Source organism: Palaemon carinicauda, chromosome 42, assembly GCF_036898095.1.
Source record: "Palaemon carinicauda isolate YSFRI2023 chromosome 42, ASM3689809v2, whole genome shotgun sequence".
Classification (NCBI taxonomy): Eukaryota; Metazoa; Arthropoda; class Malacostraca; order Decapoda; family Palaemonidae; genus Palaemon; species Palaemon carinicauda.
In genome coordinates this window covers 38,242,677-38,367,342 of record NC_090766.1, presented here as the reverse complement: position 1 = coordinate 38,367,342, position 124,666 = coordinate 38,242,677, and the positions used below count along the sequence as shown (strand labels likewise).

Sequence of the window (124,666 nt, the reverse complement as noted above, 5' to 3'; positions counted from 1 at the left end):
CGGGGGGTCTGAAACCGCCACTTTATGCCAGTTTTCCTCAGGAACTGCTGGACTTCATCCTCTTCATAAAGTCCCTGCAGGAGGTGGCTGGCAGCCTTGAAGGTTTGATGGTTATCGGACATAATGAGCTGTGGGGCACCGTGGGTGGCGCTAAACCGTCTAAGTGCCAACACGAATTCTTCTGCTTCCAAAGAGGGACAGAAGTCAAGGTACACGGCTCTGCTGGCCATGCAAGTTACGATAAGTATATACCCTGGCCGTGTTTCCGTGTGTATAGCTGCTGTGTGGTCCACTCCGACCGCCGTGAACGGTTTCGTGAGGGTGATCCTTTCCTTTGGCAGGGGGGGTGGTGGTGGCTGTCTCGTTAGAGGCTGGAAGGCCAGCTTGCATTCAGGGCATTGCCGCACGGTTCGCTTCGCAATGGAACGTAGACCCGCCACCCAACATTTCTGTCGAAAGATACCTATTAGAGTATTCACCCCACAATGCAAATGTAATTGATGTAAATAATTTAGATACATCCTAACCAAATGCCCTTTGGCTGGCAAGAGAATTAAATGATCAGTTTCTCCTACATGGGACACTCGTCCCCTGGTGCAGATGAGATTATCTACCAAAACTAAATTCAATTGTCTAGCAAAATTAGCAACTTCACGAGGGGGTCTGACTCCGCCCTCTAAGTAGGCATAAACAGTAGGCAAATAATGTTTTTGCTCTAATTTTACAACAATACTGAACGGATGCCGTTCTATCTTAGCAAACTTTAAAACTAGTCTGGCTACTCGTAACAAGAATTGGAACCCTACTTCCCTCTTCAGGACGTCCCAAATCTCGCCTGGGGGGGTAGGACACATCTCCTCCCTCAACTCCTGCACCGCCGCTACTACGTGAGTTTGATGTAGTAAATCTTCCTCCTCGCAAGGAACAGGCCTTCCCGTGGTCCTGAGATATTCTGGACCGTTCCTCCACAGGGGGTTAGCTTGCAATTGTTGAGCCGTTGCGCCTCGGGATAGGATATCGGCAGGGTTCTGCTGACTAGGGACATGGTTCAGACTGAAACTACAAACCTGCTGAATAAAATTAATTTCCGCCACTCTGTTAGAAACAAACACATTTTTATTAGACCTGGCATCGGGCGATGCTACCCATGCCAACGTTACCTTACTGTCGGTCCACATTACTATTTCCCGTGGCTCGATCAGATCCTTGAGCGTTCTTGCTAGTCTGCTGCCTAACAACAAGGCCAGCAACTCTAGCTTAGGGATCGTCAGCTTGCTCATCCCTTTCGGAGTGATCCGGGTTTTACTTGTTACCAGACTTACCCGATTGCGTTCGTCCCTAGTATATGCTACTGCTCCATATGCCTTACTGCTGGCATCGGTGAACACATGAAGTTGTAAGCCTTTTTTTCCTATTGATCTTTGAAAGGTGATGTCGCTCACCGCTTTCAAATCATTCAACAATTCACTTGCCTCTTTAGCCCTCTCTTTTGCTAAAACATCATCCCAACCTACATTATCCTCCCATAGTTGTTGAAGGAAAAGCTTTCCCCTTACAAATAATGGGCTTATCAAACCTATCGGATCATATATGGAGACTAATAGGGAAAGTACCCTACGCTTCGTGGGCACCCATCCCTCCCCCAACTCACAGATCCTTTTGCTTTCTTTCACACACAATCTGTCCACGTCCCGGGCCCATCGCAGCCCGAGCACGTTCACACTCACAGGCTCATTCCACTGTCTCTCGCTATCGAAGGCCAAGTGATTGCTGGCCCACCCTTCTAAGGGCATACCCGCCCTTTTTAAGATGTTATGAACAGACTCATGCTCTTGCCTCATATGTTCTATATCTTCAAACGTGGCCAGATAATTATCAACATAAAAAGATTTTACTAAATCTGGGCGCCCTTCCTCTTTAAAATGACAATTTAATATTTGCTGTAGCAAAAATGGACTAGCTGTGATGCCGAACACCACGACTCTAAAGGCGAAGGTAAGCGCTCGACCAGCTGCCTTGCGCCACAGAAATCGTGTGTATTTGGCATCACGAGGATCTAACAAAACACGATGGAATGCTTTACTTATGTCGGCTAACATGGCATATCGATTCAACCTAAACCTTATAATTAAACTATATGCTACTTCTACCAAATTGGGCCCAGGCAAAAGACATTCATTCAAGGACTTGCAACCTTGTGACTTGGCAGAGGCATTGAACACGATTCTAAGGGGGGTGGTACGGCTGTCTTTCTTAACACCGAAGTGTGGCATGTAATAACCTTCCACTACGGGATTTTTCACTTCAGATATAAAACCTGCTTCGAGATACTTATCTATCACTCCCTGATATTGTTCAAGATATTCCCTATCCTTTTTGAATTTTGTCTGCAACGACTCTAACTGCGCCATAGCGTTACGATAATTGGTTTCTGGCCTAGCATCCGATCCAAATGGTAGGCTAACCTGATATCCCTCAGGTTTTCTTACAACGCTTTGCGATACCTTTCGCACGGCCTCGGCCTCGCGAACAGTGTATTGCTCAGATGGGGCGATACCAACACGGTCTAATCGCCACCACTCATCTACATCATACAGATATGGCTCGTCCGTGATTCTGCACACTCTCAACGTTCTTACTTGTTCGACCTTTTCCCCTTGGAACAGCCACTGTGGCACCTTCCCGTACGGGGACATACCATTATGCGTTAAGAAAAGATTTATCCCATCTACTTTTTCTACACCTATGACAAAATAGCTAAAATAATCAGCCCCAACTAATATGTGAACGTTCTTCATGGTATCTGATTGGTTTGCTGGATCGGCTAACGTGACTCCCTTGGTCAACAGATGCTGTCTGACTTTAACATAACCCACGTTATGTATCGGGACGTCCACGTGTTCGTGTGCCACCAATTTCATACGCACGATTCTTTTCCCCATTTCAACCCTGCAACTTACTACATCGTATTGGCCGCTTATTTCCTCGGAACCAAACGGAGCTATATTCAAGGATACTCTTCCTACCACCGGTAGGCCTAATTGACGGGCAATTTTTGCAGAGATGAAGCTCCTCTGGCTTCCTGAGTCGAGAAATAGGCGGACTCGCTTACTACCTTGCCTTTGTTGAATACCTGCCATGGCTGTTGGCAAGATAGTGCATGGGAGGTCCACATCAGACCTCTGCGCGATCTTTGCGCTCGTGCACGGCTTAGATTCTACTTTAACCTTAGACGGACGGGGGGCATTTTGGTTCTGTGCAGGCGTCGCATTTACTACGGGGCGGGACGTTGTTGATTGACTATTACTATGACTAGGGATTGATTGCGGTCTACCCGCGTCGCAAATCGCAGTGTGGTGCTTAGCATTACAGTTTCTACAGGAATTTGATACGGGACATTTATCGCTACGATGGCCTGATTTCGTGCAATTGAAACAAAGACCCCTTTTTAGTAAAATGCGACGTCTAGCAGCTACGTCTGTCACTTGGCGACATCCGTGAGGCGGGTGCCGTTCGCTACAAAATGGGCAGGAATTTTGGTGGATGGGATGGGTTTTCGGTCTTACACTACTGTCTGGTCTTTTGTCACTCTCAAGACTGTCGCCTCTCTGCAATGCATCGTCTTCTAACATTCTTACTATGAAATCTATTGCCTCAAAAAACTCGTCCAATGTATAGTCGCATTTCCTCAAATGCTCTACCACCTTGCGGTATAGTTTTCCCTCTGACAATTTTTGATTAATGAGGCTCATGACCATGCCCTGGCCTAAGTCAGTGGTACTAAGTCTTTTGATTTGCTCAATAATGATAGTTAACTCAAAACGGAACCTTTTTAATTCTACTGGGTTTAGTGACGGCACAAAGATGTTTGCTAACTTGCGGTGCAGAATCACGAGCGTTTGGTGCACGTTGCCATACTGCTTATCTAATAAATCTAATGCTACTCTATAGTTCGCGGCGGTTACACTCAGGGATTTGATAATCCTGAGCGGCTCCTTGCCCAACGTCCCCAATAAATACGTGAATTTAGACACTTCGTCTAAATCCGCTCTTCGATCCACGTGGATCGTGAATAATTCACGGTACGATGCGTACTCTTGCACTTCCCCTTCAAACGTGGGGAGAGGCAGCGGCTTCAACCTGGGGAGGGCAACATTCCCCGTTGAAGGGCCTTTCACTTTATCTATTCTATTGTACAATAGTGTGGAAGCGCGTGTCGCTTCACCTAACATATGCCTAATTCGGGCTTCGATACTAGACTCTAATTTAACTCTCTGGTTTTTGTACAGCTCTTTAAGCTGTCGGACCTCTGCCTGCAACTCCGTTACCAAATTCTGGTAAACGGACTCGGAGTAGGTCTCAATCAGTGCCCTTTGCGTTTCGCTTAGCAAATCCTCCAGTAGGCCCATCGACGCCTCGATATGCACGATCGTGGATACAGCCATCTTAATTACTTTACTTTACGTTTGGGGGGGTTGGACAAGGCAAGGAGAAAAGGATAATTTAACGTTAAGGGACTCAAAGAACTGACCCACGTGGGCGATCGCACATCGAGACGTAGAGGACCTTAATTGTTCGTCTCTCTCTCTCTCAAAAGCTCATATTTTAAATTAGTCCTGTCCGGCTCTGGGAAGCGCTTGCGATCCGGTTCGAAGGACCAAATGTCGTGATTTTCACCAGTTTATTAAATCTGCCCGATGTACTGGGCGGATCGCAAGGCCTTGAAGAGGCAACACTCGCCAAAACCCTCCAGGAGTTAACTAAAATACGGCGATAAAATTTACAGTTTTATTACAAAAATAAACTCTGATAAAGACAAACAACATTCTTGAGCATTCAAAAAACTCACTGAAAAACAAGACTGACCCTAGGTAATGTAGCATGTGCTCTTCAAGCACAAAGTCCACACCGGACTCATTAACAAACTGAAAATAGTGCCAATTCGAATTCAATACACAACGAATCACACACCAAATATCCCTATTCTTATTTAACTCAGGATTCAGATCCCCAATCACAAGGATCTCTACACTAAACTGCGATATAAAAACTAAACATCTTGCACTCAAACTTCTACTACAACCAACCTGGTAGACAAGGTAGAGAGGAGAGATAACAATTAGAGGGGACTTACTTCGGTTGGGGACGTTGGATCAAAGAGGACGAGCTATCCTCGCAACCCCCGACGTCACCTTTTTGGCGCAATTTGCCCTGAACCTAAATTTCTACATTGGATTTTTTTAACATGTTACAACAGAATGACTTTATTTTTCCTAATCTTAAATTACCAGCAATTGATTTTATTAGTCTCAGCGCCTTCCTACCAGGTGGTTTCCTTTTTTGGCTCTAAATGTTCACGTTTGGAACTACATTCATTCGCCCGCGAGTTTTTTCCTCTCCCTCCAATTTGACGTAGTCGTAGGAGGAGTCAAATGGCGGGAATTTCGATTGATCGGGTCGAAATTCCCGACATATATATATATATATATATATATATGCGTAAAAATCACAGGAAAACGTGATGCTCAGATGCAGAAGAACCAAAGGGAAAATAAAAATACGAAATATAGGCCTACGCTAGTCAGGACTTAAGCGTATATTTCTTATTTTCATTTTCCCTGTGGTTCTTTTGCATATATATATATATATATATATATATATATATATATATATATATATATATATATATATATATATATATATATATATATATATATATGTGTGTGTGTGTGTGTGTGTGTGTGTGTGTGTGTGTGTGTGAGTGTGTGTGTGTGTGTGTGTGTTATATTGGAGCCCTTGAGCTTATAACATCCTGCTTTTCTAACTAAGGCTGTAGCTTCAAAAGTAATATATATATATATATATATATATATATATATATATATATATATATATATATATATATATATATATATATATATATATATATATATATATATATATATATATATATATATATATATATATATATATATATATATATGTGTGTGTGTGTGTATATATATATATATATATATATATATATATATATATGTGTGTGTGTGTGTATATATATATATATATATATATATATATATATATATATATATATATATATATATATATATATATATATATATATATATATATATATATATATATATATATATATATATATATATATAGAACATAAACTAGTTACCAATATCTTAGCATTTTATTCATGAAGCTAACCAAGGAATACTTATGAAGAAAATTAGTATAAGTCTTCTTCACGTGAAAAATTATCTGAAGTATTTAATTAATCATGCAAGATCAGGCAAAATAAAAACAAAAACAACAAAATTAATTTTGTAACGGGAAAAAGTACACGACGTCACCTAGATTATACTATAAAATAGAGAGTTGAATTTTTCATTTTGTTTATTCATTTCACCATTAGGAAAGATATACTATAATTTTGAGAAAAATAATGACGTCAACGGAAGCAATTAACATGAGCCTACACCCGTAGGTACGTTGTTCTGGCGAGCTTACGATTTAAATAAAAGACATTCGATAAATAATATACGTATTTATAATCCAATTTGTGAAAGGTATTTTTAATGTTACATAACAAACTTAATTTGATAATAATTTTCTCATTTTTATGCATAGTTACAGTATAAAAAAATGCTTTGCTTACTTAATAAGTCAAATTCAAGAAAAAAATATTTGTAGCGAACGATTCAATTTGATAAATAATATACGTATTCATAATCCAAGTATGAAAGATTTTTTCATGTTGCATAATAAACGTAATATAATGACAGTTTTCTTATTTCTATGCATATTTACAGTACAAAAGTAAATGTTTTGCTTTATTATCAAGTTAAATTCTAGAAAATGATTTGTAGCGAACAGTCTCAAAAGTAACGACGTATGATTCTAATGTAAACAAACGAAATCCGTGAAGTGTCAAGAGGTCCGAGTCATAAATGGAACCTTGAATCTCGTTGGTAAAGTATTACCTATACTGGGGTTATATATTGCCCCGATCTCCTTTCTGTAATCTAGAATGGGTTGTGGTTTATGTTCTGATTATAACTTTCACACTGATATCCAAGCGTAAAACGTAGGGTAGCCTTTAAGGTAGGATGGTGCAGGCCTATTTTGGACCAGAATTACGTTGACCTTAACCTACTATAAGGTACTCTGCGATAATGTTAGGTATGAAAACTCATGTTTTTATTAAAATACATTATATTAAGGGACTGGGATGATATCTTAGCAAACACCCATTAACCTAGTAATAGTATGAAGAAAAGTGAAAGTATGGCTACTATATCTAGCCTACTCAGCTGTAGGCTGTTGAAAGGATGGATTACCTTAGCCTTACATATAGTGCAAATAACCCCCATATATTTTCGCTTAATAGGAATGCTAGATAGAAACAAAACCTTGCCCATTTGCACTCTAGTGTTGCATTTAACTTGGTTTTATTATAGATACGGACGGAACAAGCTTTTCTTCTCGAGAACTGGGAGTTCGTTTAGAAAAAGTCTGCTTTCTGTGAAAATGACACTTATTTTCAAGGCAAATAGATACCTAATAATATATATATATATATATATATATATATATATATATATATATATATATATATATATATATATATATATATATATATATATATATATATATATATATATATATATATATTATATATAAAACCACCCCAAAGATAATGGGGAACCCCAGTGGGAACCCGGGATTTTTAACAGGGAAAATATACTGCATAAATTATCTACATCCTATACTAATAATTCCACATGGACTCATCATTTGTCAAATTGAACATAGCCTAAAGATAGCAAAATGTAAAGATATTGGTTAGATTTTAATTATAGACCTAGTATTTAAGTACCTATGCATCACTCAGGTTTTCTGATGCTGGAAAATATTTGGATAACGTGTTATTAACCCGTATGAATAATTAGAAGGGGGGCCATATTCGGAAATGGAAAGTTTTAGGGTATAAGAGTGAAATCTAATTTAGTAGCATCGTAACTAATGTTTTCAAACTTTGTTAAAATGAATTAACTTGCAGCATCTAACCTTTGTTGTGTGCAATGAGCTTAACTAAATTAAAGTGTTATGTTTACTTTGGTAGTGGGCAGTGAGCTTAACTAAATGTAAGTGTTGCAGCTAACCATGGTAGTGGGCAGTGATATTCCCTGAGTTCATTATTTGTCAGTTATTGCAATTAAATCATGATTTTAGTTTTTATGAAATTATGTAAATACAGTACTGTACAGTATTATGTTTTATTTTTCATTTTGGCCATGCTGAAACCCAGAGTTAAAAATATGATTTTACTTAATGTTTGTGTTTAAAAAACAATACTGATGTTAATTTTTAGCAGAAATTAGTATACCAAAGTCTCATTAAACTTGACATGTATAAATTTTCTTATCTCTTAGGAGTATCTTGTGTTTACAAAGACCCCGAGTGGTGTAAGCATTTTAAAACTTGTTCTTGTCCTGGAAAGGCTGCTGTTGAAATACAGTGCCTTGGCAAATTTTTTCAATTTTTTGAATTCTTGTCAATGACATTATGTGATGTAAACTGCTTTGTTACATTTTTCCCATGGTGGGAACTTAGTCCATCATGAAAACACCCTTCTCTAGAGAAATTACAATAAAAAATTGTAGTCATTCATGGGTATCTCCCTAAATTGTTACCAGGCTTTTTGCCTCAGCAACTGTTTTTGTAAAAATATTTGAAAAGTTAATAAAGATAATTTCAATTTCACAAATACATGCATGTTTGATAAGAATTGTTTATTTGCTCTTGTTGTAAAGGATGCAGATGCATCTAAGTACTGTACTGTACCACAGTATAAAGATTTGATTACAGTATAATGTGAGTGAGAGAAAAGTCGCCACTCTCGGCTGTCTATTATTTCAGTCAAATTACCCCTGTGGGCTATTTTTGAAATACTTGACTTGCTCTCAGTATTTAAAGTGAGCAAAAGGCAATTTGTTGAAGTTGTGTTATGTATCTATGAAACTGTTGTTTTCTTTCATTCAGAAGATATTTTATTTTAGATGTCTGATTTTACAGATATAACCAAAGAGATCTGAAAGTATTGCTAAAATGAGTTCAAGAAAACCACCTCCTACAAACAAGACATCTTCTCTTTTGTCCCGTGAAGAAAATGACGTTATCGTGAAGCTACTTGGACCTCGTTGTCAGGTACAGTACATGTTTTTCTGCTATAGTTATTCTGTTTTCATAAGCTATCCACAGTTTTTTTGTGGAATGGAAACTATAGAAATTTAGATATAGTTTTCTTTTCCATTAGTTTAAAAAGTATTTTATCTTTGTTGATGTTTTCATAATTTCATTGGCTATTTTCTATACTGTAAATCATTGCATTGGGAAAATTGTTGCCTGTTACATGGCGAGGATAGAGATGAGCTTTACGTATTTTTTTTTTTATTTTACAAGAATCACTTGTAAAATTTTCTTCTTTCAAATTGAATTGCCCAGGTATTTGGTCCTATATGTATACAAACCTCTTGTCCTTAAAAATAGGGAAGGCCTTGGAGCTGGAATGGTCGTCGAAATCATTAACGATGTAGTTAAAGAAAGGGAATGAGTGTGGGCAACTAGCTCCACCCACTCTCTTGTCAGAGACTCTTCACCTTTTTGTTAATCTGTAGTGAGTATGGTGTACTGTTGTATCCTATCCAAGGTTGTTTATCTTTTCTAATACTTTTTTGTTTTAGTGGTTGTTATTGGCTTCATGTGTATAATGAAATGAAGCAGGAATGCAACATTAGGTTGGACAATGCACCTCTTTATGGCTAAACTGGCGATAAGATCTACTCCCTGTGAATCTTAGGTACATGAATTTTGTAATTGTCCCCATTTTCCTAGTGTAGATCATGGCCTCCCTTCTTTGAGGAGTAGGAATGTTACATCTTCTCCAGTTTCATTTCTGGCAAGCTCATGACAAGGCCGGGGAGACTGTTTAGCACATTGGGCTCCTCATTCAATTTGTTGTTCACTGGTTTTTGCATATACACCCTTGGTTTGATCCTGGGAAGTATGCTTTGTTTCATGAGTTTGTGGCCAAAACTAAGAACTCATTGAGACCCTCTCTATGTGAAGCAAAATCAAGAAACCATTCTTTTGTGTCCCATGAGGGCTTTGTTGTGCTAACTGAAGAGGACTCGACATCTCAGGCCAGAGTGTCATCTTCTCTTTCTTAACATTGGCAGAATCAAGAAAGGTATCAAAGAACAGTCTCTTTCTGACTTCATGAGACAATTTAGAGCATACACTTTAAGCTTTGAGGGGGTCAAGGCACCAGGTCAAAATAGATCTTACAAAGTTAGGGTTATTGATTTTACTTAGACTCCAAAGAACCTGCAGTCTGACAGGTGATGAAGGAGATTAGAAGTGCCAAACAACCTTCACATATTTTTTTTTGCTTTTTTTTTCAGGGAAATATACCTGCAAGTCCTTCAACATTTTTGTTCTTGGCCCTGCGGGTGGTGGCTGTTGTAGTTGTGTAGCCAGCCCAGATTTCATATGGGACAGGAAACATCTTGTTTATGGTAATGTGTTCGATATAAATCTTGAGGAAAGGTAGAAAGACTGGCTCTTCGACATTTCTTCTCTTCCCCTTACTTGAGGATGAAGCATTTGTACTGTTTCATGTGGGATCTGACATTGATGCTGTTAAGCTGCATTTCTGAGCACTATTCTCATTATACAGGATCTATAAGAAGTAGCTGTCCCCATTTCTTTGAGAGGAAGGATGGTGTAATGAATTCCAATCCATTGGCCATCATGTTACAGGTATTTCATTCCAGGCTACATCTCCCTTTCAGGGAAGAAAGATTTCTTCATTGATCAAATACTTGCTAGGCCCTACCAGCTTACTCATCCCTATAATAGATTGAAAGGAAGTTGCTGGATTCATCTCCCTTGTTCCTGTATGGGACTCTGGCAATTTAAAGAAAGAGAAAGAACCAACCTGTTTGGTTCCATGGAGATTTTTACCCGCCAATAAGCGAGACTTTATTAAAAAACACAGTTTTCAATATTAAACTTACCCGATAATCATGTAGCTGTCAACTCTGTTGCCCGACAGAATTCTACGGAAGGGATACGCCAGCGATCGCTATACAAGAGGGGGGTGTACTCACAAGCGCCACCTGTGGCCAGGTACTGCAGTACTTCTTGTTGACACCACTTCAATTTTTCCTCTGTCGTGCTTCCGGCAAGACGTTCATGGATACGCTTATAATTTTGGAGTCTTGTTCACGGTTTTTGGTGAAGTATTGCTCTAAGATTTCAGCTTTCGCTATTCAGGAAGTTTTATTATTAGCTTAGCTAACTTTTGGAATTAATTTGATTAATTATGGTGACGAAGAGAGTATGAACTCTCTTTCACCTTTTAATGGCCGACCCTTCCCGTAGACGGAAGTGTTGGTGTCTAAGAGAGTATAGACTCTCTTTCTTAATTTTGCTTAACAAAGTTATAGATTTATTTTATATCTCTCCGCCTTTTATAGGCCTCTTCGATTAACTTCCTTTTATTATAAACTTATTAAAATTAATTTTTATATTTGTTTATATTCGACCTTTCCTAATAGTAGGCGGTCTTTTCTTGGTACCGAAGTTAATTAACATTGAGCCCGTCATTTCGGTTTTACCTGTTAACATATTATGCTATTTTAATGTTTTTGAAAGAATTTCTTTGATAGTCTCGTACTGTTTTCAAAGTTGAACTAACGTTTTGTTTTGTCTCTGCAGTTGTTGACGTTCAGAACGTTCAACTTGCGCTCTATCGTTACGATAGAGAGAGAATTTTCACGGTGTCACGTTGCAGTAATAGTAACCGTGTCTAGCGTTTTGTTCATTCTTTCTTAACTTAATGGTTTTAATTCTAATAAAGGAACTTTTCATTTTGGGAAATATTTCAGTTTTTTCCTTTAACAATAATATGTTTTAACGATATATATGATTGGGCTCTTCTCTCAGGTTCTAAGTCAAGAGAGAGAGAGAGAGAGAGAGAGAGATAGAGACGGAGGGAGAAAGAGGAGGATAAACGTTTCGTTCAAGCGAGTAACGTTGTTATCGTTTTTGCTCTTCTCCCTAGTCTCTTTAGGGGAAGAAGGTAAACGTTTCTAGAGTTTTTTCTTGTTCTCAAGCTTTATGCGGTGAGAGATTTTAAACGTAGTTTATTTGATCTAGTGTTTAGTCTCTTTCCAGCCACTGAATTATTTATCTTTCATTAGATTTTTCTGTTACATTGTAATTCTGTTTTCGCAATTACTAACTTTTGAGAAAGGATAGAATTGCGTGTTTCAGGTACAAACCACTTAAAGTTTCGAGTTCAGTGAAATAAGTGCAAACAGAAAATCAAAAGTGATAAGTGATTAGCGCAAAGTGTGTCAGTGTTGTGCGTGAGGGTACTTCTGTGCGTGCCAGTCGTCCTCCCAGTCCGGGACCTCTTGCAAGCTCCCAAGCCCAGGGGAGAAGCAATGTCGAAGGGCAAAAGGGTTCGGCAGGCCTTGATCGGCGCACAGAAGTATCCTCGGTGGTTGCGGGCGTGTCTTACAGAGACCGTCACTCCCACCCGCAGACGATTGAGCCCTTATTTTGCTCGTCTGCAGAAGAAATTTAGGGGAGAAAACGCTGGTCTCAGGTCTCAAGACCTCTTAAACGTAAAGTCCAGACCTATGCCAGACGTACGAAGTTAGAGTTCAACAACCCGGATGCAGTCATTGGGTTAGCTCTGACTCTCCTCAGTCATCAGGTGACTGCACACCTCCTAAGAGAGGTAAGGCGATGCCTAAACAGACCTCATCTTCTATTAAGGCTTTGCCTCAACAGACCTTATCGTCTGTTGATCCCAAGACGACTTTGCTGCAGTCCATGCAGTCGCAGCTTGCGGTCTTAATGCGTGAGTTTCAGGCTGAGAAGGTTACACCTCCTCCTGCGAACGCTCCGCCTCTCCGCAGTCCAGTCTGCCAGGCGTACGAAGTTGAGGTTCCTCAGGCTACCTTACCGCGTTCTGAGTTGCCAGTCCAGTCTGCCAGGCGTACGAAGTTGAGGTTCCTCAGGCTACCTTACCGCGTTCTGAGTTGCCAGTTACCAGCGTTGTGCAGCAACCTTAACCTTCTTTAAGGCAACCTCAGCAATGGGAGCAGGAGTCTTATGCCTTACTTCCTCCGCTTCCGCTTGCGGTTCCACCAGCGAGGCAACAATCTCTTGAGGTACGACAACCTCTTCCATCAATGAGGCAGCCACCTCAGCACTCGCTGCAGCGACCTAAACCCTCCTCAAGGCAAGAGTCTCAACTCCTTAGGCTAGCACCTCAGGAACCTCAACTCGTGAGACAAGAACTGCGTTCTGCGCAGCCGCTACCTCAACTCTCGCAGCTCACACCTCAGGAACCTTAACTCGTTCCTCAGGAACCTTAACTCGTTCCTCAGGAACCTGCTACTGCGCATCCGCAACCCTTTCAGCAAGCGCAACTCTTGAGGCAGCAACCTCATGCTATGAGTCAGCCACCTCAACGCATGCATCTGCCTTTTTTTTCCTCAACTTGAGCTTCTTCCCATTCAACTTGGGAATAACAAATGACAATAATAACACCTCATTACTTTCATAACTTGCATTTGTAATCATATACATGTATGCCTACACAAACATTATGATAATGGAGGTTATTTGTATTACTTATATAAAAATATATATGTATTCCTTGCAATATATTTTTAACAAATCGCAAAATATGGCAAAAATATCTTCTAAACAAATGAATCATGAGTTATGAATGTAAGGTAATATTATGTTGATATTAAACCCCATGCAAGCATGCATGAAGTATGCAGTGTTGCCAACAGGGCGAGTTTCCCTTTCCTGAGGTGAAGTAGATTATAGTACATTTAGTGTAGCTTAATTCTACGATTATCATGCCGGCTATCAAATTCATCAACAAAACAGTCTTAATCAATTCCCTCGGCACGTGCACTTTCAATGGACGGTAATGCGATATTACTCACTCTAGCACTGGTCATGGAATTTCTGAGAAATGTTACACGCCATGCAACACGCTCTGCTTACCTTACAGCATGCTCTACATACAGCATGCTCTGCATACAGCATGCTCTGCATACAGCATGCTCTGCATACAGCATGCTCTGCATACAACATGCTCTGCATACCTTACCGCATGCTTCTCAGTCACACATCTTTGGTTGTTGCCAACTCACTAGACTGTCAAGCAGTTTCATAACGTTGCCTTCTAGTCTGCTGCTTTTGCACCAGTGAAACCCTCACTGAGAGAACTTAGCTTTTCTCGGATATGGTCCCTGTAGATGAGAAAGTGCTTTTCTCCCTCCTTCTGATATTCCCTTGAGGACTCTGTCATTTGGAGAGGAGCCTTTAGCTGCGTAGCCTCCTATGGACTTTTATTTAAGCATAACATGCTCCCAGGGAAGGTAATGGTTCCACTTCAGTCGCTAACCCCGTCTGTTACCACACCTGCTCCCATAGACCTTGAGCTGTGTTGCAAGACATGCAGTCCAAGCTTAGTCCTTGTTAGAGGATTTTTTTGTTTACTGAGTCAGTGTGTCACTGGGAAGACGTTCAACAACCAGCAGAAGTGACTTGTTGTGACGCAGTGCGGCAATCTCAGCAACCCGATAAGGAGTTGTCTGTACGACCCAGACAGTCTAGACAGCTTCGGGTTGTCACTGTACTTCCTCGCTTCCCCATGGTTGACAGTTCACAGACTGTGCAGCAGTACCATGATCTTGTGTCCGGCTCCGTCAGACGACTGGCTTTTAAGAGCTCCCACAAGTCGTCGCTGTCTGGAGATTCTCAGATGGACTATGGATCTGACCAAGGAACTGGGCCTCCTGGTCAATTTTGAGGAGTCTCAGCTCGTCCCATCCCAGACCATTGTCTCCCTGGGTATGGATCTTCAGAGTCGAGCTTTTCGGGCTTTTCCGTCGGCCCCAAGGATCTTCCAAGCCCTAGAATGCATCCAGAGCATGCTGAGAAGGAACCGATGCTCAGTCAGGTAGTGGATGAGTCTAACAGGGACACTTTCATCGCTGGCCCTGTTCATCGTGTTAGGGAGACTCCACCTCCCCCCCTTCAGTATCATCTAGCTGCTCACTGGATAAAGGACATGACGCTAGAGACGGTCTCAGTTCCTGTTTCCGAAGAGAGGAGGTCTTCTCTCGCGTGGTGTAAGAACAGCTTTCTTCTCAAGGAAGTCTATCTTTGGCTGTTCAGAAACCCGACCGCCTTCTCCTCTCGGACGCATCAGACACGGGCTGGGGTGCGACTTTGGACGGACAGGAATGCTCGGGAACATGGAATCAGGAACAAAGGACACTTCACATCAATTGAAAGGAGTTGTTGGCGGTTCTTCTGGCCTTGATAAACTTCAAGTCCCTCCAGCTTAACAAAGTGGTGGAGGTGGACTCTGACAACACCACAGCCCTGGCTTACATCTTCAAGCAGGGAGGGACTCTTTCGTGAAGTTGTTCTAGATCGCAAGGGACCTCCTCATCTGGTCTAAAGATCGAAAGCTCACGCTGGTAACGAGGTTCATTCAGGGCGGTATGAATGTCATGGCAGATCACCTCAGCCGGAAGGGTCAGGTCATCCCCACAGAGTGGACCCTTCACAAGAATGTTTGCAGCAGACTTTGGGCCCTGTGGGGTCAGCCAACCATAGATCTGTTCGCTACCTCGATAACCTAGAGACTCCTGTTGTATTGTTCTCCGATTCCAGACCCAGCAGCAGTTCACGTGGATGCTTTTCTGCTGGATTGGTCCCATCTCGACCTGTATGCATTCCCGCCGTTCAAGATTGTCAACAGGGTACTTCAGAAGTTCTCCTCTCGCAAAGGGACACGGCTGACGTTGGTTGGCTCCGCTCTGGCCCGCGAGAGAATGGTTCTTAGAGGTACTGCAATGGCTGGTCGACATTCCCAGGACTCTTCCTCTAGGAGTGAACCTTCTACATCTAACTCACGTAAAGAAGGTACACCCAAACCTCCACGCTCTTCGTCTGACTGCCTTCAGACTTTCGAAAGACTCTCAAGAGCTAGGGGCTTTTCGAAGGAGGCAGCCAGAGCGATTGCCAAAGCAAGGAGAACATCCACTCTCAGAATCTATCAGTCTCAAGGGGAAGTCTTCCGTAGCTGGTACAAGACCAATGCAGTTTCCTCAACCAGTACCACTGTAACCCAGATTGCTGACTTCCTGTTATATCTAAGGAAAGTAAGATCCCTTTCAGCTCCTACGATCAAGGGTTACAGAAGTATGTTGGCAGCGGTTTTCCGCCACAGAGGCTTGGATCTTTCCACCAACAAAGATCTACAGGACCTCCCTAGGTCTTTTAAGACCTCAAAGGAACGTCGGTTGTCCACTCCAGGCTGGAATCTAGACGTGGTCCTAAGGTTCCTTATGTCATCAAGATTTGAACCTCTCCAATCAGCCTCTTTTTAGGACCTCACATTAAAAACTCTTTTCCTCGTGTGCTTGACAACAGCTAAAAGAGTAAGTGAGATCCACACCTTCAGCAGGATCATTGTTTTCACATCTGAAACGGCTACATGTTCCTTGCAGCTCGGTTTTTGCTAAACGAGCTTCCTTCACGTCCTTGGCCTAAGTCGTTCGAGATCCCAAGCCTGTCCAACTTGGTGGGGAATGAACTGGAGAGAGTACTTTGCCCAATTAGAGCTCTTAGGTACTATCTAAAAAGGTCTTAACCTTTACGAGGACAATCAGAAGCCTTATGGTGTGCTATCAAGAAGCCTTCTTTTCCAAGTTCTAAGAACTCAGTTTCTTACTATTCAGGCTTCTGATTAGAGAAGCACATTCTCATCTGAAGGAAGAAGACCTTGCTTTGCTGAAGGTAAGGACACATGAAGTGAGAGCTGTGGCTACTTCAGTGGCCTTCAAACAGAGCCATTCTCTGCAGAGTGTTATGGATGCAACCTATTGGAGAAGCAAGTCAGTGTTCGCATCATTCTATCTCAAAGATGTCCAGTCTCTTTACGAGTACTGCTACACCCTGGGACCATTCGTAGCAACGAATGCAGTAGTAGGCGAGGGCTCAGCCACTACATTCCCATAATCCCATAACCTTTTAACCTTTCTCTTGAATACTTTTTATGGGTTGTACGGTCGGCTAAGAAGCCTTCCACATCCTTGTTGATTTGGCGGGTGGTCAATTCTTTCTTGAGAAGCGCCGAGGTTAAAGGTTGTGATGAGGTCCTTTAGTATGGGTTGCAGCCCTTGATACTTCAGCACCTTAGAGTTGTTCAGCCTCCTAAGAGGAACGCTGCGCTCAGTAAGGAAGACGAACTTATTTAAGGCAGAGTAATGGCTCAAGTCGACTTCCTTACCAGGTACTTGTAATTTCATTGTTATTTTGAATAACTGATAATATGAAATACGGGATACTTAGCTTCTTGACATACATGTACACTGGTTTTCACCCACCTCCCTGGGTGTGAATCAGCTACATGATTATCGGGTAAGTTTAATATTGAAAAATGTTATTTTCATTAGTAAAATTAATTTTTGAATATACTTACCCGATAATCATGATTTAATTGACCCACCCTTCCTCCCCATAGAACCAGTGGACCGAGGAAAAATTGAAGTGGTGTCAACAAGAAGTACTGCAGTACCTGGCCACAGGTGGCGCTTGTGAGTACACCCCCTCTTGTATAGCGATCGCTGGCGTATCCCTTCCGTAGAATTCTGTCGGGCAACAGAGTTGACAGCTACATGATTATCGGGTAAGTATATTCAAAAATTTATTTTACTAATGAAAATAACATATTTAGTAGTGTATATAAGTAGGACCAGAATAAATTTTAAAGTTAATATGTATTTTTCCTAGCTATACAAACCTGATTCCTTTGGAGTTACACTTCCCACCTCAACTACCCCTCTCAGTCCTGATTTGGAAGTCGCAAGTGAAGAGTCTTGGACAGGAGAGTTGGTGGGGTTACTCGCCTGCACTCGCCACCTGTTATTAACTACATAGTTAACAATTTCAACTGTCGTTTGAGCTTTGCTGCAGACATTCCCTATTTTAAATGACTATATCGTTATAGATATGGAAAATACAAATTTCTTTAAAAATTTGTTATATTTGAGGGCTATTCCCAAAGCCCCTTCACAATGGTGGCGATTGTAGAGTAATTTGAAATTTGTCCGATTCATCAGTTACTTATATTTGCAAGTAGAGAGACTAAAAGTGCTTTTACATTACTTGATCCCTCTGATAGTGATATTAATATGATTATTATTAATTGCCAAGCTACAACCCTAGTTGAAAAAGCAAAATGTTATAAGACCAAGGGCCCCATCAGGGAAAATAGCTGTGACGAAAGGAAATGTTACCAGAGAAGTTTAAGAATAATAACAACATAGAATAAATCTTTCATATACATACATATACCAAGGCACTTCCCCCAATTTTTGGGGGGTAGCCGACATCAAACAAATGAAACAAAAAGGGGACGTCTCCTCTCTATGTTCCTCCCAGCCTGACAAGGGACTCAACCGAGTTTGGCTGGTACTGCTAGGGTGGCACAGCCCACCCTCCCACATTATCCACCACAGATGAAGCTTCATAATGCTGAATCCTCTACTGCTGCTACCTTCGCGGTCATCCAAGGTACCGGAGGAAGCAGCAGGGCCTACCGGAACTGCGTCACAATCGCTCGCCATTTATTTCTATATCTAGCACGCGCTCTTGCCTCTCTCACATCTATCCTCCTATCACCCAGAGCTTCCTTCACTCCATCCATCCACCCAAACCTTGGCCTTCCTCTTGTACTTCTCCCATCAACTCTTGCATTCATCACCTTCTTTAGCAGACAGCCATTTTCCATTCTCTCAATATGGCCAAACCACCTCAACACATTCATATCCACTCTAGCTCCTAACTCATTTCTTACACCCTCACTACTTCGTTCCTAACCCTATCTACTCGAGATACACTAGCCATACTCCTTAGACACTTCATCTCAAATGCATTCAATTTCTGTCTCTCCGTCACTTTCATTCCCCACAACTCCGATCCATACATCACAGTTAGTACAATCACTTTCTCATATAGAACTCTCTTAACATTCATGCCCAACCCTCTGTTTTTTACTACTCCCTTAACTACCCCCAACACTTTGCATCCTTCACCCTCTGACGTACATCTGCTTCCACTCCACCATTTGCTGCAACAACAGACCCCAAGTACTTAAACTGATCCACCTCCTCAAGTAACTCTCCATTCAACATGACATTCAACCTCGCACCACCTTCCCTTCTCGTACATGTCATAACCTGACTCTTACCCACATTAACTCTCAACTTCCTTCTCCCACACACCCTTCCAAATTCTGTCACTAATCGGCCAAGCTTCTCTTCCGCGTCTGCAACTAGTACAGTATCATCTGCAAACAACAACTGATTTACCTCCAATTCATGGTCATTCTCGTCTACCAGTTTCAATCCTCGTCCGAGCACTCGAGCATTTACCTCTCTCACCACTCCATCAACATACAGTTAAACAACCACGGTGACATCACACATCCCTGTCTCAGTCCCACTCTCACCGGAAACCAATCGCTCACTTCATTTCCTATCCTAACACATGCTTTACTACCTTTGTAGAAACTTTTCACTGCTTGCAACAACTTTCCACCAACTCCATATAACCTCATCACATTCCACATTGCTTCCCTATCATATATAAACTATAAAAACTTCAAAACAACAAGAGGAAGAAAAATAAGATAGAATAGTGTGCACGAGTGTACCCTCAAGCAAGAGAACTCTGTCCCAAGACAGTGGAAGACCTTGGTACAGAGGTTATGACATATATAAAGTTATATGCTGTAATATGAAGGAACATGCATTGTTGTACAGTGATACCTCTACATACGATCTTAATTCGTTCCAGAAACTGCTTCGTATGTTAAAACGATCGTATGTTGGAGCAAATATTCCCATAAGAATACACGGTGATTTGTTTAATTCGTTCCTCAGCCTAAAAACCCATAAAAACTCCTTAATAAATGGCTACACATAATTACACATAACATTAATACAATTGAATATTACAGGAATGTCTAAAAAAAGAATAATAATAAAGAAATAATAAATAAAAAAGGGGTTTTTATTAACACTTTACCTTAGTGACAGGCCAGCACAGGTGTAGGGACTGCTACGCAGGAGACGGAAGATCAGCGAGGAGGTAGGGACGGTGACTACGATAACGTACGATAACTTACACTAACTTACACTACGTGAACTTTAACTTAACTTAGCTTATTTTTTTTTTTTTTTTCAGTTCTATAATTTTATATTTTTTTTTTTACATTTTTTTTCTTTTCTTATTTTTAATTTTCATCACTCACTCGATTCGGTCTTCCTTTTCTTTGCTTCACTTTCTTTCTTTTCATCATGATCACTAGACCGTTTTGTAGATTTTTTAACCCTGGATAGGTACGCTCCTCGGACACCCCTTTAAGGGTATACTCGGACACGAACGACCCCGACGCCAAAAAAAATTCTTGAAAAAAGGGATTTTGACGAAGGAAAAATCTATTTCTGGGAAGAGGCCTGTGACGCCCGGTGAGAAAGGTCCTTCCTTATACCTTTCCTAATATAAATCTTCCAAATATACTAGAGAAAGATAAAAGCATGGAATGCAGAGGTTACAACCCTCGCGCGAACACCTTGTAGGTGTCGTGTATTAAACAAAGGCGTGTGTAAACCACTATTCACAGGTTGTCTTCCATTTAGATAATCCCTTCATCAATGGGGAGGGCCGTGACAGGCCCTAGATAACATGGTTGAACTCCCCAACGACACCTACCACGCGCGCCCTCTAGGACATCCTTCTGCAAGAACATATGGCTGGGCAAGGAAAAAAAGGGGTGGGGTCCGTATCAAATAACCGGGAAGGGTTTCACCGGGCGTCACAGGCCTCTTCCCAGAAATAGATTTTTCCTTCGTCAAAATCCCTTTTCTGGGGGGCCTGTGACGGCCGGTGAGAATGTACCAGAGAATGCCTTCCAAGCCCAATAAATTAATAACATAATAAGGAGAAAACAAACACCATGTAAGGCAATAATATAATACTGTAAGTAAACATAAATCATAAACTAGCCATAGGCATAGGGGATGTAATGCTAAAATAATATGAGGACCAGGGATCACCTGAGTGTCCCGTCGTGAAAGGAATCAACCTTACATGTCTAAGCATATCTAAACTTTACAGGAATGGTAATTACAATAACAGTTAAATCATAACAATTAAACATGGCAAAATAACTTAGGGCTAACGAACCACCCAGGAGAGTGGCGACGTGGTGTGAGAGGTGGTCAGGAGGGAGGAGAGAAGAGATGGAATAAAGAAATAATCAGAGATTAATGGGGGGAGATAAGACTCCCCGCTGCAACCGTAGGGTATTTAAGGGCCTGTAAGTTCTTTAGATAGTGGCGTTTGAAAACCATAGGAGATTTCCAACCCGTGTATTTTTTAAGGTCATCAAAGTCCATGTTCTGGAAGTAATTGATAGAGGTAGCTATTGACCGTATATCATGAGCATGGGGAAATGATTCCGGGTTAGCATGTTTAATAAAGTAGAGGATTTGTTGTCTGATACCTTGAATGGTCAAAGTACCACCTTGTTCCCTGATAAATAAGGGGCCAGACGAGCGGGTGGCAGATCTAGCTAAAAAGGTCCTGAGAGTAGTGACTGGACACAGCGAAGGATCCTGGGAAAGAGAGATGATCTTCCAAGGGGACCACCTATTTTGCGGGTCCTCATTTTTTGCTAGGAAAGCTCTGTCTGGGGTAAGCAGTACTTCGCCTGTAGGGAGGAAATCTATGTTTTCCGGGTTACGTGAGAGCGCTGCTAGTTCTGAGATTCTAGCACCTGAGGCCATAGCTGATAGAAATAACGTCTTCCTAAGCAGAGTGATATAAGAGCAGGACTCGTTGTCAGTGTCCGACGCGAGTTTGAGGACATTGTTCAGAGACCAAGAGACTTTTTGTGGCCGATCCAACGGCCGAAGCCTAGCACATGCTTTTGGAATAGATGAGAAATAGGAATCAGCTAGATTAATGTTAAACCCAACCAGGAATATCTTCTTCAAAGCTGACTTGATGGTAGTTATAGTGCTAGCTGCCAAGCCCTTGTCAAATAAGAACCTAAAGAACGAGATGGCTAAATTCGGAGTCATACGAGTGTGGTCTGAATTCTTTAAGAAACCTGCTAATTTCTTAACAGCCGAATCATATTGACGAATTGTCGAGTCCCTTTTGTCCGCTTCGATGAAGAGAACGTTTTCCGGGTCAATGTTTGCGTCTTTATGAGCTGCAAACTTCATGAAGTCCACAAAGTTAGGGTTTTGGCTATCCTTGAGGAATCTGACACAGTCTGTGTTTGAATTACTTGGGTTAGTTTGGGGAATGGAATCCGGAAGGGTCGGAGTTTCAGCTCGAGGAGGAGAGGAAACCAACTGCTCTTTGGCCAGTGAGGTGCTACTAAGGCCACTGTCCCCCGGAAGGAGCGTAGTTTGTGCAATACTTTCATTAGAAGATTCACTGGTGGAAATAGGTAAATCTTCCTCCAATGGTTCCAATCCAGGGTTAATGCGTCTATGGCATAAGCCTGAGGGTCCATGTTTGGTGTCACATAACAAGGAAGTTTGTGATTCATCTGAGTTGCGAATAGATCTACCTGAAGGCCCGGAACCAGCCTGAGTATCCACTGGAATGAAATTATGTCCAGAGACCATTCTGATTCCAGTGGTTTCATCCTGGATAGTGAGTCCGCTATCACATTCTGGACTCCCGCTAGGTGGGTTGCTGACAGGAACCAGTTCTTTTCTGCTGCCAAGGTGAAGATAGTGACCAGGATCTGATTCAGGTTGGGCGACTTGGATCCTCCTCTGTTGATGCAGTGTACTACGGCTGTGCTGTCTGACACTACTCTGATGTGGGTCGACCTCGGAGGAGAGAGCCTCTTCAGGGTCAAGAACACTGCCATGGCTTCGAGAACATTGATGTGGAAGTATTTCATGGCGGGTGACCAAGAGCCCTGAAACATCTGACGTTCGTAGTAACCCCCCCATCCACTCAGAGACGCGTCTGTATGAATTGTCACTTGTGGGGGTGGGAATTGAAGAGGAACCGATTTGGAAAGGTTCTTCGATTCGGACCATGGCTGTAATCTCATTTTCAAGACAGAGGGGATTTTCGAGACCTTGTCTCTTAAAGGTACTGTGGCTCTCTTTCTCCAAACTCGATTGATGTCTTTGAGTTTGGCTTTCAATAGGCGATCTGTTACTGAGGCGAATTGCAGAATGCCGAGGATTCTTTCTAAGGCTCTTCTGGACACCTGCCTGTGTTTTAGAAAATTCTTGACCTTGGAAGCTATTTCTCTTACCTTTTTGGGAGGTAGAACCAGCTTGTGCCGTGCAAGGTCCCACTGTATGCCTAACCATTCGAAGCGGTCTGATGGAAGTAGGCGGGATTTTTGGAGATTGACCCGAAATCCCAGGTTGGCGAGAAAACGAAGTACTTTCTTCGTAGCTCTGTTGCACTCCAGGGCTGACCGAGCCCAAATAAGCCAATCGTCCAGATAAACAACGATCTGAATCCCTTGGTTCCTGAGTTGTTCTAGCACCGTCTCTCCCAGTTTCGTGAATATCCTGGGTGCAATGTTGAGGCCGAAGGGCATGACTTTGAATGCAAAGGCTTTCCTGCCTAGACGGAAACCTAGGTAAGGAGAGAAGTTTCGAGCTATTGGTACGTGATAATAGGCGTCGGTAAGATCGATAGAGGTGGTGACGGCCCCACGGGGAAGCAGGGTACGTACCTGAGAGATGGTCAACATCCGGAACTTGTCGCAGAGGATGTAAGAATTTAGCTTTGACAAGTCCAGGACCACTCTCAATGCCGACGAGCCTTTCTTCGGAACTGTGAACAGGCGGCCTTGGAACTTCAGCGATCGAACCCGTTTGATTGCTTTTTTCTGTAGTAACTCGGTGGTGTACTCTCTCAGAATGGATGTGGGTCTCTGGAAGAAGGTCACTGGTGGAGGAGGGGAACCTCGTGACCATTTCCACCCCAAGCCTTTGGAGACTATGCTGTGAGCCCACGGACTGAAGGTCCAACGGTCTCGAAAGTGGTAAAGTCTCCCCCCTACCGGAACTATATCATTGCGAGGGAGTGAATCTAGGTTCTTTCCCTCCTCGAGAACCCCTTGTCCTAGGTCCGCCTCGTTGACGGAACTGTCCTCTAGCCCTGTAGCTACCTCTCTGGTGTCCACGAAAGGGACCTGAGGGTCCGTAGCTAGGGATGTATGCGGGTGAGGGCATCCAAACGGGGTTGGGTTGGGTACCTGGGGGAGCAGTGAGGTAGACCACCTGTTGAGGGTGTTTCGGCTGTAGAGGAGACGAAGCAGTGGGAGACTGTGAAGACGAGTGGGCAATCGACGATTGTTGGTAGTGACCTCGGCTCGTCTTGTAAGGGGCAAACCTCTGTTTCTTCCTGAAGAAGTTTTGTTTTTGCCCTTCAACCCTCTTTTTGGCAGTGAGGCCCCACCTCACTTGCAAATTTTGATTTGCTCTCGCAGCGTCTTGTAGTACCTTGTTCACCTCCTCCTGAGGAAAAAGGTTCTTACCCCAGCAGGGGGAAGCTATCAGCCTATTCGGTTCATGCCTGATCGTGGCCTCAGAAAGAACGTGCTTCCTGCAACTAACCCGAGCCGAACAAAACTCGTGTAAGTCGATTTGGAAGGACAGAGACAGGTTCTTTGTGAATACCCGGAACATGGTCTCGGTCGGGTAAAGTGAGGTTAGGGACTCCACGGAGGTAATGGAGTGGAGAGACCTAGCCAACCTATTCCGTGCCTCAAACTCAGTCTTGAGAAGAATATCTGGTAATTTAGGAAGCTTCTCGGAGAACAGATTAGAGGCACAGTCTGGGTCTAACTTCCCTACTGTGAAAGTAGCGGGGGCATCATCCCAGATAGTAACGGTACTCGGAATGAGCATGGAGGTGGGATCGGTCTCTTTAAGAGCTGGCATGGCAGAACCTTCTTTGATAGCCTGAAAAGTAAGAGCTGCCACTTTATCTGTAATAGGCAAGGTAATACCTGGAGAAGCTGTAAATATGGTGTAGGCTCCTTTGTGTGGGGTGAGCTTGGAATTAGTGCAACCCCAGTCTGATAACGTCCTGGCCCAGAAAGATTGGGCCTGCTCTTTAGGGAATATTACCGTTTCCTTCGGTACCTTGTCTAACCTAACCAAGGCATGTTCTTTCAATCGGACGAAGCCGTTGAATGGGAATTCTAGTCCCGGAGGGTAAAATTCTAAGTCCTCTAGAGGACGGGTGCCTATGCCCTCTAGAGTTATGGCACCATCAATATATGGAGCATGTAAGGCAAACCTCCAAGGGTTGTTTTTCTCGAAGGGAGGTAACTTCGATGCGTCCGGGGCTGAAGGAGGGGGCATCTGAGTTCCGGAGCGGATGAGACTTGCCACCATATCTTTGAGCTCCGTCATAGCTCCTCGGTCTGCCCTAGACTGTTGAAGATATTGTTGTATCTGCTCTTTCACAATATCCCTGACCATGGCGGCGGATAAAGGGGGCTCCCGAGCTTGATCCTCTAACGAAGCCCTGGACTTAGTAGACTTTGACTTCTTAGGAGTCACGGTTTTAGGTATAGCAATATGAACATCAGGATCCTTTGAGGGTCCCGGAACCGGTGACACTGATAATGGCAAAGCTGAAGGCTTAAAGGTACGTAGTGGCTTCACCTTGGGTCGTACAGGAATGGAGGAACCTAGAGGAGAAGCCGTAGGTTTATCAAAGCCGTGAAAGGAAGTAGAAGAGGAAGGAGTGTGGGGTGAAAGGGGGTCCACCAACTCAACACCACCTACCTGCTCATCCATGGGTTCCTCGTCCAGACCTAGGTAGGGCTCGGCCTCCGTCACTAAAACCTCTTCCTCAGTTAGAATGGTTTCTCTAATCACTTCAATTAACGGGGCCGCTGTCTCCGGTGGAACTGCTGCAGTAGTAGAGCCTGGGAATAGGCGAGAAGCCATGTCTCCATCAAGAAGATAGGGTGCGCCAGCAGGCGCATTCCTCCCAAACCCTGACACCCAAGGCTGGAGAGTAGCTCTCGCCTCCCTGAGAGATTCATCATCAGCCTGAAAGAGGAGAGGGAATTAATGATGAAGTCAAAACTGAAGTCAATATACAAAGAGCAATTAATTCTTCGCAAAGAATATTAACAGGGACACTAGAACCAACTTACCTCCTCGCTCAGGAGTAGGGCTGACAGCCCATAGCAGAGCATGCATGCCTCCGGAAACCATATCGTATAGGGGGCTTGTCCCGGTTCCCGAGAGAAGGATATGGCGCAATGGGCATGGGCCCGGCATAGATCATGGCCCATGGGATCAGTAAAGGCAGCGGAGCAGCCCCTGGCAGTGCAGCGGACTTTCTGTAAAAAGAAAGAAGACATAAGTCTGGATGTTCCTTGAGATTCTTGTCATTGACTTATGAATCAGAAACACTTAAATCTTAATTAATGTGTGAGTATAGTAGTAGCTAACACCTTAATAAAATAAGAAATTATAATAGAAAACCAGTAACCACATAGCATGAATCTCTAAACTTCATCGATATCACACTGTTAACTCCGGTTCTGGACTCCTGCTTGATCTCTGTTTTTACCGGAGGTCCGGTAGCAAAGGCCCGTCATCGTGATATCGTGACCGTCTCCGGTACGATAACATTATCCTCAATGAATGAGTTATCTCCAGTGAAGCCGGAGATACGATGAAAACGGGGGCCTTAACTGTGTAATTGTGATCAAACATGACAAAGGTTCGTGTGTAACCTGTGAATAGTGGGTTACACACGCCTTTGTTTAATACACGACACCTACAAGGTGTTCGCGCGAGGGTTGTAACCTCTGCATTCCATGCTTTTATCTTTCTCTAGTATATTTGGAAGATTTATATTAGGAAAGGTATAAGGAAGGACCTTTCTCACCGGCCGTCACAGGCCCCCCAGAAATCAGTTTTTGCAGTAACCTCCTTTTTTCTTTTGCCAAAAAAAACTTCAATGAATGCTTAAAACAACTGTAAAGATAAATACTACTCATCTGCAGAAAAACTATTTATTATAAATATTTTAAAAAATTAAGTAGAAAAAAAAAGACCTGACATAAAAATTCATAAAAAAAAAGTTTATACATATATACACAAATCCTTTTAGGAATTGATTCTTGAATGTTTAGGACACATCTTGATGTATTTTGGATGAAGTCAGACCCATGGAGGTGAAGATCTGAAATGAGAAAAAAAGGGTACCTTTTTTTTGGCCCAAAAAATTTGTCCAAATTTCATGAATTTTTTTGGGTACCCAAATGAAATAGGAAGTGGCTAATTTTTTTAGGGAATAAACATATGTTATCCTAAAATAGAAATATGTAAAAAAATCTTCATTATTTTGTAAATTACATTTATATCAGGGGCCATATCTAAAGGTAATTTTTTGAGTACTTAGAAATTTCGTAAAAAAAATACATATATTTAATATATAATATGATATTTATGCAGGTAAAAATATACCAAAATATCACAAATTCTATAGGGAACAAGAATATATATAGATAGGGCAGCTTACGCTTCGGATATGTCCACAAAATGGCCGCCAACCACACTGACTCAGACTCCCTAATCTGCCACTTGAAATGTAGGAAGGGTATGTCAATTTCAAGGTGTTATTTACTAATCTAATTATTATTGGATATGCATAAAAATTGTATGGTGGGTTGCTGGATAATTGTCGATTATTTTACGACTATAAAATTAAAATTCTGACCCCAAAAAATTTTTTTGAAGGGAAATAAAATCGAAAAAAAAAAAATGTAAAACAATATAATATTTTAGCTAAAAAAATTTGATGATATTCAATCAAAAAAAAAGTAAACAAAATTTTCCGACAAATAAACATCTAGAGGAATCATTACTCTGTGATAGTTCCTTAGTACGTAGTAATTTTGAAAGAATTGGAAAAAACGAAAAAATGGCAATCACCGGAAAATCGAACACATACCTATATATACGCCATATCTGGCTAAAAAAAAGATAGGCATGGGTAGCCAGATCATCTAGAAACACTTTCCAACACTATAAAAATACAGTATAAGTTTTGCGACACTACTTGCCAATTCCTTACGGTAACATGACTAAGCAAAAAAATGCAAAACAAATAAAAAGGGGCACTCGCGGAAAAATGGCTAACATTCTAATATACGGCATTTCAGAAAAAAAAAATTCAGCCACGTGCTAGGCAAACCATCAAGGCACATTTTCCGACAAATAAACATCTAAATGAATAATTACTCTGTGATAGTTCCTTAGTACGTAGTAATTTTGAAAGAAATGGGAAAAAACGAAAAAATGGCAATCACAGGAAAATCGAACACATACCTATACATACGCCATATCTGGCTAAAAAAAGAAGATAGGCATGGGTAGCCAGATCATCTAGAAACACTTTCCAACACTATAAAATTATAAGTTTTGCGACACCACTTGCCAATTCCTTACGGTAACATGACTAAGCAAAAAAATGCAAAACAAATAAAAAGGGGCACTCGTGGAAAAATGGCCATTCTAATATACAGCATTTCAGAAAAAAAAAATTTCAGCCACGTGCTAGGCAAACCATCAAGGCACATTTTCCGACAAATAAACATATAAATGAAATATTACTCTGTGATAGTTCCTTAGTACGTAGTAATTTTGAAAGAAATGGGAAAAAACGAAAAAATGGCAATCACAGGAAAATCGAACACATACTTATATATACGCCATATCTGGCTAAAAAAAAAATAGGCATGGGTAGCCAGATCATCTAGAAACACTTTCCAACACTAAAAATATAAGTTTTGCGACACTACTTGCCAATTCCTTACGGTAACATGACTAAGCAAAAAAATGCAAAACAAATAAAAAGGGGCACTCGCGGAAAAATGCCCAACATTCTAATATACGGCATCTCAGATAAAAAAAAAAGACATGCACGTGTTAGCCCAACCATCAAGGCACACTTTCTAACACATAAACATGAAAAAAAAATCAATAATATACGGCAATTCCTTACTACGTAGTAAATTTTTACAAATATTGAAAAAAAACAGAAATTGGCAACCGCAGTTAAATACCCAATATACCAATAACTACGTCGTATCTGACAAAAACAAAATCACGCATGGGTAGCCAGATCATTTAGACACACTTTCCAACACTAAAAAAGCAAAAGTTTTACGACACTATTTCGCAATATCTTACGGAAAAATGACTTGGCAAAAAAATGAAAAAAAATGAAAAAGAGACACTCGCGGTAAAATGCCCGACATTCTAATATACGGCATCTCAGATAAAAAAAAAGACATGCACGTGTTAGCCCAACCATCAAGGCACACTTTCTAACACATAAACATGAAAAATAAAATGAATAATATACGGCAATTCCTTACTACGTAGTAATTTTTACAAATATTGAAAAAAAACAGAAATTGGTAACCGCAGTTAAATACCCAATATACCAATAACTACGTCGTATCTGACAAAAACAAAGTCATGCATGGGTAGCCAGATCATCTAGACACACTTTCCAACACTAAACAAGCAAAAGTTTTACGACCCTATTTGGCAATATCTTACGGAAAAATGACTTGGCAAAAAAATGAAAAAGGGGCACTCGCGGTAAAATGGTCCTCGTGGTGATGAACGACATTTTAACTAAAAAAGAAATCATGCACATGGTAGCCAAACAATCCACCAAGACTTTCCACAACTGATAACCTATACAAGTTGCACCATTCTACGACAATTTCATAATACGTAATAACTTTGATAATTATGCAAACTACCTTAGAAGGGTAAACTCGGTCGCGCTCGACCCCGACGCGTCTCAGAAATCGGGGAAGGAGTACAGCTACAGCAATGCACATCTAGACACTACTAGAGCGTGTAGGGGAGACACCTCCTGCAGGTCGATCACCCACAAATTCAGTCACGGGGGTGAGTCACGTGAGAAAAACCTGTTTTTTTTTGACGCTCGGGGTCGCAAACGACCCATCGTACCTATCCAGGGTTAAAGAAACTATCGAGAGAAAGTTGCTTGGTACAGCTTTTGAGGATTTTTCTGAAATGAGTTAAGCAAACATCATCGAACTGCGCAACTATACGGCAAACCAGAAGTTTCTGTGGTTGATGCTTGTCGATGAAATCAACCAAGTGTTGATGATATGCCAACATCTGTCTTATTTCCGCCGTACTTAAGATTTGGCCTACCTCCTTGGTCTCCTCCGACTTGCTCAACTGCGCTTGGAACTCATCATGCTGCATGGCTTGCAGCTCCTTGAGTTCCTCGGTGATGAGCTCTTCATGATGCTCATCGACGAGTTCGGTGATGTCATCTTCATCCACCTCCAGACCCATGGACTTGCCAAGGGATACAATCTCTTCGATGTCTTCCTCGGCGGCAAGCACAGGTTCCTTCTCGGGGCCAAAACCTTCAAAATCTCTGGGAGCAACAGCATCAGGCCAAAGCTTCTTCCAAGCGGAATTCAGGGTCCGACGAGTTACTCCCTCCCAAGCCTGATCTATGATCTTTAAGCAGTGCACGATATTAAAGTGGCTCCTCCAAAATTCACACAAAGTTAAGTTGGTGCTTTGCGTGACATTAAAGCACTGCTTAAATAAGTGCTTGGTGTAGAGCTTCTTAAAATTAGAGATGACTTGCTGGTCCATGGGCTGGAGGATAGGGGTGGTATTCGGTGGAAGATGCAACACTTTTATAAATTTGTATTCGTCGATGATATCATCGAGTCCGGGGGGGTGAGCGGGTGCATTGTCCAAACAAAGCAAGCACTTCAAAGGCAAATTCCTCTCCTGAAGGTACTTCTTGACAGCAGGGCCGAAAACTACGTTTACCCATTCCACAAAGATATGCCTAGTAACCCAAGCCTTAGAATTAGAACGCCATAGAACATGTAGCAGGTCTTAATTAATTCTATGTGCTTTAAATGCCCTAGGGTTTTCGGAATGGTAAACTAATAAAGGCTTAATTTTGCAGTCACCGCTGGCGTTGGCACAAAGCGCAAGAGTCAACCGACCTTCATTGGCTTATGTCCAGGCATTTTCTTCTCTTCGGCGGTAATGTACGTTCGACTAGGCATCTTTTTCCAAAAAAGACCGGTTTCATCACAGTTGAACACCTGCTGTTCGACGTAGCCTTCCTCCGCCACGATGCTTTCAAACTTTTTAACCAAGTCTTTATCAGCCTTGGTGTCCGAACTCGAAGCTTCTCCATGCCGAACAACTGAATGAATCATGGTCTGTTTCCTAAATTTCTCGAACCAACCTCGAGACGCCTTGAATTCCTCTGTCATAGGATCGGCTGAACTCTCCTCCGTGTCACCCCCAGAGCCCGCCGCCTTAAAGTCACTGTAGATAGCGCTGGCCTTCTCACAAATGATCATTTCAGTGATCGTATCGCCAACAATCTCCTTGTCCTTGATCCATATTAACAAAAGGCGTTCCATCTCTTCAAGGGTAGGGCTACGACGTTTAGAAATAATCGTGATCCCCTTCGAAGGTTTCACTGCTTTATTGGCTGCCTTCTGTTTTAGGATCGTCGAGATCGTAGACATATTCCGGCCATATTGTTTAGCCAGATCGCTAACACTCACACCTCGCTCATGCTTTTCTATTATTTCTTGCTTTAATTCTAATGAAAGCATTGACTTCTTCCTTTTTTCACCACCAGTGCTACTTCCTGAACCGAAACTAAACTTTTTAGGACCCATGATTACGAAACATAGAAAACAACACGTGAAAAAGGAAGATAAAAAACACTGTTGATAACTGAGCGAATAGAGAACAACCACACGAGATGAGAGGACTGATCAAGGCGACGCTCGATTGGCGTCCCTCCGATGTGCTGCCGTCTAGCGGCGTCAACAACAAAACACGGTTGACGCTTTCGAGAAAATTCCACGCGTATGCGTATTATTTACTTCGTATGTTGGAGCAACACTTCGGGTGTCGAGACAGAAATTTGGTCGAATTTTACTTTGGATGTTGGAAAATTCGTATGTTAGGACATTCGTATGCAGAGGTTCCACTGTATTGTATAATGTGTTTAACAGCTCTTAGGTTAGTTTGAAATAACTTGAAATACTTGTGTTTTGATTATTGATTACCTTGGGTAACCTGGGGAGGGAGAAAATGCTGCTTTGTTTGACTAATATTAAGATCTTTTTTTATGTAAGATTTATGATCACATTTATTGATAAACTGTTATAAGGAATATGTACTGCACATGTTTCACTCGTACATTGTAACAGTATTTTTTTTTATTGTATATCTTGCTCTACACCTCTCTTGTCAACAGAACTGGTCTGAGCCTGTTTTTTATTGAATTGATCTGTGAATTTTTGTGACCTACTGAAACTTGTATAAAAAGTTTGCTGTCTGTTGAAATAAAGTTGCAATAGCCTTGTCTCTCAGTTATCACCTAAATGGCAATACGCATAGATAATTGTTAATACAGAATGCAATTATTCATGTAGCTTTCTGAAATCAGAAATATTAGAATTCTATTAGATATTCACAGACAGTTTCGGGATATCTTTTCTCCTCTGTTGTGATGTTTTAAAACTGTTGTAGAACTTGTGATATTCTTTAATTCACTGCTATATAAAAGCTAAGCATTTTATTACTGTACGTATTAGGTTACAGTATTTCTAGTTTACGAAATACCTTGTTGAAATACTTATATTTTCTGCTCTCATCATTATCCCTCAAATACTATACATTGTTATGCGATATTTATTGTATGTTTTTTCCACAGACGCTGAGCACTGCAGTTGTGCAAATTTTTGGAACTGAAGGCCCCCATCATAACATGTGGCGTAAACGGCACTGCGGAGCCGTCACTTTCACTAAGGACAATGTCCGGAGGTCATATTATATTCAGGTAATGTCATCTCTTAACCATTTGAGTAGAGTAATTAACCATTCTAGGTGGTATATTTTAGCAATCCATGTTTGCCAACGGTTATACAGTACTCTTATAATTTTTCTTTTCAGGTTTATGATGTTGTTACAGGAACACGAGTATTCGAGCAAGAATTGTACACTCAGTTTACGTACGCAGTTTCAAAACCTTTTTTCCATCAGTTTGAAGCAGAGGTGAATATGCTTTCTATATTTTAAAGCAGTTTTAGGTCTTTTATTTACAGTGTTTACTGAATGAAGGAGTTATTTATACCATCATTGTTTGCATATACTGTTGTAATGAAGCTGTTAAATGCAAAGACATGCAAACATGATCATCAGTTACAGCACTAATAATTTTCTTTTCCAGGAACAAATGATTGGCCTCAATTTTGCGGATGAGAGAGAAGCAAGCCTGTTCAGCCAAGCCGTCAACGAACGATTAGCTGCAAAACAACGCAAGAAAGAAGGTAATTTATGAATAGTAGATTTTTAGATATTTAACTTAGCCGGTGAATATATAATAGCTGCAACTCTGTTGCTCGACAGACAAAAAACAGTAAAAACTCGCCAGCGATCGCTATACAGGTTGCGGGTGTGCCCACCAGCACCAACTGTCGGCCAGATACCACTCTCGATGTAAACAAAGACTCAATTTCTTCTCTGTCGACGTGTCGACAAGACGTACTTTTACTCGCTGTAGAACCTGGAGTTTTCTCAACACATTTGGTGAAGTACTTCATTTTGGTTTGAGCTTTTGCAGTGCAGGTGTTTTATCTTCATCTTAAATCTTGAACTCGTTTTTGGATAGATTTAATTTTTGATGACAAAGAGAGTATGGACTTTCTTTGACTTTTAAATGGCCGACCCTTCCCTTAGACGGAAGTGTGTTTAGGCTTTAGCAATTATCTTATCACGTTATAAATTAATTGTAGATTTTCCTCTATATATTTTATATCTCACCGCCTTTATTAGGCCTCTTCGATTAACTTTCCATTTATAATAAACATAAAAATAAATTTTAATGATTTGTTTATATGCGACCTTTCCTGAGAGTAGGCGGTCCTAACTTGGAAACCGAAGTTAAACAACGTTGAGCCCTTTTCAATCGTAATAGCTTTTAAAGAGCTAATGATTTAAAACTTTTTAAATGAATATTTTTAATAAATATTTTATGAAAGATTTTCTTTGAATAGTCTTCGTACTGTTTTCAAAGATGAACTAACGTTTAGTTTATTTATGCTACGCAGTTTGCGCTCTATCGTTACGATAGAGAGAGAGAGAGTATCACGGTTTCACTTTGCAGAAAGAGTAAATCGATTCTGACGTTTTGTTCATTCTTCTATCAAAGCTTAAATGTTTTAAATTCTATTTTAAAGGAACTTTTTAATTGAAAAACCTTTCAGTTTTTTCCTTTGGTCAAATAACATGTTTTTTTGACGAAACGTAATTGGGCTCTTCTCTTAGGTGCGAAATCAAGAGAGAGAGAGAGAGAGAGAGAGATAGAGACGGAGGGAGAGAGAGGAGAGAAAACGTTCCGTTCAAGCGGGTAACGTTGTTCTCGAGTTACTCTCGTCCCTAGTCTCTGTACGGGGAGAAAGGATAAAACGTTTTTAGTTTTATTCTCGTCCCCAGGCAATATACGGTGAGAGATTGAAAACGTAGTTTTGAATGAACTAGTGTTTAGTCTCTTCCCCAGCCACTGAATTTTTTTATCTTAAAAGATGTTTACTGTGTTTTGCTGGTATTAATGTGCTGGCATTATACGACTGATTTCGCATTTACTACCTTTTGATGAGGGTAGAATTGCGTGCTTCAGGTAGAAATCAGTAAAAGTTTCGATTTCAGTGAAATAAGTGCAAACAGAAAATCGTAGTGATAAAGTGATATTGCGCAAGGTGTTACAGTGTTGCGTAACCGAGGGTTCGTCTGTTCGTGCCTGTCGTTCACCTAGTCCGGGACCTCTTGTAAGCTCCCAAGCCCAGGGGAGAAGTAATGTCGTACGATTTATGGGTTCGAGAGGCCTTGATCAGCGAACAGACGTTCCCTCTATGGTATCGGGTGTATCTTACCAAGATCTCCCCTACTATAAGGCGAGAGAGACAATTTTCTCCTCGTCATCCGAAGGCTTTTCGCATAAGAAACCTGAAACAAGGTTTCGAGGCCCTTAAGCGAAAGTCAGTCCTTTCAGGACAGGTCCAGCGTCCTGGTTGTAGCCATTAGGACAGCTCTGACCCTATGCAGTCATCGGAAAACTGCTCGCCGCCTAACAAAAGCGTAACACAGACTCCGAGAGTCTTTTTGTTGGCAAGGTTTTGCGGTCACAGACGTTACCCTCGTCTCTTACCGCAACCATTTCCGTTGATCCTAAATGGGTTGTACGGCAAGACATGCAGAATAAGCTTGCCTCCCTTATGGAAGACTATTCTGCCGATTAGTACGTTGAGCCTAGCCGTTTATCTCATCGAGATCCTGGTTTTCAGCCAACCTAACGTTCCTTTGTGCGTCCTGGTGACGTTGGCGTAGCTAAGTCACGTCAGTCAGGTTGTTTAGAACCACACTCGATGCGGTCTCATGTGGATTTTCAGCCACATTTGGACGTTAGGCCACTTGCTGATGCTCCTGTTGACGTTCAGGAAGTTCGCTAACAATCGGAGTTGACTTGTTTTGACGCTGTGCGTCAACCTCCGCATTCTAGAGTTGTTTTGACTGCTCAATCTAGGCGGTCAAAGCAGTCTCGAGTGGACGCTGTGCGTCCTCACGCACCTGTTGTTGTTGACAGTTCACAGACTGTCAAGCAGTTACATGACGTTGCGTCCTGGTCTCTCTCACCTGTTGTTGTTGACAGTTCACAGACTGTCAAGCAGTTACATGACGTTGCGTCCTGGTCCGCTACTAATGCACCAGTGCGTGTGGACTCTGCTTGTAAAGCATTGCCACCACGGTAGGTCTCTCCCTTGCTTGAGACTCAGCTATTATCGGACAAGGTTCCTTTAGATGAGGAAGTTGCTGTTCCCCCTCCTACTGATATTCCCTTGAGGACTCTGTCAGACGGAGAGGAGCCTAAAGCTGCTTAGCCCTCTATGGACTTTAATTAGATCATGCTGATTTTTAAGGATCTTTGTCCGGATCTTTTTGTAACTGCTGCTCCTCGTTCGCCTAAACGTCAGAGCTTACACTAGGCCTAGCTACTTCGAAGCCGTTGTTTTATAAGCTAGTGCTCTCTCGCTCTCCTAGAGAGCTTTACGTTTGCTAGGCGACTGGTTTATCACCAGGAGGAGTTTGGGGGATACCGCCTTTGCTTTCCCTTCTTTTAAACTGGCTTATAGAGCGAGAGTCTGATATGACACGAGAGAAGTTCTCGGCTTGGGAGTTCCTGCCTCTGCCCAGATAGACTTCTTAAATCTCGTAGACTCTCCCTGGCGCCTGGCCAGGAGACGCTCCAAGATTTTACAGGTCAACTTCACAGCTGTTTTCAAGCCTTTGAAGTTTTGCTGTACAATTATGTCATGCATAAACAAGGCTTTCAGGGATGGCTCCAATGATCTGACAGCCACGTTCTCTGCAGAGACAAGTCCCTCAGGGATGACTCCATGATTTGGCAGCCATGTTCACTGCAGGAGTACGTAAGAGGCAAGTGCGCTCAATGGGTTCATTGTCAAGACAAACTTCGCGATGAAGTCTACCAGGCTGTCTTGACAGCATTTATGGAAGGCGACTGGATGGTCTCTCTCGACATTCAGGAGGCATACTTCCACATTCCTCTACACCCGGATTCCCAACCGTTTCTGAGGTTTGTTTACAGGAATGTGGGGTACCAGTTTCGAGCTATCGGAGATCAGAGCCTCCCTGTACTTGGACGACTGGCTTCTCAGAGACTCTTCCAGTCATCGCTGTCTGAAGGATCTCAATTGGACTCTAGATCTGGCCAAGGAATTGGGACTCCTAGTCAATTTGGAAAAGTCACAGCTGGTCCCATCCCAAACTATTCTGTATTTAGGGATGGAGATTCACAGTCAAGTTTTTCGGGCTTTTCCGTCGGCCCCCAGAATAGATCAAGCCCTGCTCTCCATCCAGAAGATGCTGAAGAAAGAACGCTGCTCAGTCAGGCTGTGGATGAGTCTGGTAGGGACGCTGTCATCCCTGGAGCAATTTGTATCATTAGGAAGACTACACCTCCGTCCTCTTCAATTCCATCTGGCTTTTCACTGGAAAAAGGACAAGACGCTAGAGGCGGTCTCGATCCCGATTTCCGAAAAGATAAAGTCTTGTCTGACTTGGTGGAAGGACAATATCAGCCTAAGAGAGGGTCTTCCCCTGGCTGTTCAGATACCCAACCACGTTCTCTTCTCGGACGCATCGGACTTGGGCTGGGGCGCGACGCTGGACGGTCGGGAATGCTCAGGTCTGTGGAACTCGAGTCAGAGGAGCATGCATATTAACTGCAAGGAGCTTTTGGTGGTTCATCTGGCCTTGAGAAGCTTCGAGTATCTCCTTCGAGGCAAAGTGGTGGAAGTAAACTCGGACAACACCACGGCCTTGGCGTACATCTCCAAACAGGGAGGTACCCACTCACTGACGTTGTACGAGATCGCAAGGGACCTGCTCATCTGGTCAAAAGATCGAGGCATCTCCCTAGTAACGAGGTTCATCCAGGGCGACTTGAACGTCCTAGCAGATTGTCTCAGTCGGAAAGGTCAAGTGATTCCAACCGAATGGACCCTCCACAAGGATGTGTGCAAGAGACTTTGGGCGACTTGGGGTCAACCCACCATAGATCTCTTTGCAACCTCGCTGACCAAGAGGCTTCCAATCTATTGCTCTCCAGTCCCGGACCCAGCAGCAATACATATAGATGCCTTCCTCCTAGATTGGTCACATCTGGATCTTTACGCATTCCCACCATTCAAGATTGTCAACAAGGTACTGCAGAAGTTCGCCTCTCACCAAGGGACAAGGTTGACGTTAGTTGCTCCCCTCTGGCCCGCGAGAGAATAGTTCACCGAGGTACTTCGATGGTTAGTAGACGTTCCCAGAAGTCTTCCTCTAAGAGTAGACCTTCTACGTCAGCCACACGTAAAGAAGGTACACCAAAGCCTCCACGCTCTTCGTCTGACTGCCTTCAGACTATCGAAAGACTCTCGAGAGCTAGAGGCTTTTTGAAGGAGGCAGCCAGTGCGATTGCTAGAGCAAGGAGAGCGTCTACCATTAGAGTCTACCAATTGAAGTGGGAAGTCTTCCGAGACTGGTGCAAGTCAGTTTCTGTATCCTCGACTAGTACCTCTGTAGCCCAAATAGCTGATTTTCTCTTATACCTGAGAAAAGGACGATCCCTTTCAGCTCCCACTATCAAGGGCTATAGAAGCATGTTGGCATCGGTCTTCCGGCATAGAGGCTTAGATCTTTCCAACTATAAAGATCTGCAAGACCTCCTTAAGTCTTTCGAGACCACTAAGGAGCGTCGTTTGGCTACTCCTGGGTGGAATTTAGACGTGGTCCTAAGATTCCTCATGTCAGACAGGTTTGAGCCTTTATAGTCAGCCTCCCTGAAAGATCTCACTCTTAAGACTCTTTTCCTGGTATGCTTAGCCTCGGCTAAAAGAGTCAGTGAGATTCATGCCTTCAGCAAGAACATCGGATTTTCGTCAGAAAAAGCTACTTGTTCTCTGCAACTTGGTTTTCTAGCCAAAAATGAGCTACCTTCTCGTCCTTGGCCTAAATCTTTCGATATTCCCAGCTTATCGGAGATCGTAGGCAATGAACTAGAAAGAGTCTTATGCCCTGTTAGAGCTCTTAAGTTCTACTTAGCTTGTACTAAACCTTTACGAGGCCAATCTGAAGCGTTATGGTGTTCGGTTAAGAAACCATCCTTGCATATGTCAAAGAATGCTTTGTCATGTTTTATCAGATTGTTAATAGGAGAAGCTCATTCACACTTGAGTGAGGAAGACTGATCTTTGCTTAAGGTTAAGACGCACGAGGTTAGAGCTGTAGCAACTTCCGTGGCCTTTAAGCAAAATAGATCTCTGCAAAGTATCATGAACGCAACCTATTGGAGAAGCAAGTCAGTGTTCGCGTCATTTTACTTAAAAGATGTCCAGTCTCTTTACGAGAACTGCTACACACTGGGACCATTCGTAGCAGCGAGTGCAGTAGTGGGTGAGGGTTCAACCACTACAATTCCCTAATTCCATATCCTTCTAATCTGTCTCTTGAAATGTTTTAATGTTTTTATGGGTTGTCCGGAAGGCTAAGAAGCCTTTCGCATCCTGGTTGATTTGGCGGGTGGTCAAAGTCATTTCTTGAGAGCGCCCAGATTAAGGGTTTGATGAGGTCCTGTTGTATGGGTTGCAGCCCTTGATACTTCAGCTCCTGGGGGTCTGTCAGCATCCTAAGAGGATCGCTGGGCTCCGTAAGGAAGACGTACTTACAAGGCAGAGTAATCGTCTAAGTCGACTTCCTTACCAGGTACCTATTTATTTTGGTTTTGTTATATTGATAACTGCCAAAATGAAATAAAAAACTCTTAGCTTATACGATGTAAACATATTTAATTCTGGTCTCTACCCACCTCCTTGGGTGTGAATCAGCTATTATATATTCACCGGCTAAGTTAAATATTTAAAAATGATATTTTACTGTAATTATAAAATAAATTTTTGAATATACTTACCCGGTGAATATATAAATTAAACGACCCTCCCTTCCTCCCCAATAGAGACGCAGTGGGATGAGAAGAAATTGAGTCTTTGTTTACATCGAGAGTGGTATCTGGCCGACAGTTGGCGCTGGTGGGCACACCCGCAACCTGTATAGCAATCGCTGGCGAGTTTTTACTGTTTTTTGTCTGTCGAGCAACAGAGTTGCAGCTATGATATATTCACCGGGTAAGTATATTCAAAAATTTATTTTATAATTAAAATATCATTTTGTTTAAATGTTTCTTATTATCTGGGCAGACATCATTGATAATTGGAGCCGTTATTCTTAGTACAAGTGTATGCGACTTGTCAAAAATGAAAGCTAATTATTTTGATAGATATGCATACAAGCACACATACCCCACTCACCAGAGTATAACTACTCCCTCTCATCCTACTTGATGGACGGAGAGAGCTAAGTGTGACTGAAAAGAAGTGCATGTGTGTGTATATATATACACACAGTATTTATATACAGTATATAGCCAGACACTTCCTCTTTATTATGTGGGGAGATTTTCATGATATTGCTTGGGAAGGTGATTTGGTGAATTAAACTACCAAACAGAATTCAGGTAAAAAAAAAAATACTTTTATACTCATCTGATGTTCATACTGATTCTACTGGTAGCTGTGTTGCTGTATACCTCAAAATAAAAAAGTCCTCTCTCCTTGCAAACTGCCTCCCTTTCTTGGAATTGCCACACCATCTGGAAGTTGATGGCACCTAATTTGTCGATGACACAACATAATTCCTCCTACTTTCCAGTTCTCTAAATTGAAAACTTGATCATTTGTCTCTTGATATCACTAATCAGTGGGAGGAGTGGGCCCATGTATCTGAACATCAGGTGAGTATAAAGATAATAAATTTTATCTTTGAAAATCTTTTTATTTTTATGAAACTTCCCTGATGTTCATATTGTTGAATCACACACACTGATGGAGGTGGGGTAGTAAAGGAGAGATGGAGAAGTAACAATCTAGATTGATAAATTTATCAACCACTCCAAACTCGTTTACAGTAATAGGTAATGAATTCTAACCCCAAGTAAGCTTGTAATCACTTTGAGTTTCCCAGTTGGTTTTCAAACCTGTGCCCACTATCCACCTATTAAAACTAAACTATTTTACATTATAACAAATGAAACCTTGAACTTCCTCATTTAGAAAAATAGAGGTAAATTTCTAATCAAAGCTGGTTTCTTTTAGATACCTCGCAAAAACCAATTGTGTAAACCATTGAGTCACTTTCAACACTACTTTTCAAAAAAAAAAATAAAATTCTTTACAAAGAGAAATAGCTGAACTACCAGTTTGTGAATGTAAACCTTTAAGTTCAACCGTTGACTTAGATCTAACTTGCTGTATGACCTTGTCACTGAATTCTTAAATGGAAACAAAACAGAATTTTAGAAAAGATGACCTATGAAAAGGTTAGCATATGCCCAAACCCTCTCAGTCATAGTATCTGAATTGTTCCAGCTGTTTTATAACTGAGCCTCTTCTTTCTTTTATGGCTATCATATCCCTACCTTTCTTACTGCTTCCTCCGATGCCTTAGATGACCGCGGAGGTAGCAGCAGTAGGGGATTCAGCATTATGAAGCTTCATCTGTGGTGGATAATGTGGGAGGGTGGGCTGTGGCACCTTAGCAGTACCAGCTGAACTCGGTTGAGTCCCTTGTTAGGCTGGGAGGAACGTAGAGAGTAGAGGTCCCCTTTTTTGTTTTTGTTTCATTTGTTGATGTCGGCTACCCCCCAAAATTGGGGGAAGTGCCTTGGTATATGTATGTATGTATATCCCTACCTTTCTTACTGCTCACCATACCTTCAGTCTTATCCACATTTATCCAGACTCCTTCTCTGTAATGCGATTGTAATAAACCAAATGTAGTTGCAGTTTACATAATGTTTATTTTTGTAACTAATTCTCTTAGAATTATTGCATTTAAGAAATGATTAATAAGCTCCAAGTCATCAATGGATAATCCATTCATTCTCACAATATGATATCTTAAAATATTTTGCTGTTGAGCTTGGTTCTTGATCGTGCGTCTTTAAGAAAAAGTTCTCTATGTCGTCTCCTTTTGATGACCCCAATAAGGGTTGAAGCTCTTGGTTTTGTTGATTATCTTTATTGTATATGGAAAATATACTTTATGGCTTTAGTAGAATTGTATTGTTGCTGCCTCTTATTTTTTATTAGATTTTTCTGCCTTTTTGCATCAAGTTAATAGTAGTTTTATTTTTCCGATTTTTTTAACACATTGTCGTTTATTCATATCGAGCCATTCATCATAAATTGCCTGTCCAGTCAGGAAATAAAAGAACTCTTCTCTGTGGAGCCAACATCAATAAGGCATTACTCTAAACTCGCACTTCATTGCAACTTATGCTGTTCTCCCAGAATTAAATTTTTTTTTATTAATAGCAGTTTATGCCACTCATTAGTGCTATCATCTCATTGCATTCTTTATTCATTATTGTAATTTGATGACATCTAATTCACTGTTTTATCATGGAAACCATATAAGTATGTAGACTCATTCTATATCAAAGAATTTTATTTGCATCTGGTATTTTTGTAAGTCTTATTTTACTCCACTGGCCACATCACACACTTCTTGCTAGATATGAGTACAGTATCTTCATATTTTTTACGTAAGTTTTTGTTCATAATTTTTCTGAGTTGGCTTTAGTTTGATCCACAATATCTCAAATGCTAATTTACCCTATTAATGATCAATTTAGACTCACTTTAAAGTCTTCTGTTATGTCTGGGTCTTTTTTTTTTTCTTATTTATAGCTTGCTTTGCTTTTGGTTCAAGGGTGTTGTTGGGTTACCTTGTTTTGGGATATTTTCCAGCTTGCCCTTGTTCATGATACAGTACTCATATCATTTCCTTTTTACATTTTTCAGTTTGGTATTTTCCATTTTGTTTTTGTATGTGAGTTTCATTTTGGTTTTATTTATCTCAAATTTATTTTCTCCTTCAGTGTTGCATTCTTTCATCGTGGTATGGAATTTAATTTACTGTACTAACAATATTTTTTTTACGACAAGCATATTATCTTACAAACCTGTTGTTCATAATTTATACCCCATCCTCCCCTTCCCAAACTCTTGGATTTAGAGGGTACATGATAGAATTACTCCTTAGCAACCCCTTTGTGAATGTTGGGCATGCACAGAGGAACTTTCTTATTGATCCGGACAATATTTTGTGATTGGGATTTGTATGGTACAGTAGTAAAGCATTTTATAATTGATTGCTTTATTTCTATTTTCTCTTTCATATCTTTACTTATAATTTCTTTTACAATCAAGTCCTTCATGATATGTTGATAGAAGTATCCTTGAATTTGCAGTGTAAACATTGAAAAGCCAATAACTCTTTTAACAAACTAATATTTCTCTTTTTCTTCTTCGCCTGCTTCTTCTATAGCTTAAGCAAACCATAAAGCAAAAATACTTTACCCTCATCATCACCTCCTATGCCTATTGATGCAAAGACCCTCGGATAGATTTTGCCTGTTGTTTATCTTGAGCTTTTAATTCAATACTTCTCCATTCATCATCTACTTCATGCTTCGTAGTCCTCATCCATATAGGCTTGGGTCTTCCAATTCTTCTGGTACCTTGTGGAGCCCTGTCAAATGTTTGGTGGACTAATCTCTCTTGGGGAGTGCCCAACCATCTCCACCTACCCCTCACCATGATATCATCCACACAGGGCACTCAAGTAATCTCATAGTTTCATTTCTAATCCTGTCCTACCATTTAAATCCCAATATTCTTCTGAGGGCTTTGTCCTCAAATCTACTAAATCTGTTGGAGATTGTTTCATTGTCATACCATGACTCATGTCCATACTGTAACACAGATCTCACTAAACTGATATATAACCTGATTTTTATATGTAATTTGATTTCCAAATTTTACTTAACCTAGCTATTGTCTGATTTGCTTTTTTCAATCTTTCATTAAATTCCAATTCCATAGACCCTGTATTAGAAATCTTAGTTCTTAAATACTGTATTTAAATGATTCTACCTCATTAATTCTTTCTCCTTCCAATGCTATTTCATCTTCCAGTGCATTTTTCATTCTTATCATCTCTGTCTTTCTTCTTTTTATCCTGAGCCCAACCTCCTGTGGTGTTTCATGCATTTTGGTAAGCAAGCATTGCAAATCCTGTGGTGTTCTGCAAATAAGGACAGCGTCATCAACGTACTCTAGGTCAGCTAAATTCCTATTATCAATCCAATCCAATCCTTCTCCACCATCTCCAACTGTTCTAGCATTACAAAATTCATGAGGAGGATAAATAACATAGGTAACAACACATTCCCTTGTAGTACTCTGCTGTTCATTGGAAACCCTCATATTTGAGTGTAATTAGACTCCAGTCACTGTTGTGATAAGGGCCTTTAATTGCCTTCCCCTTATGTATTCAGTTCTAGAATGTATTTAAATTGAATTGTTTTAAGTAATACATTAATTTTGTTCCGTGAACAGAACGCAAAAGGCAGGCAGAACAGCAGCAACGAGTCCAGCCGCATGTTCAGCCAGAACAGCCGAAATTGCCTCAACCTACTCCCATCAGCACAGGTATTCCAGCTTATGTTCCTTCCAAAGATAAGAAAAAGAACAACAAGAAGGGCAACAAGAACAAAAGCAGGCTAAGGTATGGCTCTTTCAAGAATCATAGAGAACTCTTTGTTGATCTTGAACAGATTTTGTTTTACAACGTGCTGATTTAAAAAAAAAAATTTAATAACTCTTAAGTTAATCACCTTAATTTATAGCTTTATTTTTTACTTCCATGCTGAACCATTATTTGTATGAGGCTCCCCTGATATTCATATTGCTTTCGTCTTTGGACTTACCAGCATCTATCGATTCAGTAATAACATGTTGTACAAGTCTTATCGGTTGCTCAGTCTTAAGGTTGACTTCGTAGTGATAGGATGTGCACTCAAGATTGTCAGGGTTATTGTTTTTTTTTTTTTTTTTTTTTTTTTTTTTTTTTTTTTTTTTTTTTTTTTTTTTTTAGTGTTAAAGCCTTTGATCCCACAAGACTGATTAATTGCTCAATCTTGTTATGGATTAGGATCTGATCTCTGCCCTTGACCCCATCAAGAATGAAATTACAGTTTATTGTAAGAAATTCCTTATTGAATTCTTTTAGATCTTTTGACATATGTAGCATTAAAAGATATTATTATTATTGTTATTATTGTTGTTATTATTATTTTTTCAATATTTAACTTAGCCGGTGATTATAATAGCTGCAACTCTGTTGCTCGACAGAAAAACTCTACGTAAAAATTCGCCAGCGATCGCTACACAGGTAGGGGGTGTACTCAACAGCGCCATCTGTCGTTCAGATACCCATTACTCATTGTAAACAAAGAACTCAATTTTCTCTCTGTCGGGCTACCGGCAAGACCTACTAATTCGCTGTTGCTAACTGGATTTGTTTTCACAACTATTTGGTGAAGTACACTATTCTAGTTTTGAGCTTTCGCTATGCAGGTGTTTTATCTTCATCTTAAAACTTGAACTCGTTTTGGATAGATTTAATTATGGTGACAAAGAGAGTATGGACTTTCTTTCACTTTTAAATGGCCGACCCTTCCCTTAGACGGAAGTGTGTTTAGGCTTTTAGTAATTATCTTATCACGTTATAGATTTTCCTCTATATATTTTATATCTCTCCGCCTTTATTAGGCCTCTTCGATTAACTTTCCATTTTTTATAAACATATAAAAATAAATTTTAATGCTTTGTTTATATAGAACTTTCCTGAGAGTAGGCGGTCCTAACTTGGAAACCGAAGTTAATCAACGTTGAGCCCTTTATATCGTCTTTAGCTTTTAAAGAGCAAAGGATTTAAAACTTTTTAAATGTAATTTTTTATGAAAGAATTTCTTTGATAGTCTTCGTACTGTTTTCAAAGATGAACTAACGTTTAGTTTTTTATGCTAAGCAGTTGTTGACGTTCAGGACGTTCAACATGCGCTCTATCGTTACGATAGAGAGAGAGAGTGTATCACGGTTTCACTTTGCAGTAAGAGTAAATCGATTCTGACGTTTTGTTCATTCTTTCTTAGCTTAAATGTTTTAAATTCTAATTTAAAGGAACCTTTTTATTTGAAAAACCTTTCAGTTTTTTCCTTTAGTCAAATAACATGTTTTTTTGACGATATATAATTGGGCTCTTCTCTTAGGTGCGAAATCAAGAGAGAAAGAGAGAGAGAGATAGAGACGGAGGGAGAGAGAGGAGAGAAAACGTTCCGTTCAAGCGGGTAACGTTGTTCTCGTGTTACTCACGTCCCTAGTTGCTGTACGGGGAGGAAGGATAAAACGTTTTTAGGTTTTTATTCTCGTCACCAGGCTATGTGCGGTGAGAGATTGAAAACGTAGTTAAATGAACTAGTGTTTAGTCTCTTTCCCAGACACTGATTTTTCTTTTTATCTTAAAATATGTTTTCTGTTTTTTGCTGGTACAGTGATACCTCGGTAGTCGAACGACTCTATACTCGAACAATTCGGAGTTCGACCAAAATTTTCGAGAAATTTTTGCTGCGGTGCTCGACCAAAAATTCGGTACTCGACCAGCCGAACACGTGACGACCGCATGGGCTTTGTGATGATCGCGCCATCTCGGCCACTCTCGCTTGTTCGGGAAGCATCAGTTCTCTCGAGAGCGTCACTCAGACAACGCGCGATCAGCATTCGTTGTGATTTAGTGATTTTCAGTGCTTTTAATTGCTTTTTTAGCTTTCATAATGAGTCCCAAGAAAGTAATGAGTGTTAAGGGGAAGGAGAAGAGGAAAACAGTGCGAACAACGATCGAGTTGAAGAAGGAAATTATAGCGAAATATGAGAATGGTGTACGAGTGTCCGATTTAGCGGTAGAATACGGAATGGCGAAGTCGACCATTTCTACGTTTTTAAAGCATAAAGAAATGATTAAGAAGGCGAATGTTGCAACGGGAGTTACGGCGGTAACTAAGCAAAGGCCACAAGTGATTGAGGAGATGGAAAAGTTGCTTTTAATATTTATTAAAGAAAAACAGTTGGCCGGGGAAAGTGTTAGTGAAGCGTTCATTTGTGAAAAAGCGTTGCATATCTATGAAGAATTAGTGAAGAAAAGTCCGAGTACCAGTGAAAGTGATTCATTTACATTTAAAGCGAGCAGGGGTTGGTTTGAAAAGTTTCGTAATAGAACAGGTATTCATCGTGTTACTAGGCATGGGGAGGCAGCTAGTTCGGATCAAATTGCAGCCGATAAATACGTGGGGGAATTCGATCGGTACATAAATGAACAAAATTTGATCGCACAACAAGTCTTTAATTGTGATGAGACTGGGTTATTTTGGAAGAAAATGCCAGCCAATACGTACATTACCAAGGACGAGACGAAGATGCCAGGTCACAAGCCAATGAAAGATAGGCTAACATTGTTGCTGTGTGCAAATGCAAGTGGCGATTGCAAGATCAAACCCTTGTTAGTGTACCACTCGGACAACCCCCGGGTGTTCAAACGAAATAATATTTGTAAAAGTGCACTACCAGTTATGTGGCGCTCGAACACTAAATCTTGGGTCACAAGACAATTCTTTACTGAGTGGATAAACGAAGTGTTTGCCCCCCAGGTTAAGGCTTACCTCATTGAAAAGAGCTTGCCAATGAAATGTCTTCTGGTTATGGACAATGCTCCTGCACATCCTCCAGGTCTCGAGGATGACTTGAAAGAAGAATACAGCTTTATCAAAATCAAATTCTTGCCCCCCAATACTACTCCCATACTCCAGCCCATGGACCAACAGGTCATTTCAAACTTCAAAAAACTCTATACCAAGGCCCTTTTCAGAAAGTGTTTTGAAGTGACCAGTGACACGAAGTTGACCCTAAAGGAATTCTGGAAGGAACACTTCAGCATCCTCAACTCTGTTAACATGATTGACCAAGCTTGGCGAGGTGTGACCTATAGGACATTGAACTCTGCCTGGCGTAAGCTGTGGCCATCATGTGTCACAGAGAGGGAGTTTGAAGGTTTCCAACCAGAGGCGGGTCCAAGCACTGCTACCCCTGTAATTTCTGATGACACTGATGTCGTTGAGGAAATTGTTGTCATGGGCAGGAGTTTGGGGCTTGAGGTCGACAAGGATGATATTGATGAGCTTGTAGAAAGCCATTCTACCGAGTTGACTGTGGAGGAATTGTTGCACCTGCAACAACAACAGCAGCAGGATCTGATTGTGGAGCAGGAATCTTCAGAAGAGGATGAGGTAAGGGAGGATGTTCCAAGTTCTCTCATCAATGAAATTTGTTCCAAGTGGGCAGATGTGCAGGCTTTTGCTGAAAAATACCACCCAGAAATTGCAGTAGCAAACCGGGCAGTGCATATGTTTAATGATAGTGTCATGTATCATTTTCGAAGAATACTGCAGAGGAGGAAGAAACAATTAACAATAGACCAGTTTTTCACAAAAGAAAAGAAAGCTGCTACATCAAAGCCTGTTTCTCCTCCAAAGAAGAGACAAAGAAGAGAAGAAACCCCTGAAATAGATCTGCCCACCCTTTCATTGGAGAGAGAAACAACTCCTGAAGGAGAACTACCCCGCCACATCATGGAAGGGGACTCTCCTTCCAAGCAGTAACCTCCCCCTTCCATCCTCTCCACATCCATCCCTGTATGCCATCGAACCGCTGCTCAAAGGTATGTTCACTACAGTACAGAAAATGGTTTAAAATTGTTTTATTTTAGTACAGTAAATGGTTTAAAATTGTTTTATAGGATTTTCTGACCAATTTCATACACATTTAGATAATTATTGTTGTTTAGGTACACGTTTTATTAATATTTTGGGCCTGTTCGAGTGCTTGGGAACGGAAAAGAATATATACCATTATTTCTTATGGGGAAAAAAAATTCGGTACTCGAACAAATCGGAGGTCGAACACGGATCTCGAACGGATTATGGTCGAGTACCGAGGTATCACTGTATTATGAGCTTGCATTATACGACTAATTTCGCAATTACTACCTTTTAATGAAGGGTAGAATTGCGTGTTTCAGGTAGAAATAAGTGCAAAACAGAAAATCGAAGTGATAAAGTGATATGCGCAAAGTGTTACAGTGTTGCGTCCGAGGCGCAAAGTGTTACAGTGTTGCGTCCGAGGGTTCGTCTGTTCGTGCCTGTCGTTCACCTAGTCCGGGACCTCTTACAAGCTCCCAAGCCCAGGGGAGAAGTAATGTCAAACGACTTATGGGTTCGAGAGGCCTTGACCAACGAACAGACGTTTTCCCTCTATGGTATCGGGTGTATCTTACCAAGATCTCCCCTACCATAAGACGATAAAGACGTTGTTTCTCCTCGCCATCCGTAGGCTTTTCGCATAAGAAACCTGTCACAAGGTTTCGGAGCCCTTAAGCGAAAGTCAGTCCTTTCAGGACAGGTCCAGCGTCCTGGTTACAGCCATTAGGACAGCTCTGACCCTATGCAGTCATCGGATAACTGCTCGCCGCCTAACAAAAGCGTAACACAGACTCCGAGAGTCTTTTTTTGTAGGCAAAGTGTTGCGGTCACAGACGTTACCCTCGTCTATTACCACAACCATTTCCGTTGATCCTTAAGGGGTTGTATGGCAAAACATGCAGTATATGCTTGCCTCCCTTATGGAAGACTATTCTGCCGATTAGTCCGTTGAGTCTAGCCGTTTATCTCATCAATATCCTGGCTTTCAGCCAACCTAACGTTCCTTTGTGCTTACTGTTGACGTTGGCGTAGCTTAGTCACGTCAGTCAGGTTGTTTAGAACCACACTCGATGCGGTCTCGTGTGGTTTTTCAGCCGCAATTGGACGTTAGGCCACTGGCTGATGCTCCTGTTGACGTTCAAGACGTTCACTAACAATCGGAGTTGACTTGTTTTGACGCTGTGCGTCAACCTCCGCATTCTAGAGTTGTTTTGACTGCTCAGTCTAGGCAGTCAAAGCAGTCTCGAGTGGACGCTGTGCGGCCTCACGCACCTGTTGTGGTTGACAGTTCAGTTGTTGACAGTTCACAGACTGTCAAGCAGTTACATGACGTTGCGTTCTGGTCCGCTACTAATGCACCAGTAAGAGACTCGGCTTTTATCGGACAAGGTTCCTGTAGATGAGGAAGTTGCTGTTCTCCCTCCTACTGATATTCCCTTGAGGACTCTGTCAGATGGAGAGGAGCCTAAAGCTGCTTAGCCTCCTATGGACTTTAATTAAATCATGATGATTTTTTTAAGGATCTTCGTCCGGATCTTTTTGTAACTGCTGCTCCTCGTTCGCCTAAACGTCAGAGCTTACACTAGGCCTAGCTACTTCGAAGCCGTTGTTTTTAAGCTAGTGCTCTCTCGCTCTCCTAGAGAGCGTTACGTTGGCTAGGCGACTGGTTTTTCACCAGGAGGAGTTTGGGGGATACAGCCTTTGCTTTCCCTTCTTTTAAACTGGTTTATAGAGCGAGAGTCTGATATGACACGAGGGAAGTTCTCGGCTTGGGAGTTCATGCCTCTGCCCAGATAGACTTCTCAATTCTGGTAGACTCTCCCTGGCGCCTAGCCAGGAGACGCTCCAAGTTGTTTACAGGTCAACTTCACAGCTGTTGTCGAGCCTTTGAAGTTTTGCTGTACTATTATGTCACGCATAACAAGGCTTTCAGGGATGGTAAACAGTTCCGCCTCAGTCGCTAACCCCATCTGTTGCCACACCTGCTCCCGTAGACCCTAAATGGGCTTTGCTGCAAGACATGCAGTCCAAGCTTGCGTCCTTGATAGAGGACTTAAATGCGGAGAAGAACCTTCTGGCCAACAGCCTTCCAACCGGTCGGTTGTGCGCCCTGTTGACGCTGAGGTAACCTACTCGCGTCTGCCAGTTGAGGTGGTTCCTCCACCGATGCGACCCAGTGTGGGTTGCCAGCCGCACGTTGACATTAAGCGACGCTCGGAGGTGGTTTTTGACGTTCAGGACGTTCAACAACCAGCAGAGGTGACTTGTTTTGACGCAGTGCGTCAACCTCAGCAACCCGGTTGGGTGTTGACTGCACAACCCAGACGGTCTAGACAGTCTCGGGTTGACGCTGTGCTTCCTCGCGCACTCATGGTTGTTGACAGTTCACAGACTGTGCAGCAGTTCCATGATATTGCGTCCGGCTCCGTCACGCATCCACCAGTGCGACCGGATTCAGCGAGCCAGACGTTGCCCACTCCGTTGCCGTTTCCTCATCAGTTTCGGATGAGGAACCCTCTGATGAGGACGTTGCTGAACAACAAGACGATCAGCCCTTAGCCCTGCTATCCATCCAGAAGATGCTGAAAAAGGAACGCTGCTCAGTCAGGCTGTGGATGAGTCTGGTAGGGACACTGTCATCCGTGGATCAATTTGTGTCACTAGGAAGACTACACCTCCGTCCTCTTCAATACCATCTAGCTTTTCACTGGAAAAAGGACAAGACGCTAGAAGCGGTCTCGATCCCGGTTTCCGAAAAGATAAAGTCTTGTCTGACTTGGTGAAAGGACAATATCAACCTAAGAGGGGGTCTTCCCCTGGCTGTTCAGACTCCCAACCACGTTCTCTTCTCGGACGCATCGGACGTAGGCTGGGGTGCGACATTAGACGGTCGGGAATGCTCGGGGATATGGAACTCGAGTCAAAGGACAATGCATTTCAACTGTAAGGAGCTACTGGCAGTACGTCTGGCCTGGAAAAGCTTCAGGTCTCCCCTTCAAGGCAAAGTGGTGGAGGTGAACTCGGACAACACCACGGCTTTGGCGTACATCTCCAAGCAAGGAGGGACCTACTCTCTGACGTTGTACGAGATCGCAAGGGACCTCCTCACCTGGTCAAAAGGTCTAAACATATCACTAGTAACGAGGTTCATCCAAGGCAACTTGAATGTCATGGCAGATTGTCTCAGTCGGAAGGGACAAATAATTCCAACAGAATGGACCCTCCACAAGGATGTATGCAAGAGACTTTGGGCCACCTGGGGCCAGCCAACCATAGATCTCTTCGCAACCTCGATGACCAAGAGGCTCCCAATATTTTGCTCTCCAATCCCGGACCCAGCAGCAGTTCATATAGATGCCTTTCTCCTAGATTGGTCACATCTAGATCTATATGCATTCCCTCCGTTCAAGATTGTCAACAAGGTACTGCAGAAGTTCGCCTCTCACGAAGGGACAAGGTTGACGCTAGTTGCTCCCCTCTGGCCCGCGAGAGAATGGTTCACCGAGGTACTTCGATGGCTAGTAGACGTTCCCAGAACACTTCCCCTAAGGGTGGACCTTCTACGTCAGCCACACGTAAAGAAGGTACACCAAGGCCTCCACGCTCTTCGTCTGACTGCCTTCAGACTATCGAAAGACTCTCGAGAGCTAGAGGCTTTTCGAAGGAGGCAGCCAGAGCGATTGCTAGAGCAAGGAGAACATCCACCCTTAGAGTCTACCAATCGAAGTGGGAAATCTTCCGAAACTGGTGCAAGTCAGTATCCGTATCCTCGACCAGTACCTCTGTAACTCAAATAGCTGACTTCCTCTTATATCTGAGGAAAGAACGATCTCTTTCAGCTCCCACTATCAAGGGTTACAGAAGCATGTTGGCATCAGTCTTCCGTCACAGAGGCTTAGATCTTTCCAACAATAAAGATCTACAGGACCTCCTTAAGTCTTTTGAGACCACGAAGGAGCGTCGTTTGGTTACACCTGGTTGGAATTTAGACGTGGTACTAAGATTCCTTATGTCAGACAGGTTCGAGCTGCTACAATCAGCCTCCCTGAAAGATCTCACCTTAAAGACTCTTTTCCTGGTATGCTTAGCCACAGCTAAAAGAGTCAGTGAGATTCATGCCTTCAGCAAGAACATCGGATTCTCATCTGAAACTGCTACATGTTCTCTACAACTTGGTTTTCTAGCCAAAAACGAGCTGCCTTTTCGACCTTGGCCAAAATCGTTCGATATTCCAAGCTTATCGTATGGTTGGAAATGAACTAGAAAGAGTCTTATGCCCTGTAAGAGCTCTTAAGTTCTATTTAAAACGAACTAAACCTTTACGAGGCCCGTCTGAAGCTTTATGGTGTTCAGTTAAGAAACCATCTTTGCCTATGTCAAAGAATGCTTTATCCTAGTTTATCAGACTGTTAATACGAGAAGCTCATTCCCATCTGAATGAGGAAGACCAAGCTTTGCTGAAGGTAAGGACACATGAAGTTAGAGCTGTCGCAACTTCCGTGGCCTTTAAACAAAATAGATCTGCGAAGTATAATTGACGCAACCTATTGGAAAAGCAAGTCAGTGTTCGCGTCTTTTTATCTTAAGGATGTCCAGTCTCTTTACGAGAACTGCTACACTCTGGGACCATTCGTAGCAACGAGTGCAGTAGTGGGTGAGGGCTCAACCACTACAATTCCCTAATTCCATAACCTTTTTAATCTTTCTCTTGAAATGTTTTTATTGTTGTTTTTGGGTTGTCCGGAAGGCTAAGAAGCCTTACGCATCCTAGTTGATTTGGCGGGTGGTCAAAGTCATTTCTTGAGAAGCGCCTAGATTAGAGGTTTTGATGAGGTCCTGTTGTATGGGTTGCAACCCTTGATACTTCAGCTCCTAGGGGTCGCTCAGCATCCTAAGAGGATCGCGAGGCTCCGTAAGGAAGACGTACTTAAAAAGGCAGAGTAATTGTTCAAGTCGACTTCCTTACCAGGTACCTATTTATTTTGTTTAGTTATTTTGATAACTTCTAAAATGAAATAAAAATTCTTAGCTCATATGATGTAAACATATTTTGCTGGTCTCTACCCACCCCCCTGGGTGTGAATCAGCTATTATAATCACCGGCTAAGTTAAATATTGAAAAATGTTATTTTGATAATAAAATAAATTTTTGAATATACTTACCCGGTGATTATAAATTAAAGGACCCTCCCTTCCTCCCCAATAGAGACACAGTGGACCGAGGAGAAAATTGAGTTCTTTGTTTACAATGAGTAATGGGTATCTGAACGACAGATGGCGCTGTTGAGTACACCCCCTACCTGTGTAGCGATCGCTGGCGAATTTTTCCGTAGAGTTTTTCTGTCGAGCAACAGAGTTGCAGCTATTATAATCACTGGGTAAGTATATTCAAAAATTTATTTTATTATCAAAATAACATATTACTATTATTATTATTATTATTATTATTATTATTATTACTGTAATATTTTTAATATTATTATTATTATTATTATTATTATTACAAAGTAAGCTACAACCCTAGTTTGAAAAACAGGAGGCTATAAGCTAAAGGGCTCCAAGAGGGAAAAGCTCAGTGAGGAAAGGAAATAAGGAAATTATTTAGCTATATAAGAAGTAATGAATAATTGATAAAATATTTTTAAGATCAGTAACAACGTTAAAATATATGTCATATATAAACTATGAAGAGAGACTTATGTCAGCCTGTTCAACACAAAAACATTTGCAGTAAGTTTGATAAACTATGAAGAGAGACTTATGTCAGCCTGTTCAACACAACAACATTTGCAGCAAGTTTGAACTTTTGAAGTTCCAATTATTCAACTGTCCAATGAGGATCATTCTACAATCTGGCCATAGCTGGAATGAAACTTCTAGAATAATGTGTAGTATTGAGCCTTATGACGAAGAAGGCATGACTGAAAGAATTAACTGCATGGGAAGGGAGCCACAGCCTTGTATCTCAGTTCCTCGTAGGTCACTGCACAGGACCAAGGCTGTGACCTTGCATCACGGCCTTAAGCCTCTGCCCCACTGTGTCTGGGCTGAGGTTTCTGGCAATCTAGTAGCCAAACATCAATGTTGTTATGGTTTCGTATTTAGACACCATGGGACTAATGCATGGAGCCGTGGCCGTGACCCTAGATCGCGGCTTCGACCTCAACCACACTTGGGCCATAGCCCGTGTCCCAGGCTACCTCAGTAATCAAATGGGACAGGTGTTGTGGGCCTGCGTTTCTGTCCCGTGTCACAGCCTCAAACCTAGCAAGGCTCGGGTACCATACTACCCTGGTAGTCAAACAGGATGTGACATCTGTGTTTTTGCTCCCTGGGTCCAAGGCCTGTAAGTCTTGTTACTTTACTAGTAGTGGCATTAGCATATTAAAAGGAAAGAAAAGGCAAAATTATTGAAATTTTAAAGAGGTAATGTTGACGTAAACTTCTGGAGATAAAGGCAAAATGAACATCAGGTCAGTATAAAAATAATTTTTTTTATTGAACTTCAGTTTTTAGTTATTTTGTTTATAAAAGGAAACATTTCCTCTACCAGTTGTATTTTCATTGAGAATTTTAGAAAAATTTCTTCAGACCCACCACAAAATAAGTTTTAGAGTTGAAATGGTTTTCGAGATTTTATATTAGGTATTAAAAGCATATTCTAAGAAATTTGTGTTACATGTAATATGTTGAATATTCTTAATGTATGCATGACACAAAGAATGTAATCCTGACATAAGTAATAAATAATATGTAAAAGGAAAGTAGAATTACTTCAGTTTCTTTATATGATTGTCTTAATTGTTTTGGTGACATCTTTGTCTTGTTTCAAAATTTAGCTTTGTTTAAGGTGCACTTTAGTTTACCTTTTCATCTATGATGATTGTTTGATTAATTTGAGGTTTTCTGGCATCATGACATCTAAGGTCATTGACGCCGACATGTATGATGACCATTTGAGATTCAGTATATTTATGGTTTTGTAATGTGTGGTTTTTATGCAATAAAGTTAAGCCACTTTTTCTTTTCACAGCAAAGAACAAATTGGAATGCCAACTGACTTCAAGCATATTACGCACGTTGGATTTGATCCAGACAAGGGACTTACACAGTTCAATGTTGATGATAAGCTAGAAGGATTTTTCAAGATGGTAGGTAGTGCTGATTTTGCTTATTTTGTATCTTTAGGTTATGATTATACAGTAATATATTTTTACTTTGTTCACTTTTCTGTAAGCCATTACATGTACCTGCTATCTTTTTTATTCCAGTAAGTTTCCAATTCTAAAGACATTTAAGATAAATATTAATGGTAGACATTCAACTTAATTTGCTTTGTATCTATGTGGTATTGTAGGTTGGTGTGAGTGAACAACAGCTTTCGGATCACAGGACCCGAGAGTTCATCTACGACTTTATTGAGAAGAATGGGGGAGTCGAAAAGGCCATGCAGGAAACCCAGCGTTACTCATCACAGCCCCCACCTTTTCTGCCAACATCTACTAACAGTACTCTTCCCCACCACCAGCCTCCCCCACCGCCACCAGTTAACACTGTACCTCCACCCACACCCCCAAATATTCCATCCAGGACGCCAAGCACACGAGCAGCCCCTCCTCCTCCTCCCAGGAATATTCATCATCCACCTCCACCACCACCACCTAACTCTGCACCACCTCCACCTCCACTCACTCCACGTGCTCCAATGCCTCCACCTCCAGGACAAATTGTTGCAGGTGTGTTTTGTGTTTTTTGTTTTGTTCATTTCAAGATGTGACATTTTAGCTCTTGACACCTCTTTCTCAGTTCTTCTAACTCATCGCTGGAATAAGAGATTGCTTTCTAATATGTGAGCATACATAACCTATTTCATTGGGTATGCACTCCTAGCCACACTGATTGGTGTGCACCTCTAGTGCACCATCCATAACTGGAAGTGAACAGTACATTATGTGAGGGTTACACTAATGCTAAAACAATTGTCAAGATTAATGTCCTTATTCATCATTAAAACCAACATGACAGAATTACTTGGTTACTTTTTAAGATTCATGTATCTCCTAAAACATTTCACTTAAATGAGGTGCCAAAATTGGAGCAAGCTAATGTTAAAGAAGATGACCAACTAAGTGAGGAGATACCTTAGGGAATAGATGGAAAGTAGAGAGTTGAAAGCAATGCGGCTGAGGCCAAATGGAAACTATAAAGAACCTATTGTAATGTCTCTTGGGGACCGTGTTTCAGGCTGCAAATAACTAAAAGCACAGTAATGTAAAGCTTTTTAGATTTAGAAATGAAATGGATTAATAATAAGGAGCTTGAATGAAAAAAGGATTTAGAGGTCAACCTCTCTAGGATACTTTTCTAATGGAGTAATTCACTCTTCTGTGGAATTCATTGTGTAGGCCATATTATTATTATTATTATTATTATTACTTACTAAGCTACAACCCTAGTTGGAAAAGCAGTATGCTATAAGCCCAGGGGCTCCAACAGGGAAAATAGCTCAGTGCGGAAAGGAAAAAAGGAAAATAAAATATTCTAAGAAGAGTAACAACAATAAATATCTCCTATATAAACTATAAAAACTTTAACAAAACAAGAGGAAGAGAAATAAGATAGGAGAGTGTGCTCGAGTGTACCCTCAAGCAAGAGAACTCTAACCCAAGATAGTGAAAGGCCATGGTACAGAGGCTATGGCACTACCCAAGACTAGAGAACAGTGGTTTGATTTTGGAGTGTCCTTCTCCTAGAAGAGCTGCTTACCATAGCTAAAGAGTCTCTTCTACCCTTACCAAGAGGAAAGTGGCACTGAACAAGTACAGTGCAGTAACCCCTTGGGTGATGAAGAATTGTTTGGTAATCTGTGTTGTCAGGTGTATGAGGATAGAGGAGAATATGTAAAGAATATGCCAGACTATTCAGTGTGTATGTAGGCAAAGGGAAAATGAACCGTAACCAGAGAGGAGGATCCAATGTAGTACTGTCTGGCCAGTCAATTTGTCTAAACTTCTTTTAAATCAGAAAAAAGTGGTCTTATAGCATTAGTTTTCAATTTGAAAGAAGAAATGATTTTACTGTACATTTAGATCTAATTCAGTATGAACTTAATGATTTTTGGCCATAAAGATTGAATTTATTTTTTATTTAATTTTCAGGCTCTAAGAAGAGTCCTCTACCTCCTCCACCCCCATCAGCTAATACCAGTATCCCACCTCCTCCTCCACCGACGTCAACGATCCCGACTTTGGCAAATTCTGTGTCTAGCAGGGCTGCGCCACCTCCACCCCCTCCCATGGCCCCAGCTCCCCCAGTTAACGCCCCTCGTCCTCCACCTCCACCACCTGGGGGTATGCCACCTGCTCCTCGCATCCCTGGTCCTGCTCTCACTGACGTGCGTTCAGCCCTCATGGATCAGATACGTATGGGTAGCAGTTCCCTCAAGGTAAGTGCTTGTCCTTATCATGTTTGTTTAATCAGTACAGTTTAATGCTTGGGAAATTCTTTTTGACTTTTTTTTTATGAAGATTTGTCTTGTGGTGTTCTATAGATTATTGTTTAATAGATTATCTTCTTTATGAAGTAGAAGTTGCTTACTAATATCTTTGATTATTATCCTTATTACTTTAGAATCCCAAGGGAGGAAAATCACTGTGGCATACGTGAATGTTTAGATGTTGTTGTGAGGTGCACTAAATTATCTATAACTGCTGTAATACTTGAAGGATTTAGTTAGCCTTCTGTTGAGTTATGTACTTTGGAAACAGTCTTGTGTTAGTTTCACTCTTTGTCTGGGCATATTGTCCATACTATGTTGTAATTACCGTGTGTCGTGTATTTCTTTGTCATACTACAGTGGGATGTGCGTCGAAGAAAACAGCATGACAAGTAGAATTACAAAAATCTATATTAAAATATATTTCTATATGGTGTGGTGTTTGTTGAGAATTAAGTCTTCATTGGGCAAAAGAAAATTTGAATCTTAATCTGTCATGACTATCTCTTGTTAGAGGAGACCTTATTATAGTACTATTCTACTTATATCATTACCATTTCATATTCTGTAAGATGGAAGCATGTATTTAAGCATTTATTCTCACTATTCTTAACTTGCTTTACATAATGCAGCACAAGTACATTGAAGGCTGTGCACTTTGGATGGTCACTTAAAAACATGATTAATTATGCTTTCTAAGGCATACCTCATGTTTTCATAAAACTGTCCTTCCTCTAACATCATTCTTTGGCATTTCATTTGCATCTAACTCAACTTGGTAAGGCAAAAATTGGCATTTTTGATATGAGTGATAAAGAAGGAAAGAAGGACTCAAAATTCTTTATCTACCAGTTGCTCATTTCTGCACCTTAGCATTAGAAAAGTAAGAATTTTCTAAATATTAGGGAAAGTCAAGTCAGGATAGATTGGTCTGCATGGTGATCAGTTACTGCAGTTAAAGTTGAATTTGAGAAACAAGGCAGCTCTAGTGTGACATTAGGAACAGTTTATATAACTTCCTGAAACACTTGACTCAAACATTATTTCATGTGTTAAATTTGTCCTGCCTAATATCAAGATAAAGCCATGTCATAATTGGTTAAGTTTTGAATCTGTAGCTATATGGTAGGTCACTTTTACTGTGTTACCTTTAGAAAAATGCATGCCTTTTTTTTCAAGGAGTTGCAGAATAAATAAAAACATTGGATGAAGGAGGTATTATGGAGATTAAGGAAAACTTTCCTATTCTAAAGATCAGTTATGTACAGTAATAGTTTTGTACCAACGAAGAATCTTTGTAATCTTGTTGAAGTTTTTTCTTGCGGATCATGGTTTTCAATATTTTGACTATTCTCTACTCGAAAAGGTTCCAAGTTCTTCCGTTTATTTGCTTAGAAAAGTTTTACTTTAATGTTTTTAAAGTTGTGTGTGGGGTGTTTGTCTTACTTTCTGTGAAGTGCATTATACAAAAGACACTTTAATGTGTAGGATCCTACTTCCTATAGTTTCAAGTGCATGTGTAACGTAAATGTTCTATCTTGAGTATACCTTTACTGGTATTTTATATTAGTAAGTGACTTGGGTGGGAGGAAAAGTTATCAATTGTCCATCTTAACCTTTCCGTTGTGTTAGTAAGGAACTGGATCAAAATGGGTTGAAAAGTTCAGGAAAACAAGGAAAAAGGTAATAGTTAAAGACCCAGAATTTAAAGTAGTTCAGTCAAAAATGGAAGATGCAAATGAAGAGAACTATTATTACATCTAAACACATGAAAGTGAAAGCTGACAAACATTTTATAATAATGATAATTCTGCTAATTTTTCTTTGAGGTTATGTCTCCTTATAAGAGATAGCTGATACCTCTTGGGGGTAACCTTGACTGCTTTCAGTCAGAAAATGAAGATGCAAATGAAGAGAACTATTATCACATCTAAACATTTAAAAGTGAAAGCTGACAAACATTTTATAATGAGGATTCTGCTAATTTTTCTTTGAGGTTATGTCTCCTTATAAGAGATAGTTGATACCTCTTGGGGTAACCTTGACTGCTTGCTTTATCATAACCAAGGGAGTATGTCCAATTTATTCATATATGCAACAGTGTATAATTAATTAGATTATCCTCACCATGTTTTCTCTCCACTTTACCCATCTGTAGTGTCTAAATTTTCATTTGGTCATTATTAAGGTTTTGTTTTGATGTCATGCTAGAATTATCACTCTTGTGTTATATGTAGTGAAAATGGTTTAAGAATGATACTAGTAATTTATGATTGTAGGCTTAGAATCAAAACAGGGTCATTGGTAGCAGTAATAGTTTTCAAAGAATTCTAGTGACTGATGCAGTAAGATTGTGCTTTAGAAATAAAGTTAATAGTTTGCACAGTACTTTTATTTGGAATTTTGTGGTATAGCTTGTACATGAATTACTAAATGATTGCTTGATATGTACAGTTAACAATATAATTGAATAGTAAACAACTTGAACAGAAAAACCAATCACAATTGTTCGTAAATAACCTAAAGTATACGTTTCCTCTTGTATATATTTGACTTTTCTTAAAGTGTGTTTGTCAAGTGTTTTATTTATTCATATCTAAGAAAGTCTTTTAGTAGAATTAAAATTTCTGCCTTTTGTGTAGTCGTAACACCTAATTTTGAAGGACTTGAATTTTTAATAAAAACTTAGATAGATTTACCGAACAAGTTGGCGAAAATTTGGATTTTCTGATGAAGTATTTGCTAATTTTCTAGACTAAATAAAATTTAAGCAGAGCATTGAATGTAAACAAAGTAAATATTAATTCCAGTTAGTGATGGAAAACCTCCTTTCTTTGTGTGTATTTTTGGCATTATTTATCATTACTGTAACGGTAGCAGCAGTACTGTAACTATTTTGTACATTTTCTGTAGCTTGCATGCGTAATACTTCTTATTCATGAAGACTGCGTACTTTGTTGTAACAGGCAGAATGCTAAGAATCAAAGGCAAGAGGTTTTTCCTTAGTAATTTTTCCTTAGGGTTTTTCTTCTTAAGCATTATGGTTAAGGTTAAGTCCAAATACTAAGCCTTGCTTTTTTCCTTCTCCCATTTTTCCCAACAGCAGAATAGTCAGCATGGTGACCAGGTACACTTTTGTTATTTTTTCGTTCATTTTGTTTTTAATGTTGCTTTATTTTATTTTTGCTTCTGTGAATATTATCGTCATTCAACTAAGACACTCTCTAGGCTTTTTTTAAATAAGTATGAAAGATAATTTTTTTTTTAAGTGTGATTGTTATATAAAGGATTTAAATCATAATTTTTCAATATTTAACTTAGCCGGTGATTATAATAGCTGCAACTCTGTTGCTCGACAGAAAAACTCTACGGAAAAATTCGCCAGCGATCGCTACACAGGTAGGGGGTGTACTCAACAGCGCCATCTGTCGTTCAGATACCCAGTACTCATTGTAAACAAAGAACTCAATTTTCTCTCTGTCGGGCAACCGGCAAGACCTACTAATTCGCTGTTGCTAACTGGATTTGTTTTCACAACTATTTGGTGAAGTACACTATTCTAGTTTTGAGCTTTCGCTATGCAGGTGTTTTATCTTCATCTTAAAACTTGAACTCGTTTTGGATAGATTTATTTATGGTGACAAAGAGAGTATGGACTTTCTTTCACTTTTAAATGGCCGACCCTTCCCTTAGACGGAAGTGTGTTTAGGCTTTTAGTAATTATCTTATCATGTTATAGATTTTCCTCTATATATTTTATATCTCTCCGCCTTTATTAGGCCTCTTCGATTAACTTTCCATTTTTTATAAACATATAAAAATAAATTTTAATGCTTTGTTTATATAGACCTTTCCTGAGAGTAGGCGGTCCTAACTTGGAAACCGAAGTTAATCAACGTTGAGCCCTTTATATCGTCTTTAGCTTTTAAAGAGCTAAGAATTTAAAACTTTTTAAATGTAATATTTTATGAAAGAATTTCTTTGATAGTCTTCATACTGTTTTCAAAGATGAACTAACGTTTAGTTTTTTATGCTACGCAGTTGTTGACGTTCAACATGCGCTCTATCGTTACGATAGAGAGAGAGAGTGTATCACGGTTTCACTTTGCAGTAAGAGTAAATCGATTCTGACGTTTTGTTCATTCTTTCTTAGCTTAAATGTTTTAAATTCTAATTTAAACGAACTTTTTATTTGAAAAACCTTTCAGTTTTTTCCTTTAGTCAAATAACATGTTTTTTTGACGATATATAATTGGGCTCTTCTCTTAGGTGCGAAATCAAGAGAGAAAGAGAGAGAGAGATCGAGACGGAGGGAGAGAGAGGAGAGAAAACGTTCTGTTCAAGCGGGTAACGTTGTTCTCGTGTTACTCACGTCCCTAGTCGCTGTACGGGGAGGAAGGATAAAACGATTTTAGGTTTTTATTCTCGTCCCCAGGCTATGTGCGGTGAGAGATTGAAAACGTAGTTATATGAACTAGTGTTTAGTCTCTTTCCCAGCCACTGATTTTTCTTTTTAACTTAAAATATGTTTTCTGTTTTTTGCTGGTATTATGAGCTTGCATTATACGACTAATTTCGCAATTACTACCTTTTGATGAAGGGTATAATTGCGTGTTTCAGGTAGAAATAAGTGCAAAACAGAAAATCGAAGATAAAGTGATATGCGCAAAGTGTTACAGTGTTGCGTCCGAGGCGCAAAGTGTTACAGTGTTGCGTCCGAGGGTTCGTCTGTTCGTGCCTGTCGTTCACCTAGTCCGGGACCTCTTACATGCTCCCAAGCCCAGGGGAGAAGTAATGTCAAACGACTTATGGGTTCGAGAGGCCTTGACCAACGAACAGACGTTTTCCCTCTATGGTATCGGGTGTATCTTACCAAGATCTCCCCTACCATAAGACGAGAGAGACGTTGTTTCTCCTCGCCATCCGTAGGCTTTTCGCATAAGAAACCTGTCACAAGGTTTCGAAGCCCTTAAGCGAAAGTCAGTCCTTTCAGGACAGGTCCAGCGTCCTGGTTACAGCCATTAGGACAGCTCTGACCCTATGCAGTCATCGGATAACTGCTCGCCGCCTAACAAAAGCGTAACACAGACTCCGAGAGTCTTTTTTTGTAGGCAAAGTGTTGCGGTCACAGACGTTACCCTCGTCTATTACCACAACCATTTCCGTTGATCCTTAAGGGGTTGTATGGCAAAACATGCAGTATATGCTTGCCTCCCTTATGGAAGACTATTCTGCCGATTAGTCCGTTGAGTCTAACCGTTTATCTCATCGATATCCTGGCTTTCAGCCAACCTAACGTTCCTTTGTGCTTACTGTTGACGTTGGCGTAGCTTAGTCACGTCAGTCAGGTTGTTTAGAACCACACTCGATGCGGTCTCGTGTGGTTTTTCAGCCGCATTTGGACGTTAGGCCACTGGCTGATGCTCCTGTTGACGTTCAAGACGTTCACTAACAATCGGAGTTGACTTGTTTTGACGCTGTGCGTCAACCTCCGCATTCTAGAGTTGTTTCGACTGCTCAGTCTAGGCAGTCAAAGCAGTCTCGAGTGGACGCTGTGCGGCCTCACGCACCTGTTGTGGTTGACAGTTCAGTTGTTGACAGTTCACAGACTGTCAAGCAGTTACATGACGTTGCGTTCTGGTCCGCTATTAATGCACCAGTGAGAGACTCAGCTTTTATCGGACAAGGTTCCTGTAGATGAAGTTGCTGTTCTCCCTCCTACTGATATTCCCTTGAGGACTCTGTCAGATGGAGAGGAGCCTAAAGCTGCTTAGCCTCCTATGGACTTTAATTAAATCATGATGATTTTTTTAAGGATCTTCGTCCGGATCTTTTTGTAACTGCTGCTCCTCGTTCGCCTAAACGTCAGAGCTTACACTAGGCCTAGCTACTTCGAAGCCGTTGTTTTTAAGCTAGTGCTCACTCGCTCTCCTAGAGAGCGTTACGTTGGCTAGGCGACTGGTTTTTCACCAGGAGGAGTTTGGGGGATACAGCCTTTGCTTTCCCTTCTTTTAAACTGGTTTATAGAGCGAGAGTCTGATATGACACGAGAGAAGTTCTCGGCTTGGGAGTTCATGCCTCTGCCCAGATAGACTTCTCAATTCTGGTAGACTCTCCCTGGCGCCTAGCCAGGAGACGCTCCAAGTTGTTTACAGGTCAACTTCACAGCTGTTGTCGAGCCTTTGAAGTTTTGCTGTACTATTATGTCACGCATAACAAGGCTTTCAGGGATGGTAAACGGTTCCGCCTCAGTCGCTAACCGCGTCTGTTGCCACACCTGCTCCCGTAGACCCTAAATGGGCTTTGCTGCAAGACATGCAGTCCAAGCTTGCGTCCTTGATAGAGGACTTAAATGCGGAGAAGAACCTTCTGGCCAACAACCTTCCAACCGGTCGGTTGTGCGCCCTGTTGACGCTGAGGTAACCTACTCGCGTCTGCCAGTTGAGGTGGTTCCTCCACCGATGCGACCCAGTGTGGGTTGCCAGCCGCACGTTGACGTTAAGCGACGCTCGGAGGTGGTTGTTGACGTTCAGGACGTTCAACAACCAGCAGAGGTGACTTGTTTTGACGCAGTGCGTCAACCTCAGCAACCCGGTAGGGTGTTGACTGCACAACCCAGACGGTCTAGACAGTCTCGGGTTGACGCTGTGCTTCCTCGCGCACCCATGGTTGTTGACAGTTCACAGACTGTGCAGCAGTTCCATGATATTGCGTCCGGCTCCGTCACGCATCCACCAGTGCGACCGGATTCAGCGAGCCAGACGTTGCCCACTCCGTTGCCGTTTCCTCATCAGTTTCGGATGAGGAACCCTCTGATGAGGACGTTGCTGAACAACAAGACGATCAGCCCCCAGCCCTGCTATCCATCCAGAAGATGCTGAAGAAGGAACGCTGCTCAGTCAGGCTGTGGATGAGTCTGGTAGGGACGCTGTCATCCGTGGATCAATTTGTGTCACTAGGAAGACTACACCTCCGTCCTCTTCAATACCATCTAGCTTTTCACTGGAAAAAGGACAAGACGCTAGAAGCGGTCTCGATCCCGGTTTCCGAAAAGATAAAGTCTTGTCTGACTTGGTGAAAGGACAATATCAACCTAAGAGAGGGTCTTCCCCTGGCTGTTCAGACTCCCAACCACGTTCTCTTCTCGGACGCATCGGATGTAGGCTGGGGTGCGACTTTAGACGGTCGAGAATGCTCGGGAATATGGAACTCGAGTCAAAGGACAATGCATTTCAACTGCAAGGAGCTACTGGCAGTACGTCTGGCCTGGAAAAGCTTCAGGTCTCTCCTTCAAGGCAAAGTGGTGGAGGTGAACTCGGACAACACCACGGCTTTGGCGTACATCTCCAAGCAAGGAGGGACCTACTCTCTGACGTTGTACGAGATCGCAAGGGACCTCCTCACCTGGTCAAAAGGTCTAAACATATCACTAGTAACGAGGTTCCTCCAAGGCAACTTGAATGTCATGGCAGATTGTCTCAGTCGGAAGGGACAAATAATTCCAACAGAATGGACCCTCCACAAGGATGTATGCAAGAGACTTTGGGCCACCTGGGGCCAGCCAACCATAGATCTCTTCGCAACCTCGATGACCAAGAGGCTCCCAATATTTTGCTCACCAATCCCGGACCCAGCAGCAGTTCATATAGATGCCTTTCTCCTAGATTGGTCACATCTAGATCTATATGCATTCCCTCCGTTCAAGATTGTCAACAAGGTACTGCAGAAGTTCGCCTCTCACGAAGGGACAAGGTTGACGCTAGTTGCTCCCCTCTGGCCCGCGAGAGAATGGTTCACCGAGGTACTTCGATGGCTAGTAGACGTTCCCAGAACACTTCCTCTAAGGGTGGACCTTCTACGTCAGCCACACGTAAAGAAGGTACACCAAGGCCTCCACGCTCTTCGTCTGACTGCCTTCAGACTATCGAAAGACTCTCGAGAGCTAGAGGCTTTTCGAAGGAGGCAGCCAGAGCGATTGCTAGAGCAAGGAGAACATCCACCCTTAGAGTCTACCAATCGAAGTGGGAAATCTTCCGAAACTGGTGCAAGTCAGTATCCGTATCCTCGACCAGTACCTCTGTAACTCAAATAGCTGACTTCCTCTTATATCTGAGGAAAGAACGATCTCTTTCAGCTCCCACTATCAAGGGTTACAGAAGCATGTTGGCATCAGTCTTCCGTCACAGAGGCTTAGATCTTTCCAACAATAAAGATCTACAGGACCTCCTTAAGTCTTTTGAGACCACGAAGGAGCGTCGTTTGGTTACACCTGGTTGGAATTTAGACGTGGTACTAAGATTCCTTATGTCAGACAGGTTCGAGCCGCTACAATCAGCCTCCCTGAAAGATCTCACCTTAAAGACTCTTTTCCTGGTATGCTTAGCCACAGCTAAAAGAGTCAGTGAGATTCATGCCTTCAGCAAGAACATCGGATTCTCATCTGAAACGGCTACATGTTCTCTACAACTTGGTTTTCTAGCCAAAAACGAGCTGCCTTCTCGACCTTGGCCAAAATCGTTCGATATTCCAAGCTTATCGTATGGTTGGAAATGAACTAGAAAGAGTCTTATGCCCTGTAAGAGCTCTTAAGTTCTATTTAAAACGAACTAAACCTTTACGAGGCCCGTCTGAAGCTTTATGGTGTTCAGTTAAGAAACCATCTTTGCCTATGTCAAAGAATGCTTTATCCTATTTTACCAGACTGTTAATACGAGAAGCTCATTCCCATCTGAATGAGGAAGACCAAGCTTTGCTGAAGGTAAGGACACACGAAGTATAATCGACGCAACCTATTGGAAAAGCAAGTCAGTGTTCGCATCATTTTACCTTAAAGATGTCCAGTCTCTTTACGAGAACTGCTACACCCTGGGACCATTCGTAGCAGGGAGTGCAGTAGTGGGTGAGGGCTCAACCACTACAATTCCCTAATTCCATAACCTTTTTAATCTTTCTCTTGAAATGTTTTTATTGTTGTTTTTGGGTTGTCCGGAAGGCTAAGAAGCCTTTCGCATCCTAGTTGATTTGGCGGGTGGTCAAAGTCATTTCTTGAGAAGCGCCTAGATTAGAGGTTTTGATGAGGTCCTGTTGTATGGGTTGCAACCCTTGATACTTCAGCTCCTAGGGGTCGCTCAGCATCCTAAGAGGATCGCGAGGCTCCATAAGGAAGACGTACTTAAAAAGGCAGAGTAATTGTTCAAGTCGACTTCCTTACCAGGTACCTATTTATTTTGTTTAGTTATTTTGATAACTTCTAAAATGAAATAAAAATTCTTAGCTCATATGATGTAAACATATTTTGCTGGTCTCTACCCACCCCCCTGGGTGTGAATCAGCTATTATAATCACCGGCTAAGTTAAATATTGAAAAATGTTATTTTGATAAAATAAATTTTTGAATATACTTACCCGGTGATTATAAATTAAAGGACCCTCCCTTCCTCCCCAATAGAGACACAGTGGACCGAGGAGAAAATTGAGTTCTTTGTTTACAATGAGTACTGGGTATCTGAACAACAGATGGCGCTGTTGAGTACACCCCCTACCTGTGTAGCGATCGCTGGCGAATTTTTCCGTAGAGTTTTTCTGTCGAGCAACAGAGTTGCAGCTATTATAATCACCGGGTAAGTATATTCAAAAATTTATTTTATTATCAAAATAACCTTTTTAAAAGCCAAAGGCTTTTCCTTTTACTGTATGATGTTTACCCTGATGAGAGTTTTTGCAGAAATCATTTTGGAAAAAATTATTCTCTGGTGAGATACTCAGTGAGAAATTGTATATGAGAGTTCATTTCTACAAACCTCCCATGATATTCATAACGCTTCTTCTCCAGAAGTTCGGTTTATTGATGTTTACCACTAAATTAAAATTAATTCCCATTTTCTTTCCACACAATAGACACATGCTTCTTTTAAAGGTTTACGGGTTTAAAGGCCGCTCATGAATGGCAGAGGCAAGAGACAGTGACATTGCCCTATCAAGCAAATCAATGCCCTAGAGTCTGAGCATATATATATATGACCAGGGCCCACCCAAACTAGGACCAAGGAGGACCAGGCAATGGCGCCTGATGACTTAGCAGATAGACCTATATGCTTTCCCAAACCCCCCCATTCATAGCTCACAAGAATGGGGAGGTTGCAGTGACCAAAGGAACTAACGATTTTGAGCGGGACTCGAACCCCAGTTTGGCGTTTGCCAATCTTGGACATTACCACCTTGGCCACCACAACCCTTAATATAATGCGATTCACTAGCAGTTAATGGCAAGAAGTATAGTGCCAGAGTCTCTTTTGTTTTTCCAGTTTCACTGTCGACATCGGTTTAACTCGGCATACACCTATACCAGATTGTGATAAAGTTTTATTGCTTTTTAAGTTGTCTTCTTCTAGATTTATAAGTAATTACTGCATAGGGATAATACTGTGCTAATGAAACTTTCTTTTAGTTCTGGGGAAAATTTAGAGAAGTTGTAGCTGGGATGATGATGAATAGAACACGTTGGCACCATTCTCTAATACGCATTTAACAACATAAGTTTTCACAGTGATGGGCTTCAAACCTCTTGACTTATTTAGCTTTCTTTGTTTAACCATAGAAGGCCAGTCAATCTTCACTTGTAGGCAGTGATTTTTATCTTACTTGCCCCGTTGTTTGCCCTAACTTGACTTTCTAAGTTGGGTATAGTAGTAATAGTGTTCCATTCAGTAAGGGTTCTGAATATTTACTGTGCCTTACAGAGTCGAGATCCTCTCGTAATACCTCACATTCTTTAATTACTTTAGATCCTTTTGCCGCTTAACCCTTCCATTCCTGCATTCCAAGTTGCAATTTTATACAACTATATTGCCAGGCAGAAGACCGAGTTGGTAGTCTGGATACTTATATCCATCCATTTGCTAAAGTAAGTGCTCTAAATCAACCTCGTTTTTCATTTGTGGATAGCATTTCATATTGTGTGATTCTCTTAGCTCTTTAATATTCAGGGTTAGGGTTGAGCATAGCCAAAGTAGATCGGTTGCATCATTTTTTTGAAGGCCCTGTGTTTGGTTTGCTTCCAAGTTCAACCATTTGCTCATCACATTTTAATGTTTGCTGGGTAAATGCAAACACTATATGATGCTTTTATTATCGAAATGAGTTACTATGAAGAAGGCTTAGAAGAATTAGGAGCAAGTATACTAGAGGTGTTGTTACAAAGGCTTTTTTTCAAACCTGAACTTGTTTGCTCTTGTATCAATTATAGGCAACTAGATCAAAATTTGTTTTGTTTAGATTTATCCTTTTTTTTATGAGCATGAGCACACACAGGACAGACCTCATGAGTGTACACACACAGATGAGGGCTCATTCCTGTAGGAGTGTGGGTGCCCTCAGAAGAGGACTCATGGCTGTGCAAACAAATGAGAACACGGTGCTGTAGAAGTGCAGAGGAGAGAACACACTAACAGATAAGGGTGCGGTCCTGTAGGAGTGCTCCTGCCCACAAGAGAACTCTCATGTTGGAAGTACAGGAGAATGCTGGTGGGTGAGCTAACAGGAACTCATTTATGGGCACACAAACAGGAGCGTATTTGAGGGCGCTCTTCTGTAGGAACATGCAGGCTCACTGAAGAGCTCTCGCTGGTGCAAGAGTGCATGCTAACAGGTAAGGGCGCATACAGAAGTCCTCTGCATTGAAATTGCATTCTTGTCTTCTTCAGTGAGGGGAGTCAAGGAGACTTTTGGAGCAGCACCATCTCCCACAGGGAGAGAAACAGTATAACTCACGTGTACACAGTAACTATCGATTGGTCTTTGAACTTCGTTCATAAAGGGGAAAAATATTCTAACTACAATGTGATGAGACAAAGATGAGACAAAAGAGGAGGAACTTGAAGTTCTCATAAGTGTTATCCTGACCGTTGATGACACTCCAACGGGGCAGAGCTCACAGGAATTCTATGAAGAGACTGCACAATCAGGTGATACGTCCTTAGCACCTTTCCAGGAACGGAAAGACTCCGAAGGAAGAGGATTGGCAGCACCCTTCTGCTTCATACTTGGCACCCGCAAACCTTCTTCCTCCTATGGTGCACATTGATGTCTAAAGATTAGCAACCTCCTGTGGGAGCCAGAAATATGAACATCGGGTGTGGTTCATAGAAATAAATAGAAGTATAATGCAGTATAGTACTAGATTATGTTATTGTTTACTCGCCTAATTTTCATATACATGTCCATCCTCCTCCCCACCTACTTGTGTTGTCAAGAGGGTAGGGAATAACTCAAAACTGAAATAACAAGAGGCCCTGTGCCATTGCTTCTTGCCATTAATTGCCAGTATGTTTCATTAGTGTACTAAAGGCATGTGTATTAAGAGGAAAGAAACTGGGATATTTTCTTTTTTAATTTTGGAGAAGAAGTATGAATATCAGGTAACCTTTTTATCTGTTTGAAATCAAGGCAATGGTAAACAGTGTAATGTTTCAAGATCAGGCATGATTAAGAGGAAAGATGAGAATGAGAATAAGTTTTAACTACAATGGAAGATGAGAGTATTTTGAAAGGATGGCAGCTGTATGAATCAAGGAAGACATGGGCAGAGGAAATTACACTGCCGACTGGATTACTCATTTATGCCTGTAAACTTCCAGTTTGAAAAATTGACTCAAAATACAGTATAGTTAGAGAAGAGAAATATAAGAGCACTAGATGTTTGGAGGATTTCTACTGTATGTAGAAAGTAAAATATGTAGGATTTGATAGGTTGTTAGTTCATATGGAAATGCAACATGTATGCATTAGAATGCAAGTAATATCAAGCTTTGAATGAATATTTGGTATTTTTGGTTATTAAACGGGTGTTTTGATTTTTTTGAAGCATAAACAAAGCTGCACTTTTTCAAAGAAAGAACTGCACATAGCATTTTGTGTTTTGTTGCTTGCTTATTAACAGGTGTCGATTGCAGTTAAACTGTCGTCCACTTGTTAGCTTTCAAGGCTTTTTGCTCTCTACAGTTTTGGATTAGGGGTATATTACCTTGATTTTAAGGAAGAGTAGAAAATAGGGAGACCAAAAAAATTTTAACTTGAATTTTGAGTTTTGAATATGCACTATTTTGACATTTGAGTTTTGAGTACAGTATGCACTTACAGGAGTTCAGAAATATTATACTGTACAGCATTAGAATAAGGATACGTTTTATAGAAAGCATTGTCATTATCATATGATGTTCCCTTAGTTTCTACCTAAAAAACCTTTATGATTACTGAAGTTTCAAGTCGTAAATCACAAAATGAAATACTGTTCTGTAACAAAGTTACCCCTACCTGCGAATGGGTTACGTTCCAAGAACTTGTGCGCAAGTACACTTTGTTTGCAATCGTATGTTTACTGTTTTTAAGAATTAAATCTTTTGGGTCACCTCATAAGAATAAATTAAGTTGTTACTGGGATTGTTAAACTTATAGTCACAAATAACACTAATTAGATTAATGATTTTCTGTTTATATTTGCTTTACAGAGTGTGCTTAAAGAATCTTTATTCTTGAGGCTTTCATTTAATATATTTAGATACTTTGCTGTATAAGTTTTTATAACTTTGAACAAGCATAGGTTCTCTAGAAAATTTTATAAAGTTTCGAGCTACAAGTGTGAAGCACAGTATTGCTTTACCTTCTATAAATGGGATTTTTTCTCTCAATCTTTTGATATTAGAGTAAATTCTTTGTGAGTTCAAATTTGAGTCCAGTAAACCAATTTCATATTTGGTCCTTTCTGAGAAGAGATAAATCCTTTTTATGCCCTCTGCCTTTTATACTAAGACATCTAATCATGTAAATATTGTTACATTCTCTGATTTATTCAAATTAGACAACTTTAGCTCGATACAAAATCACTTCACATTATATTTGTGTGCTTACAATAAAAACAAGCATTGAACTTTTTTTTTTTTTTTTTTTTTTTTTTTTTAAAGTGCCATAAGTAATCCATTGATTTTTATATGCCAGTAGCCATGTGCTGTTCCTTCATTCTTACAATTGTCCCCTTAGAAAGTGGAGCCCATAGAGAGGCCGGCAGTCACAGACTCGAGGAGTCAGCTGATGGACCAGATCAGAGGCGGAGTGCAGTTGAAGACTGTGAGTATTAAATTAATTTTTGTATGTAGAGTAGTTTCACCCAAAGTCCTTTTTATTCATGAGGGTCAATCTTAAATTTATAGTTTGCGGATGAAAAGGATAATAATACCTGCATCTCAGTTTGTTTTAAAGACAATCTGTATTTGTTTACATGATAATTAAGGTTTTGTATTCAGCTTTTTCTTACTACCCTGTCAAGATATCCCACATCCAACAGATCCATGTGATTTCTATCATAATCTAAATCATGCTATGCATTGCTTTCAAAATGATACCCTAACAAAAAAAAAAAAAAAAAACAATGATTTTTCTTTCAACTAAAAGCTTCATATTTTGAGGTCTAATACAGTATTATTGACATTAGGTATCTTAAGTAGAGTGCTGAGGCAGGAAATGTCCAGTAAGTTGCAGGGCTGTTATGGTATTTTAGGGATCATATTTCACGAAGCTCATTTCTCTGGGTGTGGGTGGGACTACTCGCATGCCCTCACCACCTGTTGTTAACTACCTCAAAAACAATTTCAAAGGCTTTTCCATCCCTGCTGTGGAAGATCTTTCTTTCAATGTACAGCTAAAATGGGATTGATTTGAGCTTTAGCATCAGCTAAACGCATTAGTGGACATCAGGCGTTTTGGAGATGTGATGATGGTTTTATCTCTTTACTGACATTCAGAGCTAAGAAATATTCTAAGATTTAACTGTAGCCTCAATTTTCTCACATTTTCTTTTTGGAGAGGAAAGACAGTGATACGTTAAAGAACAGATTTCCTTGTAATGTGAATGTATTAAGTGTTATTTAAACCAAACTAATTGCGTTTCGTATTTAGGATTTTGGGACAGCCTCTTTCCAAATTGCTATGTTGTTTCTTGTTGACAGGGAATTAGATTAAAGTCAGATGAAGGAATTGAAGATTCACATTCATAAAATAGTGAAATATTGTCAATACACTGGAAGAAGGGTTGCGGAAGAATATAGAATTGGTTTGAGAAGAACGCACAAGTGATATAGAGAAAGAAGGAAAGCTTAAGGAATTAATGAAGTGGGGAAAAAAAGTGTAGAGCAAGTCACCTACAAAATCTGTATACTGTACTGAAAGTAAGATGGAGTTATATGGCATATGAGAAACATTTTACAACTTCCAAATGATGCAAAGAAATTTGGTCATGACATATGCTATTATAAGTTTTTGCCATTATTCAAATACATTTTGAGGTTTTGGTTTGACACTGCTTAAAAGTTTGAGTATGGGTTTGGTTGGAATTAAGATTTTCCATAAGCTCTGAAATTTAAGGTAAACTAAACTATAAGTCATGATGTTTAATTTTTAGTTATTTGTTTGAAATAAATGTATAAATTGTGTTCATGTCCAATGATCTAGTAAAGACTGATTTATTATAGATAGTTTATATTATTTTAGATTACCTTTTGATTTTTTTATATTTTATACATTTTCAGATGTCCTTAATCTAGGATTATATCTTTCATATTTATTTTTCCATACATGGAAAATTTTCTTTACATCAGAGCTTTTCCTCATTTTCCATGGTGGTTGCTCTTCCAACCTTTCTTTCAAAGTTTTTCTCCATTTATGTTTATCATGCATTGTTAGTTTCCTTCTCTAATTTTGTCTCATCTTACACATTATTTATGGCTGTTCCATCTCTATATTCACCTTTATTTTGGACTCCCAGATTTTTCCTATAATAATCTACATTCCTCTGCTATCATAGGTGAAGGATCACCACGAAGGTGGCCCCAAAGGTGATGGTCTTCCTCTAGAAGGAATGGCTTTGCAGTTGAGTCGTGCATTGCTGGTCCGTGCTCAGGCCATTCAGTCGGAGTCGGATGATTCCGACGAAGAGGAAGAGGACGATGATGAGTGGGACGATGATGATGCCTGAAAGAGGGCAAGGTAGCAGCAATGAAATTTAGAGAATGAATAGATTTGTGAGGCTACAATTTTGAAAGGTGGGTTTAAAGAATTATCGAGAGTTGAAGACAATCTGGCCAACTGTTTCGTGTTCCCTGTTCTTTTTAGTTATTATTACAAACTTCAGGGGTAGTTGGATTTAGTTAGATAATTTTAGGGCAGTACTGGATAACATCTCAGTACAGTATGTTTTTGAATAACCTTTGTATTATATTCTGTCCCTGACTTTAGGACCGCATATTTATATGTATAATAGGTTTATATATGTTAGATATAACCGTTCTGTCATAATAATATCAGTAAATGGCAACTTGGAGAATAAGGGATAATTAGAGTAATTCCTTGTTTTGTGTATTGTAAGCTGTTTTTGTTTTTTATTAAATAGTGGAACAATAATATCTTAAGAGCTCATGTCTTTGGGCAAATAGTAGACTTCATTGTAAATTTCATTTGTACTGTATTCTTTTCATATTAGCCTGAGTTATTTAGTGTCGTTTTTGCTAAAATAGCGAATAGTTCCTATAATCCACATCAGTTAGCCCTCTGTTAGATAATTTAGGTGATAGGTGACACAACGTTTTAAAGGCAATCTCACAGATATTTAGATAAATTAATGACCTTTTTATAATGTCAATAGCAATCTCAGGACAAACTAAAGCAGGTAGCAGGGTCTTGATAAAAGCTTCACTTATACCCTAGACTGTAAGTTGGTGGAACTGAAGTATGTTTCATTAAGCAGAAGTATGTACTGTATGTACTTCACACTTAATTCAAATGGCCTTCATCCCTCGGATGTTTTAGAATGATGAGTGCCACAGCTGAAGCTTATCACTGTATTTCAGATTAGCCATTTTTATCAAGAAATCCACAAATGTGGCAGATTTATGCAGCCAAAGTTGTTACAACCAGGAAGTTCATAATTACAAGGTTTGCAAGTAAAAATGATAATTACTGAATTGATAATTGCTCTTCTAAAACTTTCTGTTATATATCTGTTTCATACGAAGTCTAACCAGTTGATAATTCCAAGATGTAGTTTTAACTTTAATTTGTGTAAAGTAATTCCTCTATATTTGAAATGACTCATAAAATGATACCAACACCATCTTGAAACTCGGGTGTATATTAGTATACCAGAATTCAATGCAAGATTCTTGCATTTTTAAACTGTTTCCTTGCATGTGAGTTAGATGTTGGTTAACATTAATTGTGTCTAGTTTATAGATGATTTACAGGTGAATGTGTAGCTTTTTAGCATTTCTGGGAAGTTGGATGACAAAGATAGTGTCCATTAGTAAATTATCTTAGTGTATCTACAAGTGCATATTTTCATACGAGAGTTGCATTGCCATTAACTGGCTTATTTGTAAATGTAAGAGGGCAATCAGTTTTTAACCAAGAAATGGTTGCAAATCTGGTTGTTAGTTACAAAATAGAGAGGTGTATTAGCAGTCTCTCAATGCTAGTCCATTTAATGTAGATTTATATATATATAAAAACTTGATAACCTTAGCTCAAGAGAGGTTTTAGATCTGCAGTAAGGATATACTTGTGCCTTTTGCTCGATAAAGATAAGGAAGCAAATGCAATCAGATATTTTTTTTTAATCAAGCAATTTTGCTGCTCACAACTTCTGTACTGCTTATGCAAGGTAATTGCTTATTTAAAATGTATAATTATACACTTAATATATCCTTGGTTGAAGTATCCACAATTTGGAAGTATTCATATCATGCCACTGAAATATCCCTTAATACTTTTCATCTTGTGGTATACATTTTGGCAGGTTATTTTGCATTGCTTTGTTCTCAAATTACATGAAGAATTATCCATGGCCTTTAAATTAACCATTTTATGAAAAACACTTCACTTGGTATAAATTTGTATCTCTGTGATGGATCTTCTTCACAAGACTGCAAATGGAATCTAGATAACTAAAAAAGTACCTAAGTATTTGGATCTCTCAGATGCAAATGTATTTGTTTTAAATCGATAGTTTTCTCATCTTAACTCATTGTATATTTCTTACATTTTTCCTTCTTTCTCATTATCTACAGCCTTTACCTATCTCCATATGGGGTTGCTGTTTTGTGTAAGCCTTTTAAATCGAGAATTTACTCATCGTGACTTACTGTTATTTCCTACTTTTAATCCTTCTTCCTCATTGTCTACAGCCTATACCCATCTCTGTATGGGGTTGCTGTTTTGTATAAGCCTTCTCCATTCTCATCCCTCCTGGGCATCATGTTCTCTTAACCATAGCTCCTATATTGGTCCCTCTTTCATATTGGTCGACTGGTTTCCATCGCATCTCCCAGAAGAGGCAGGTGCCATTAATCCGTCTCACTTGTTGCACTCTAGGCCCCACTAAAGTGATTTTTCTGTCCCTAGATGCCTCTGCTTTTTTGCCTTCTGTTTCACTTCCTTCCTTTGTCTCCTTCCCAACTCGTGTAACTTTTACTTCTTTGTGCAACTATGGGGTTTTCCTTCCAGTTGCACTTTGTTGCTAAATGTCCTCCCTGGCCCTAGTGCTCAACCAGTAGGCCTAAATTGTATGCATCCAACAAAGAAATTTATTTGTGTGAAATATATCTTTATTAGAAGACTTTAGCTTTTTCTCATGAATGATTTAATTTTTACTAAGTGAGTAGATGTGATTGAAATTTGGAATGATAGTTCTTTTTCTCCATCTGTGCTTAACCTTCGTGAAAATAGAAATGGTGGAAACAAGGTTCTGATCTTAGTTGTTTTGTTAAATTTTCTCACACTGAGTCTTCTATACAGTATTTCTGTTTTAACTGCCAGGGAGTTGTCAACATTTACATGTCTTCACAGCGACTGTTTGAGTTTTCCAAGTAGCAGAAGTGTTTTTTTCTAATTAGATTTATTTGCCTTTATATGCTCATGGTTGCCATGAGAAAATAATTTTCCAGTTATTGTGATCCATGCATTTTATGTATCCTTGTTAATTATTTAATCGCTGCTAGATAAATTCCAGTCATGTTCTATTTAGGAACTTTGTTATATTCAAGTTATTTTACATTACAGTATTTTTATTCATTGTTTAGATATAGATTAATTTTTTATCATTGCTTCTTCACTGATTTTGATTTAAAGATTTGAGTAGTTTTCCCTGTTAAAGGCGGAAGATGATGTTTTAATACGAAGATGTGTGTACAGTACTGGATTCATGCTTTTTCATGAAATGGTGTCCAAGTTTATATTATCTTTTCTTGTGTTATATATATATATAAAGGAAGATAAATGTGAAGGTTCTTCATTTGGCTTTTAGTCATATTCACTATTGATCTTTAAAGAAGCTGATGGGCTGAGATTTAACAGCTATTTTATCATAGGTTGATATTTAATATCAGTTATAGGGAATTGGGTGTTGGTCTTATCTTCAGATGTTTTATCTGTTTACGATGAATCAGAATTTGTTATGGATCTGCTTCCAGCATAGTTTTCATAAAGATGTATGTTATAATAAAAGATTTGTTATTTCAGTCCCCTTATTTTTTTCCTTATTTCTTAGAATGGAGATTTTTTTTTTCCTTAAGAAAGTGTGTAAAGCGCTCCACACTTTGCTCTGACTACATGAATTTTGAAATTTGAAAAATGTTATTTTAATTATAAAATAAATTTTTGAATATACTTACCCGGTGAATATATAGCTGCAACTCTGTTGCTCGACAGACAAACTCTACGGAAAAACTCGCCAGCGATCGCTATACAGGTTGCGGGTGTGCCCAACAGCGCCATCTGTCGACCAGATACCCAGCTCTTATGTAAACAAAGACTCAATTTTCTCCTCGTCCCACTGCGTCTCTATTGGGGAGGAAGGGAGGGTCATTTAATTTATATATTCACCGGGTAAGTATATTCAAAAATTTATTTTATAATTAAAATAACATTTTTAAATATTTAACTTAGCCGGTGAATATATAGCTGATTCACACCCAGGATGGTGGGTAGAGACCAGTAATATATGTTTACATTTTATGAGCTAAGAGTTTTTTATTTCATTTAGAAGTTATTAAAATAACAAAAACAAAATAAATATGTACCTGGTAAGGAAGTCGACTTGAACAATTACTCTGCCTTTTAAGTACGTCTTCCTTACGGAGCCTCGCGATCCTCTTAGGATGCTGATCGACCCCTAGGAGCTGAAGTATCAAGGGTTGCAACCCATACAACAGGACCTCATCAAAACCCCTAATCTAGGTGCTCTCAAGAAATGACTTTGACCACCCGCCAAATCAACCAGGATGCGAAAGGCTTCTTAGCCTTCCGGACAACCCATAAAAACAACATTAAAAACATTTCAAGAGAAAGATTAAAAGGTTATGGAATTAGGGAATTGTAGTGGTTGAGCCCTCACCCACTATTGCACTCGCTGCTACGAATGGTCCCAGTGTGTAGCAGTCCTTGTAAAGAGACTGGACATCCTTTAAATAAAAAGACGCGAACACTGACTTGCTTCTCCAATAGGTTGCGTCCATTATACTTCGCAGAGATCTATTTTGCTTAAAGGCCACAGAAGTTGCAACAGCTCTAACTTCGTGCGTCTTCACCTTAAGCAAAGCTTGGTCTTCCTCACTCAGATGTGAATGAGCTTCTCGTATTAACAGTCTGATAAAGTAGGATAAAGCATTCTTTGACATAGGCAAAGATGGTTTCTTAACTGAACACCATAAAGCTTCAGATTGGCCTCATAAAGGTTTAGTGCGCTTTAAATAGAACTTAAGAGCTCTCACAGGGCATAAGACTCTTTCTAGTTCATTGCCTACAATCTCCGATAAGCTGGGAATATCGAACGATTTAGGCCAAGGTCGAGAAGGCAGCTCATTTTTGGCTAGAAAACCAAGTTGTAGCGAACATGTGGCTTTTTCTGATGAAAATCCGATGTTCTTGCTGAAGGCATGAATCTCACTGACTCTTTTAGCTGATGCTAAGCATACTAGGAAAAGTGTCTTTAGAGTGAGATCTTTCAAGGAGGCTGATTGTAGCGACTCAAACCTGTCTGACATGAGGAATCTTAGTATCACATCTAAATTCCAACCAGGTGTAACCAAACGACGCTCCTTAGTGGTCTCAAAAGACTTAAGGAGGTCTTGAAGATCTTTATTGTTGGAAAGATCTAAGCCTCTATGCCGGAAGACCGATGCCAACATGCTTCTGTAGCCCTTGATAGTGGGAGCTGAAAGGGATCGTCCTTTTCTCAGGTATAAGAGAAAGTCAGCTATTTGAGCTACAGAGGTACTGGTCGAGGATACAGAAACTGACTTGCACCAGTCTCGGAAGACTTCCCACTTCGATTGGTAGAGTCTAATGGTGGATGCTCTCCTTGCTCTGGCAATCGCACTGGCTGCCTCCTTCGAAAAGCCTCTAGCTCTCGAGAGTCTTTTGATAGTCTGAAGGCAGTCAGACGAAGAGCGAGGAGGCTTTGGTGTACCTTCTTTACGTGTGGCTGACGTAGAAGGTCCACCCTTAGTGGAAGACTTCTGGGAACGTCTACTAACCATCGAAGTACCTCGGTGAACCATTCTCTCGCGGGCCAGAGGGGAGCAACTAACGTCAACCTTGTCCCTTCGTGAGAGGCGAACTTCTGCAGTACCTTGTTGACAATCTTGAACGGTGGGAATGCGTAGAGATCTAGATGTGACCAATCTAGGAGAAAGGCATCTATATGTATTGCTGCTGGGTCCGGGACTGGGGAGCAATAGATTGGAAGCCTCTTGGTCAGCGAGGTTGCAAAGAGATCTATGGTTGGCTGGCCCCAAGTGGCCCAAAGTCTCTTGCACACATCCTTGTGGAGGGTCCATTCTGTTGGAATTACTTGCCCTTTCCGACTGAGACAATCTGCTATGACATTCAAGTTGCCTTGGATGAACCTCGTTACTAGTGAGATGTCTTGACCTTTTGACCAGATGAGCAGGTCCCTTGCGATCTCGTACAACGTCAGTGAGTGGGATCCTCCTTGCTTGGAGATGTACGCCAAGGCAGTGGTGTTGTCTGAGTTCACTTCCACCACTTTGCCTCGAAGGAGAGACTTGAAGCTTTTCAAGGCCAGATGTACTGCCAACAGCTCCTTGCAGTTGATATGCATGTTCCTCTGACTCGAGTTCCACAGTCCTGAGCATTCCCGACCGTCTAATGTCGCGCCCCAGCCCACGTCCGATGCGTCCGAGAAGAGAACGTGGTTGGGAGTCTGAACAGCCAGGGGAAGACCCTCTCTCAAGTTGATATTGTCCTTCCACCAAGTCAGACAAGACTTCATCTTTTCGGAAATCGGGATCGAGACCGCTTCTAGCGTCTTGTCCTTTTTCCAATGAAAAGCTAGATGGTATTGAAGCGGACGGAGGTGTAGTCTTCCTAATGACACAAATTGTTCCAGGGATGATAGCGTCCCTACCAGACTCATCCACAGACCTGACTGAGCAGCGTTCCTTCTTCAGCATGTTCTGGATGAATAACAGGGCTTGACTTATTCTGGGGGCCGACGGAAAAGCCCGAAAAGCTTGACTGTGAATCTCCATCCCTAAATACACAATATTTTGGGATGGGACCAGTTGCGACTTTTCCAAATTGACTAGGAGTCCCAATTCCTTGGTCAGATCTAGAGTCCACTTGAGATCCTTCAGACAGCGACGACTGGAAGAGGTTCTGAGAAGCCAGTCGTCCAAATAAAGGGAGGCTCGGATGTCCGATAAATGGAGGAATTTGGCTACATTCCTCATCAGCCTCGTAGACACGAGAGGAGCTGTGCTTAGGCCCAAGCACAGGGCCCGAAACTGGTAGACCACCTTTTCGAAAACGAATCTCAGAAAAGGTTGGGAGTCTGAGTGGATGGGGACGTGGAAGTAGGCATCCTTTAGGTCTAGGGAGACCATCCAGTCTTCCCTTCTGACCGCTGCTAAGACTGACTTTGTGGTCTCCATGGAGAACTTCGTCTTTGTGACAAAGGCATTCAGAGCACTGACGTCTAGAACCGGCCTCCACCCTCCTGTCTTCTTTGAAACCAAGAAGAGGCGGTTGTAGAATCCCGGTGATTGAAGGTCCGAGACCTTGACCACCGCTCCCTTCTTTAGCAAAAGAGACACTTCCAGTTTCAGGGCTTGTCTCTTTTCTTCCTCTCTGTACCTGGGAGAGAGATCGATGGGAGACGTCGCTAGAGGGGTTTTCGTACAAACGGGATCTTGTACCCCTCTCTGAGCCACTTCACAGATTGTGCATCTGCACCTCTCTTCTCCCAGGCTTGCCAGAAGTTCTTGAGTCTGGCTCCCACTGCTGTCTGAAGATGCGGGCAGTCAGACTCTGCCCTTAGAGGACTTGGATCCTTTCCTCTTCCCTCGCTTCCCTTCGGCACGAGCACCTCCTCTGCTGGAGGCTCTGCCACGAAAGGGCGGAATAAAGCGAGACGCTGGAGTGTCCATCCTCGGTCTAGCTGATAATGTAGGCAAAGGGGTAGCTTTGCGAGCTGAAGACGCAACAAGATCGTGAGTGTCCTTCTGCACTAACGAAGCGGCTATTTCCTTAATCAGGACTTCTGGAAACAGGCACTTGGAAAGAGGAGCAAAGAGAAGCTCAGATCTCTGGCACGGTGTAACTCCAGCAGAAAGGAATGAGCAGAGAGATTCTCGCTTTTTCAGGACTCCGGACACAAATGAGGCAGCAAGCTCATTGGACCCATCACGGACGGCCTTGTCCATGCAGGACATAATGAGCAAAGAAGTCTCTTTATCTGTAGAAGAGATCTTCCTGCTTAGGGCTCCTAGGCACCAGTCTAAGAAGTTAAAGACTTCAAAAGCCCTAAAGATTCCTTTCATAAGATGGTCCTGGTCCGATGATGACCAACAAATCTTTGAGCGTCTCATGGCAAGGCGGCGGGGAGAGTCTACAAGACTTGAGAAGTCGCCCTGGGCAGAGGCAGGAACTCCCAAGCCGAGAACTTCTCCCGTGGCATACCAGAAGCTCGATCTAGAAGAGAGTCTAGCAGGGGGAAAAGCAAATGCTGTCTTCCCTAAACTCTTCTTGGACTCTAACCAGTCTCCTATCACTCGCAAAGCTCTCTTGGACGAGCGTGCGAGGACGAGTCTAGTAAAGGCAGGTGCGGTAGAAGGCATGCCTAAGACAAACTCTGAAGGCGGAGAACGAAGAGCCACAGCAACAAACTGGTCAGGAAACAGCTCTTTGAAAATGGCCAAAACTTTTCTAAAGTCCAAAGAGAGTTGAGTAGACTTAGGCTCGTCCAGTTCTGATTGTTGTTCATCTTGATGTGCAGCAACATCGTCATCAGAAAGTTCCTCATCCGAGAACTGATGAGGAAACGGCAACGGAGTGGGTAACGGTTGGTTCGCTGAGTCCGGTCGTACTGGTGCATGCGTGACTGAGCCGGACGCAACGTCATGGACCTGCTGCACAGTCTGTGAGCTGTCAACAACCATGGTAGCGCGAGGACGCACAGCGTCTACCCGAGATTGTCTAGACTGACTGGGTTGCGCAGTGGAAACCACACTGGGTTGCGGAGGTTGACGCACCGCGTCAAAACAAGTCAACTCTGAAGGTTGTTGAATGTCCAGAACGTCAACACCCACTTCCGTGCGTCGCTTAACGTCAACATGCGGCTGGCAGCCCACACTGGAACGCATCGGTGGAGGAACTCCCTCAACTGGTGTACGTGAGAAGGTTACCTCAGCGTCCACAGGACGCACCACCGATCGCTTAGAAGGTTGTAGGCTAGTTGCTGCACTCGCTGCTGGTACGGCAGCAACCTTCTCCGCATGAAAGTCCTGCATTAGAGACGTAAGCTTGGACTGCATGTCTTGCAGTAAAGCCCATTTAGGGTCTACGGGAGCAGGTGCAGCGACAGACGGTGTTAGGGTCTGAAGCGGTACCGCTTTGCCTCTCTTAGGCGGTGAGCAGTCATCAGATGACGGCAACGAGTCCGAACTGACCCAGTGACTACAACCGGGACGTTGGACTTGTCCTGAAGGGACCGATTTACGTTTTAAAGGTCGTGAGACCTTGGTCCAATGTTTCTTGCGAGAAACACCTTCAGACGACGAGGTATAAATGGGCTCTCTCGTCTTAGGTAGGTAGGGGCGATCTTGGGTAGATACGCCCGATACCATGGAGGGAACGTCTGTTCGCTGATTAAAGCCTCTCGAATCCATTCGTCGTACGACATTGCTTCTCCCCTGGACTTGGGAGCTTGCAAGAGGTCCCGGACTAGGAGGACGACAGGCACGAACAGACGAACCCTCAAGCGCAACACTGTTCACAACACTATCACTTGGCACTTTAGCACTTCCCACTGCACTTTGGCACTTAAGCTCCTTAACATCCGCCATGAGCTGATTGCGGTCACTTGCAAGGGACTCAACTCTCTCACCCAGAGCCTGGATGGCACGCATCATGTCAGCCATCGATGGTTCCTGAGTGCTAGTAGGGGGGTTAGGAACAACCACTACAGGGGAAGGAATAGGTTGTGGGGCATGAGGAGAGGATACATCAATAAATCGAGAAGAACTTCTCCTAATCCTATCTCTCTCTAGCCTACGTGTGTACTTTTCGAATTCGATAAAATCGAATTCCGAAAGGCCCACGCACTCCTCACACCGATCTTCCAATTGACAGGTTTTACCCCTACAATTGGAACAAACAGTGTGAGGGTCGATAGAAGCCTTCGGAAGACGCCTAGAACAGTCCCTAGCATTGCATTTCCTAACTTTGGGAACTTGTGAAGGGTCAGCCATTTTGAATTGGTCAAGGGAAAATTCCAAAAACGATCTAAGTCATCAACAATGAATCCGTTACAAAAAAGAGTTCAAGAATTTGTTTGAAGAAAAACCCTGCACAGCGAAAGCTCAAAACCAGAATATAGTACTTCACCAATAAGATGTGAAAAACTCCAGTTTAGCAACAGCGAGTAAAGTACGTCTTGTCGACACCTCGACAGAGAGAAAATTGAGTCTTTGTTTACATAAGAGCTGGGTATCTGGTCGACAGATGGCGCTGTTGGGCACACCCGCAACCTGTATAGCGATCGCTGGCGAGTTTTTCCGTAGTTTGTCTGTCGAGCAACAGAGTTGCAGCTATATATTCACCGGCTAAGTTAAATATTTAAAAAATAGTATTTAATACAATGAGCTTCCTTCTTAAAGAGGTGGTAGATCAATACTGTACAGGTATACTGAAACGCATAGAACTTTGGTGAAATTATTTCATTTCATAAAGAGAACAAATATGTATATGAATTATATCCATAATTTTGATTTATTTTTTGTTGATTGTCCCCAATTGCATTGGGATATTAAGCCATCAAGAGGAATAATCAAAGAAATGCACTTTATATTAAAAAGATTAAGAATTCTCGTTTGGGTATTTTACAGAAAGTCTTCAACTTACAAACTTAATAGGTTTCAAGAATCTGTTTGTAAATTGAATTTTGTTGAATTTTGGCCTAGGGTACACCACCTAACTCCCTTCCCTATGATTTTCAATTGCAAAGCTCAAAATGATATTTTAATTATAAAATAAATTTTTGAATATACTTACCCGGTGAATATATAATAGCTGCAACTCTGTTGCTCGACAGACACATACAGTAAAAAAACTCGCCAGCGATCGCTATACAGGTCGCGGGTGTGCCCACCAGCGCCAACTGTCGGCCAGATACCACTCTCGATGTAAACAACGACTCAATTTCTTCTCATCCCACTGCGTCTCTATTGGGGAGGAAGGGAGGGTCGTTTAATTTATATATTCACCGGGTAAGTATATTAAAAAATTTATTTTATAATTAAAATATCATTTTTAAATATTTAACTTAGCCGGTGAATATATAATAGCTGATTCACACCCAAGGAGGTGGGTAGAGACCAGAGTTAAATATGTTTACATCGTATAAGCTAAGAGTTTTTTATTTCATTTTGGCAGTTATCAATATAACAAAACCAAAATAAATAGGTACCTGGTAAGGAAGTCGACTTAGACGATTACTCTGCCATGTAAGTACGTCTTCCTTACGGAGCCCAGCGATCCTCTTAGGATGCTGACAGACCCCCAGGAGCTGAAGTATCAAGGGCTGCAACCCATACAACAGGACCTCATCAAACCCCTAATCTGGGCGCTCTCAAGAAATGACTTTGACCACCCGCCAAATCAACCAGGATGCGAAAGGCTTCTTAGCCTTCCGGACAACCCATAAAAACATTAAAACATTTCAAGAGACAGATTAAAAGGATATGGAATTAGGGAATTGTAGTGGTTGAGCCCTCACCCACTACTGCACTCGCTGCTACGAATGGTCCCAGTGTGTAGCAGTTCTCGTAAAGAGACTGGACATCTTTCAAGTAAAATGACGCGAACACTGACTTGCTTTTCCAATAGGTTGCGTTCATGATACTTTGCAGAGATCTATTTTGCTTAAAGGCCACGGAAGTTGCTACAGCTCTAACCTCGTGCGTCTTAACCTTAAGCAAAGATCGGTCTTCCTCACTCAAGTGTGAATGAGCTTCTCGTATTAACAATCTGATAAAACATGACAAAGCATTCTTTGACATAGGCAAGGATGGTTTCTTAACCGAACACCATAACGCTTCAGATTGGCCTCGTAAAGGTTTAGTACGAGCTAAGTAGAACTTAAGAGCTCTAACAGGGCATAAGACTCTTTCTAGTTCATTGCCTACGATCTCCGATAATCTAGGAATATCGAAAGATTTAGGCCAAGGACGAGAAGGTAGCTCATATTTGGCTAGGAAACCAAGTTGCAGAGAACAAGTAGCTTTTTCTGACGAAAACCCGATGTTCTTGCTGAAGGCATGAAGCTCACTGACTCTTTTAGCCGAGGCTAAGCATACCAGGAAAAGAGTCTTAAGAGTGAGATCTTTCAGGGAGGCTGACTGCAAAGGCTCAAACCTGTCTGACATGAGGAATCTTAGGACCACGTCTAAATTCCACCCAGGAGTAGCCAAACGACGCTCCTTAGAGGTCTCGAAAGACTTAAGGAGGTCTTGCAGATCTTTATTGTTGGAAAGATCTAAGCCTCTATGCCGGAAGACCGAGGCCAACATGCTTCTGTAGCCCTTGATAGTAGGAGCTGAAAGGGATCGTACTTTTCTCAGGTATAAGAGAAAATCGGCTATTTGGGCTAAAGAGGTACTGGTCGAGGATACGGAAACTGACTTTGCTCCAGTCTCAGAAGACTTCCCACTTCGATTGGTAGATTCTAATGGTAGACGCTCTCCTTGCTCTAGCAATTGCACTGGCTGCCTCCTTCGAAAAGCCTCTAGCTCTCGAGAGTCTTTCGATAGTCTGAAGGCAGTCAGACGAAGAGCGTGGAAGCTTTGGTGTACAGTACCTTCTTTACGTGTGGTTGACGTAGAAGGTCTACTCTTAGAGGAAGACTTCTGGGAACGTCTACTAGCCATTGAAGTACCTCGGTGAACCATTCTCTCGCGGGCCAGAGGGGAGCAACTAACGTCAACCTTGTCCCTTCGTGAGAGGCGAATTTCTGCAGTACCTTGTTGGCAATCTTGAATGGTGGGAATGCGTAAAGATCTAGATGTGACCAATCTAGGAGGAAGGCATCTATATGTATTGCTGCTGGGTCCGGGACTGGAGAGCAATAGATTGGAAGCCTCTTGGTCAGCGAGGTTGCAAAGAGATCTATGGTGGGTTGACCCCAAGTCGCCCAAAGTCTCTTGCACACATCCTTGTGGAGGGTCCATTCGATTGGAATTACTTGACCTTTCCGACTGAGACAATCTGCTAGGACGTTCAAGTCGCCCTGGACGAACCTCGTTACTAGGGAGATGCCTCGATCTTTTGACCAGATGAGCAGATCCCTTGTGATCTGATACAAAGTCAGTGAGTGGTACCTCCCTGTTTGGAAATGTACGCCAAGGCCGTGGTGTTGTCCGAGTTTACCTCCACCACCTTGCCTCGAAGGAGATTCTCGAAGCTTATCAAGGCCAGATGAACCGCCAAAAGCTCCTTGCTGTTGATATGCATGCTCCTCTGACTCGAGTTCCACAGACCTGAGCATTCCCGACCGTCCAGCGTCGCGCCCCAGCCCAAGTCCGATGCGTCCGAGAAGAGAACGTGGTTGGGTATCTGAACTGCCAGGGGAAGACCCTCTCGTAGGCTGATATTGTCCTTCCACCAAGTCAGACAAGACTTTGTCTTTTCGGAAATCGGGATCGAGATCGCCTCTAGCGTCTTGTCCTTTTTCCAGTGAAAAGCCAGATGGAATTGAAGAGGACGGAGGTGTAGCCTTCCTAGCGAGACAAATTGCTCTAGGGATGACAGCGTCCCTACCAGACTCATCCACAGTCTGACTGAGCAGCGTTCTTTCTTCAGCATCTTCTGGATGGAGAGCAGGGCTTGATCTATTCTGGGGGCTGACGGAAAAGCCCGAAAAACTTGACTGTGAATCTCCATCCCTAAATACAGAATAGTTTGGGATGGGACCAGCTGCGACTTTTGACTAGGAGTCCCAATTCCTTGGCCAGATCTAGAGTCCAATTGAGATCCTTCAGACAGCGATGACTGGAAGAGGCTCTGAGAAGCCAGTCGTCCAAGTACAGGGAGGCTCTGATCTCCGATAGCTCGAAACTGGTACCCCACATTCCTGTAAACAAACCTCAGAAACGGTTGGGAATCCGGGTGTATAGGAATGTGGAAGTATGCCTCCTGAAGGTCGAGAGAGATCATCCAGTCGCCTTCCATAAATGCTGTCAAGACAGCCTGGTAGACTTCATCGCGAAGTTTGTCTTGACAATGAACACATTGAGGGCACTTGCCTCTTACGTACTCCTGCAGTGAACATGGCTGCCAAATCATGGAGCCATCCCTGAGGGACTTGTCTCTGCAGAGAACGTGGCTGTCAGATCATTGGAGCCATCCCTGAAAGCCTTGTTTATGCATGACATAATTGTAAAGCAAAACTTCAAAGGCTTGAAAACAGCTGTGAAGTTGATCTGTAAAATCTTGGAGCGTCTCCTGGCCAGGCGCCAGGGAGAGTCTACGAAATTTGAGAAGTCTATCTGGGCAGAGGCAGGAACTCCCAAACCGAGAACTTCTCTCGTGTCATATCAGACTCTCGCTCTATAAGCCAGTTTAAAAGAAGGGAAAGCAAAGGCTGTATCCCCCAAACTCCTCCTGGTGATAAACCAGTCGCCTAGCAAACGTAAAGCTCTCTAGGAGAGCGAGAGAGCACTAGCTTATAAAACAACGGCTTCGAAGTAGCTAGGCCTAGTGTAAGCTCTGACGTTTAGGCGAACGAGGAGCAGCAGTTACAAAAAGATCCGGACAAAGATCCTTAAAAATCAGCATGATTTAATTAAAGTCCATAGAGGGCTAAGCAGCTTTAGGCTCCTCTCCGTCTGACAGAGTCCTCAAGGGAATATCAGTAGGAGGGGGAACAGCAACTTCCTCATCTAAAGGAACCTTGTCCGATAATAGCTGAGTCTCAAGCAAGGGAGAGACCTACCGTGGTGGCAATGCTTTACAAGCAGAGTCCACACGCACTGGTGCATTAGTAGCGGACCAGGACGCAACGTCATGTAACTGCTTGACAGTCTGTGAACTGTCAACAACAACAGGTGCGTGAGGACGCACAGCGTCCACTCGAGACTGCTTTGACCGCCTAGATTGAGCAGTCAAAACAACTCTAGAATGCGGAGGTTGACGCACAGCGTCAAAACAAGTCAACTCCGATTGTTAGCGAACGTCCTGAACGTCAACAGGAGCATCAGCAAGTGGCCTAACGTCCAAATGTGGCTGAAAATCCACACGAGACCGCATCGAGTGTGGTTCTAAACAACCTGACTGACGTGACTTAGCTACGCCAACGTCACCAGGACGCACAAAGGAACGTTAGGTTGGCTGAAAGCCAGGATCTCGATGAGATAAACGGCTAGGCTCAACGGACTAATCGGCAGAATAGTCTTCCATAAGGGAGGCAAGCTTATTCTGCATGTCTTGCCGTACAACCCATTTAGGATCAACGGAAATGGTTGCGGTAAGAGACGAGGGTAACGTCTGTGACCGCAAAACCTTGCCAACAAAAAGACTCTCGGAGTCTGTGTTACGCTTTTGTTAGGCGGCGAGCAGTTTTCCGATGACTGCATAGGGTCAGAGCTGTCCTAATGGCTACAACCAGGACGCTGGACCTGTCCTGAAAGGACTGACTTTCGCTTAAGGGCCTCAAAACCTTGTTTCAGGTTTCTTATGCGAAAAGCCTTCGGATGACGAGGAGAAAATTGTCTCTCTCGCCTTATGGTAGGGGAGATCTTGGTAAGATACACCCGATACCATAGAGGGAACGTCTGTTCGCTGATCAAGGCCTCTCGAACCCATAAGTCGTACGACATTACTTCTCCCCTGGGCTTGGGAGCTTGCAAGAGGTCCCGGACTAGGTGAACGACAGGCACGAACAGACGAACCCTCGGTTACGCAACACTGTAACACTTTGCGCAATATCACTTTATCACTACGATTTTCTGTTTGCACTTATTTCACTGAAATCGAAACTTTTACTGATTTCTACCTGAAGCACGCAATTCTACCCTCATCAAAAGGTAGTAAATGCGAAATCAGTCGTATAATGCAAGCACATTAATACCAGCAAAAAACAGTAAACATCTTCTAAGATAAAAAATTCAGTGGCTGGGGAAGAGACTAAACACTAGTTCATTCAAAACTACGTTTTCAATCCCTCACCGTACATTGCCTGGGGACGAGAATAAAACTAAAAACGTTTTATCCTTTCTCCCTGTACAGAGACTAGGGACGAGAGTAACTCGAGAACAACGTTACCCGCTTGAACGGAACGTTTTCTCTCCTCTCTCTCTTGATTTCGCACCTAAGAGAAGAGCCCAATTACGTTTCATCAAAAAAACATGTTATTTGACCAAAGGAAAAAACTGAAAGGTTTTTCAATTAAAAAGTTCCTTTAAAATAGAATTTAAAACATTTAAGCTTTGAAAGAAGAATGAACGAAACGTCAGAATCGATTTACTCTTTCTGCAAAGTGAAACCGTGATACTCTCTCTCTCTCTATCGTAACGATAGAGCGCAAACTGCGTAGCATAAATAAACTAAACGTTAGTTCATCTTTGAAAACAGTACAAAGACTATTCAAAGAAAATCTTTCATAAAATATTTATGAAAAATATTCATTTAAAAAGTTTTAAATCATTAGCTCTTTAAAAGCTATTTACGATTGAAAGGGCTCAACGTTGTTTAACTTCGGTTTCCAAGTTAGGACCGCCTACTCTCAGGAAAGGTCGCATATAACGGATTTTGAGCGAAGCGAAAAATCTATTTTTGGGTAAGATGGCCATGTCGTCCTGATGGAAGTTCCTTAAAGGCAGCTTCCTAGGGTATATTACAACTACGGCGATATTCCCAGAGAATTTACCTTAAGGTACCCAGAATTCTAACTCCTGGAGCGAGTATCCCTAAAAAAGACCTTAGGGATATCGTAAATACCAGTGGACGTATTCTTGACACGCCTCATAGCAATCTATACCCCGAATAGAGTTAACACTTCGTAGGGGTCAAATGGCAAGAAAACGAAAACGATAAGAAAGGGGGGAGCCGTTCGTAAGGCATCTCTCCTCCCCGTTTCGTAAGCGTGCCCTGCGCCGCTCGCGGCGCCATCTGTATTCCTTGTAGCGATACACGAGGTGCTACAGATACTGTATGTAGGGAGGGGTCCTACAACCCTTTTCTCTCTTTTTTTTTTTTTTTTTTTTGAAAAGGGACAGGGCGGGTCCATCAGGACGACATGGCCATCTTACCCAAAAATAGATTTTTCGCTTCGCTCAAAATCCGTTTTTTGGGCTCAAGCCATGTCGTCCTGATGGAAGTATACCAGAGCATTACTGTATCTGTGGATTCTCAATACGTGCCGTACTCCTCAGGAATGTTTCTTAGTCAACTCGACTGAAAGACCTAAGATGTTACCGTTATACATCTTTTCACTAATCATAAGCCATGAAAGCGCTTCCTGCCCACTACAGGGAGGAGTCCTACTAGACTCTAGAAACGAACGAAGAGTACATATACCTATGTATGAATCACTCGCCAGCCAGTACAATATAGTGGTCTCACTCTATATGAAGTAAAGCATAGTTCTTACGGAACTACAGCATTCAAGGGAAAAATCCCGACCAGCACCCTGGTCGAAGTAGAAATAGACAAAAAGGTTATATCTGCGTAGGATTAAACTTGCTGCCGCCACCGTCCTCAGAGAGGGGTGGATCCCTTTATGCTAAGGAAAGTATAAACCAGTGCAACAAGGCTTGCATTAAGGAATAGGCTATTATAGATATCCCCGATTAATATACATAGGCTAAATGCTCAATAATTAACATGAAATCAATATAGGTGAAGGAGACGCAAGGTTCCCGAGAACAAGTTTATTGAGTAACAATAAATAGACATGGTTACCACAAATATATACATATGATAGGTGGATGACCAACAATTTACACAAGTACCGTAGTGCATGGATGTATGGTTATCTGAAAGAAAACAATCAGGTCACTTGTCGCATACCAAGGTATCAAAGTTAACGTCCATGTTACTATCCACTGACATTAGCGTCAGCAACGCTCGGCACACCTGTCTGTACTTGTGCTACCATCACCATAACGCTGGAACAGTCACTGTGGGCTCCCAGAGCCTTCACTACTAGTTATACCAATGCATATAACTATACACTCACCCAAGAATCAAAGTCCCAAATAATTCCACTGTTCCTCGCAGAGTTAAACAGCAGGGTTAACGACGCAACCAACTGCTACCACAGACCTCTTTAGCTGCTCCACTTGCTTAGCATAGTGGCGAAAGAATACCCTGGAAGACTTCCAGCCAGTGTATGAACGAAGGTGTTCAAAATCCATAAAGTTAAAGAAGTTTAAGGATGAAGCAACTTTCCTCGGATCATGACCTGCGGGTGAACTGTCAGGATCCGCTCTGCGAATAAAATATGTAATTTTCGCCCTAAGCTGATTTAAAGATAAATTCGAGCCCGATGTTTCTCCTCTGAATAGTTGGCCCCCATGGAAGTCTGAAGTTCTACGAAGATAGACCTTTAGGCATTCTACGGGACATAGAGATGCATCTTCTTTCAGAGGGCAGATTCTCCAGGGACCCCACCTGTTGGTGGGCAACTCGTTCTTAGCGAGAAACGTAGGGTCCGGAAACAGGTTCAGTTCTCCCCCATCCAGGAACTGAACCCGGCCCTCCTCTCTCGAGAGGGCCACAATCTCACTAACTCTGGCCCCAGAAGCAAGGGCAAAAAGGAAGATCACTTTTTGAGTCAGGTCCTTCAATGCACACTCCTCATTATCCAGTAATGAGGCAAAATAAAGGACTTTGTCTAAAGACCACGAAATAGGCTTTGGAGGAGCTGAAGGTCTAAGCCTTGCACAGGCCTTCGGGATCTTATTAAACATCTCGTTAGCGAGGTCTACCTGGAAGGCATATAGAATGGGTCTTGTCAGAGCTGACTTACATGTAGAAATCGTGTTAGCCGCCAGCCCCTGTCCGTGGAGGTGGATGAAGAAGGATAGGCAGAACTCCGTAGATATCTCGTGCGGATTCTTGTCTTTGACAAAGGCTACCCATTTCTTCCATGCTGATTCGTACTGCCTTCTAGTAGACTTACACTTATATTCTTCCAGGAAGTCGATGCTATCTTTCGAGATTCCGAACCGTTTCTTCACCGCTAGGGAGAGAAAATCATGAGCTGCAGGGTCTGGGTTTTCTGTAATGAAGCGTAGACAGTCGACTTCTGGACTTGCTGGGACAGAACTGGGTCCGGGAGTGGTAGAAACTCTAGTCGTAGTTCCAGAGCCAGAGGGAACCATACACTGTTCGGCCACTTGTGGGCCACTATTGCTGCTACTCCCTTGAAGGATCTCAGTTTGTTGAGGACCCTCAACATCAGATTGTGAGGGGGAAACAGGTAGATCCTAGACCATCTGTTCCAATCGAGGGACATCGCATCTACTGCTTCCGCCAAGGGGTCCTCGTATGGGGACACATGTCTCGGCAGCTTCTTGTTGTCCTTCGTCGCGAAGAGGTCTATCTGCAGTTCTGGGACTTGTCTCAAGATGAAGGAGAATGATCCTGCGTCTAGGGACCATTCCGACTCTATCGGTGTAACCCTGGATAGAGCGTCCGCGGTCACATTCCGGACTCCTTGAAGGTGAACTGCTGACAGGTGCCACTTCTTCTCCGCCAGTCGAAATATGGCTAACATTACCTGGTTGAGAGGTGGAGATCTCGATCCCCGCCGATTCAGACATTTCACTACCACCTCGCTGTCCAGTACCAACCTTACATGGATCGAGTGACGTGGGGATACTTTCTTCAGGGTAAGAAGCACTGCCATAGCTTCTAGAAAGTTTATGTGAAAAGTCCCAAATAGCTTGGACCAGGTCCCTTGCACTTTTTTCCGATGGGAGTGACCTCCCCACCCTACCTTTGAGGCGTCTGTGTGGATTGTCACTGACGGGGGGGGTGGTTGAAGAGGTACTGACCTCTTTAGACGACTGGCTTGAGACCACGGTCTGAGAAGAGAACGTAGCCGAAGTGGGACCGGTCTCTTCAAGTCCCTTCGCTCTTTCGATGCAAAGGTTCTCCAGACTCCCGCTGCATCTTTTAGCTGTGCTCTTAGCACTGGGTCTGTTACTGATGCGAATTGAAGAGAGCCCAAAACCCTCTCTTGTTCGCGTCTTGATATCCTCTCGGAACCTAGAAGTCTCCTGACAGACCCCGCTATTTCCTTCCTTTTCGACATCGGAATGGAAAAACGGTGTGACACTAGATCCCAGTGAATTCCCAACCACTGGAACCTCTGAGCTGGAGAAAGACGAGACTTCTTTCTGTTGATCATGAAACCTAGATATTCCAGGAACTGAATCACCTGTAGGGAAGCCTGCAAGCATTCCGCTCTGGATGCTGCCCACACCAACCAATCGTCCAGGTAGGCTACTACCTGGAACCCTTTTAGGCATAACTGTTTGAGCGCTGCGCTCGCAAGCTTCGTAAAGATCCTTGGGGCTATGTTTAGCCCAAAGGGCATCGCTCTGAAAGCATAGAAAGTTTTTGTTGTAGCTTGAATCCTAGGTAGGGGGAGAGACGGCGACTTATTGGAACGTGCCAATATGCGTCTGACAAATCAATGGAGACGGTATATGCCCTCTTGGGCAGTAAGGCCCTTATGTGTTGTAACGTTAACATCTTGAACTTGTGGTTCACTATGAACTTGTTGAGTGGTGACAAGTCCAGAATGACTCTGAGTTTCCCCGAGTCTTTCTTGGGAACACAAAACAGCCTCCCTTGAAACTTGATGGACTTTACCCTCCGGATCACCTTTTTCTCCAACAGATCTTGAATGTACTCCTCCAAAACGGGGGTGGAGTGTTGGAAAAATTGAGGGCACTGGGGCGGAGTACTGTACCAACTCCAACCCAGTCCATTTTTGAGCAGGCTGTGGGCCCAGGGATCGAAGGTCCAGCGATCCCGGAAATACTGTAGTCTCCCACCTACCGGCGACACTTCACTTTGACTGCCCTGCAGTCTTGCCTCCCTGGCCGCGACCACCTCTGAATCCTCTTCCCCTAGAGGGGCGTCTCGCCGAACCTCTGGGTGCACCTCTGGGCTTTGCTCGAAACGTGGTCGATTGCCCTTCGAACACTGGATTGAATGCCGGGGATGCTGATGACACGGCTTGGGGTACCCATTGGAAGGTGGTCGGGGTCTGGGCTACCAGTTGTGGTACCGGAGGCAAAGCTGGCTGCTGCTGCTGCTGTCGTTGTGGTCTGAAAGGCTTGGCTGGACGGGAAGAAAACCTCGATTTCTTCGCCTTTCCTTTCGGCTGAGGGCCCTCATCAGGGGAAGACTTCCTCTTAAGGGACAGGCCCCACTTAAGGAGAAGATTACGGTTCTCAGTGGCTACCTTGTCCACCACCTCTTTGACCACTTCATTGGGAAAGAGATCTTTACCCCAGATGCTAGATGAAATGAGTCTCTTGGGTTCATGCCTCACTGTGGCCGAGGTGAAAACAAACTCTCTACAGGCCCTCCTCGCTTTGACAAAGCAATAGAGGTCCTTAGTCACCGTGGCCAGATGGATCTTGGCCATTACCATGAACATCTCAGGCATCTTGGGGTCGCTAGCCATTGTCTCCATGTTAGTCTGGAGAGACATCGAGGCTGCCAGGCGCTCCTTTGTGTCCAATTCCCTCCGTAGGAGGAATTCCGACAACTTGGGAAGGTTTTCGCCGAACTGCTGACCTGCAATGTCGGCGTCCAACTTCCCAACCGAGAAGGTGAGGTGTACCTCCTTCCAGTCCTTATTATCCAGCGGCAAGGCCAACGACAGTGGTTTGCATTCCTCCAGAGATGGACACGGTTTGCCAGCTTCAACCGCCTTCAAGACGGCCGCGAACCCTTTCTGCATAAAGGGGAAGGCCCTAGCCGGGGAGGATACAAAGGAGGGGTGCTTCTTACTCAAAGCAGCAACTTTAGAGTTTGAGAACCCCCTCTCCTTCAATGCAGATGTTAAGGTAGCTTGAGCCTTTGAGTGATCCAGGATGATCACCTCCTTCGGTTCCGTCTCCTCCTTCGAGGCCGGCTCCTTCTTCAGACGGACATAACAGTCCGGGTAGGCCCCTCTACTGGGCCAGAATTCCACCTCCTCAAGGGGAACTGAGCCCAGTTTCTCCGACATGACGATCTTCCCGATCGTCATCGGCATGTGCTCGGCATATCTCCACGGGTTGGCATCCGAGCACAGAGGAAGGTCCTTCACGTTGAGCTTCTTTGGAGGTCCACGTGATGCTGTGATCTTCTGCATCTGGAGCTCCAATGTAGCGGCGTTCTGATTATTCTCCCTCTGCATCTGTTGGATCATACCAACGATGGAAGAGAGAGCCTGTCCCAGCTCTGCTGGAAGAGCGGACGAAGTAGAGGGGATAGGTTCAGGGGTCTGAACCGGAACGTCTGAAGGTACGGGAACCTCTTCCTCCACGGCAATAGGATCTTGATCCTCCTCCTCACCCTCTGCGAGGAGATCCTGTTCCGCACGGTCGGACAAGTCAGACATCTTGTCATCCAGCTGGATGTCCTGCATGGCATCCGTAACATCCTCCTCCACTGGGATCTGGACGAGAGGGATCTCCGGCCGAGGCTGGGGAACAACAGCGTCAGTGGAAGCTTTGGGAAAAAGGTATGCCCTCATCTTCTCATTAGGAAGATAAGGTCCAGTGGTGTTCTTCTGAAAACCCCTAACCCATAAACGGAGCTTCTCCCTCGCTGCATCCCTTGACTCCGCCGACCTAGGGGATTCAAAAGCCTCTGATAGCAGGTTAGTACATACTGCACATACCTGCGGATCCCAGTAGCGATGGTCATCATTGGAGGCTGCGCAAGCCGCGTGCCTCCTACACGAGACATGTCCGCAAAAGTTCTTGCTGCGGACATTGCAGAAGACACTATCACATTTCGGATGCTCCTCCTGTAAAAGAAGAAAATTTCCATGAATATCAAGTGAATTTCAATTCACATGTAAATATGAGTATTCACAAAGAATAAGGGAAAGACACCTACTTGTGAAACACACACAATCACCTGTGGAAGCCCACCAGCCAAAAATCACGTAGTTAGTCTTTACTAGAATAACCAGAGATCATATTTCCCAAGGGAAATTAGGTGTAGCTCACACCTAAGGTAAAATTTTTACCATTCTGGCCAGGGATGAAAAGAATTCTCTTTTTTTATCCTTGTAAGGCGACACCAAGTGATTGCACAAAGTAACACAAGTAAGTTAAAAAAAACAGTGTTGTAACCTACTATATCATGGTCTCCCTTGGTTGAATACACCACCCAAGAAAGAACTGATACAGTACATGAGGGTGGTGTGCCGGCCGGCTATTGCCGGTCAGTACCCCCCCCCCCCCCTTTTTCCAAAGGTAGATCTTAAGTACACAACTCCAGATCCCCCCTATTGGGGAGAACTCCAGATCCCATGCCTGAACCGGCCGGCAGTGGTTGCCGGTCCGCAGCCACCCGGGTAGCACTGTGTTGCCGGCCATCACTCTTAGTGGCCGGCTAACCGGGCAGTGTAGCAGGCCGGCCGGCAGCGGTAAGCAAACCCCGCCGGCTGGCCTCCACACCAGGTAGCGCTCGGCTGCCGGCCGCCACTCATAGTGGCCGGCAGATGAGCAAGAGACCGGCCGGCAAAGGCATATAACCACCGCCGACCGACAGCAAGAGAACTGGAGAACACCCCCCCCACCGGCGGCCGGCCTGTAGGCAGAATGAGTGCCGGGCTAAGAGGCTATGAGCCTCTGTGCCCGGCACCCGAAAGAGTGCCGAGAGGAAGGGGAGACACTAAGTCAGGCTTCCTAACCGCTGCTTACTGAATCTACAGACGGCAGCGGTGGAGGGACCAAGAAAGGACCGGGCAGCACTCAAAAGAAAGGGTCTCTGCCGGTCGGCACACTCTGCCGGCCGACAGGGGACCACGTCAGTTCCCCATCCTAACCTAGGCTAGGTACGGATGCGGACGACTGACACAAAGGAAACGGAAAATAGAAGGGAAGTACAGAGGGTCCTATCCAACCTTGCCTTGGTTAAGGGTCATTCCCAACTAAGAGAGCTCATCTCAGCCAGAGAAATCCCGGGAGGGAGGCCGGCACTACTGGCTGCCTCCCTAAAACCAAGGCAAGGAAGGAATTGCTATTCCAGAAAGGGAACATATCCCGAATCCAGAACGGCAAAGAGGACAAGTCTGAGGGGTCACCGAGCGAAGGGATCACTACAGGAACCCAACAAGGTGATCCAAGGAGGATAAACCCCCTATGCCCGTGTCAGTCAGCAAGGGAGACTCTGCCCCACGCTAGACCAACACGGACTCAGACTAATACACTGCTGTACTGTCCCCCTCTGAACCAATTCAGTTGGAACAGGAAGGTACAGTACTACTCCAGCATAGATATATTTGAAATTTAATTCAAACAAACCACTAGAGTTAAGCCTAAGGCTTAAACAGAAGGAAAGGGTTTGCCCCTTCCCCGAAGAGAAGGGAGCAAACGGGGAAACAGATAATATTATAATGACCTAAGACAACCTAGCCTAGGCACTAAGAGAATCGATTACCTAATTCACCGAAACTCACTCCAATACTATCTTGGAAAGTACTCGAAAAAAGCTTATATGTATAACGTTGCCTAACGCTTTAAGCAATATAAAATCACACTTGGAAGACTAATTATCATGCAGGAAGTACAAGGGCCAACTGCTAGCCTACGAAGACTAGTGTTGGTCAGCCTAGGCAAAACTTTTGCCAGGCACACTACTATCGCATCATAACAGAATTCCTAATTAAGCTAAGCAGCTAATTATTAAAGCGCAAAGGGGCTGGGAACGTCGCTCTTGCTAACAAATAAATCCTATTCTAGCGAGCGACAGCGTCCATGACGCCTCCAGCAGGCAACAGCTCTTGTATCAAACATAACTCTTTTAATTACAGTGATACCTCGGTAGTCGAACGACTCTATACTCGAACAATTCGGAGTTCGACCAAAATTTTCGAGAAATTTTTGCTGCGGTGCTCGACCAAAAATTCGGTACTCGACCAGCCGAACACGTGACGACCGCATGGGCTTTGTGATGATCGCGCCATCTCGGCCACTCTCGCTTGTTCGGGAAGCATCAGTTCTCTCGAGAGCGTCACTCAGACAACGCGCGATCAGCATTCGTTGTGATTTAGTGATTTTCAGTGCTTTTAATTGCTTTTTTAGCTTTCATAATGAGTCCCAAGAAAGTAATGAGTGTTAAGGGGAAGGAGAAGAGGAAAACAGTGCGAACAACGATCGAGTTGAAGAAGGAAATTATAGCGAAATATGAGAATGGTGTACGAGTGTCCGATTTAGCGGTAGAATACGGAATGGCGAAGTCGACCATTTCTACGTTTTTAAAGCATAAAGAAATGATTAAGAAGGCGAATGTTGCAACGGGAGTTACGGCGGTAACTAAGCAAAGGCCACAAGTGATTGAGGAGATGGAAAAGTTGCTTTTAATATTTATTAAAGAAAAACAGTTGGCCGGGGAAAGTGTTAGTGAAGCGTTCATTTGTGAAAAAGCGTTGCATATCTATGAAGAATTAGTGAAGAAAAGTCCGAGTACCAGTGAAAGTGATTCATTTACATTTAAAGCGAGCAGGGGTTGGTTTGAAAAGTTTCGTAATAGAACAGGTATTCATCGTGTTACTAGGCATGGGGAGGCAGCTAGTTCGGATCAAATTGCAGCCGATAAATACGTGGGGGAATTCGATCGGTACATAAATGAACAAAATTTGATCGCACAACAAGTCTTTAATTGTGATGAGACTGGGTTATTTTGGAAGAAAATGCCAGCCAATACGTACATTACCAAGGACGAGACGAAGATGCCAGGTCACAAGCCAATGAAAGATAGGCTAACATTGAAACAATTAACAATAGACCAGTTTTTCACAAAAGAAAAGAAAGCTGCTACATCAAAGCCTGTTTCTCCTCCAAAGAAGAGACAAAGAAGAGAAGAAACCCCTGAAATAGATCTGCCCACCCTTTCATTGGAGAGAGAAACAACTCCTGAAGGAGAACTACCCCGCCACATCATGGAAGGGGACTCTCCTTCCAAGCAGTAACCTCCCCCTTCCATCCTCTCCACATCCATCCCTGTATGCCATCGAACCGCTGCTCAAAGGTATGTTCACTACAGTACAGAAAATGGTTTAAAATTGTTTTATTTTAGTACAGTAAATGGTTTAAAATTGTTTTATAGGATTTTCTGACCAATTTCATACACATTTAGATAATTATTGTTGTTTAGGTACACGTTTTATTAATATTTTGGGCCTGTTCGAGTGCTTGGGAACGGAATAGAATATATACCATTATTTCTTATGGGGAAAAAAAATTCGGTACTCGAACAAATCGGAGGTCGAACACGGATCTCGAACGGATTATGGTCGAGTACCGAGGTATCACTGTACTTTAATTTTAAACAAGAGCCTACATTTATACATAAAAGAAATAGTACTCAACTTATCCGAGGCAGAAGAAGTTGGAGAAAGCATAATAAACGAGTAAATCCAAGATTTTGGTAGTAACACAGGGAAAAACACCGAGTCGTATAGCTACGCAAAAAGGAATACAGATGGCGCCGCGAGCGGCGCAGGGCACGCTTACGAAACGGGGAGGAGAGATGCCTTACGAATGGCTCCCCCCTTTCTTATCGTTTTCGTTTTCTTGCCATTTGACCCCTACGAAGTGTTAACTCTATTCGGGGTATAGATTGCTATGAGGCGTGTCAAGAATACGTCCACTGATATTTACGATATCCCTAAGGTCTTTTTTAGGGATACTCGCTCCAGGAGTTAGAATTCTGGGTACCTTAAGGTAAATTCTCTGGGAATATCGCCGTAGTTGTAATATACCCTAGGAAGCTGCCTTTAAGGAACTTCCATCAGGACGACATGGCTTGAGCCCAAAAAAACAAAACATTAAAATTTATTTTTTATGTTTATTATGAATGGAAAGTTAATCGAAAGGCCTAATAAAGGCGGTGAGATATAAAATATATAGATGAAAATCTATAATTAATTTATAATGTGATAAGATAATTGCTAAAAGCCTAAACACACTTCCGTCTAAGGGAAGGGTCGGCCATTTAAAAGTCAAAGAAAGTCCATACTCTCTTTGTCATCAAAAATTAAATCTATCCAAAAACGAGTTCAAGATTTAAGATGAATATAAAACACCTGCACTGCGAAAGCTCAAACCAAAATGAAGTACTTCACCAAATATGTTGAGAAAACTCCAGGTTCTACAGCGAGTAAAAGTACGTCTTGTCAACACGTCGACAGAGAAGAAATTGAGTCTTTGTTTACATCGAGAGTGGTATCTGGCCGACAGTTGGCGCTGGTGGGCACACCCGCGACCTGTATAGCGATCGCTGGCGAGTTTTTTTACTGTATGTGTCTGTCGAGCAACAGAGTTGCAGCTATTATATATTCACCGGCTAAGTTGAATATTTAAAAAGATTGTTCCCTTTCATATTGCAAATGTTGTCTTGATTACTGTATTAAGTTATATAATATTTTTTTTCTGGGTCGACCTGTGACGCCCGGTGAAAAGAATCCTTCTTTACACTTTTCTGATATAAATACTTCCAAATATACCAGAGAAATTTAAAGTATGGAATGCAGAGGTTACTACCCTCGCGTGAACACCCAGTGGGCGTCGTGTAAAAAGCAAGGGCGTGTGAAAACCACTATTCACGGGCTGTCTTCCATTTAGATAATTCCTTCATCAAAGGGAAGGGCCGTAACAGAGGCCCTAGCTACCTTACCTGCGTCACTCTACCGACGCCCGATGCTAGCGCCCTCTGATCTTCATCCTTCTGTTGGACTTCGTAAGAGTAGTTTTGTTTTTTGTGTGCCGCTTGGTTTTTCCCTATTTTTGTGTAATTTCATCATGACCGAGGCTCTTCTTGCGCCTGCACCAATGTTAAGTACCATAGATTGTTTTGACAGGTTTGTTAGTACCGGGCTAGTGTTATCTCTGTTTATTTTAGTGTTTTTAGTGCGTACGGCTTTGGCCTTCCTCAGATGATGGTGGCCATTGTTCTTCTTTACAATTTTACGTTTAACTTGTTATGCCCGTTGGTACTCTTGTCATCTTAGGTTCATTATCCTTTATATTCTTAGGCCTTATACCATTTATATTATTATATTTTGAACCGTATATATATTCAGTCTTGGTACTTTTTATCGTTTACGAGTCCATTGTCTGGTCGAACCAAGAATAGCGTTCGGGGCTTTGTTATAATTGAGTTATTCCGTTTGGCGGTATCATAATTTCGTCAATTTTCACTCTTGTTTGTTCTCGTTTCGCTATTCTTCGTTCATCTCTTTTTATTGTTTTTTTGTTGGTCATGGACTTTTATATGTATTTTATTTAAGGTTCGTTTTTTTGTTATAGTAACCATGAGAGAGAGAGGCTGGAGTTCCCGTTTTCTGTTCATACGGTCATGTGTCTCCCTCTCTCTCTCTCTTTTATGTTAGTTATACCTAGTACGAGAGCTGGAGTGCCCGTCTTCTGTTCATACAACCACGGGTTCTCTGACGGGTTCTCTCTCTCTCTCTCTCTCTTCCCCTTGCGGGAATTACGCTTTGTTTTTATTTACATGTTTATCTTGTGGTTACTTTTAGTGTATTTTGGGGCTAGTGTTTTTGTAGGTCCTGTCGTGTGTGAGTCTTTTGTATTGGTTATTTGGATGGCCCTGAGTCATCATTAGTTCTCCTAGTTCCATCCTCTCCCCGCTACGGCCTTGGGAGCTGGATCTGAACCCCTATCCAACTCTGCCATACCATGAACTGGGAACACGTACCTTTCTGTTATTCTGGTGCACTCCTCCGGCTGGGTTTCGGCCCCTCGGTGGTCTCTTGCACTTGACTCCGGCTTCGGCCCTCCCCACACGACTTATTCACCCCCCTCCTTCAGAGTTCTTTCGTAGATCATTCTACTTGTTTATATAATGTAATGGGGGTATTTATTATTTCAAGGACCTACCATCGGATCTCCGGCATCCCCGGAGATCTTCCAATCACTGGTCACTGTTCTTATGTAATTACTACGAGCTCCGGCTCCGCCGCCATACGGAGTGAGTTCTCCTTCAGAGTTCTTAAGTAGATCATTCTACTTGTTTATATAATGTAATGGGGGTATTTATTATTTCAAGGACCCAGAGTACTATAGTCAGGTCAATCACCAGGCCAGCGACCACACAGGGCCATGCAGCTCTGACCATCCTGGCTGCCATAGTAGTCTGGTCACTGGCATGGCTAAGCCAGTCAATCGGGTCAGGGCCATCCCCTAACACAGCAAGAGGCCGTGCTCAAGGACAGCAGCACACACAAGGGGCTGTGACTGTACAGGACAGGGCTGAACATGGTCATGCATTACTAGCCAGCCTGGCTACTGGGGTAATCAAACAAGCTGAGAGCAGTCCACCTCCCCAGATGGAGTGCTAGTATTGTAAAGAATCCTACAGGACTTCTTATGACTGGTCTTCCTGAATTTCTTACTTTCCTTTTTCTTCTTCTGAGAAGAATTGTCAGAATCAGAAGAAGAGAAGAGAAAGAGGAGGAGGAGGAGGCTAGCTTCATGTGACAATGTATACGTACCCTTAATTGCTCAAGGGTTGGTGTTTTGTCCAGAAGGACCAATCACCTGATACCGGTACCAACAGCAACTTATAAGACCTTGTTGCATCGGTCTCACCTTGCTGACCAGCAATGAAGGTACCAATCAATAAGAAAACTCAGTAGTGGCTCAAAGTTGAACAGCAGTAGCTGATACCCCAAACTTAGGATCACTAATCAACCCCACAGGTGTCATTCAGCGTGTATGCTTCGTCAGCTATGCTCCGTAACGACACAAGAATGGTGTGAACAACATCCCTATCTGCTTACCAGGCAGTGATTCTCACACAAGACTTATGATTGTTAACCAACCCCAAAGATAATTGCCGATGCAAGAGCTTCATACTGGCAAGGGGTGGTTGTGAACAATATCTCTATTAGCCTATCATATGGCGATGGAGATCAGTCTAGAACCATTCCCCTGCAGCTGAATATAGTAGTAGCTGTAATACCAAGCTCGAGACTGTTAACTGACCCCTAAGGTATAAGCTGGTGGATGAGTTCCATACAGCACACACAGAGAACCATAACGTAAGGGGAACGAGAAAAGTGGATACATATACTTCCACCCTTCCTAGGCAACAGTGGTGACTAACACTGGATCATGTTTACTTGACTGACCACGAAGGTACCAGTAAGTGGGTGAATACCGTTACTCCCTCCTGTGAAAGGTTTCACACATGACTAACTTCTACGTCATCATTATTTCACAGAAGCATTGTCTAATGATGGGAATGGTGGAGGAAGAATAGATTGACTGAGGAGGAAAAGAGAGTGAACTCTTCTTCCAATTGCCAACAAACTACCTTCAAAGAAGAGTCATAGTCTGAGCGACCAATAATAACTGGGCTCCATCTGATGAGGAAGCTATAAGAGCTTCTTCCACCCCAATAAAAACCAATAGACTAAGAGTTTTGTCTCACTGACACTGCAACACAGCTCACCATCCTAGGAATGCTATTGGTGACAGTTGAGTACATCCGGCAAATAATTTTCACTATCAGTCAAGCAAGAATGGGCAAAACTCAGTCCCCATACGGTAACTCCCTCCAAGGTAGAAAAACTACCACGAAGTAAGACAAGTTTCACTGCGTTCATTGTCCTTCCGATCAGATGAATAATAATCCAAAGGGGGGGGGGATGCACAGCTAACAATCACCCTTACACAATGGTATACAACACATGGGGTTTTGAAGGTTGTATCCTCATAGGAACAAAATTTACTTCACCACATGCTTACCTTTCAGTGCACTTCCACTTACAAGAAAGAAAACTAGCAAAAACAAAATACATATATAATAAAAGAACGTAACAAAATGACAAATTCGTAGATAATTTGTATTTTTCCTAACTATACGAACCTTAGCTATTTATTAGGGTTTTACTTTCGGCGGAGTTGAAATGACGAGCCAATAAAATTTAGCAAGGGTTAACTACCCACACCGCTAGTTAACGGGGGTAGGGGGGGGGGGTAGCTTGCTACCACTCCCGCTCACACACCTGTGATTTAGTCACTTTGTTTGGAGGTAGGACTTCAAGGGGGATAGGGATGGCAGGCAAGTTTGTATAAATAGCTAAGATTTGCATAGTTAGGAAAAATGACAAATTCGGAGATAATTTGTATTTTTCCTAACCATACAAACCTTAGCTCTTTACATTGGGCTTACCTTTCAGCGTAGCTGAAATTACGAGCCAATAGTTTTTAACGAAGGTTAACTACCCCCGCGCTAGTTAGCGGGGGTAGGGGAAGGGATAGCTTGCTACCCCTTGCCCCCCACACACCGGTGATTTGCTTAACTTCACTTAGAGGTAGGACTTGACTTGGGGGCCAGGGCTGGCGGGCAAATATGTGTAAATAGCTAAGGTTTGTTGGTTAGGAAAAATACAAATTATCTTCGAATTTGTCATTTGTTCCGTAACCGAAATACAAACCACGCTATTTACCTTGGGTGACTTACCCCTTAGGAAGGGTGGAAAGTCCCCAGCCTTACTGACTTCGGCTTTGCCCGGGGACTCCGCCCCTCAGTGAGTAGCACTTGAGAGAAGGAGCCCCTGCACCTCACAAGTTCCTTGCTTCGCTAGGAACGAGTGGCCTACATAAGTTGTGTGTGGAGGAAAGTGTGACTCGTCCTAAGAAGTTGACCTTTGGATAGGAATCTAGGATAGGACGTTCCCAACACCACCTCGTCAGGGTATGGGGGACCCAACAGTATTAAGCTTAATACTAGGAGCACAAGGAAGCATGGGTTACCTGCAGAGGTCGAGGTCAGCTATGCAAAGACCAGGATGCTGCTTCCCCAAGAGAGGGGAGAATGAAGAAAGAAGTAAGGGTTAGACATACTCTTTCATTCACGCAGACTAAAACCGGGTAACAACGCACCTCAACCTACTGCTACTTGTCCATAAAGGAGCCTGAGGTTAGACCAGCTGTTGTGCAGCCACCACAGGGCCGATAGAAAAAGTATCGAGACTCCTGTGGGTCACGTCCTGCAGGTAATGGGCTGTGAAGGTCGTCTGACGCTTCCAGACCCCAGCTTGAAGCACCTGCGTCACAGAGAAGTTTCTCTTGAAGGCCAGGGACGTAGTAACACCCCTGACATCGTGTGCCCTAGGACGACGTGACAGAGGAGGGTCTGGATTCAAGGCGTGGTGGATAACCCTTCGAATCCAAGCCGAGATGGTGTTCCTGGTGACCCTCCTCTTCGTCCTGCCTGTGCTTACAAACAAGGCTCGCACTTGAGGACGGACTGCAGCTGTTCTCTTCAAGTAGTACCTCAGACACCTCACTAGACATAGTAGCAGCTGGTCTGGGTCCCTTGTTACAGAGCGGAGACTCGCGATCCTGAAAGAGTCGAACCGAGGATCCGGCACCCCAGGATTCTGAGTCTTGGCAACAAACTCAGGGACGAACCTGAACGTTACCTCCCCCCATCCCCTTGAATGGGCGATGTCGTACGAGAGACCATGAAGTTCACTAACCCGCTTGGCCGAAGCCAAAGCGAGCAGGAAAGCCGTCTTCCAAGACAGGTGGCGATCGGAGGCCTGGCGTAATGGTTCGAAGGGAGGTCTCTTAAGAGCCCTGAGGACCCGAACCACGTTCCAAGGAGGTCTCACTTCCGACTGGGGGCAGGTAAGCTCATAGCTACGTATGAGTAGAGAGAGTTCTAGCGAGGGAGAAATGTCCACGCCTTTCAGCCTGAAAGCCAAGCTTAAGGCTGAGCGATAGCCTTTCACTGCCGAGACAGAAAGGCGCATTTCCTCCCGCAGATATACGAGGAAGTCTGCTATTGCTGGAATAGTAGCATCGAGTGGAGAGATACCCCTCCCACGACACCAACCATAAAAGACTCTCCACTTCGCCTGGTAGACTCCCCCAGAGGACTTTCGCAGGTGCCGAGACATTCTCTCCACAACCTGTTGCGAAAAGCCTCTCTCCGTGAGGAGACACTGGACAGTCTCCAGGCGTGAAGTCGAAGCGAGGCCACGGCCTTGTGAGGGATGTTGGAGTGGGGTTGTCTGAGAAGCTCGTGTCGTGGAGGAAGTTCTCTCGGGAGCTCCGTCAGGAGCTGCAGAAGGTCCGGGAACCATACCGCGTGATGCCATAGCGGAGCTACCAGAGTCATCGAACAGTTGACCGATAGTCTGGTCCTGTTAAGCACCCTCCTCATCAGACAGAACGGTGGGAAGGCGTACACGTCAATGTTGTCCCACCGTTGCTGGAAAGCATCTGGCCAGAGAGCCTTGGGGTCCGGGACTGGGGAGCAGTACAGAGGCAGCTTGAAATTCAACGCTGTCGCGAACATGTCCACGGTTGGGGAACCCCACAAAGTCAGGACTTTGTTGGCTATCTGAGGATCCAAAGACCACTCGGTACTCACTATCTGCGAGGCCCTGCTTAGACTGTCGGCGAGCACATTCCTCTTGCCAGAAATGAAGCGAGCTGATAGTGTTATCAAGTGGACTTCAGTCTACCTCAGAATCTCTACTGCAAGATGGGATAGCTGCTGCGAGAAAGTGCCTCCCTGCTTGTTGATATAAGCCACTACCGTGGTGTTGTCGCTCATCACCACCACGGAATGACCCGCCAGGGTCCGTTGGAACTGTTGAAGAGCCAGAAAGACGGCCTTCAATTCTAGCAGGTTGATGTGCAGGCACTTTTCTGATTCTGACCAAAGGCCTGAGGTCCTCTGGTTCAGAACGTGCCCCCCCCCCCCCCCCCTTTCTTTTGACGCGTCCGAAAACAGTGTCAATTCCGGGGGGCGGACGAGAAGACTCACTCCCTTTCGCAGGTTCTCATCGACCATCCACCACTGCAGGTCCGTCCGTTCCAAAGATACTATCGGGACCTGAACGTCCGGGGAATCGGATCCTTGATTCCACCGGGACTTGAGCCGCCACTGCAGGGATCTCATCCTGAGGTGGCCGTTTGGAACCAGATGAGCCAGGGAAGACAGGTGACCTAAGAGACTGAACCACGATTGGGCGGGAAGCTCTTCTTGCCTGAGGAAGGGTTCCGCCACCCTCCTCAGCCTTGCTATCCGGTCGTCTGATGGAAAGGCTTTGTGGAGATTGGTGTCTATCAGCATGCCTAGATAAACCAGTCGTTGGGACGGCTGCAGAGAGGATTTCTCGAGGTTTACCACGATCCCCAGATCCTGGCAAAGACCTAGAAGCCTGTCTCGGTGCCGAAGAAGGGTCGACTCCGAGTCTGCTAGGATCAGCAAGTCGTCCAGATAACGAAGGAGACGGATGCCGTTCCTGTGCGCCCAACATGAAATCAGGGTGAACACTCTGGTGAACACCTGAGGTGCTGTGGAGAGACCGAAACACAGCACCTTGAACTGGTAGATCTTGTTGTCTAGGCAGAATCTCAAGTATTTCCTGGAAGACGGATGGATTGGGATCTGGAAGTACGCGTCCTTTAGATCCAGTACAGTGTGCACATAAAGTCTAGAGGTCTCACCGCAAGTCTGATCGTGTCCGCTGTCTCCATACTGAACCGAGTTTGCTTGACAAACCTGTTCAGAGCCGAGAGGTCGATGACAGGTCTCCAGCCTCCAGACGCCTTCTTTACAAGAAAGAGTCGACTGAAGAAGCCTGGGGAGCCGTCGACGACCTCCTGGAGAGCATCCTTCTTGAGCTTGGTCTCGACTTCTGCCCGAAGGGCTAGCCCCTTTACCGATCCCATGGCATAGGAGCTCAACGACACTGAATTCGCTGTCAGGAGAGGTTAAGATGTTATGAACGGGACGCGATAGCCTTGGCCGATCACCAAAACCGTCCAAGCATCGGCCCCGTGTTGCTGCCACCTGTGCGCGCAACGTTGAAGGCATCCCCCCACAGGTGGACACGTGGGGGGATTGCCACTCCTAGTGTTTGCTGCCGCTGCCGCTCCCTCTAGGAGTCTTGCCTCCCCTAGAAGACTTACCGCCCCTCTTGACCTTGGCTGGAGAGGGCTGGGGCTTAGACACCACTTAGCTGCCGGTGCCTGCTTCAGTGACTTACGAGGCTGCTGCTGCTGTTGCTGCGGAGCTGGAGGCTTATAGGGCCGAGCTGTAAGGGCCCTATGGAGGAAGGAGTCCTGGCTAGATTTCCTCCACCTCTCAGCCGTTCGCTCCATATCCTGTGGCTCCAACAGATTCTCCCCAAGGAGGGAAGCATGTCTGAGTCTATAGACATCCACGACAGGGACCTTCGGGTGGAACCTCTCGGTCACCGCATCACGCCGCTTCAATACCGAGTTGGCCCACAGGGTGGTGACCTGGTGCGCCAGGAACTCGATGGAGCAGGTGCCCGAGAGTAAGAAGGTCTCCAGGGCCTTCCTATTGGTCTCCTTAGACAAGTCCTCGGAGCGCAATAGGATGCCCAGAGTTCCTAGCCATATATCCAGCCACGAAGTGGCCTGCATGGCGCACTTCGCGACCTTCTCATGGCTCAGGATCTCCGACGCCGAGAACGACACCTGCCGGGCGGAGAGCTTCTCGAAAGGAACTCCCTTAGCCAGCTCTTCTACGGAGTGATGGAGAGGAAGAGCGAGACTAGACTCACCCAAGATCTCAAAATACCTCCTCTGCTGGAGACGAGGAGGTGGGATGAGTTTGTTCCCGGCAGAGGAACGACTGGAGGAGGCAAGAATCGCGAGTTGGGCATTGGCCCTGGCTCTGGCACTCTTCAATCCCCGAGACCAGGGCAGAGCCGCACTGGTCTTAGGGGCCTTCTGAACATCGAACACTTGGTCCAGGACCGTGTCCTTGCCTTCTTGGGGGGCGACCACGGGATCCATGAACCCGTTGAGTTGCCTCATCAGGCTCAGGACCTGCCAGAAGGCATGTTTAGATTCCTGCTGGTCTCCTCCTTGCGGGCTGGCAGCTAAGTCTCCCGTCCCCGGAATCTCTTCCTGGGGCGAAGCGTGGACGTTCTCCCGGGGAGAAGCGGGTTCCTGGCGAATCCTTGAAGACGATTTCGGGATGGTCTTGGAGTCCTTGGGTTCCCTCCTGGGAGGGATACAGGATCCCAACAAAGAGGTTCGGAGAGCACCTTCCGCGCGAGACGATTTTCCTCCATGAAGAGAAGGCTCCCCCCTTGGTGCCGAGGGGGAGACTATCCCCTCACTGTACTCACCCGAGGACGGAAAAGCCTTGTCCACGGGAGAAGGAGAAAACGCCTGCGAAGGGGATGGGGCCTTCCCGACAGACCTCTTAGGAAGCAACTTCTCCCTCGGGGGAAGTCACCACGAAGTCCACTCCTCTCCTTCTCTTCAGCGAAGGTGAGGCAGTCGTTGGCTTGTGCCCCTGATCGGCGAGTGCTGGCTTCAAAGCCTTCACTAACGCCCGCATCAGAGGACCAAACCAAGTCTGTCGCTCCACGGACACAGAGTCCGAAATCCCCGCTAGAGGGAAGGGGATCGGGCGATCCTTCGGAGTGGACACCACTGGACCTGCCTGAAAAGGAAAAGGGGAAGAAAGACGCACTGACCTCTCTGAAGTGTCTTCTCTGTCCTGCACAAGAGTCCTGCGCTTTGGTGGAGGCGATCCTGAGCGCGGTCTGGCAACACGCGTTCCTGCTGCTGTCACGGGCAGCGAAATTCGGCGCGAACGGTTGCGCGGGCGCGCAGGCGAGCGGTCGCGCGGGCGAGCGGGCGTACAGGCGAACGAGCGCGTGGGCGAACCAGTGAACGAACGCATTGGCGCGTCGGCGAGGGAGCGTGTTGACGCGCGGGCGAGCGAGAACGACATTGGTCAGGAGACTTGTAGCGCGTGGGAGAGCGATTGCGAGCAGGCGATCGGTAGTGCGCTGGTGAACCCTGGCGCGCAGGCGAGCGATGGCGCGTTGGCGCATGGTGACACGTTGGCGAGCGATAGCCCGTAGATCGCGTAGGCGAACGACCGCGTGAGGGCGAGCTAACAGAGGGCGACAAATGTCCTTCCAGATCTTCTGGGCGACGGCGCGTTGGAGAACGCTTGCGCAGGCGATAGGTCACGCGGGCGGTCTGGAGATCGCCGATGTTCAGGTGATCGCTGACGCTCAGGAGAACGCTGACGAGCAGGCGATTGTTGAATCGTCTGTGAATGCTGGCGAGCAAGAGGCCAATGCGTGGAATCCTGTGAGGGAACAGTCGGCGCGGGGCGCAAAGGCGAACGTTCACGAACAGTTACAGGAACAGGAGGCGCGGGGGCGTACGTGCGTTTTAGAAATGCGCTGAAGAACGCGAGCGATGTTGTGCAGGAACAAGCTGAGGATCGCGAGGGTACTCAGGAGACTGATGGCGCGTGGGGCGCACAACAGGAACTGCAGGATATTCGGAGACCACAGGGGAGCGCTGGCGAGCAGTGGGGCGATGGTCCTCAGAAGAGCGCTGACGAACAGGAGAGCGCTGACGGTCAGAAGAGCGCTGACGAGCAGGAGAGCGCCTGTGCGCTAACACTGCAGAAGGGCGAGCAGGGGAACGCTGGCGCGCTGGGCGCTCAACAGGAACAACAGGTTGAAGGATGTCCTCAGGAGAGCGCTGGCGAGAAGAGGGGCGATCATCAGGAAAGCACTGGCGAACAGGAGATCGCTGACGAACAGGAGAGCGCTGACGAGCAGGAGAGCGCCTGTGCGCTAACACTGCACGCGCAAGGGAAGAATCCCTTTGCCCCGAAGGGACCGTTGCCCGTCAGGTGACGAGGTCAAGTTGCTGATCATCTGCCCCAGAAGTTGAAGGTCTGGAAGGCGTAGGAGACCGATCCCCAGAGAGGTCTAAGGAAGCTGGAGCTGCAGGCTGTTTACGGCGAGGAGTCCCCTTCGGAGGAAGAAGGAGAAGATCCAAAAAGGTGCCTCTTAGCACCCTTATAAGGAGATGGGAGGCCCTTGCGACGCAGCGAACGGTGAGCCTTACGGCGAAGGCGGCCACGAGGAAGATCGTCAGGACCATCAGTCCTCCGAAGGGGAGTCTCAGTCAAAGCACTCTCCTTAGAGGGAAGCTGGACAGCAGAAGAGCCCGCGGGACTCCCTTCCCCCTTCGAAGGATGTACAGAAGGGGGAGGAGAGCCGTCAGCACCAACATCCACAACTGCACCTGCAGAGGATTGACTCGCCCCGTCGGAAGCCTCTGTCACCACGACGTCAACGATAGACTGAGGATCTACCTCTGCTATCACCGGCGACTGCTTAACAGCGGCCCCTAAATGGACAAGGTCAATCAGGGCTACCCTGGAGGGCAGGCCCTTAAGCCCAAGGGAAGCCCAAATCTGAAAAAGATCATCGTTAGACAAAGATTCATTAATAACCTCCCCCGGAGGAGGAGGAGGAACCGCCCCGCTATGGGAGGCGACGCCCTCTCCCCCAACCCAAGGTCGGGAAACAGAACTAGGGCCTGCGCTCCCACTCGGCCGACTCTCCTTAGGAGCCAAATGAGGGGGAGCTTCGAAGGAGGTTTGGGCGGCGAAAGAAGAGTCCCGAGAACCTTCCTCCTTCAAGGCAACCCCAGAAGGAGAACGGTCTCTCTTGGACTTCTTCTTACGTCGGCGGACAATCCTCTCCCACTGGGAGGCAGACCACTCCCTGCACTCACTACACGTATTTTCCTGATCACACCATCTGCCTCGACACTGCGGGCAAAGGGTGTGAGGATCCGTGTCCACGGCCGACATAAAAGTACCACAAGGGCGGCCGGCAATTCCAGGGCACTTGCACATAGCGAACAATAAAGGTGGTCAACTTCTAACACACACACAAACTGAAAGAAAAAGCAGAAAAAGATTAAAGGCTGTCAACGAGGACAATGGACAGACACGTCTGTTCATCGCCGGAGCCAAAAGTGAAGTGAAGCAAATCACCGGTGTGTGGGGTGTGGGGGGGGAGGGGTAGCAAGCTATCCCTTCCCCTAACCCCGCTAACTAGCGCGGGGATAGTTAACCCTTGTTAAAAACTATTGGCTCGTCATTTCAGCTACGCCGAAAGGTAAACCCAATGTAAATAGCGTGGTTTGTATTTCGGTTATGGAACAAATACAAATTATCTATGAATTTGTCATTTGCTCCGTAACTGGAATACAAACCACGCTATTTATTAGGGGTGCCTCACCCATTAGGAAGGGTGGACGTCCCTACCAGTCTGGCTTTTGGCTTTGCCCAGGGGCTCCTTATCTGAGTATGTTAGTACTCAAAAATAAGGAGTCCCTGTCCTCGCTAAACCTTGCTACACAAGGTCCACGGCCTACGCAAGCTGTGTGTTGAGGCGTGCAGAAGTGTGACTGTCTAGGTAAAGTTATTCAGTCTATGTAGGAAAAACCTGATGTAACCAAGACTTCCCAATACCAACTCGCCAGGGTATGGGGACGCAACAGTATCAGCTTAATACTAGGTACACAAGGGAGCATGGTTTACCTGCAGTGGTTTGAGGTCAGCTTATGCAGAGAACCCAGGATGCTGCTTTCCCCACGAGAGGGTAGGATGAAGAAAGGAATAAGAGCCAGTCAAATCTTTTCATTCATGCAGACTAAAACCGGGTAACAGTGCCCTCAACCTTCTGCTACTTGTCCAATAAGGAGCTTGAGGTATACAACCAGCTGTTGTGCAGCCACCACCGGACCGATAGAGATCGTATCGAGTTCCTTTGGGACACATCTTGCAGGAAAAAGGTTGTGAAAGTCACCTGGATCATTCACATCCTTTATTGTAGAGTAATCTGCTAAGAAGGACCAGGGGCATAGATATGCCCCTGACACTGTGAGTCGTCATGTCAAGATCCTGTTTTGGTGATCCTTCTCTAGTCTCTCCCAGTGCTGATGACAACAGAAGGGACCCAGGTGGGCTGTTGCCGTTTTCTTTAGGTAAAGTCTCATACCTTACCCTAGGTACAGCAACGGATGATCTGGATCATCCATTACCGAGTGGAGACTTGTGTAGGATCCGTCACCTCTGGAGACTGTGTCTGACGACATACTCAGGTACGAAACTGAACATTGTCTTTCACCCTTCTCAATAATGGGCGATGTCAAAAGAGAGACCATGAAGTTCCTTGACTCGTATGGTTGCTGTCCGAGTGTGTAGGAAAATTGTCTTCTTAAACTAGGAAAATATTTGTTGCCTGGTGAAGTGGAACATAAGGAGGTCCCTTTAGGGTTCGGAGAATTTTCACCAAGTTCCGAGAGGAAGGTCTCAATTCCGACAGGGGAAAGGCAAGTTGTAAGTCCGTATGAGTTAGGAAAAGTCTATTGATGAGAGGGTGTCCCTTTCTTTCAGTTTGAAGGTGAAGGATCAAGGTTGAGTGATCATCTTTACCTGTCGAAACTGAACAGGGGGTCTTTTCCTCTTGTATATACTCGAGGATTCCGCTATTGCTGGAATCGAGAGGAGACACACTCTTTCACATGACACCAACCACACAAGACGTTACGCTGCCTGGTAGACTGATGCTGAGGAATTCCTCAGATATTTAGACAACATTTTCGCAAAGAGGTATTGGGTAGTCTCCAGGCGTACAATCATAGCAAAGCTATAGCTTGTGAAAGGTGTCGAAGTGGGTTGTCTGTGATGTGGAGAGGGTTCTCTTGTAGACTCTATCAGGAGCTGCAAAAGGTTTGGAAACCGTTCTGCATAATGCCATGACGGAGCTAGGAGAGTCCTTGAGAGGTTGACCGATGTTCTAGCCTTCTCGAGTGCCGTTCTCCAGATAAAACAGGGACGAGACATAAACGTCATTGTTGTACCCACCATTGTTACCAGAGAGCCTTGGCGTCTGGGGCTGGGGAGCAACGGCAGCCTGGGATTCAGGAGCGTTGGGAACAGACCCCTAGTTGGAGGACCTCGTAAAGGCAGGACTTTGTTGGCTACAAGGCGATCCAAAGTCCATTCGGTATACCTTATCCGAGATGCTGTGCACAGATTGTCGGCGAGCACGTTCTTCCAGTCTGGAATGAAGCGAGCTGATAGTGGTACTGAATGAACTTTGGCCCATCTTAGTGTTTATACTGTTAGATGGGAAGAGGCTACGAGCAAGTTCCTTTTTGCTTGTCGATGTGAGTCTCTATGTAGTGTGTGGTGTTTTGTCCATCACATCACTGAGTGGTCTGTTAGGAACTGATGAGGCTGCTGAAGGACCGGAAAGTTGGCCTTCATCTCTTAAGAAATTTAAGTGAAGGTACTTTCAGACTATGTCCAGAGGGCTGAGGTCATGTGGTGCAGCAGTATGGTCCCTCCTCTCTTCTTTTTTCCTACTCAAGTGTTTTAGCATGGGAGTCGTTCTCGTTCGAGAAGGTTTTGTGGAGATTGGTGTCTAGAATCATTCCCAGACACACCAATCTTCTGGGAGGGAAGTAGATTAGACTTCCGTAGGTTTACCCTGATCACTGGATCTTTGTAAAAAGACTTCAGAAGTTCCAGTGTTAATACAAGGTTGCCACTGAGTCTGCTAAGGTCCTTCAGTCGTCCCAAGACAGAGGAGACAGAAGCTGATCCTGTGAGACCAGGATGGGTGTGGTGGAAAGACCGAAGCACAGTGCCTTGAACTGGTGTTTCTTGTTTGTCTAGACTGAATCTTCCAACCTTCCTAGAGGGATGGTTTGGACCTGGGCGTAAGTGTCCTTTAGGTCCAGTGAGCAAATGAAGACCTGAGGTCTTAGCCCTTGTTCGAACTCCAACATGGTGTGGGCATCGACACAAAGGGACAGCTCCTTGCGGATCCTTTTGCATGGAAGATTGTCGAAGCTGGAGTCGTGACTCGTGTCGTAGAGGATCAGGCGCAATACCCAGTTTAAGAATTCTTCTCTGAGAGAGAATTCCTTTAACTAACAGAAGGAAGGCAATGCTTAGCCTTACCATGCCCTGATGGGATTGATGCTATTCCTTAGAATAGAATCAATCTGGCGAATGTTAATCAATGGTTAACCGTTGGGTATCGTGGTTACTGTGCAGTTGGAGAGTGCTCACAAGTAGTTCCCTGTTGACAAGCCCTTGATGAGGGTTGTTGAACGTTTGCCGATTACTTTAGTGTGATGGCGAACGGCCAGTAGCGAGAAGTATATTGTATACCTTCTGATCTAGAAAACTACAGGAAGAGGTTGACTAGTAAGTTCGAGTCATGAACTGCAGGCGAATTGCCAATGACCGATGAATCGGTGGTCTGTGAGCCGATGGTGAGTTAGAGATCAGCAAGCTGATATGGTCCCCCCCCTGGTTGGTCAGAGATGAGCAAGCTGAAGATGGGCTGGTCAGAGATCAGTGAGCTGAGTTCACTGATCGAAGAAAGATGAGCTGCCCATCGGTGATCTAGAGATCACCAAGCTGATGACTGGTTATTGACTAGCAATCGGTGATTGAAAATGCTAACAATTGGAGATTGTTAGTCATTGGAGGGACTAGAGGTCAAAGATCAGCATTGAGCTAGCAATTGGCGATCTGGTGATCGGCGACCTAGCGATCAGTAATCTGTAAACTAGACATCAGCAAACAGTGATCTAGAGATCAGTCTGTTAATGCTTTCCTGTTTGCTGACGGTGGTCTGTCAAGGAAAAAGAAACTTCAGAAGAGACAGGGACCAAGGATTCCCCGTTTCAATTCCCCTTGTAGGATGCAATTTTCGGGATCTTGAATCCTTCTGTGAAGCCTTATTCCTCTTTCCCCGGTGGCAATGTTTATGTGTTTGCGGGGAGGAATGGGGCAATGGTGACCTGTCCCAAAAGTTTTATTCCTTTTTACTGACTATTGCGCGAGTGTGTAGGAGAGTACTGGAGCGATGGCACACAGGATGATGCTGGTGCTTAATATCTGCCTGGAGAGCAGGCAAGCGCTGGCTCTTAGGCAAGAGCTGGTGCATTGGATTCATGAGCCTTGACTCTTTGGCAAGAGCTGGCGCATTGGATCCGAGACCGTAACTGCGCAGGAGGGCGCAGGAAAGTGAGGAAAAGTGCTGGCACGCAGTAAGGCACTGTAGTTTTGTGCATTCTCCCTAGAATGCGCCGAAGCGTGTGACTGGTTGCACAAGGGTGGGTGCATTGGCACGTGCGTGAGAGTACTACGTGGAGACTGTTGGCGCGTGTGCCGCAGACCATTGGCACCCGCGCGCAGAAGACCGTCGGCGCGCGGGGAAGGCTGCGTGCGCGCGCTCAAGATTATTGGAGCGTGCATGCGCGGAAGGCCGTTGGCGCGCATGCAAGACTGTTTGCGTACGCACGGGAGACCATCGGGGACTGTACGCGGAAGAAAGTCGGTGCGCACGCGGGCAATAATGTTAGCACCGCGCAGGAAACCCTTGCCGCCCGCGCGCGGAAGAAAGTCGGCGCGTGCGCGGAAGACTGTTGCCACGCGCGCATGCAAGACTATTGGCGCGTGCAAGACTATTGGCGCGCACGCAAGAGCATTGGCGCTCGCGTGCACGGAAAATCATCGGCGCGCACGCGGGAGACCATTGAAGATTGTCGGCGCGCGCGCGCAGAAGACTGTTGGTGCGCGTGCAAGACTATTGGCAGGTGCTCGCAAAAGCATTGGCGCGTGGAAAATCGTCGGCGCGTGCACGCAGAAGACTGTTGGCGCGCGCTCGGAAGACAATTGCCATGCACGCGTGCAGGACTATTGGCGCGTGTGCAAGACCGTTGGCACGCGCGCAAGACTATTGGCGCATGTGCACGCAATACTATTGGTGCATGTGCACGCAATACTATTGGCGCACGCGCGGGAGACCATCGGCGCCCGTGCGCTTAAGATCGTCAGCGCGCGCACACGTGCGAAGGTAGTGCTAGTAGGTTGGCATGTCAGCTGACAGGACGATCAAGAACTGGGATGTGCCCTTGGAAGGGCAAGCATCCACCGATGGGGACCGTAAAAAAGGTCCGCATCAGATTCCAGGACCGAAGTCCATGGACTAAGTTGCAGCGCAAGGCTGCGCTGTTAGGTCTGCTGCGCTGGTAGGTCTGCTTCATCCTCCGAAAAGGTATCTCTATGAGTGACCTCTCTCGTGAACGAGAGAGGTGAATACTTCGTAGAAGAGACTTGAAGACACCTGTCATGACGCCCATGAGGGCCAGTGGATCAGCAAGCTGACCTTTAACAGTAGCGATCCTCCGAAGAGGAGTCTCTATGAGTGGCCTCTCTCGCGAACGAGAGAGGTGAACATTTCGTAGAAGAGACTAGAAGACGCCCATGATGACGACCATTGAGGGCCGGAAGATCAGCAAGCTGACCTTGTAACAGTAGCGATCCTCCGAAGAGGAGTCTCTATGAGTGGCCTCTCTCGCGAACGAGAGAGGTAAACACTTCGTAGAAGAGACTAGAAGACGCCCATGATGACGCCCATTGAGGGCCGGTGGATCAGCAAGCTGACCTTTAACAGTAGCGATCCTCCGAAGAGGAGTCTCTATGAGTGCCCTCTCTCGTGAAAGAGAGGTAAGCACTTCATAGAAGAGACTTGCCAAGACAGTGCTCCGCCCCTGAAGGAAGAGATACTCAGCAAGGGGGGAGAGTAGTCTGGGCGAAGGCAGCAACAGCAGTCGGAGATGATAAATTTATTAAGATGTGAGAAGTTCTCCCTCTGAAGGGAGAAACAACCTCAAACCTGGGGAGGAAGCTTCCCTAGGAAGGGAAGTTGTCCAACCTCTGGAGGCGAACCTCCTTTACCGTTCTAAGATGATCTGAAGTGCTAATCATGTTGTCACGGGAGTACTTCTAAGAGAAGTGATGACGCCCATGACGACATCCTCTGATTGACGGCAGTGACAGCAGATTCCCCAGGCATGAACAGAACAGCTCTGCTTTGTTGGTACTTTTAGTCGAACGAAGAAAAACTGCATAGTTAACTGGGAAAAAATAAAATTAATTATTTAACAGAAATTCCCTAGGGAGGAACCCTGCGGGAACAACATAAAATGACAAATTCAGAGATAATTTGTATTGTTCCTAACCATACAAACCTTAGCTATTTACGTTGGGTTTACCTTTCGGCGTAGCTGAAATGGCGAGCCATTAGAATTTAACAAGGGTGTATTACCCACGCGCTAGTAAGCGGGGTGGGGGGGAGGGTAGGGGAGTGGTAGCTAGCTACCCCTCCCCCCTCACACACCGGTGAACTGCTTCACTTCACTTAGAGGTAGGACTTGTCTTAGGGGACAGGGCTGGCGGGCAAATATGTGTAAATAGCTAAGGTTTGTATGGTTAGGAAGAATACAAATTATCTCCAAATTTGTCATTTGTTCCGTAACCGAAATACAAACCACGCTATTTACATTAGGTGACTTACCCCTTAGGAAGGGTGGAAAGTCCCCAGCCATACTGGCTTTGGCTTTTCCCGGGGACTCAGAATCCGAGTGAGTCGCACTCGAGAAAAGGAGTCCCTGCACCTCACAAGTTCCTTGCTCCACAAGGAAACGTGTGGCCTACATAAGCTTGTGTGTGAAGGAAGAAGTGTGACCCGTCCTAGGCAGTTGACCTGGAGTTCCAGAAGGAACTCTGGGTTAGGACGTTCCCAATACCACCTCGTCAGGGTATGGGGGACGCGACAGTATTGACTCAATACTTGGAACACAAGGAAGCATGGTTTACCTGCAGAGGTTTGAGGTCAGCTATGCAGAGACCAGGATGCTGAAGAAAGAAGTAAGGGCCAGACATACTTTTTTCGTTCATGCAGACTAAAACCTGATAACAATGCCCTCAACCTTCTGCTACCTGTCCAAAAAGGAGCCTGAGATTAGACCAGCTGTTGTGTAGCCACCACAGAGCGATAGAAACGTATCGATACTCCTTTGGGTCACCCCCTGCAGGAAGCGGGCTGCGAAGGTCATTAGACGCTTCCAGACTCCAGCTTGTAGCACCTGCGCCACAGAGTAGTACTGCTCGAAGGCGAGGGACGTTGCGATGTATCCGACATCGTGCTGTAGGGCGACGTGACGGGGGAGGGTCTGGATTTAGGTCGAGATGAATGTCCTTGAGTCCGAGCTGAAGAGGTATACTGGTGACTCTCCCCTGTGTCCTTCCTGTGCTCCCAACCCGGCTGCACGTAAAGATAAACTGCAGCTGTTCCCAAAGATAACCCCTCGATTTCTTTACTGGCAAGAAGGAGAAGGTTTGGGTCATCTGATACAGAATGGTGACTCGAAATCTTGAAGGAGTTGGACCGAAGGGCCGCGACCCTAAGATTCTGAGTCTAGCAAACAACTCAGGAGCAAACCTGAATGTTGCCTTCCCCTATTCCTTAGAAAGGGCGGAGTCATATGAGACCAAGAAGATTGCTTACACACTGGCCGAGGCCAGAGTGAGCAGGAGCACCGTCCCCCAAGACGGAATACGATCAGGGGCCTGACGTAATGGTTCTTGAGAAGATCTCTTAAGGGACTAAAAAGTCTGAACCATGCTCCATGGAGGAGGTCTCACTCCGACTGGGGGCAGGGACGTTCGCAGCTTCGCATGAGCGAAGAAAGGTCCAGCGGGAAGGAAAAAGTCTGCTCCTTTCAGCCTGAAGGCCAGGGAAAGGCTGAGCGACAGGCTTCACTGCCGAGAGCGGAAAGGAGTTTCCTCCCGCCGAAAAGCAATAAGTCCGTTATTGCTGGAGAAGAGGCCTCAGGGGAAGAGGTATCTCTCCCACGACACCAACCACAGAAGACTCTCCACTTCGCCTGGTAGACCCCTGAGGATGACTATCGCAGGTGACACGACCTCCGCTCCGTGACAGTAGCAGGTTGTTTCTTCTTGAGGAGGCGGCGTAGTGTCTCCAGGCGTGAAGCCGAAGCGATGCCACGGCTCATGAAAGATGTTGTAGTGTGGTTGTTTGAGTAGCCTGTGCCGTGGGAGACGGTCTCCCGGGAGTTCCGTCAGGGGAAGCAGAGGGTCCGGAAACCGGTCCGCGTATAGTCACAGTGGAGCTCTCAGGGCCATCAAAAGGTTGACAGACAACCTGGTCTTGTTGAGACCCATTCTCAACAGACAACAATGGTGGGAAGACGCAGGCGTCGATGTTGTCCCACCATCACCGGAAAGCATCTTGCCAAAGAGTCTTGGGGTCTGAGACTGGGGGGAAGAACAGCGGAAGCTTGAAGTTCCAGGCTGTCGCGATCAGGTCCCCCAGGCCATGACTTGCTGGTTACTAAAGGCCAAAGACCCCCAGGTACCCTCTATCTGCGAGGTTCTGCTCAGATAGTCGGAGAGAACATTCCTCTGCCCGGAATGAGCGAGCCGATAGTGGTATTGAGAGGATCTCGGATCATCTCAGTATCTCTACTGCAAGATGCGAAGGTATGAAAATGCGTCCCTTGCTGGTTGGAATACGCCAGTACCATGAAGTCGTCGCGCACGGAGCGACTCGGCAGGAACTGTAGGATCTGTAGAGGGGCCAGATTACGGCCCCTAAGCCTGCCTGAATGATGGAGAGGTATCCTTCAGGTCCTGACCATAGGCCTGAACCGGAACATGCCCCCCCCCCCCCAGTTTCCTTTGACGAGTCCGAGAACAGCATCAAAATGTGGGGAAAGGACGAGAATATCCACTCCCATATAGAGGTTCCATAGGTCAACACCCATTGCAGGTCTAAACGTTCCGCTGGTCCCATAGGGGCCAGAAAGTCCGGTTAATCGTTGCTTTGATACCACGGGAACTTGGGCCGCCCCACAGGGAACTTATCCTGAGGCGACCGTTCGGGACTTTAGACGGGTCAATGAGGAAAAGAGACCTAGGAAACATTCCAAGGCAGGGCTGAAAGCTCTGCTTGACTGAGAACAGGTACTGCGACTCTCCTTAGCCTTGCCATAGTCAACTGAAGGGAAGGCTCGGAGAAGGAGGCAACAGCATCTGGCGTCCCCAGGCGGTCACCCATCCAAGTACTGACCAGACCCAACGTTGCTTAACTTCGCTGATCGGACGAGAAGCGGTGTTTCCAACGTGGTAAGGCCGTTGACTCAACATCATGGCTAGATACTCCAGATGCTGAGGCAGAAGTAGAGAAGGCTCCTAGCAAATTACCATGATCCCCCACTCATGGTAAGGACCCGGAAGCTTGTCCCGGCGTTGAAAAAGGTCGAACCCGAGCCTACCGGAGTTGACCAGACCTCCAAAAGGCAAAGGAGGCAGAAGCCTGCTCCTGAGCGGCCATGAGGAAAGCAGGGAGAGTTCTCTGGGGAAAAACCTGCGATGCCACGGCGGGATCGCCACACTGCATCTTAAGTCTAGGCTGAATTCCAAGAGATTCCAGGAAGATGGATGGAATGGAAACTGGAAGTATCCTTCCGATCCAGGGCCTAAGGAGTCCTGCCGCCTCGTTACCAGTCTGATCGATTCTGCTGTTCCACGCTGGACAAAGTTTGTTCGACAAACTTGATCAGAGCTGAGAGGTCGACGACGGAATTCCCGTCTCAGATGCTTTTCTATGAGAAAGGATCGACTGAAGAGGCTGGGGTGAAGCCGTCGACGACCCTATGGAGGACCTTCTCCTAAGGCATAGATCATTCTGCCCAAACGGGCAAACCTCTTGCCGACCCCATCGCATAGAGGTTCAGTGACATTGAATTCGCTGACAGAGACGGAGAGATGGTAGGAGCGAGGCGCGATATCCTTGGCTGATCACAGAGATTGTGCAGGAATCGGCATCGGGAAGCTGTTATCCGGATGAGTAACCTTAGGCATCCTCCCAGCGTGAGACCTGCAAGGGGGGGTTGCCAATCCTAGAGTTTGTGAACTCTGCCGCTCCCTCTAGGATTATGCCCCCCCGGGAGAGCCTCCTGTGCTACCTGTCCCTGACAGGAGGGAACTGCTATTGGACACCTTGCCTTAGCTGCCGTAGCCGGTCCGCCAACTTAGGCCGACGAGGCTGAGAGAAGAGGCACTGGAGGCCTGCAGGGTCTGGAAGAAAGCGCCTTGGAGGAGTGAAAACGGAAGTCGACTTCCTCCGCACAACCGCTGTCCATGTCTCTGTCCTTGGGCACAAACAAGCTCTTCCCAAGAATGGAAGAGTGTCTGAGCTTGTCGACATCCACGGATGAGACACCTGAGAGGAAGCCCTCGGTCACTGCGTCTAAATGGTCCAACATCGAGCTTGCCCGCAAGTTCGAAACTTGGCGACGAAACGCCAAGGTGCTTGAGCCCGAGAGGAGGAAAGTACCCATGATCTTCCTGGAGCTTCCTTGTACAAAACCTCGGGTCGCAACCGAGGAGGGAAAGGACCTGGTAAGCCCCTTCCACGAGATGGAGAAGAGGAAGGGCTAAACCAGTCACCCCTTGCCCGACGGAGAAATCTCGAACGGAAAGCTCCCTGGCAAGACCCTCCCAGGGAATGACGAGGAAGGGCTAACCCAGGTTCTGGAAAGAAGAATGTTGCTCAAACCTCCCTAAAGATTCTTCCTGCTCTTGCATGTGCCATGCTCTGCGTTTACGGGTGAAGACCGTGTTCTGGAAATACGCTCTAGAAGACTCGCCAGGGTGGCCATGTTGCGAAACCCCGATGGGAATTGCGGTCGCAATCGCCCTGGCGCTCGCGCGATGTTAAATCAATGGTTTGCCCGTGGCCGAACGTGGAAGCGCCCATGCGCCGGCACGCAGCAGCGCAGACGAAAGTGCGCGAGGGAGCGCAGAAGGAGGGCGAGCGTGGTAGGAAGGGCAAGATCTGGTGGTCGGAATCCGAAAGTTCACAGGCGAGCAATGGATACTGCAGGAATCGAGCCGACGTTCGCGCGATGGAACACCGTAGGCTCGCGCGATGGAACACCGTAGGCTCGTGCGATGGAACACCGTAGGCTCGCGCGATGGAACACCGTAGGCTCGCGCGATGGAACACCGTAGGCTCGCGCGATGGAACACTGTTGGTCCGCGCGATGGAATACCGTTGGTTCGCGCGCGGGCGAACATCGGAGCGCAAGTGTGTGCATGCGCGTAGGCGCGCGGGCACGTGGGTTAGCGCAGGCGGTCGGGAGACCGATGGCGTGCTGACGAGCGATGGCACGTCTAGGCGAGCGATGGCCCGTAGGCGAGTCAAGGCTCGTTGGCAAGCGATGGCGCGTTGGCAAGCGATGGCACGTTGGCAAGCGACGGCGCGTTGGCGAGCAGTGGTGCGTTCACAAAACGCTAGCGCGCAGGCGAAGAATCGCGCGGGCGCGTAGGCGATCGCTAACGCGTAAGAGACTAGGGATGGTTAGCGCGCATCGCACTAAACAGAAGGCGCGCAGGTGCATCAGGAAGGTGGGCGCTGAAGCGAGCTGTCAATCAGGCGATCCTGGACGGTCAGGAAAAACCGTTGGCGCCCATTGGTGCGTGGCAGGAAAGGTCGCGCAGATGTGCGATGGCGATTGAAGAAAGCTGGCGCACAGAAGGACAGAAGTAAAGGTGAGCGCTGGCGAGCAGGAGGAAGATCTACGGCAAGACTCAGCTACCGGAGATCGTCCACAGCAGGCGAGCGCTAGATTGCTACTAATGGTGTCCAGGGGACTTGACACACGTGGCAGATCGATGGCGATCGTTGACGCGCAGGAGATCGCTGACGAGCAGGCGAACGTTGACGCGTCTGTGGTCGCTGGCGAGCTGGTGATCGCTGGCGAGCTGGTGATCGCTGGCGAGCTGGTGATCGCTGGCGAGCTGGTGATCGCTGGTGAGCAGAAGGCAACACGTGGAATCCTGTGTGTAGAAGAAGAGTCCTTGTCCAAGACCTGAACCGAAGTTCTAAATTGCGCGGGCGAACGTGGGCGCACAGGGCGCGTATCAGGAACCAACAGGAACAGCAGCGACGATCATCAGGAGAGCGCTGACGAACAGGAGAGCGCTGGCGAACAGGAGAGCGCTAGCAATCAG

General features: G+C 43.9%; 1 protein-coding gene and 1 non-coding gene across 5 annotated transcripts; one reads left to right on the top strand and one right to left on the bottom strand.

The window, feature by feature from the left end:
* The first annotated feature begins 6,883 nt into the window (after positions 1–6,883).
* Positions 6,884–77,658, top strand: LOC137632971 (actin nucleation-promoting factor WASL-like). 4 transcript variants are annotated; one of them, XM_068365108.1, is made up of 12 exons: positions 6,884–6,977; positions 9,085–9,216; positions 32,983–33,108; positions 33,222–33,323; positions 33,499–33,598; positions 44,351–44,519; positions 55,637–55,754; positions 55,961–56,339; positions 57,762–58,048; positions 61,206–61,226; positions 72,134–72,220; positions 73,953–77,658. In XM_068365108.1, exons 2-12 carry the CDS (start codon positions 9,118–9,120, stop codon positions 74,121–74,123), a joined length of 1,659 nt encoding a protein of 552 aa, XP_068221209.1. In that variant the 5' UTR covers positions 6,884–6,977; positions 9,085–9,117; the 3' UTR covers positions 74,124–77,658. The 4 variants fall into 4 exon arrangements, with proteins under 4 accessions (XP_068221209.1, XP_068221207.1, XP_068221210.1 ...); XM_068365106.1 differs by having other exon boundaries at positions 61,203–61,226; XM_068365107.1 differs by lacking the exon at positions 6,884–6,977 and adding an exon at positions 7,170–7,188 and having other exon boundaries at positions 61,203–61,226.
* A 44,011-nt stretch (positions 77,659–121,669) lies between these two features.
* LOC137633375 (5S ribosomal RNA) lies at positions 121,670–121,788 on the bottom strand. Its single transcript, XR_011042182.1, has one exon. It is a non-coding gene; the product is annotated as a 5S ribosomal RNA (ribosomal RNA).
* Positions 121,789–124,666: the final 2,878 nt, after the last annotated feature.

Coding starts and splice junctions, on each gene's coding strand:
- LOC137632971 (XM_068365106.1), top strand. CDS start 9,118: ATGAGTTCAAGAAAACCACCTCCTACAAACAAGACATCTTCTCTTTTG. Junction 33,109..33,221: donor GGAGGTCATATTATATTCAG/GTAATGTCATCT, acceptor TTTTCTTTTCAG/GTTTATGATGTTGTTACAGG. Junction 72,221..73,952: donor GCGGAGTGCAGTTGAAGACT/GTGAGTATTAAA, acceptor CTGCTATCATAG/GTGAAGGATCACCACGAAGG.